The 144,179-nt window shown below is 37.0% G+C and overlaps 3 protein-coding genes across 6 annotated transcripts in view; 2 read left to right on the top strand and 1 right to left on the bottom strand.

The window, feature by feature from the left end:
* The window catches only part of FYB1 (FYN binding protein 1), a 57,794-nt gene extending 37,767 nt beyond the window's left edge, over window positions 1-20,027 (top strand). For 2 of the 3 annotated variants that reach the window (XM_057364703.1, XM_057364704.1), the window contains exons 5-19: window positions 449-468; window positions 1,257-1,303; window positions 2,710-2,827; window positions 5,000-5,156; window positions 7,215-7,359; window positions 9,652-9,680; window positions 10,850-10,907; window positions 11,426-11,566; window positions 12,237-12,268; window positions 13,287-13,353; window positions 14,639-14,744; window positions 15,027-15,189; window positions 18,312-18,345; window positions 19,428-19,459; window positions 19,575-20,027. In XM_057364703.1, coding sequence (XP_057220686.1) covers window positions 449-468; window positions 1,257-1,303; window positions 2,710-2,827; window positions 5,000-5,156; window positions 7,215-7,359; window positions 9,652-9,680; window positions 10,850-10,907; window positions 11,426-11,566; window positions 12,237-12,268; window positions 13,287-13,353; window positions 14,639-14,744; window positions 15,027-15,189; window positions 18,312-18,345; window positions 19,428-19,459; window positions 19,575-19,615 — 1,190 coding nt within the window. In that variant the 3' untranslated portion in view covers window positions 19,616-20,027. The remainder of the gene's footprint in view (window positions 1-448; window positions 469-1,256; window positions 1,304-2,709; window positions 2,828-4,999; window positions 5,157-7,214; window positions 7,360-9,651; window positions 9,681-10,849; window positions 10,908-11,425; window positions 11,567-12,236; window positions 12,269-13,286; window positions 13,354-14,638; window positions 14,745-15,026; window positions 15,190-18,311; window positions 18,346-19,427; window positions 19,460-19,574) is intronic. The other variant, XM_057364705.1, reaches the window with a different exon arrangement.
* A 12,346-nt stretch (window positions 20,028-32,373) lies between these two features.
* On the top strand, window positions 32,374-106,295 carry RICTOR (RPTOR independent companion of MTOR complex 2). Of its 2 annotated transcripts, XM_057364700.1 has the most exons (38): window positions 32,374-32,453; window positions 32,604-32,651; window positions 50,512-50,609; window positions 59,053-59,117; window positions 61,262-61,393; window positions 62,429-62,492; window positions 66,300-66,426; window positions 67,286-67,455; window positions 67,667-67,734; window positions 68,840-68,907; window positions 70,191-70,273; window positions 70,936-71,023; window positions 71,792-71,882; window positions 72,021-72,087; window positions 72,195-72,275; window positions 73,622-73,722; window positions 75,178-75,340; window positions 75,746-75,847; window positions 78,172-78,218; window positions 80,914-81,049; window positions 81,614-81,813; window positions 82,829-82,955; window positions 84,142-84,306; window positions 84,748-84,824; window positions 84,943-85,021; window positions 86,058-86,167; window positions 89,188-89,275; window positions 89,999-90,091; window positions 90,961-91,067; window positions 91,716-91,945; window positions 92,741-93,770; window positions 97,285-97,462; window positions 98,716-98,800; window positions 100,056-100,289; window positions 101,402-101,554; window positions 102,256-102,379; window positions 103,227-103,365; window positions 103,531-106,295. In XM_057364700.1, exons 1-38 carry the CDS (start codon window positions 32,405-32,407, stop codon window positions 103,603-103,605), a joined length of 5,142 nt encoding a protein of 1,713 aa, XP_057220683.1. In that variant the 5' UTR covers window positions 32,374-32,404; the 3' UTR covers window positions 103,606-106,295. The 2 variants fall into 2 exon arrangements, with proteins under 2 accessions (XP_057220683.1, XP_057220685.1); XM_057364702.1 differs by lacking the exons at window positions 100,056-100,289; window positions 101,402-101,554; window positions 102,256-102,379; window positions 103,227-103,365; window positions 103,531-106,295 and adding an exon at window positions 99,559-100,003.
* Window positions 106,296-108,548: 2,253 nt separating this feature from the next.
* LOC130572782 (oncostatin-M-specific receptor subunit beta-like) lies at window positions 108,549-139,524 on the bottom strand. Its single transcript, XM_057364699.1, has 20 exons — window positions 139,261-139,524; window positions 138,782-138,881; window positions 136,754-136,851; window positions 133,452-133,548; window positions 128,982-129,151; window positions 127,319-127,478; window positions 125,556-125,828; window positions 124,839-124,968; window positions 123,452-123,609; window positions 121,363-121,499; window positions 119,946-120,105; window positions 119,349-119,425; window positions 118,715-118,937; window positions 118,034-118,216; window positions 116,738-116,839; window positions 116,138-116,317; window positions 114,323-114,487; window positions 112,695-112,773; window positions 112,346-112,418; window positions 108,549-111,775 (listed from the first exon to the last, which is right to left on the bottom strand). The coding sequence occupies exons 4-20, from the start codon at window positions 133,522-133,524 to the stop codon at window positions 111,326-111,328; spliced, it is 2,793 nt and encodes a 930-aa protein (XP_057220682.1). The 5' UTR covers window positions 133,525-133,548; window positions 136,754-136,851; window positions 138,782-138,881; window positions 139,261-139,524; the 3' UTR covers window positions 108,549-111,325.
* Between the last annotated feature and the right edge of the window lie 4,655 nt (window positions 139,525-144,179).

The raw sequence follows: 144,179 nt of genomic DNA, 5'->3' as shown, positions 1-144,179 counted from the left end.
CTGCTGCCTAGGGCAGAGTCTGACTTACTAAAATAGCCCTTGGCTTACTTACTCAGCTGTGGGGCTGGTGCAAGCAAGTTCTTTGAGGTCTGTTTGGATTTGTTATGTTTTTAACAATTACTTTTTCATATAAAGAGTCATTTTTGTAAGCAAATAACATAGGTAAATTCGCCAATGTCATTACAGATTTTTCAAACAAATTTTCCACTTTTAAAATACATAGTGAAGAATACTATTTGTAGATATTTTCAGTTTACAGTGTTCTAGAAGAGCAATCTTGAAAATCTCTGATTTTTGTATTCATACCTTCATCAAAAAACAGGAGTCTGAACATACTTCTGGTTAATATCACTGATGATATTAGCAGTTTTACTTTCTTAATGCTAGAATTTATTGTTTTCTGCACAAGAAAAAAATTGATATCCTGGTTTTATTTTTTGTCCTATAGGTCATGGAAATACACAGGGGGTAAGTGCTATCCACCAACATAAACCTATCCTTTTTGTGCAAAAACTTACCAATTTAGTAATACCTTTTCAACACATTGGACAATTAATTGCAGATTTAATCCARTGTATTGACAGTAAGCTTTAGAAGCAATTATTTGTTGTGAAGGATAGAAATAAAATCAGGGAACAAATTATCAAAGCTGGCAAGACACCAAAAATTGATTAAAAAAAAAAAACCAAAACTATACCTTCTATTACATTTCATTTCATTGCAATTTCCGAGAATTCCAATGGTCCCTATTCCATTCTAGTAATTGAATATTTCAGTTAATATTTCAGTTAATCATAGATTTTTATCAATATGTTTAAGTACCTGGCTATATAAGGAATAAAACTGTCTCTTGGACCCTAATCTGAGTCCCATTTAGATCCTTAACATTCCAGTTTAAATAGTGCTAGCCTTGATACCTTCATCATGGCAGTGAGATCATCAGCACAGAGAAAGATTTTGTAGGACTAGTTTTGCAATTAAAACATACRTTTTGGATTAAGCAATGTGCTAGTGTGATTCCAACAACCCAAGATTTCATGGTTGTGGTATTGTACAAACAAAGGAAGAAAATACCAACAGTTTAATAGGGGTTTGAATAATGTAATAACTTGTTTTGGGAAGAATAAAGTAATTTTTATTTGCCTTTTGCTATAATTTCTTTTAATATAATTTGTGTGAAGCTTACCTAGTGGACCCAATTTTATCCTGTCTTTCCAATTGGACTTAGGCCATTGAAAATGGATTATTTTTTATAGGGCCAAGAAAGTGATGGAGAGATGTATGAAGACATTAATGACATCAGGTAATCATTCTAAGCTCTATAACTATTCTATCCTTATCACCGTCTTCTCTAATCTATATCTTTCATCTGGCACATAAGTGTCATTCCACTGCAGTCCCTGCCAGGGATTACTGTGTTCATCTGTTTCACCTGGAGAAAGTCTGGCCGTTCACAGGTTCTTTACTAGTTAGGCCTGCCGTGCCCTGGCCTGCAATTAAATGATGGAATTACTGTGATCAAGGTAACAGAAAACTGATTTCTGACCTAAGGTTTAAGTCTGACCCACTGGTTGGAATTACAGCCTAGGAGGAAAAATAAGCTCAGCCCCAAGGTAGTGTGGTCCCAGGCAGATCTTTTGGTGTGGCTGTTTTTCTTGCTTATCAGATAAATGTTCTTAGAACTCTTATGAGAGGCTGGATTGAAAATATTCATTGCCTGAGTCCACTAGTATAGCTACAGAGACAGAACACAAGCTCTGCTCACTCTTCTTCCATTTAGACAATAATGGCTAAATCTTTACTTTGTTAACTCTTCTGCAATGTCTAAATGCATGGGATTTACTGTACTAAAATAGCCAAAGAAAAACTCTAATTCTCTGAATAAGTAATAGATGTAGTCTATTTCAGATGTAGAACAATTTTCAGCAAAAAGTCATTGTTGAATTCAATTGGCAAATTATTTTAATACAAAATTTATAACCCAAACAAGTGATCCTCATTCTAACTATTTTTTTAACAATTACAGTGTATCAATTTATCAAAAGTACAAAAAAAAAAAAAAAAAAAAAAAAAAAAAAAAAGAGAAAAAAAAGGAGCCTCACTCAATCAGTTCCTTAGGACTTCTAGAACACAGGTCTTCCAGACAAGCAGTTGGTGGCAAATGTCAGAGCTGTAGAGGTAGTCCTAATTCCATCCCAAGTGCCCAGACCTCAGTACTTTCACACATGAGGTACAGCATTCAGTGTACCCTGGTGCAAAGAAATGAGTGCAGAAGACTGACTCATTTGTGTAGACTGCTGGAATAGGTTGTAATCAGGTTTGAAAATGCAATCCAGTGGCAGCTTGGGCTTCAGCCTGCATCAGCCACTGATGGCCTGGGTAAATATTTAACAGCTGCATCCACTACAACACCTACTCTGCTGTCGGTTTCCAAGTGTGCTCAACAAAATTAGCGCAGAAGATTTGGACACGTGGAGCCAGATAACCCTTTCTGGTGCACTGTCCTCATGATGACAGCCATTCTAATTTATACATGTAATAAAGGGCTGCTTATTCTATGTCTTGTAGCTGCTCTAGGGTTTAAAATCTATAGCTTTGATTTCACTTGGAGAAGTCTTTCTTCATCACCTGCAGTTTTTTGTTGGCCTTAATGAGGTATCTCTGAGGGAGATTTGCTTCACATATTCTGTCCTGGCAATGCACTTTCAGATCGCCAAGGGGAAAAGAGAGGAAGCAGGACAAAGAAGATAAGAGAAGAATGGATCAAGAGAAGAAAGAACAAAAAGAAAAAGAAAAGAAAGAACAGGAATTAAGGAGAAAGTTCAAAGTAAGCTTTTTGTTTTGTAATGTGGACAAAGTTATGCAAGAAACATTATTTAGAATTGTCAAGTTCAAAATACACTTTTCACCTGGCTACAAAACTATTTTTTGTGGTAAGTAGTTAAAACACCTGCATGAACTCTGAGTAAGGGTTTAAACTACCTTTTTATATTTGGCATATTCTTGAATGCAGGCTCTACACTGATGGCAAAGAATTTTTCAGTGTTTACACAGTTTTCATTAAATTATCTTATCACCCTTTTTCTATATAAAAACAGCCTTAAAATCATCTGTTTTCCCTTTTCTATTCCTAATAATCTACATAATTAGAATAACATCAAAAGTCCTTAATAAAAGTAAGAATTAACTCTCATATACATTGTGCTATTTGCTTCACTGTAGTCAGATACGAAAGTATTTAGCCCTTGTGAGATTTCAAAATTGTATTGCAACAGATTGCCCTGGCTTTGGTAGAAAGGGACTTAAAGGGAGGAAGGGACCTAAATGAGGAGGAAGAAAATAAGGCATTTGTAGGAGAGCTACAGTCACTGTCTCAAGTAACTAATGAGACAGTTCTTTCTCTTTTAAATCATTTTCATATAGCCAGTGGTAAGCACACTCCCACAGTTTACGAATCTGCTAGTCAGATTCTCTTAACTAGTGTTTGTTCACAATTCTCCATTCTGTGACTTCAGTGTCACTGTACACAGTGGATAGCTTTGTTTTTCTTCCTGTGAGGCTCTGTACACAGTAAAGCCATAGTGATACATATCATGGCCTTGGTCTGTGGAGAGGCTGACAAGAGTTAAGAAGCAAATATTAAAGGTACATATAGTTAATAATAGTGGGTTAGCTGCTGTTTGTTAGGCCTCAAGTCTCTTTTTCAGACCACTCCCAAGAAGTGTAGGCATTAGTTCACAGAAAGTTTTTCATTGACAGATTTTTCCCCTGCAGCCATTAAAGTATGCTATTCTTAAACAAATAGATTCTAGTACATTTTCTTCCCATTTATGGCCACCTGTACAAGGTAGATATTCCTGAGCTGATCTATAATTCACAAGAACAATATGGCTCTGAAATGCACATCATAAAAAGTACTAAAAGCCACTATGACTTCTTCGTAACATAAAGATCTCACAAAATGAATCCTGAACTTCAGTAAACAGTGTGAGCACCTCTTGTGAGTACTTGCAAGATTATTTAAGTAGTACATTCTAAACACAGAGCACTGCATGGCAGACTCATTAATGTTAAAGAATATTTACTCATATGACTTGTATCAGCAATGGTGTGGCCAGCAGGACCCGAGCAGTGATTGTCCCCCCTGTACTCATCACCAGTGATGCGACATTTCAAGTCCCATGTCCAATTCTGGGCCCCTCACTGCGAAAAAGACTGAGGGGCTGGAGAGTGTCCAGAGAAGGGCAATGGAACTGATGAAGGGTCTGGAGCACAAGTCCTTTGAGCAGCACTTGAGGAAGCTGGGGATGTTTAACCTGGAGGAGAGGAGGCTTAGGGGAGACCTTATCACTCCCTGCAACTCCCTGACCAGGGGTTGTAGCCAGGTCTCTTCTTCTAGATAACAAGGGACAGGACAAGAGGAAATGGCATCAAGTTGTTACAGGGAATGTGCAGTTAGGAAAAATTTCTTCATGGGTAGAGTTGTAAAGCATTGGAAGAGGTGCCCAATGACGTGGTGGAGTCACTGTCCCTGAAGGTATTTAAAACGTGTAGATGTGGTGCTTAGGGACATGGTTTCATGTTAGGGTAATGGTTGAGCTCAGTGATCTTAGAGATATTTTTTAAGCTAAAAGAGTCTATGATTCTATGAGTTGTTCTCTTGGAAGAAAATGGAGACACCCTTTGGGATTAAACACATCTGTGCTGTGAATCCATGGTGAATATCATAGGTTAGTTTGCTGATTTTAATCTTTGTATTTCTGTGATTTTGTTAGTCAGTTCTTCAGTTGCTCTATTGCTATGCCATTTCCCTCTTCTTTAATTTCAGTTTTTTAATTTAAACCAGGCAGGAGGAAGCCTGTCTCTTTATTTGCCTACACTATTTGAAATGTCAGTGGAACTAATAATCACCATTACCATGATTTTTACTTTTTTTTCTGAATGTCTCAGAATGAACTCCGTTTTTCCATATCTGTGATATCCTCTGTTTGGTTTTCAGTTAACGGGACCCATTGAAGTCCTTCATCAGGCACGAGCTTGTGTAGACCACAAGGGAGGGAAGAATGAACTGACCGTCAAACAGGGGGATAAGATTGAAATCATTCGCCTCACAGACAACCCAGAAGGAAAGTGGCTGGGCAGAACAAAAGGATGCTGTGAGTTCTGTTTCTTCACTGTGTTCCTAAATGTTTTCACTGCATGACAGCAAATGTTAGCTAGCCCTGTGAAGGCTGAGTCATTGGCCACCAAAGTAAATAATTGCAAGTCACTCTTCTGTCCTCAGCAGCAGAGGAGGCTTAGAGCAGGGAGTTATTGCACAACATGGTGTAAACATCTGTAGGCACTAGAATAAGTTTGGTAAAATATGCTGGAATCTTCACTGACATACTGAGGGTTAGTTCCCTATCAGTCTTCAAATAGCATGAGAACTTGGTTCCCTGCAAGCAACAAGTATCACATTCTTTCATTTGTCTTTGTATTTAACATGAGTGTTCCTGAAACAGAATTAGAGAATACAAGGACCTGTTTTAAGTGCTTTTTCTTATTCCTATGGAAAGTTTCAAACTGATTCCTAGATTTTATTTTCTTTGAAGTCCAAGATGTTCCTTGAATTSCATATATATCATCAGTGGATTTTTGAGTATGATGAAGGGGTTAATGACCTGGCTCCTGGGTTATGAAAGGTTGATCCATAAAATCAATCAAAATTATTAAAAGCTCTTACCTAATTTTTAAGGGAACTAAAAAGGCAATAAAATTAGAGAGACTGTTCACACAGGTAGAACAGAGTTCTACAAGATTGTAGACAATACCAGCTGAGTAGTTTGTAGTGATTGATGTAAAAAGAAGTAGGGAATTGAGTGTGTCTCATACAAAGAGAATCCAAGAGAGCTGGGACTGTTCAGCCTGGTAGAAGGGAGACCAAGGAGTATCTTATAATTGTTCATAAATACTTGGTGGGAGGATGTGAAGAAGATGGAGCCAGGCCCCTTCCAGTGCTGCCCAGTGACAGTGCAAGAGGCAGCAGTCACATGCTGAAACACATGGAAATATGTCTGAACAGCAGGGAACCCTTTTTTTACTGTGAGTGTGACAAAGTAAGGGAACAGGTTGCTCAAAGAGCTGGTGGATTCTCCATCCATAGGGTACTTCAAAACCTAACAGACAATGTCCTGGCAAACTTGCTCTACTGGATCTTGTTGGATTAGAGGCATTGGCTTCAAGAGGCAAATTCCAATAACAGCTTTTCTGCGATACTTTAAAGTTGTGAAAGTAAATTAATTACATGGATCATTTTGTACATAGAAAACCAAACCTTGGTGAGGGCTGGAAGAAAGGTATTTTCTTGGACTGCATTTGCAAACCATTAACTAATTCAGTTTCCATGGATTAATTCTTGCCTCAGCAAAACTTGAAGCTGTACAAGGCTTCTCACTGAAAAGTGTCAATGTCAACAACACAGACCAATTGGTTTCACCAACCCTTCGGCTTTCCATGTTCACAAGCTAGTAATGGTGTGTGAAGAAGACCAAACAAAAGAAAGGAAAATCAATTCTTATCATTCCAGTTAGAGGAAAGAAAAATGTCTAATGTTTCAGAGGAAACACACTGAAAACTACATTCACTCAGAAGCAGGAGAGTGATGAATTCTTCATTGTCAAGGAAATGAGTATTTTTCACCTTGGAGAAATCAATTTGTGCACTCTTCTATACAGGCAGTACACCTGTCTAAAATTACTTGCAGAAGGGACAGAGTTCCTCATCTCTGAGCTGAGACCAACTGCTCTGATCAATGCAGCTACAGCATGTCTTCCAACCTGAAGAAAAATCAATGCTAATGGCTCTCTTAATGACCTGTTAGGAACTTTATGTCACGGACTGCCCTAAAACATGCCACAAGATGGCTGCAGTCCCAAAACCAGCTGAGAAAGGGAGTCTTTCTCAGCTCCTAGAGTCTGCATAGAAAATTCTTTTGCTGTAGCTGCGAAGCAAAAGAAAGTGAACTTAACATCAGCTGAGGAAGGCTTAAGTGGGGGGTTCTGAGACAGATCAGAGATTTGTATTTGTGCAGATACATGAGACCGTTTGGAATGAGACATTTCTTTGAAAGTTTTCTAAAGTCTTACAAAACAATTTAGTCACTGGTTCTGAACCTCTTGATAAAATTAATCCCTTTACTATGACCTTTAAATTGCATGCTTTCACTCATTTAGATGGATACATTAAAACAACCATGGTGGAGATTGATTATGATTCTTTAAAAAGAAAGCAGCAACCATCTGTCAGAGCTGATGTGAAACATACAGAGAGTGACCAAGAAACATATGATGATGTTGGAGAGCAGGACACCACTAGCAGGTATGTATATGGAATGCATTAAACGAAACAAACAATTAACTGGGTGAGCCTAATAGGGGAAGTTTCACAACAAACCCAACTCTCRTTACAAAACAGCCATTTATATGAGTACTGTGTAACTAGTATATGTAGCCATTCAAATTGATGTAGTTAAAGGAGTTTAAATAAATTCTGGAATCCAGCATCTCTAAGTGTTCATACTTAGGAGTAGCCCATAATACTCGAAGAGGACCTACTTCATTGAGGTCCCAAAGAGAAAAAAAAAGCAAAGCATACAGGATTACAAATCATCTGCAGGACATGCAGTTCTCTTCCCTCTCTCTCTCTCTTGCTCTGTCTTTTGGAGTCATGTGTRTGCTCCCTTTTCCAGCATGCAAGAATAAAAGACTCTAGAAGCAATGGAGACACTCCCGGCACCAGGGAAGTCCTGATCACCCTCATTGGTTTCATGAGCCTCACATGACTCTTTAACTCTTATTACTTGTTTCTTTTGGAGAGAAGGAACTTCTGGAATCACGTCTAGGATAGCTCTTCAGAGAAGAGTGTGGCTTGTAAGTTTAACCCTGAAAACAAGGCCACTCAAATTCCATTAGATGGGAATGAGCTATACTTTCTTTGATTTCATCAGAAGATTCTCCTCTGTGGCGCAGTCTCCTTGAATTTGTGGTGCAGTGGTATACTGCATATTCCCTACCTCAATGTGTCATCTTTTTGGTGTCAAATAGAACTGCAGCTAGAGAAGTGACATATGCAGCAACAGATCAGACTTGCTGGCAGGGAAATGACCTGGTGGTCTTGTCACAAGGGTCAAGGCTATTGCATAACCAAGCAGGACAGTGATACTTACATTGCCAGACCTCACATGAAAGTTTGCTTCTTACACGCTTCTTACATTCTTCTTGCATGCTTTTTACATGCTTCTTGCATGCTCCCTACATTCTCCATTAAATGATATGTAGAAACACAGAGCCTGGGATTCAGATAAGAGATCTGCATGGGGGTGTAAAGAATTTCAATACATAAGACAACCATCTTGAAGCATTCAGCCACTATACCTGCTTTTGCTGCTTCTTAKGAGGCTTAGCTTAGGGGTGTGTCTGGAATAAAAGGACTGCAGCTTGCTGGCTGTTGGAACATCCCCATGAGCTCCAGCAGCAGTACTTGGAAAAGGCTACCTCCCAGCTTGCATTTGTATACAGCCAATATAGTTTTGTGTCTGATATTTTTCTATTCGCTCAATGTCAGTTTTCCTCCCTGCACATTGGTCTCATAGCATCATGACCTAGCCAGAAGAGTTGTGTTAGTTGTTCTAGGTTTCAGGTAATCTTAACAATGGTTACGTCATTGCAGAGGTATCTTTGGCCAATCCTTTCACAACGGCATTACAATTAATCATCAGTGTAAGGAATTTAGAAAATCTATTGAATTCAGAAGCCAACAATTACACTTATACTGTTGCATGCTAAAATAACATTGTATTCCAAGGAACTTCAATGAATGACTGACTCAGATTCATTAAATCCTATAATCTGTATTTTGACATTTCTGTCTTCTCTAGTGATTAATAGTGTTCTGTTCAGTTCATGAGCAGGAACTGTTGGAAGGTCTGACATACATCAACATATTCTGAAATCACTGCAAGAATGTCATTCTAAAAAAAAGGCTCTTGACCAAATAATATTATCTCATTATCAGTAGCATTGAAATTATTCCAAAATTAATAAATGACTAGGGGTACTGTATTTCAGTATTTATTGGAGCAGAAGTTTAGCAGATATCTTGTTTTGATGTATCATTTTAAGTAAGGCTTTGATCTGGAAATAATCTCTGCTGCTATGAACCTCTCAGACCTTTAATTAACTACGTTTAGTACATTGGGGTAATATTGTTTCCTTCAAATGTTAGAAACATGCAGGTATACCCAGTGAAAGCTAATTGAGAAATAAATTAAATTGTTTGCCATTTCGTGTCAAGAAGATCCCCCCACAAGCAATGAATCTGAAGGGTCTGGATCCACTTTCTAGTGTTCAGTCAGATTGTATTTTTATTCCCATTAAGTTTGGCTACATGATCTCCTGAGATGCCTTCCAACACAAATTATCCCATGATCCAAGGGCATATTTTGCACATTAGTTTAAAGGTATCAACAGGAATATAAAATAAATTTTAAATATTCTTTTGCCAAGGCCAAAAGCTTAGAATTAATAATTGCAGACATGACGCATGATCCTGCTGTTTTCTTTTTCTAATTGATGACTGCTTTTTTGTGAAATGTCTTGTTTTCTTTTCCAGTCAAAGTGGTGACCAGAGCGGAAGTGGAAGTAAGTTCTACTTATATGTTTAGGGGTGTGTCGTTTCTGTATATTTCTTACCCTCACATTCAGACTTCTGCAGTTTCCACATAGTGCAGTAATTATCCATAAACATGTTAAATGTTAGCTAACAGGGAACAAAAAAGGAAGCATAGTGGCCAAGTTAACTTCCCTACTATGTACAGGAATTTGGGTGAAACAGAACCTTTGTTTTCAGATACTGTGGATCACCAGCCTACCAGATGATCAAATTTCAGCTTTTTTCTTGTGTGTGAAGGCAAATTGTCCCACAAAACAGCACAGGTGTAACTAGAAAAATATCAACATGAGCAAGAGGTTTTGTATAGGAGAAATCCAGCTCTGAAATAGCCAGTAGTACTGCCAATTAAATCTCATTTTGCTGACAGAGGTAAGGGGAACTTTAGTTGCAGCAGTGCACTGGAGCCTCAGCTGCAGCAGGTTCACTCTGTCAAGCTGACAGACTCAAACTCAGTTTCCCCTTTGTTGGTATATATATTTATGTAGCATTCTCTGCTAATCACAAGAGCACAGCTCATCTTCTCAGCTTCAAGATTAGATACTGCTCATGGCAGAAGCATCCCGTGGCAGTACCGAATGGAACTGCTGCCAGCTGAGTATATATTTCAATGGCTACTCTGATCAGTGCCTAGAATTGGACATGCAAACTGAGCTAACCCTGCCCTGAAGGAGGTGAGGCACGAAGGTCAAAACTGAGACCAAGATTGGGAATTTACATTGCTCCTGTCTCTGACTCCTTTGGGTGAAAAAACAATGTCATTTGCTGAGAGTGTTTGTCTGACATAGTCAATCATCACTTGACTCACACATGAAAATTTAAGTCATCATAATGTCTGGACGAAAATCAGCTATTTAGGATTTTATTGGCTTTATTGATGCTGTAGAAACATTTGTTTTCAGTATCCATACTCTTGTGATTGGTAGTGCCACATTTAAATTCTATGGATGACACTCTAAACAGGGATAAGTCTAAATCACTGTTTTAATAAAAAGGGTGTGCTGGTTTACAGAAAGATTCAATTTGCAAGGATGTTGCACAAACTGCACACACATCTGGTATGGTTAAGAGGCCTATAATGAATACCTTATTCATCAACACTAAGTATAATTGCATTAATTCACTGTTTGATCTGTTACAGATGTATTCTCATCTCCTCCTTCTGATCAAGACATTTATGATGAAGATGCCATATCTAGGTATGTTTTTATATATTTTAAATAATTTGCTTCTTTGGCAGAATGTTTTCAGTTTTTAGTATTTTTGAACCAAGCATAACCATTAGCAGATATTAGGATGATCAGAGAGTGGGTATCATTGAAGTGCATATGTGAAGTTTGAGAAAACTGTTCTTCAGTCTTTTGAAGACGTTTCGTCCTGTATTTTGATATGTCAGCAGAAGCAGTGGCAATCATGAAAATCTTCAAAACCTCAATAAGAGAGTCTGAAATTTAAAAAAAAAAAAAACTAAAATGCTAGGTTTCTGAGTAACAACATGAAAATATTAAGCCACTAGATTAATATCTATACTACAAATATATCTCAGTATTTACAAGTGGCCCAACATATTTATTTCTAGTTTAGCTTTTAACATTCAAGTAAGTGACCTCGCTTTGGGCATTAATGAAAACTATGTGCATCAATGGAGAATTTAAACTGGTCCTTTTAACAAGAACATTATATTTTACATTGTGATAATCACATGCATACTCCAAAGGTCTGTATCGCAGGATGAAGATAAGAATGGTATCTGGTCCTGGGGAATCTTGAAGAGGCTAAAGGTCAAAGATGACAAAAAGAAAAGTGTACGAGAAAAAACAGCCAAAGTCAATGAGGCAGAAGAAAATGAAAATTTGTTGTAAGAGTCTGCCAGGAAATCAAAGTGCACATTAACTAATTCAAATAAAGCATTGATCACATGCTACTAACATGTCCTCACAGCAGCCTAATGAATCATGCATCAAATCGCCTCTTAGGATGATACTTTTCTGCAAAAACACTGACCTTTCTTTTCACCTGCATAATTATTCTCCTAACAAGCTGTATTTGTTGCAAAAGTCTGGTAATTAAAATATGCCAAATTCTTTTCTTTGGAAAAAGTGCCAGAATAATCTATCATTTTTGTGCCACTCTGGTTATGCAAATTTACTGCATACAGTTAAAATTTATTTTCTCACCTGTGGGTGAGATGAACTGGTAGATATAAACCTATTAATCAAAATTTTAGGAATAACGTGCCAGAAACAAAAATACAAATTTTGTCTTCTACCCATCTTATCTAGCGATTAGATCATCATGTGATGTTTTTACCACCTTATTCATTTAGTCATTTAGTTCTGAACCAATTTATTTTAATTCAGTGGTAAAAATGCATTTATTCTCTAAGTATTGCTGGTGTCAGTGGCACTTCAAAATATCTGGAAATTACTTGGAACCCTTGTGTTCCAAGTTTTTTTTAATTATTTAGGTTACAAAAAAGCCCATTGATGTGATATAAATACTTAATGACTGTTTTTTCCCCTCCCCAGCATGTCATCTTCAACAAAGCAGTCTGGAAAAGGTAATTAATAGCCTATTGTTCAGTCTCCATATTGATTCCCAATTCTTTTTCTGTGTACATTGCTGTGTTACATGCTAGTCACAAAAATACATCCAGGGAAGGAAACAGGATTTCCTATTGCTTACCCAGTTACACTAAACAAATTTCAAATATTGTGACCGATCTGGCTCTGATGAGCAGATACATATACATTGCAAACTCCTTCTTAAACAATTTAATGTATTTAATGTGAATTTTCTACCTGAGATTTACCCTAGTCCATTTTATTTGACACTAAGTCAAAGAAGAGATACACCTGGGAAGAAACACTCAGTGATAGACCTCAAAAGTAAAGAGAAATCCTCTTTGCTATTTTTATGCCTTGCAGTGCCTCTGTAAAAGACCATGTAAGCATCAGCTCAACTGTGTAATAAAAAGCAAGTTCTTAGRATTTGTGAGAGTGCTTCCAGAACTGAGTTCTAAACTGAGTTCTAATTCTGCTGATTTTTCAAGCCATTTTTTTGATGAGTTGAACAATTGCTTCCCTTCTACAAATATGCTGAATGTGATTCACAAAATATACTTGGGCTAAGAATTCTCTTYGCTGCTTTGGCATTTCGAGATGACCTAAAAAATAACATACATATCATTCATATCCACTTCTAAGCAACATTGTATTGGCCAGGGTGCTATAGAAGTTATTGAATGTATTGAATATTAAAATTAAACTCAAAAAATATACTTTGGTTCAAAAGAGTGGAAAATGGATTAATTCAAATGAAACTGAAAGGCTATCTCATGTGCTTCAACTTCAGAAGATTAGAATTTCAGTGAATACCTGTTATTATTAATAGAATCTTAAACTGAAAAGACAGGTTGTGCAAAACACAGAGCCCACAGTTACTACAGATAGTAAATGGCTACAGTACTTGCCTTAATTTCTTGTCAATTTAGCTAAAATGCCATACATTGTTACACAATGTATTCCCCTCTCAATTTTCACATAGTAACATTTCATTCTGTTAAACAATTGTTTCAGATTATGGAGACAGTGTTTATGATGATGTGGATTCTTCAGACTTCTCGCCTCCACAACCYGGTCCCAGGCAAGTGAAAATATTACTTCCCTGAATAGAAACCTAACAAACTGAGAGATACTTTTAAAGTATATACTAGAGGCAGAGTGATACTAATATCTGCTTTATTTGATGTTGTCAGATTTTGTAGTTCTCATAAACCTACTGCTGATAATGGCAGTTGAATGCTCTTTCCTCCATTACAGATTGAAGTAACAATTAGACTATAGAATAAGTAGGCATGTTTTGCGTGCCAGCCAATTCAGTCTCTGATGGAAAAGAGGCAGAAAATAATGCAAGGCCTAAATTAATTTAATTGTAGATTGTAATTATTTTCCTATCAAAACTTGGGGACTGCTAAGGTAGATAGTTTATCTCAGCTGCTGCAGTACTTTAAGAGAAAAAGGACAATATACCTGTTTTGTAAGTGTGAAATATATTTGGAGATGTATGATTCAGCTTGAAAAACTTACATCTTGAGCCAGAAAATTGTGGTCCTCTGCACAGTATAGACATGCTATGAGCACAGATGTATCTGTGAGGAGGACTGTGATGTGTCTCATCCACTCAGGTAGAGTGACAAGTGCACTACAATAATGTAGTCTGGAGACATAAAAGCAAAGAGAGCTCTTTGGACTGAGTATCCAGAGGAAAATATGTGATCCTTCTAACTTAAATCGTTGGCGACACATACATACAATCGCCATCAATGAAACTGTCATCCTGCAGAGATCAGCAAGGATCAAAAAGTAGAGTCAGACTTTACATTCCCAGGTGCATCATCAGAAAGGGYAGTTAGGGTATGAAACCCTTCCATACTCTTTGGCAAAAGTCAGCACAATCAGGGATGTTGAAAAAAACACAGAACTTGAAATAGATTCAGGTAATGCAGATTCCCTGGTGTAGCAAGGTGATACTTGGGCATGTAGGACTAACACACATAAAGCTAAGATGTTCCAGCTCCCTCTACAGTGTGACATGTTATTCAGCTTGTTGCCCAAAGATACACAGTCTTCACAAAAACTTCTCCTTGCTGAGAGATTCTAAAGTGTTGTACCAGATAAATACTTAAAATTATTTTTTTATATTCATTTATGTGATAGATATATTAGTATCAGAGAAAAGTAGTAAAGACATCCCCAACTTCTTATTTAATTTGAAACAAAATCTGTATTATCACCATTAGTTTTTCAGAGCAACAAATACATGATAAAGACACATGAAGGCAATTGCATTTTTACCAAAAATATCAGAAAGTGTGCCAGTGCATCAGGTGTGTTCCTAATTTTGTTTTATCTGCAACCTCTTGGTTTAGCTCATCAAAATCAGCAAGCTTTGGAAAACGTAAGTCAGAAGAAAAAGATGTACAGAAGCTCAAGAAGATGGAAAAAGAAGAGAAAGAGTTCAGAAAGAAGTTCAGAGTAAGTTTTGTTCCAAGTGTTTTGTTCACATAAAATATAAAAACAAAGCATCTGTACGGAGACCTCTAATTTGTTCCCCACAACTTGCATTTGAAAGGTGAAGTATTACTACATGCAAAAATAGTGATCTGAGCCTCTCTTGGTCCAAATGGCAAGCATGGGCACATACTGTATAGCACATACAAATACTTGCTAATTTTAAGTAGTAATAAATAGGAATATATGAATGGGTAAACATGAATGGATTTTAACCATGGTTTGGGKTTTTTTTCTCCTTTTCAGTTTGACGGCGAAATAAAAGTTCTTTACTCTACAACCACAATTCAGGATTTCCCTCCAAAAAGATGGGGATATAAATACCTACAAATTAAAGGAGGGGAAACTCTTGACGTTATTGAAAGTACGGATGATACCAAGGTCCTTTGCAGGAATGAGGAAGGAAAATGTAAGTTGTATTAAAAAAACTGTAGTACATATCAATTTTTCTGAGAATGGTTGGGTGGGATATGTAAAACTTCTCTTCCCTGACATATTGAAGTAGAGCCCAGTACTTGTCTTTTACCTTGCCTGGKGATTGACAAGAAGCAGATTTTTATTATTATTGTGTTTTAAGAGTGGTTTGCCTTAAAAAAATCCAGAGCACTTCCAATAGAGAAGATATACTAAGTATGAGAAAAAAAGGACAATTTTGTTTTGTAATATTTTTCTTTCCAGCTAAGATCAGCACATGTTTGTGTTGGTTCTGGCTCCCCACCTTTACAAAAAGGAGAGTAGCTGTGATAGCCCACTGAGTTCAGTAAAAGTAAAATCCATGCTGCCCCTCTGGATAGTACCAGCCGATTGATTGCAGCTAAGAGAAAATCAATAACAACATTCTTACTTTGGATTGCAAGAAATGCGGTTTAATCTTTTCAACAGGCTGGGGGGAACACTGGTTAGAAGTCTTCTCCCCATCTCCCAGATAATCCAAGGCATATTTCCTTCCTGGCATGTCTGCTTGTTCTGGGAAAGGCATGAAGCCTTTCGGTGTTTCTTTGAAATCCTTGGCCAGGGTTTGGACTGGCAGAAATTTCTGAATTTTTGGACACCATCTCCTGATGGTTTCAATTACTTAATGAGCTTCTGTTACAATGCTTTCAAACCTCCTAGTGAAAATTCACTTTGTGCTGAACATCCATCAAAGTAGCAGCATCCTCCTGCTCACCTTTGCTTTTTACCTCTGATCTATGTAAAAGACAGTTCTATGCTATAAATGTCTGAAGGGGATTCAGCCACCTTCCTTTTATTTTTTCCTCCCAAACTCAACTGCTACAGTCTGGAGTACAGCCTTGTTCCTGGCAGGTCTGCAGGGTGAGGAAGAATTTCTTGCATAACGGCACATATGTTTTTCAAAATATGGATTGCACTAGAGCCACAAAAAAAAAAAAAAAAAAAAAAAAAAAAAAAAAAAAAAAAAAAAAAAAAAAAAAAACCACAGCTTTCAAAGCTGCATTTTTTGAATCAAGCTAATAACAAAGTAGAAAGTAGTTCATGTTGGCTGTTTTCCTCTCATTGTCTTCAAAGGCTTTCAAATAATGACAGTAGCTACTGCTTTGCTATGCATAAAAGAGCAAAATAAACAAAATTATTCTCCCTGAAAACTTCTGAATAGATCCCAGTCAATTTTCACATTAGTCAGTGAAGTTTGAATTCTACTTTAGTTGAGTGCATGACAGTTTTGTTTATTTGCTCTACTTTTTCGACTTCTTCAGATCTTAAAGTTATAATTTTACCTTCTGAAGGCCAGATATACTGAAAATCCACAATTAAAGATGGTTTTATTATTTTCTTGCACACAAATTCTTTGGTTTAATCATTAACATATTAACATTAACTTCCGTGGTTTAAAGCCTCTACCAAYGGTTAAATGAAGCTACAAATTATATTTCAATATGTTCTCACCTTTTTAAGCAAGGGCTGATAATCTTAGGAACATATTCTGCTATGGCTTATTTTAATTGATATGAATTATTTGAAATGTCAAAAATGAAACAAGGAACTGATTTTCATCTAGCCTCTCAAATTCCTTCTTGGTCTGAATGCACATGTTTTGAAATACACAGAAGCTTTCAATTCAGCTTCATCAATTTTGCTTTCTCTCTGGGAGGACTTCAGTCCCAAAAGTTAATGTTTTGACCTCTCTGAGGTTCCTTTACAGTGTCAATGAGCAGCTGGCACAATGTGTTACAGCTTTCAGTGATTCCTAAGTAATCAATGGGGTGTGCTGACCTGCTGGATTCTTTCCTATTTGGAAGCACCATAAAAACTAATAAATAAGTCAGAAACTGAAACTTTGGATTAGTAAATCTGAAAGAGTGTGAGATGAGCTGGGGCTGTATCACCCACATATTTAAGGGCTAGGAACCATCAGATAAACCCAGAAAATGCTTTGCAATGGTAGAAGCACTGTCACATACATGTGGCTTGCAAGCCCACTCTGTATGCCATGACTATGGGCAAGGAAACTTTGCTTTCATGTATTAAAACTATATGAAGAAAGAGAGAAGCTGAGACAAATTATTTTCAATTATTCCCTGGAGACTTCAAGAGTCATAGAAATTATTGGACTGATCTAAAGTGAATTTTGAAAAGACAACATGTTAAAAAAAAAAAAAAATCCATTGCTTTATCCCAGGTAATAAAATCTGGGAAATGCCACCGAGCTAAAACATCCTGAATAGACACTCCTGATGAATAAAAGAGGGAAACTTATATATAATTTCAAATACAACACAAGATCACACTTATTCTTTAGAACTGTCCTAATTTTGTCCCAGTTTACTAATGTTTACCTACAAACATATAATTATTGTTCTGGCTCTCACTTTCTTTGTATTCATTATATCAATTGACAAGTATTTACACAGATATCTTTCACCAAAGACAGGCAGTAGTTCTTTTAAAGAAATAATGTACATAAAAAAAGGATATGCGTAGTTTTCTCTGATTTCATTAGTAATGCAGCAGAGTAATAGAATAATTCACTAGTCAGTAGCTTCTCTAAAATATTTCCATTATTATTTTGATTATAGTTGTTATTAATGTTGCACTTAAAAATGTTAAACTGTTACAGCTAATGATACTTATTTGGTGTACACATCTTGAAATACATTTTTGTCCATGTAGAAAACTCTAAATCTTTCTGTTACTTCTTATTACTGTAAATATTATTATGTTATTAATTTTCTGTATTTTTGTGGTATAGTTTGTGAATTGTACTACATTTTTTTAATATATAAAGTTTTATTGTTTCACATTCCTCTCATGCAAACAGGAAACTAAAATAGAATATGAAAGCTAATGTTGCATAACCCCGACTACTATTTAAGTAGGCAAATAACAGAAGAATAACATTGCACACAGCAAATTTTTTGTCAACTATGTGTCCATTGTACATTGTTTTCCATCAGTTATGTCTTTCTGTCTGAAATATATAGAAGAGAAAACCTGCATTTCATAGTGCTAGCAACAGAGGAAATAACAAGTATTTGAATTAAACTTTAATACATATATATTTCACTTTTACAGATGGCTATGTTCTGAGAAGCAATTTAGCTCAGAAGTAAGTATAAAGTGGTCCTTCTGAAAAATTTATTGTAATGCTTCATTTTGTTCTAAAAGGTTCAGTAAAAAAAAGTTATACAATTATATTAGTATGTCATTCTAAACTTGAATGTTTAGTTATTTCTATGGAGTTACAATTTGTCAAAAAATAATCCATGCAGAAAATTTGCCAGAGCCTCATTCCTCATTTCTTAACCATAAACCATGAAAATTTACATAAGCATTATTGGTATTAGAGTCTTTACTGAACAGCAATTTAATGTGATTAGGTGTACTGATGCTTATTTCAAATGTTTAACTAAAATGGACTAAATTTTCTTTAGGATTATTTGTTTTTCAGTCTGAGTGGGAGAGAGATTTGGCTCAGTGTTGCTCCAAATAATTGTATGGAGCTCAACATTTCAGTTCTAATCCAAAAGTCCTGCCAGACAAAGCCTCTCCACGTCCTTTCTTTTTATATTAGACCCTTAAAAATCAAATCAGATGTCACTTTTAGAATTGTCACATTTAGAATGTAGAGGCATCTAAACACTTACACACAGGTTTGAACTATATATATCAACAGTCTTATTGTCTTCCATGGACTTGTCTGTGTAGCTAAGCAATATAATTGAAATTTCCTGTTCATGGAGCCTGTATCTTTTATAGACGTGACCTAAATTCATTACCTAAAAATTGCACCTCCAAAAATATTAAGGAACTGCCAAGTTCAGAAAAAAAATCATTTCAAGGGCATACTGATTGAGTTTTTAAATTCACTTTTTAGTGACCATTAAAAAAAGTATTTAATTTCTCTATGGAAATAACTCTATAAGAATATCTACTTAAAAATGTAATAAATAAAAGAGCCTTTTGATAAAGCAACTTACATGTTAGAAATGTATCCAGGTCTACCCTTCCCTGAAAAAGTTCGACCTGACATTGTTCTGTTACCACAAAAGTTGTATTTTCTTAATTAGCAAGGTAATTATTTGATAGCTTCCTACACCATACTGCTGCTGTATTTTGTATCTGCATGCAAATATTAATACATATCTGATATCTCAACCTTTAAATATATTGTCTTTTTTTATCTTACAGTGATGGAGAAATTTATGATGATATTGGTGACGGTATGTTGAACATTTCCAACAGTACATTATTAATATTCAATGACAATAAAGAATTTTGTCTTTGCATTGAAATGCTACACAATATTAATAGTTTTGGATTTTATTTCCATTTCAGGTTGCATCTATGATAACTACTCTGATGTTGAATTCTCTTGAAATAACAACCTCATTGAAGATCAAACTCTAGTTTGGACACCCACCAAGAGTCACTAAAGTTGGTTGCAAGTTAATTGGTTACACTCTTCAAAATGTACAAGAAACCTTTTTTTGGATTTCAGCCTTTTGTCCTCCAGTGCTTTGTACAAATTTGTATTGCCTATTACCTGAGCATTTAAAATTCTGGGGATGAGTGCTTAAGTTATAATTTTTAACTTCCTTTCCACATTTCTGACAGACCCTATAGAAGCACTCCTTGAATTATCAATTCCCAAAGAGACCAGTTCACTTCTGTGAAGGGTACTGGGGATAACAGATTTTACACTTTCGTGTATTTAACATCAAAACTGCTACTCTGGGTGGGGTAATACTCTGAAGAAGAAAAAAAGAAAAAAGCTTCCTTTGGTGATAGCATCTTGTTCTGAAAATAAGAAATCAAAATTGGGCATCAAAGAAGAAAATAAATCACTTACCTATCCTTTCAGCTGCAATAGTGTTAGCTACACTGACATATACAGCCATATTCCATTGTTCCAAAATGCTCTTCTTCTGTGTTGTACTAATGATAGAATATAATTCTCTAAAATTTATTTGAAGTCTACTTTAGAGAATAGAGCTCTACTTTATACTATAGTGTTGCTCAAAATATACTCAGAATAGTAGGTTAAGATTTAATTTCTGTTTAGTTTGAAAATAAGTTGTCACTATAGTAATAAGATATAAACTGATGATAAACTGGTTGGAAATTACTTCTAGACTAAATATATAGGTATATCCCCCTATTTCGATAATGCCCTTTTTTTTTCTAAGCACTGTAGTTTAACACTAGATTTGGCTAAGTAAGAGTTAAAAAAATCAAACATTTCCATGCTTATCCATTGTAGAAGCAGCATTTATTCCTAAAGTTCATTGTTGATGCTGTCGTCTGAATGACCAAACAGCAAGTAAAAGCCAAGTCAACAGGTGACTCATGATAATAAATAACACTTTACCCTTATATATCAGAAGTCACTGGAAATCAAAAGACATTTACAGTAAGCTCCCAATAAAGACAGTGAGCATCTGCAAAAAATGGAACATGTGTTGCTTTTGCTATAGTGCAAGTTAAGCAAAAACCTGTAACAACCAATGTGGCTGGATTAGTTTAAGCAGCTCCTTTCAATGATCAAGTCTCTTATAATCTTGAAGGAAAGGTATATTGTGCAACTTACCAAGCTCACTTTTATAAATATTAAAAAAGCTGGCTTTCTTAATTCAGTGAGTTTTGCTGTCACCTTCAGTGGAGCTGAGACTCCATCTTATACAAGTGTCTTTTACTGTTGTTTCAAAACACAGTAAATCTCAAAGGAGGCATAATGCAGTGGGGATATGAAACAAAATTAACCATACAGATAGTAGCCTATAAGCTATTTTGTACKGTATGTAAAATCACTGATATTACTGAAAAGCTATATACAAAATTCACTTTCTCTTTGCTATTCCTCTTACCTTGTTTCTCTTACCTCTTGCTATTTCTCTTATTTGCTATTCAACCAGCATCCAGGCCTACAAATACCAATTTTATGTGTAAACATCAGCAGCAGCACCCAAATATAAAACATGACCATGCATATTAAATAAAATGAATATGTCTGACTATTTGGCCGTGACACTGCTATTGGATTATTTGTTTTTCAGTGGCATTCAAGAGGCTGCCTTCATTAAATTAGTGATATGCCAAAGAACTGAATGGGCATGTAGACAACTACACAATTACATAGTTTTTGCATGTTCTTGTGTTAATATGTGTAGGCACTGCAATCCTGTATTGATAATACTGACTAAATTGGTCATATGATACTTTAAATCATTAAAAGAAATAAAATATACTTGTGGATAAAGTTCTTGTTCAAATCAAATATAATGTGATTGTGGGAGGTTGTTAAAATGAATTTTTAAGGTATTACTCATTGAAAAATACTGGCATTGGTTCCTTTTAGTTTTACAATGCCATTTGCTGGATGWTTTTTTTTAAATTTCTTCTGAATAAAAGTTTTTCTTCTCAATAAAGATTGTTTTCCTAATAAGAAGTGTGAGTACACTGTCTTCTGTCAAAGTAGAACAATAGTAGCTGAACAGTAACTTCTGAAAATTTTCACTGAGGAGCTAACAGAGTGAAAATCAACTTTATTACTGTTGCAAAGGCAGTACAAAAGCAACGTGGCATTTGTTAGTAATTGCTACCCAAAAAGTGAAATGTAAGCAGAAAATCTTCCAGACAGGAAAATCTATGTTTAGGCAGTCTATTCTAAAGGTTTCTCACCTGTAATTTATTCTAATATCTTTTAAAAACCATAAAGATCGAAGAGGAAAGCTGTTCACTTGATATTTTTCCAGCTCTGAATTTGGTCTATAATCCTGGAGTATTTGCCTGTGACTGCTAAAACAGTCAGCAGTGAAAACATCAAAATATTGACATAAAAATTAGGTTTCAGCATGAACATCCCAGTTAGGGTAAACAGAGCTGGTCTCCATCTGTGTTGTACCTCTATGCTGTCCCAGTAAACAGGCTAAGCAAAAGTAAAACTGGGAGGGCAAAAAGGACTTCTCTAATTCAATAGCTTTACAACATTTCTCTGCTGTTACCACAGGCTCCGGACTGAAGGAATGCAGCTGATCTCCTGCACATTCCTGTRTAAGAGGTTTATATTCTGGATCCACATAATTGCAGATCCCCTGGCTACTCCTCCCATGGTGGTAACAAAATATTCTTCTGTGAGTGATCCCTTTGCATAATCCATCTCAGCTGTAAAGATCAGTACTCTAGTAGGAGCAAGGAAATTTAGTGGAGGAATGTAGAGTCTCTGTGTGAGTTTGAGCACCCCTTGCCAGTACATTACCCTACAACACAGTGGCAAGAACACGTATGCATGTGTATGTGTGCATCTCTGTGTGAGTATACATTACACATGCCAAGACAACTTCTGACAAAACTAATGGATCAGTAAAAGTTATCTTCATGACTTCTGTACAGCAGCCCCACACCATCCTACGCAGAAAAGCTTTTGCATGTAGAAGAACTCAAATGCTAGGACACACACACACCATAACGTGCTTGTATTTGCACAGCCGCAGCTCTGACTCTTTGTGTGGATTCATTGCTCACTGTGTGTGCAGTCTGTAATTACACGATGGCTCAGTATTTTTTTCCACAGGATCCCTGCCTCATTTAGTGCTTGGGCTGGATGAGAATGAACAGAAAGGGCAGTTGTTCAGCTCTGTGCATTCAGTTTCTGGCCACGCCTTCATTTAGTGCAAATCTTCCCTAGCTTATGCTGCACACAGAATTATTAGTTTCTCATGGCATTAATCACAATGATATCTCACATTCCCTTGAATAGGAATGGATTTATCTTGTGAGACAGGAAAACCTTTTATCCCCATTTTAATGTATGAAAGGAAGGCACAAACAGAGAACAATTTGTGGCACGTATCCATTAATCCTGGATATAAAACCAAACCACTAAAGCTAAATTAAGTTTTTCTTGGTACTTTCCTAGATTAGGACTCTCACTACTTTATCTTCCCCTTCTTTGCCTCACTTATGGTTAAATACACAGGAAAGAGAGTGTTAAAAAAGTATTACCATGCAAAATTTATACTGTAAATATATTACAGAATCACAGAATCTCTAAATGCTTCTTGAACTCCAGCAGACTTGGTGCTGTGACTATTTCCCTGGGGAGCTTGTTCCAGTCTCATCTGATCTCTGGGTGAAGAACGTTTTTCTAAAATTTAAATTGCCCTTGACTCATCTTCAGGCCATTCCGTCAGGTCCTGTCACTGTCACCAGAGGGAAGAGATCAATGCCTGCCCCTCYTCTTCYCCTCCTGAGGAAGCTGTAACTGCAGTGAGGTCTCGCCTCAGTCTCCTCCAGGCTGAACAGACCAAGTGACCGCAGCCACTTCTTAACAGCTTCTTCTCCAGACCCTCCACTACCCTCATGGCCCCCCTTCGAATGTTCTCTATCAGTTTTATATCTTTTTTACATTGTGCCCCTAAAACTGCCCCCAGCACTCGAGGTGAGGCTGCCCCAGCCCAGAGCAGAGCGGGACAATCCSCTCCCTTGTCTGGCTGCCGATGCTGTGCCTGATCCCCCCAGGACAGGGTGGACCCTCCTGGTTACCAAGGCACTGCTGGATCCTATTCAACTTGCCATCAACCAGGACACCCTTCTTCAGTGCTGCTTTCCAGCATCTCATTCCACAGTTTTTCCATATATCCAGGGTTACCCTGTCTCAGGTTCAGAATCCTCTCTGCCTTCAAGAGTCAACTGTTCTGCTTTTGTGAACTTGCTCAGTATCCCTTCCAGTCCTGTGTCCAAGTTATTTATGAAGATGTTGAAGAGCACAGGGCTGAGGATGGAGCCCTGTGGAACCCCTTGTGACAGGTCCCCAGTCTGATGTCACTCCAGTCACTGTAACCCTTGTGCCTGATCCATGAGCCAATTGCTCACCCATCACAGGATGACTTTATCTAGCCGTGAGCTGGACATTTTTTCCAGGAGGACTCTGTGAGAGACAGTATGAAAAGATTTGCTGAAATCTGAAAAGATTACATCACCTCGCTTCCCTTGATCAGCTAGGTGGGTTACCTTGCCATAAACGGAAATCAGATTTGAGCCATATTTTCAGAAATAAAAAGGTGAGTAGATAGGGGACACTGATTAAAATTTAATGTAGGTAATAGGCTAGGGTATATTCTGAAACTTAAGAAGAAGTGCAGACTAACTGTAGAATTTAGAGGTCTACATTATTGCACTTTATGTTATTTGCTATCTCGCAGCTCCTGTGCTGACTGTCAGTTGTTGGTATGGTTTTGAGTGATGTATGTGGCTATTGCCAGAATTAAACCTTTACGTGTTTTTGGTCTGGGTACATTCAAGGCTGAGATATCCAAACGATTTCTGAAAGAGTCAACTTATTTATCAGAAGCAATTCACTCAGGGTAACAGCACAACCCTACAAGCACTCCACCTTGCCTGATTAGCCTGGCTGAAAAGTAAGGTGATTGTGAATCTGAAGAGTCATCCTAAGCAGTATCCAGAACCTCAGCCACTTGGAAAACATTTCAGTGCCACTCTGGTTCACCGTGGTACTGCAGACCACCTAATGTGTCGTAACCTTGTTAGCCCCTCAATACTCTGGGTGAAGCAAAATACAATAATCTCACAGTTCTCCTTCTCTGTTTCGTTCCAGCGAGGTGCCTCCTGAACATACATAGAATTTGGAAATMATTTCTATTTGCCTCCTTTGAAAGCATTTTGAGAGAAGAGATTAGGATGTTAATAAATGTGTGGAGTTTCTTCCTTGAGGCTTCTTACACTGTGGGCCTTGTTACAAAAAATATGGAAAGCGGTGTATCTTTTAATACACAGACACATAAATATTGCCTGAATTTAAAATATTCACTTACTGGGCAGAGAGCAAGTATGCAAAATGTCAACACAAACATGAATGAAATGTGAATTATATGGATACCAAGGGTTTTAAGAAATATTATACGATTTGCATTAYTTCAGTAATATAATGAAATCCTACTGCTCATGCAGTAGGATGGACAAAGAATGGAAAAATTAGCACTGGCTTTTTTCCCTGCTTTGTTTGGCTTTGGTTTTTTGTTGGTTTTTTTTTTTTTTTTTCCCTGATTCCTGATTTTCAAGTTCTTAACATGAAAAGCTGCCTGATCCTTCATTTACGTGTGGGTGTGCTTCAGGTGGAAAATGTACACAAAACACAGACACACAATACGGGGCTCTCATCCATTTTTGCTGCTGACAGAAGGTACACGCTGCCAAGCTCCGTTCCCTTCTGTGTCTCAGCTTCTTCCATGTTCTCCTGCTTTGGACAATGTTGCCATACTCCTTTCAGCTCACACAGGTAAGCCCAGTTTGTTCTTCGGTATTAATCCAAATAAATTCTTATATTTTTGTTGTCATTACCTCCTTTCACCGCCTGAGATGTTCTCTGTACTCTCTATTACTCAATTACTTCCTGTTCCCCATAATTATTCCTCTTTTCCTTGACCGTCTGACCATGGCGTTCTGTTCTTTGTTTTTCTGCTTCCTTGTTCCTTTCTCTTTTCATCCTTTTAAACTGTTCCCCTACTTCTGCATTCCTGCCCCTGGCACTTTCATTTTTATTCCATTTTAAAGCTGCTCTGTTTAAATGCTCTTTTTTTAAGTCTCCTTACTTCACATGGGCTCAACTCAGAGCAGAGTGGTTGAACATTGAATATCAACAAAAACACCTATTTTAAATTTTTTTTGGTAAGATTCCTAGCTCTGTGTGCGACACCAGTAGAGGTTTAATGACTCAACAGGCACTGAGGAGAATTTTATTTCTTGTATTTTGATTTCTAGGCTGCTTATCCCACAGCATTTTAAATTAGGTCAAGGATACCTTCCCTCTGTCCTCAGTATTTGGGAGAGCTTTTTCAGTACTGAAGTGRGAATGCTATATAAAAGTAAATCATCCACTGCCAGTTTAAACTTTAAAAAAAAATTCTATGCCATCYCTTTTTTTGCTTCTATGCTCCTAGTAAGCTCCTTGCTCCTGGCCGTGTGAGACTCAAGCATGTTCTAATGTCAGTCACTGGCTGCTCAGTATATCAAAAATTTCATTATGGACACCATGATGTATAACAGCATTGCTGTTAAAATGTTAGCCAGTGTTCATCATCTGGTGTCCAAAGAAGATATTAATAAACTTCTTCAGTTTTTAAAAGACAGTGAGATACAAAAAGGAGTTTCTCCTGCCATACAGATTTTGTAGTTGATRATAAGTTATCTTTACAAAGAGCTTCAGCACTATTACTGGAGTTTATTTGGACCGAAACAGCAGCTGTGTTTTGTTGAAGTTTTTTTTCCTCAGGTGTAATTATAATGCCAAGCATACTAAACACCTGTTGCTTTTCCCAGCTTCAACAGGATTATACACTGTGGAATGCTGGGAAAAATCCCGCATGAATGTGTGCCTRAGTACAAGGCTGTACTAATTAACAATCTAGTTAGCAACCTGCCCACTTAATCAGGAAGACTTGTTGCAGCACTTGACATTCCGTTACTTTGCTGCTGGTTGTTATTGCTTTAGTACRATCCTTACTGCTGCTCTTGCTTAATTTTCTGCACTGTATGTTCATATTTTAAATTTCGTCCATTMTGGGATACTGAAGAAATATTACCATGTAAACAACTGCAATCAGTTGATTTTTATTAATACTTTTTCTTTATTCATTTACTTAAGGGCACTATCTTTGTGAATTAAYTTAGATTATGATGTTTGCCGAAGTCACAGCAATTGCAAAAAAAAAAAAAAATGTTTACTGAGCTAAAAATTTTGTTAGGTATTTGGGGTGGTTGATTTTAGCAAATCACACTACTTTTTCAATCTATGATATTGATACTTAAAATACTGCCTATAGATATCCATAAACATATATGTAGAAACACACCTAGTGAATTGTATTTGAAAAGGTTAGCACACAAATATATTAGAAAATAGCACATGAGCCAGGAGATCATTCACACCCTGAAAAGCAAGCCCAGTARTAGCAACTGAAAATAGCCCAAGCGGTTTGATGAACATGAGACCAAAACAGACAAATCAAACAATCTAACATACGGATCAAAAGGTCAGCAAAAAAATATTCAGCATCCACCTAAACCCAGCAGTTGCCCATTAGGGTCCTCCTCACTTGACTGACTCTGTGCACTCCGCACTCTCTGGGCAGTTTGGCAATCTGCTGCTTGCCTATAACCAGCATACTGGTCATCTAAAACAGTGCCAGGGCACTGCACCCTGATGGCCTTTGCTGTCACATTGGCTAAATCAGACAGGTTTGGCTCAAGACCACTGGAAGGCTGTCCAGAGAAATCCCAGCACATGTTACAGGATCTCCATGTCACCACTGCCCTCCCCAGGTCACCCCAGGAGCCAGATGGATTCCCAAGGGAGCAGATGTGTCTAAAATGCAATATCTCTCCTTTCACACTGCCATTCTTTTTCAAGATCTCTGTCCTTCCCAATATTGCAGATTCTTTGGCCCCATTGATTTTTTCTCAGATCCTCTGGTAGCATCCATGGCAAAAAGACAGTTCATAGGAGTCAGATGATTTTATATGCAGGAGGAAGGACCCTTCCTATTTTTGAATGTTGCTGTATTATGGAAACACAGAACAAAAATCTCAAGAATGACACATTAAAAGACTTGGATTTTATGTAGATTAAGCTGCACCTAATAGGATCACCTTCTCCTTGTTTCCTTCTCCACACCCTCTGAAGAGAATGCCTTTTCAAGTTGCAGTTCAACCCCCTCCCTAACAGATCTTTCTGTTGCACAACAGACATACAAGCCCAGAGCTGTAGCATCCTCCCATAAACTGCTCTGTATCTGGGCAGAGATCTCATATTCAGGCTTGTACCACTTTCTGACAACTGTGAAGCACAGGGARGTCTGAGAATTTCAGTACATGACAGCCCACAGGTCAGGCACGGTGCAGGTCTGCTCTAGGACCTGTGTGTTGCTTCAGAATGAGCACTGGTCGTTCAGAGCTGCCAATAATTTAATCTGATACTGTGCATTTGTCCAGCTGCTAAAAATGTGCTGACGAGCTGGATTTGATTTGGCTGAAACAGTGGAACCTCTAAACCCCTAATATCTACCAGGACCTAAACCACAGAATTGTTTAGGTTGTAATAGACATCTAAGCTTATTGAGCCAACTGTTAACCCAGCACTGCCAAGTCCACCACTACAGCATGTCCCTAAGCATCACATACACAGCTCTTAAATGCCCCTGAGAATGGTGATTCCACCACTTCCCTGCAGCTAGGCAGCCTCTTCTAATGTTTGACCAACTTTGCAGTGAAGAAATCTTTCCTAATATCCAGTCTAAACTCCCCTGGTGAAACTTGAGGYTATTTGCTCTCGTCCTATTGCCTGGGAGAAGAGACTCCCCACCTCACCAGACAGAACCCCTTTCAGGSAGCTGTAGAGAGTGATAAGGTCTCTCCTGAGCCTGCTTTCTCCAGGCTAAATACTCACMCCTCCCTCAGCTGCTTCTCATACAACTCCAGACCCTTCCCCTGAAGCTCTGTTGCCCTTCTCCGGACTCACTCAAGTACCTCAGTGTCTTTCTTGACTTGATTCTGAGCTGCTGCTCAGGCAGACGTTTTTGCAGTGTGATTTTTTTAACATAAGAAAAATAAGGTCAAGTGATTATTGTAATATTACATGGRCAAACCACTATCTGATAAACTTCTGAGGTACTTCATTCAATCAGTGATGGTTTCTTCATAGCATTCTTTTTTATTCCTCCATTGACAATAATTCTCAGCTGCAGAAGAGAGAGCTCATGTTTTATCATGTGGTATGCAGTTTGATGGGCTTCACGTCAAGAATAAGACTAAACAAATAGAGAGATTACAAAAATTCTTGCTAGCAGTATAGAAATCAGCAAAGTGAAGGGGTTTTTTAACATTTTATCTCCTTCACTAGAGTTTGTCCTCTTCCTATTTGTCCAATTGTCATTCAGTATTTATCATTTATTTATTTCATGATACTGCAAATTAAGGAAAAGTATTACAAATACACTTGCACAAGGTAAAGTGCTCTTCAGTTACAAATCACAGTGACTCAATTGAATTCAGTAAGTTAACTTCTTGCCTCCATAGCTGGATTCAAGTTTATGTTTTTTTCTACATTTATATGGTGGGCAGGTTGCAGCTGGTATACATTGCATATCYATATTCATTTCCATGGAGTTTAAATGATTCAAGATATTTAAGGCTCTGCCACTAGCTTTCTTCATTKGACTCCAGACAAGTGAAAAGCTTTTCTTTTTGATCTTTATTTTGGATTTTAAATCTTGAAGATTTATAATTCACACAGTATCATCCTCTACAGCACATTGCATACCCATCTTTGGGTATGCTGCAGGGTGTGCTCCACACAAGGGGGCAAAACCAACAATTTTGTGATTGGAAAGGGAAGGAACAAAGCAGTTTCTTTATGAGTCCTTTATACACATGCACAAAAAYGTGGCTCTAGTTTTAGAATCCCCTTTCCCCTCCTTGAACATGTAGAGACATTTTGTCATGATTTCAAGATTAACCTGCCTCTGCAAAYCTCCAGGTGACACCAGAGGATTGTTGTGCTCTCCTATGCTTTGGAAGTGGGAAAGGAAAAACACCAGCAGCTCAYAGGAAATTCAGCTTTCATAGTGCGYTGCTGGCTTTTGGAGGTCTACTAAACTACATAGAGAGAAGTTACTTTCACATAACATCAYAAAAGAAGAACTAAAATTGAACTATTCTGATTGCCCATTTGGTCACTGAAGCACCTTTTATTCAACTGGATTTATAGTCCACRCATTTCCGTGTTTTAGACACTGAAAGACAAAAAAATGAATACAAGRGGCTGAATCAGCTGTAATTTGTGACACACAAGCTAAGTACAGAAGTTAATTTCTTCTTGGGTACTAATTTTCCCCCTCCAAATTAGCTCTCCAAATGGAATAAATAGCTTTCTTTTCCCCCTCCATATTTCTCCCCTTCTGCATATTCAAGAGCAATAGTGGCTGATGAAAATATGTAGAAAATTTGACATGAAAGGAACCTTTATAATTTTATAAATGAACTCTTGTGGTTYTTTCCCCACATTTGAAAGAAGACTAGAACATAGGAAAAGCTCCAAAAACAGATCCCAAAGCATCATTTACTGTCCTGGGGTGAGGACTCCTCATGCCAGCGATGGCCCTTTTTAAAGCCCTAACTCTCTTTGTAACATTATGAAAGGGGCTTTTTGTTTGTTTGTTTGTTTTGATCTAAGTGATAATTAAGGTTAAYGCATTCTCACTCTTTTCCATTTCACCATAATGAAAAATTTAACATTTTATGTTCCATTTCCTTTTTTTTCCCCAGTTGTGGCAAATATTAATTATACCTCAAGCTATTTTTAACGTTGCCTTGTGGATTAACAGTTGCAACTGCCATTATGACATCTTCTTGTGTGTTATTATCAGAGATTACTTCAATTTTGCATGCAGAATCCAAATATAAGTAGGGTAAAAAGGACACAGGAAACAGCAGCCCCCAAGAAAAATGTAATATTYTGATTATTAAAGGATGTCTGCAGGAAAAAAAAAGCTGCAAAAGAGTACTCTGAGATTTAAACTTACTCCTTTCTTACTCTCACTTGTTGAAGGATGATGTTTGGGTTGTCTTGGAATATCTCATGTCTTCCAGACTTTGTACCTACTAAGGAAGAAGCAAGCACTGAATGGCAGTAGCATTTAGCATCAATGTACTGAGCACTAAGTACAGATTACAAATTCAAATCCAATCTAGACTGGGCCAATGCTTAGTGTGGTGTCAAAGTTATAGGAAAATAATTAGACACCAGAAGAATTTTTAGTAAATAGGATGCAGCATTATTACCAGCAGCAGCAGTAMATATGACATTTTGAGGAGGTCAAGGGTTCTCTGGACATGAAAACTTTAAGGRCAGCCCTGAGGCATATTGATGAAACTGCTCCAGGGAGCTGGGCATGCTCTGGTCCTGTGTAATGGACAGATGAGATTTTACTGTTTACAGCTTTTAATTTTGAGATTCTGTGGTTCTTCTAGGACAGTAGCTTCATATTTAACAAGCAAAAACTATGATACAGAAGTTTTTTAAAATAATATTTTAAATTAAGTATATTTGATATAATTACATTAAAACAAGATTCCTTTATGTGTGACATTAACTGATATCCCAAAAAGTTTTTCCAGTCTGCCCTAACAAATAATTATTTCACACTCCTAAGCCAGTATTAATGTTTTAGAAGCGCACCAGTAAGTGTAAAAATTTTGAGATGAAACTTAATCTTCATGAATAATTAAAAAAMCCCTGGATTTTTATGACCCATGCTGGATCTGAATTGGAAGACCCCAACAGAAGAGGGAAAATTCAGAGTGGAAAATGATTAACCAGAAAACAGGAAAAAAGTCATGTAAGGTTGTAAAGGTATTTTTATACATGGCTGGCTACTTCTACTCTTCAACTTGATTTTATTTGCTGGATTTGGTCTAGAAAATTTGGGATGTCTGAGTGCAAGAATTTGTAATGTCTATGCCTGTCTGTAGCATCAGGGCATGATATGGGGTGCTATCCGAAAACACAAACTTCTCCCTAAAAAGGAGTCCGTACGTCAATGCACTGTTTCGCATGGGACTTTACAACACTTTTCCTTTTTTTTTTTTTTATTACATACGTTTATTTAATTACGTAAGTTTAACAAATATAAAAGCAGYAAGGAGTAGATTAGCACCTGAGCTTACAGAGACCCACCGTGCACAAACCCAAATAAGCGAAGAAAAACTTTCTTTTTATTTTTCCTGTTTTTAATTACTTCACGCATTAAAAAGCAGAAAACATCCGGAGTACAAAGCCCACGGTCACGCCGCACCCACGTGAATTACCACCTCATCACAAGGGCAAGAAACCGGGTGGGCAAACCCCGAGAAACCAAAAACCCAAAAAAAAAAAAAAAAAAAAAAAGAAAGAAAAAAAAAGAAAAAGAAAACAAAAGGGGGAAAAAAAAGTAATTTCGGTTGCGAGGCCGCCCTCGCCCCGCCCCGCGCGCGCCGCCTCAGCCGCCCCCGCGCTCGCGGTCAGGGGGGCGGTGCCCTCGGCGTCGGCGGCCCCGCGCGCCTCCCCTCGCGAGAGCGGGCGAGGTTTCCGGTGTTGTGGCTGCGGGGCCGCAAACATGGCGGCGACGCTCCGCGCCCGCTCGCTGAGGCACCTCCGCATCCGAGGTGAGGAGCGTCCCGCGGGCCGCACCGCCGGCGCCCGCACCGCCGCCGTGTCCGCCGGCGCCCCCCGCTCCTCCCTTCCCTTTTTGCTCCCTGTCCCCGGCTCCTTCCTCCCCTCCAGTCTAACGCGCTTCTCTCCCCCCGTCTCCGCAGGTCGGAACGACAGCGGCGAGGAGAACGTGTCCCTCGATCTCAGCCGAGGTACGGGCGGGGCGCGGGGGACGCCCGACCCTCGCTGTGCCTGAGGCGGGCGGGGGAAGAGGGGTGGCGGCGCGGAGCGGCCTGGTGGTGCCGCGGGGCGGGCGTGGGGCCGGGGCCGCCGGCGGGGGCTGAGCGGAGCCGCCCGCGGGTGGGAGCCGCTCCTCTGGCACCGCGGGACCGCGCCGAGGCCGCGCCAGGACCGTGCCGGGGCCGCGCCAGGACCGTGCCGGGGCCACGCCAGCGCCGCGGGGCTTTCTCCTCTCCGGAGTGCGGGCTGAGGCTGCTCGGCCGCCGCTGGGGCTGCCCTTGAAGCCCCTGTTGCTTTCAGACTGGCTTGTTTACAGTACCCGACCCTCCAGCCGATCGTTCTGTACGCCCCGGGCGGCACCTCGGCAGCGGCGACTGTTCTGCTTCCATCCCTTTTTCGTGTATCTGTAGCCTGCCCTAGGCCGGCTTGGCTGTCGCTCTTGCCCTGAGCCTCCGAGACCAGCAGCCACTCATCTCCCCTTTGCTTTTTAATTTTCTCTAAACATCCTCCACTGCTCTCAGATATGTCTTTGTGTGTGTGGTTGCGGGGGGGTTAAGAGGAAGGAAGCAACTCTGATATCTGCTACGCTAAGAAATTTTGTCTCAGAGAAACAGGTATTTGTTCCCTACCCAAATGTATAGGCAAAMTGTGATCTTGCCTTGCTGAGTACTGTAAGGGTTAGACTCTCCCAAAAAGACAGGTAAAATTCAAAAAACAATCTAGAATGTCATTGCTCTAGAAGCATTTATGTTTCCTGGGACAGGGTGTCCTGGTCTGGGAGAGGGAATAAAGTTGATGCTGATGTATAACTGTTCTGCTTCTGGAGATCCAGGACTGCTGTTAGGCAGAATAGATCCATTTTATTGGGAAGTAGGCAGGGAAATGACAGAATCAATGAGATAAAAGTGGCCTGTGAAATGGAAAGGAAGTAAAAATATCAGCATTAGAAGTAGTGTTTTCAATTTGGAATTGTTGATACGTACATTGTCTAATTCACTTTTTCCCCAAAGTAAGCTGTGTTTAAGCATTAATAAGCATTTTATCATAGGCTGCAATTTTTCTCTGTGTACACATATCRTATTTACAAGTATACTTTAATAACTGGGAAAACTGCTGGGGTTTCCTCAGTTTAAAGAAGTAAGCTCTTATGTGTCTTCTCACTCTATCTCCCAATGGACATGATTGCTTTAGAGAAATACTGGCTTTAAAAATAAAAACAAGGGAAATTTCCATCAGTAAAACATGGAATGAAGGCATTGACAGTAAGCACATGACAAAATTATTACTCTAAGCAGTGTTACCTGCTTATGTAATTTGAAGAATCAGGGTATTAATGAATAGGTTTAATAACTTTCTTATGTTCTGAAGCATACTGAAGTGTTTTGAGGTGAAGGAACAATGCACAAAATTTAAATGCTGGAGAGGTAATTTTGAGATGTGGTTGATTTGAAATATTTTAATCAGAATTTGATAGATGATAATCACTGTGATACTGATTTTTGCCATGAGGTATTTTCAGTATTATTTTACTTTCAATCTGCTGATTCCGAGAGACCATAGTAGTAGCAGGACAACTATCACACATGTATCATATTGTAAAAGAGGCTTGTTGAGTAAGATGCAAAACATGTTTTTARTGCAATGAAAAATGTTATTTGCTCTGTGGCTATAGCGCTCCTATTTAGAAAAAAAAAAAAGTTGAGGAAATTTTAGTAAGAAGCTGCTTTAAAAATAGATGTCAACCAAGGGTTTGGATTTTTTGTTGGAAAAACTACAGTTGTTTTTTTTTTAAAGTACAGCTAACGGAGCAGTAATCATATAGCACCTTCCATGGTAGATATTAACTACATTTTAAAGAGGAAACAAAAGTAAGAAACTTAGAAGTCTCAGCAAGACATTAACTAAGCTAAATGATAACTTGATTTCCACAGTGAACACAATGAATATTTGTTTTTCCAGCTGTTACAATAGTTATGTAACCAATTATTTAAAATATTTTGTTACCCTAATTTGGTGCTAATAGCACACTGTTTTGATTCACTGCGTTGTGCAGATCACATACTTTTCCACAGGGCTCACATTTGCATTAGCTTAAAAGAATGTTCTAATGTTTTTTGTTACCCAGTACAACTGAACTTTGTGTTGATTAATGTGAAGTATCTGATTTGGGCAAAGTAGAGAATCACCATAAACAGAGTCTCAGCCATATGCTTCTAGTTRTGGGGGCCTCTGTTACAAACCTTTTGAATAGGTTCCTATTAGTAATGGCATGACTTAACATACAGGTTAGATCTTTACTCATCCATACCTGTGGACTGTGTACTGACTACACTTTCCATGCAAYAGGCTAGTGCTGTTATTAAGAGTTTCAAATGAAATAATATGTGTGGAGAGGGCACTCCTGTTTGTGCTGCTTTAGGTCCTGCTTCTTCCTGGCCTTTTGAGCAGTAAGGCTTGAGGAGTGCCTTGCTGCTTACAGAGCTGACCTGCATTTCTAGGTGTTTGGTTTGCTCTTTTCTCTGGTCCTGTAGTTACAGGGTTGCTTATGTTTTCCCAGAAGACATCAATCTTTGGCAAATTTTTATCATGGCTGCTATAATAGGTTTACTCTTTGGAGCTTCTTGGTATGCTCTCTTATTAAAAATGATGCATTATGTTTATGAAAGGCATTTTGTATGATAGTGGATGGCACATTTTGTCTGTTTATGTAGATATGTAATACATTATTAGCCTGCTTAAAGATGATGATATAAATAAGTATGTGGTTTATTTTTTCTGATTTGTTTTTTCTTACTTTGTTCGTTTGTTTGTTCTTCAGTGTTTTGGTGTTTTGTTTTTGGTTTTTTCAATTTATTTTATTTCTGAGCCACACTGTCCTGCCCATCTTCTAAGGGGTTTCAGATAAATCTCTTTTTAAGAAAACGACTTCACTGAAAGCATGATCAACTCTGGAAAAATTATCCCCAGGATAAACATTTTTGTGTATAATGTTGGTATAGTTAGAACAAATGGTGCAGATACAGGTAGACTCAGTTCTGTTTGAGATCTTGTGTCTGTTTAATATCATACATCTTCAGTTTATTACAAAATTGTAATTAGTAATTGGGATTTAGAGCACTCATGTTTTGGCCTTGTGTTATATTACCTGCTCAGAATAGAACAGAAAAGGAAAAGGAGGACACACTCACCACCAGTGCAACTCCCATTGCAGTCATCTGGAAGGAATTAGCAATGGGATGAGAGAGATTGGTTTAATTAGACTACTGAAATCAAGCTCGTAACTTCCTAAGGCCAGAAAGGACAATTGGAAATACTGACCAGATTAGTGCCTTTGGTAGGAATATTTTCACTGTGGCCATAACTGTATATGTAAAATCATAATACAAATATTATATGCCTTTTCTTTCTGTTTCTGATTGTTTTACAGTTACTCAAAGCTGAATCACAGAAGCACATATACCTCAGAGCACATATACCCCAGAGCTGTGGGAACTTTTAAAGGCATGTGTAATCCACAGTTCATTTGCTCCTAAATTTTTGCTGGGATTTTGGACTGGGTGACCTTGATAGGTCCCTCTCAGCCTGAATCATTCTGTGATTCTTTGCTCACCTCTGTAACTGAATTACTTTATCCTGCTGGGTGACCAGCACCTCTTCCCTTTGTTGGAGTTTTGTCTATTGCCTTTGAGTCCTGATGGCTTAAGTAGTTTGGAACTTGGCTAGTTGAGAGCAGTCTCATGGTGCATCATCTGTAGTCAGGCTCATCTTCCTTCAAGGGATCCCTGTTTTCTTGGAATCCTGTAGCGCAGAGGTTGCACTGGCTGTTAGGAATTTTTCAGAGCTTGTTTACTTACTGGTGTAGGCATGCCAGCTGCATACTGAAGTTGAGTGCTGTTCATGTCTGCATGTGGTTCTTTCCTCCTTTTTGAGGGTAACAGTCTTCACTTTCTAATACTGTACTCTTTAATAAACTGAAATGTACCTATCTCAAGCATTACTACTTTCATTTGTTATTCAGAAACATGCATTACAAGATACTACTTTGGTTCATCAACTTTTCTTGTAAAGCCAATTMTCTGTTTTATAGATGTAGAGTTTTCTGGCTGTAACACAGGACATACATCAACAAAGCAGCTGAGAAAACTTTTTTTTTCTCTGATACCACAAAATTGWCTACTGTTATCTGAGAAAATACCCTTTTCCTTTTTTGACTTAATTTCCTCCTGTCATGTAGCTAATAATAAAATATGAAGGAGTTCACTTAACTTCATGAGGTCCAAAGGGTGTTACTTTTTTTACTTTGCTTGCATAATTTTAAACCATGTTGTATTTGATTCCATGTTCCCACATGGCAAATCGTAATGCATTGCATGCAGGGCAAACATCTCGGGATGCTATTTGCAGTTTACAGCCCACAGAAATGTCGGGCATTTTTTAAGGGTTATTTGTGGGATAGTCAAAGAAGGCTGGATGAATTTTGTTTCCAAAATCAGCTTGAGATTTGATGACCATACTGTTTTCAGCTTCCTTCATCAGTATGGAAGAAGCAGGGAGAAACAGAGCACATGTCTGATAGCGAAAGCTCAAATAGTGGGGGAAGGAAAAAAAAAAAAAAAAACCCTTTGGAGTGCTTGCAGCGTGGCAGTAGGGAGCCACTGCAGAGATAGCAGCTGGTGCATACTTTTTGATGGCTCAGAGGCAGTTCTTCCACTCTAATGGCAAGACTGTTACAGAAAGCCTTTAGGTGGTTCTTTGCGTACTGGTGGGAAATGTTGCCTGACTTGAAAACATGGAAAAGTGGGTCTCGCCCAGACAATAGAAACAGGTTTTTCTAAAAAATAGCCAGATAATCAAAATGTGTGGGCACCTTTCACCTTCACTTTGCAGTATGCCATAATTTTCTTGGATAGCTATAGAAGGATGTTGTGCTTGAGCTGGTCACAGAGAGCAATAACTATTTTTTGCTCCCTTGTTTGAATCTGTAACAGAAACTGTAACACTTGCAAAAGGTAACTAGTAACATTTTTTATTCAGTCTCCTGAGACACAAAGTATGTAACAAAGGGGCAAAAACYGTTGAAGAGACCTCTTGCTTTGCTGAGAAATTTCCCATTGTTATTCTTGTATGTTGAAGTTTTTTGTTACAGGGGGACCAAAATGAAAGTCATCGATGATGGTGACCTGCTAACTTCTTTGGCAATGYGTAAGCTTTTGATAGGTTTTAAAAGTAAGAGAGTTAAAATGCTGAATCCATGCACTTCAGAATTAAGTAATACACTTAACTTTCCTGTCTGCATTTGTGCTCACCCTTTTTGACTGTTGTTTTGTAATAGTGTAGTGCATTGTCTTGGTTAGATTAATAAMACTCTTGTACCTGTGGCTTTGCTTCCCAAGCACTGCTTTTATGATCTTAAGACTTCTCAGAATACTAAGATGSTGTGTGCTTAAAGTATTTTCACTTTCCATTTCTTGAAAACAGGAACAACGTTTTTAAAGAAGAAATTTCAGCAAAAGACCACTCTAAAACCTTAAACTCTTGAGTTTACTTATCTGTTGTTAAGTTTTCTCTAGGAATTGGGTACTACCATGTCTTTGAAGATCTGCACTCATATCTGTCTTTAAAGTTTTTGTGTACAGTACCTCTAAATTTGTGTTTGTGTGTGGAGTCTTTGTTCTTGCTGCTGTGGTCAAACAATAAAACGACTGTTCTAAGATCTTGTACTTTCTATTACAAAAGACATTCTATTACCGATCTCTTATTTGGATCAGTATCAATACCTTCTTAGGTTTTTAAGCAATGCTGTGTTTTCATGACATTCTTCAACATGGTTCCTTCCTCCTAAATGCTAAGTATCAAAATCTCCTGCTGCCTTCTTGATATGTTCAAGTCTTGGTCATAAATGTTATTCTGTTTTGTTTTTTTTCTGTTACTTCCCAGCATCCTGCTAGAGATTAGGGCAATGCTTAGTTTCAGCATTTTTTTCTCTTAGAGCCTATCCAGTGTAGATGCTGTGTAAGGTAACGCAGCCCCGATCATAAATGCAGTAAATAAGGAATGTATCAACCATCTCCATAGAAAGAAATACATCACTTGCCCAAGTTGATGACCTTCATGTGTACTTTACCCGTTACCTAGCAATCTCAGGAGTTTTACCCTAATGACTCAGAAGAGGTGCTTGAGATCTGGTACAGTTATATTTCTTCAAAGTGGGAAGAAGTGAARTAGCCATAGTTAAAATTGCAGTTTTTCTAATCTTAATATCCATGCAAACTCAGACACTGCAGACAAAAGCGATGTTCGAGAGCTTTACAGGACAGCTTGAGAATTGATGTTGAAATGATCACTGACTTGAGGAAAAGTATTGAAAAATCAGTTAAGTTTTTCTTAACTTTTATACTAATAGAAAYTCCTGCCCAAGATTTCTAATATAGTAAATGGCACAAGTCATCTACTTTTAATACCAGCTAACATCTTGCAACTAAGACAGAAGCATGTGTCTTGAGGCTTGGATAACTACACAAAAGATCAGATGAAAGAAGAGGTTAGCTTTTCTTTGGAAGTGTTTTACCTGCATGCCAGCAGGCAGATGCTTACACAATAGTGAATTTGCACACTGAGCAATGCTCCTGTGAATAGTTCTAATACAGAAGGGAAGGTGACAGAACACTGTGACACAAGTGCTGGCTGATAKTTGTCAATTTTTAACTGGAGCACTTGTAACTGTCACAATGAAATGTATCTGTTTAGTTTTAAGAATCTGTAATGTTGCTATATTTGTATATACTGCAGGAATGATTTTTTTTCATTTGCCTGTCATCTGATGTGATGGAAAATTTGGAAAGCAAAACTTCAGAACATKATCAGTAAAAAGTGTATTCATCAAATATTTGCATCTGCTGAAAACAAGGAATGCTGGTAAAGGTGCATAAATGAGAAAATGTAGTTAAAAAAACCAAACTCAAACACAAAATTACTTACAGTTGTATTTTTTAGTTATGTGAATGAATTCACTGTTAGCACACCTTTGAAAGCGCTCTAGTTGTCAATGATGGCCTGCATAGGTTTGAGTAAATAAATACAATGAGGAATTCATTCCCCCGAATTCTACTAGAACAGCAATAGCCTTTGAATCAATGTTTTTCATTAATAAATTAATCTGATAACCTTTATGAATGTTTTCCTAAAAGGGGYGATTTTGTTTCTAAATACACTGGTTTTGTTCTTCACTATCTAGATTTCTCTTAGCTCATTTTGTTAAAACTGCTACTTATGCTAAGGTTTTGGCTACATCTGAACATTTGCTCAGGTGGTTGCTCCTGCAACATTTAAGAACTATAGTTTTATTGTTTTACTTAATTTATTTGCTTATTTACCAGAAAGGTGCTTAATTGTCTGAGATGTAAAATGAAAAGAATGAAAAAATGTAATTCTATTTCAATTGGAAAAATGGTTAGAGAACATAATTTCATGCTATTTATAAACKATACTTTCAATAACCATTTAAGTTGAAGATGAAAAGGGTGGTAAAATGTTTAAGATGACAGTTACTTGCCTGTCTTTGAAATGGCTCTTGTGAGTTAGCAGTTGTTTGGCTGATGCAAGTACATTTCTGTGCTACATTTGCATAAGTATTAATTGTGAAATGAGTTACCTCTATTGATTTAGGACTACAGAATCATTGGTGGGAAATACTTATGTATAGAGATAAGGTATTTAAAGCAAAACAATATGGCCTTGATTTATGGAAAAATACACAATGATTGTAAAAGTAACAAAGAATAATTTCATTAATCTATTCATGTAAAGATGTATGGTGAACAACATAGGGATTTTATTTGAGTTTTTTTAGCTGCATAGGAGATTGGTTTCCTGCTTGAAGTGCACATAGACTATAAATAAATTCAAATATTTAAAAATAATTTCTTCATAAAAATAGAGGACTATCAAGAACAGCTGTTGCCTAGGAATTACTTCTTTAAAAACAATTTATTAAATCTGTAAGTAATCTTATTCCTTTGTTACCTCCTGAGCATCAGTGAAGTCAGAATTCAGCTTGAGCAACCTCATATCTAGAGAATTTAGAATGTGTTCATCTCCTTCTTTATGCAAACCATATGTGTGTGTCGTGGGTAGACTTCTGGGGTTTTTTCATGAAGTACAGAAAATGAAATAGAAAAAGTCTTGCTGTTTCCATAAATATGGTGTTTGCAGCTCAGTTTTTAGCTAAGCCTGTTACTTCAGTGGGTTAGGTTTTTCTAAATTGAGATTGACCAATAGATTAGGTGTCTTCTGTCTTCAGAGAACTGTATTTAGATGTTGTGAAATCTATAAATATGACACTTCCTGTCTTTTTTCAGGAGAAAGAAGTCTTGAATGGTCACAGCAATGTGACAATAGGGACTGTTCCTTACTATGAGGGAATAAAGTCTCCAAGCATCATCAACCAGCACTATTTTGAAATCTTCTGCTGCTAGCATTTTAGGATGGGCCGATTAGCACATCACATTTGCCACAGTTTGTTTCCTGCTGCAGTCAGTGCTATTTGTGAACTCCTTGTAGTTTTCAGTTGTGTCCCTGTATTAATGTTTGAATTTGTGTATGTTATTACTTTGGTGTTTCCATATCAAGCCACATTGCCTGTCATGTCTTGATTGGCAAACTGGATGATCCTACATCTGCTAATGTTGGTGGACTTCTTACATGATACCCTATGTAACAGGATATTGCTGGGGACAGTGGCTACCTCCTTTACAGCATAGGGCTTATTAATAAGAACCATGTAACATTTGTGCTTTCAGATTCTTGAACAAATTAAACTAATGCAGAGAAGAATCAGAATGCTAGTTGAGAAAACAGTCCTAGAGTAGGATCATATCTCARTTCAATAACATTCAGAGAAATATGTGATCGAAATTCTCAAGTGGTTTTGAAAGCATATTTGCCTGATCCACTCCCCAAACATTAGTTGCAGGATGTCAGAAAGGCACAGTGTTTTGTTAAAACAACTAAAGAATATGACCATCTTGAGTTTTCTGCTTCTAGAAGTGGTAGCAGTAAAGAGGAAAATGGTTTGGGAGAACTGAAGATAATTTTCTAAGGCATTACACTAAACTTACATTCACAATTCAAATCCATCGTTGATGTTCTGGGAAGTATTAATTTGATTTGTGTACCGACATAAGCAATTTTGTGAATCTGGGAAAGGYTTTTGCTGGCTCTTGAGCATAGGAACAGTTGTACTGGGTCACTCCAACCTTGGCAGTAGTTGATAATTGTTGCAGAGAAGAGAGCAGAACAACAGGGCAAACAAATGCATAGTCACATAGTTACGGAATGTTCCTCAGCCTCCAGCATTTTGACCCTCTGTGGTTTTTGTCTTATTTTTTTTCCTTCTCTTTTTTCTTTTAAACATTTGATCTTTTGAAAGTTTAGAGGAGGTTCTTCCTGAATTAACTGTATTCTGGAATAATTTATATTTCTGTATTATATAGTGGTCACGACAGGAATTTTGTTAAGATACTGTAATTCCAGTTTGGTTTTAGTTATGATAATGTGCAGTAATTAAGTTGTGTATCCTGTAGTGCAGAGAGATGGCATTCTGGTGTGACTTTTTTGGGGGAGAGAAGAAGGATAATTGGGAGTAAGTTTGTAATTCACGAAGACTCTGTATATGGAGTAACTCACAAAGTCTCTTATTGCTATGATTCTTGGCATCAACGTCRTGTCTTCCTGAGAGCTGAGGACCTAACTGTAAATAGAGCATTTGATTTAAACTGAACATTTTCTCTCTATGAATAGATATTTTTTTTGAAATAACAGTTTTTTAAACATGCCTTGGTACCTTATGTAGTCCTAAMTAATATTATTTAATATTATTTTCATAATTGGTCTTTGAGGAAGCTTATGCAGGACAGTATGTTTTATACTGCTATAAAGCAGTTTATCAAAAACAGCAAGTAATTAATTTTCAAGTCAGGATTGTAGCTATCCTTTAGAACGGTTCTTCAGTTTTCTCTTTCTATTGTGGGAAAGCTGTTAACAGTTCAACTGTAAAACCCATTTTTAGAAGTTTTATCAGTAAAGCTATGCTCTCTACAAATTGGCATACAAGATCACACATTGGAAATAATTAACATAATTTCAAGGTGAGGATGTAAGAATGGCTTTTCTACTCATATAGTCTCAGTGTCTTGTTTAGAAATAATCAGACAGTATTTTAGAAAGTGGTCCATTTTGGAACTGTTCTTCAAGCAGACTGTAACACTAGACTGTTTATTTCCTGTCACCTTTATCTGTATTTAGAAATTTTAAAAAAAATTAGAAAATCCTTTAATTTACAATATATTATGCACATATTCAACAGAGACATTTGTGGAATCACAGTACCCATTTACGTTTTATTTACTTGTTTTCAGAAGCACATATGTGTGAGTCTAGAAGTAGAGAATTAAATATGAAGGATTAGATGTGTAAATAATCCTGTAATGTTATTTCCTTTTTATCTGAAGTTCTAATGATTCCTGGATCCTGCCTTGAATATGCTGTCTTTTCCACTACTTTCTAGTTCATAGGCATTTTTGTGTATATTCTGGTTAATTTCTGAGTGATATAGGAAGAGGAATAGTTGTTACTTTCTTTGCTGCCTGCTGTGAAAAGAGGAGGTGTGCTTTTTTCCATATTAGTGAGCCACTTTCATATATTCATAGCTTTCTTAAGCAACAAGGTTGAAAATAGTCTGAGTTCTTAGCTTTTGTTTTCTTTCTGTTTTCACGAGCATGAGTTACTGGAATTTACCTGTATTCAAAATAAARGGCTCATTGTATGGTTCCCCCATGAAAGGTATCGGAATCAAACAAAATAAATSTCTAGGCACATTCTGCAGAAATCACTCTTTTAGTCACATGTGCTTTTYAAGGGGTTGTTCTCAATTGTTAAAATTTGATATACATGTGGGTTTTTTAAATCTAAAATTTTCAAGTCTTATTTGGCAAAAATTTTCATCACATTATTCCAGTGCGAAGTATTTCTCACATTACTGATTCAAGTGTGATAGTAGAATTTTAACTGTGATCATAGAGAATATGTCTGGCTTTGTATTCAGTACATTTTTCAACATAACTGCATTAACTTGATACTACAAACAAACAGATTTTAATGTTTTTACACTATAAATTGAGACACACCTTCAGTCTAAGCATGTATTACTTTGTTTTTGAAAATCACAGGTTGAATGTAAAACATTCATGCATTAATTTTTTGGAATCTGGTAAAGTAGGGTTGATGTGTTAGTATAAATAATACAGAAGTCATCTGCATTGTGCAGTTTGCTTTTTGCATGTAGCTTTCTCATCTTTCATGTTCTCAGGTTTTCGGTGCATTTTCTACCTTTTGAATTAGATGTAAATTAAGAATACTTTGGTATTGTGAAGATTATTGTCCTGATTGTAATTGTCCTGATTTTTTTTTTTACAAGTAGTTGTTAATGGTAGGATATGACTTAGCACTGATGTCTCATTTTATTATTAAAGCTCTCAATTAAGTRTTTTAGTGGGCTGATTATTTATTATTATTTATATTTATTATATAGATAGATACCTATAAGTAACTAATTTCTAATGTTTCATTGTTTTTAATAACTGATAACTCATTGCTGTTTCAGTGGAAGTGGAGAACAGTGCCTTAATGTTTCTRCTTGGTGTCTTTCACTCAACTTCCTACATTTTGTCAGCATGCACTTTAGCAAGTACAAGTAACTAAGAGCAACTTAACAATATGCAATTGCATAGCATTTACACTCTAAAAATACCTAATAAATGTAGGGGTGTATACGAGGTTCACCAGGATTACCCATTATCCAGTCATTACTGTTTCAGTAAGAGGAAGATATCTCTTACGTTCATGGTCATTGGTGAGATGTTTGACCGTAGTGAAGTATAACTTCCTTATTTAAAGGAAGTGTTTAGAAGTATTTAATTTTTTATTTCACTTTTTGACCTTGTGATTCTAGTAGGTGTAACATCAGCTCCTAGTGTAGTCTCTCACTTGAGAATTACCGTATATATACTGGCTACTGTGTACAGTGCTGTGTACTGTTTTAGCACCTACCAAGTCATGCATATAATACACACTCCTCAGTTTAACTCATGCCTGACTTCAGAGTTACTGAATTATTTGTATACTAAAGCCTACCATTCTTTTTTTTTTTTCTGTCTCATTCACATGTGCATAATAGAACAGCAAATTGGCATGCTGCTAGCATACTGAATGTGGTCAAACAATGCTACTAAATCTGTCGGGCAAAAGGAGTCGTCACTTGTGCTAATATAGCTATTGCTGGTCCTGTTTCATCCCTGCATTAGATGGAGCACTAGCTGTTTTGTGTAGCTGGACTTCTGTGGTGTTCTTTCTCTCTGGAGAATGGGATCTGTCAGAATGCATCATGGTTCTCACTGGGGAAAAACAATGTCACAGTCCTGAAGGGGTGAAAAAATGAGTCAAGCCTTAAAAGGTCATGAGAGTTTAAAAACAAACAATACTATAAATATTTAAGTTTTTAATATAAATGCATCTGTGAATTACTTTTAGGCATAGAGAATCATAGCATTCTTGAGGCTAGAGTTTTAAAAACACCAGCTTTGCTCTGTKCTGAAGATTATGATTTTAAGTACAGGGTGTTAGTGCAAAGAGTTGTGGGTGTTTGCTGTAACAGAAGTAAACAGAACAACTACACTACTGTTGCTGTCCAGCAAAAAGCAGACAAAATGAGAGTAATGATTAGCAAGCTAAGCTGTTGCTGCCGGACACGACTGGGCTGACTTGCAGTTTTTGTATATATCAATAAGTTTTTAGATGACATTTGAGCAAAATGGCTTAGTGTACAATAATTGGGACAACTTGCTGACTGTGAAGTCCAGGTTAAAAAAAAAAGGAAAAAAAAAAGACTTTTTTCTGCTGGGTATCTTGTGGAACAGGTATGTCTTGCTTCCACCACTCTACCTGTGAATGGCTCAGTGCACAGCCACTTCTTGAGTGGATTTGTAATAATTTAGTATTCAGTTTGAGTCAGTTACTCAGTAGAGGACTAAAATAGCCAGAAGAACAACAAGGATTCTGCTGAATTACTTGGCAGGACAATTCTATTGTGAAGTTGAAGATGGATATTGAAATAGTGTAAAGGACATAAGAGTGTATTATACAGTGGGATGGGAGAGGGAAGGAAGAATAAGGGATGAGGGGTTGTGCATCTTTTGACAGAAGAAAGCTGCAAGATCAGCTCAGTCATTTTGCACAACTCCACCCTCAGAAGCACCATGGGAAAGAATGTGAATATACTTAGTGATTGCTGTGGGCCAGCTGGAGWTCGTTTTGGTTGGAAAAGACCCTTGATCATCAAGTCCAACCGTAAACCTGACATTGCCAAGTTCACCACTAAACTGTGTCCCTAAGTGCCACGTCTGTGCATCTTTTAATCACCTCCAGGGATGGTGACTCAACTGCTTCCCTGGGCAGCTTGTTCCAGTGCTTGACAACCCTTCCAGGAAAGAAATTTTTCCTAATACGAGTCAACATCTCAGTAATAGAGTCAGGAAAGAATAGACTTTTGAGGGGTCTTAAAATAATGACAAGTAGCTTCTCTTCTTGGTTTTTTGTTTCAGATGCCAAACAGGAACTTCTGAGGAGCTAGAGAAATCTCTAAGAAATCTCTACCGCCATAATAGARCTGGGGTCTTTAAAACAACACACACAATGCCAGTTAGYTTAGTTGGTTAGAGCATGGTGCTAACACCAAGGTTGTGAGTTCGATCCCTGTATGAGCCATTTACTGAAGAGTTAGAATCAGTGATTCTTGTCCCTTCTAATTCTGAATATTCTGAGAGTCTGTAAAACACAGAAAACAGACCCTTCCTCTCTCCCCACGACCCCCCAAAACAAAAAGAAAAAGCAACAGAAACTCACCCCCAACAAACCCAAACAATCAGAAAACCAAACAACAAAAAAAGTCTTTGTCAACACAAAGATKAACTATTAAGCTTGATAGTGGAATGTTAAGGGTTTGATATTTCTTTGGAAGATTGATCTTGCCTTTTGCACCATGCCTTTTTCCATTTCTGCATTACTCAGTATTCTGTAGTGCCTTTGTAAGATTTTGTGACAGGAGACATTGCTGGATCTGATCTTTGATTACAGGAAAGCCACATAGCTTAGTTTTTAGAATCCAGAMTATATTTTGTCTATTTCCTGGCTCATTTCAGTATGAGGGACAGATTAGTAAAAGACCATTTGTGAAGTCACATTAGTTAGTTTAAATTCTTTTACATCTGTGATATGAAGTTTTCTTATGCCTGCCTACCTTCCTTACTGGCTTTACTTTCACTGAAAATGAGTCACGCTTGAGTAAGTAAAAAAAAATTTTCTACTTCTTAGTAGAAATGTATGATGCCTTTTCAGAAGGTGGCAAAACAAGATAGCCTGTCTTTCCTTGAAGTTAGTATGTTAGAGTTACTTTGTTTTCTGTAGGATACTTCTTGTGAGAAGATTTTTCTGAAGTTTAAAACAAGACTTCAACTGACATTTGACCAAAAAGGCTTATGTTATTTTAATTCYAAGATAATATGCTATGAGAGGTTCTTTATTTCTTTACCATCTTGTTTTTCTATAGCAGTAGTAGTTTTGATAGGATTGAATGTGAGACAGCTGACTTGCTCTATTAGCAGTTCAGTAGTGGAAATGTTTGTCATGTTCTCAGTTTTCTGAGTTTTGTAGCTTTTATTCTGGAGTCCCCTCTTTGCTTCAAATTGCTTATCTGCTGGTGTGGCTTCTGGGAAACCTGACTGCCCTGCTATGCACCATAATCATGTGTTTCCTCAAACTTTTCTGTCTCTAAATATGAGAATTTTTCTTCAGACTTCAAAGGGAAGAGGACAAGGTGAAGGAGAAGTTGCTGTTAGTGCAATTTTCATGCAAAATAGAGAAAAGTGGTTTTAGAATACCTTTTATTTAGGCATCCTGATTATACAGATCCTAYATTTTTACAGAATTGTTAATATGGGAAATTGTAGTATCATTGTGTCCTTATTTTTTCACATCCAAATTGACTGCCTTTTTCCTCAGGGAAGCTTGAGACTTCTGAGTTAATGCCAGCTTTATCAGATAGCTGAATAGGAATGTTCATTGCCAAAGATGCACAAGAGGTTTTCTGGGCTTTCCTGTGGTCTTTCCTGTCCATAWAGTGTGCTTAGTTTTCATAGGGGTTTACCATGCATATGTAGCCATCTGCTCTTTCAAAATTAAAACATAACTTTCTAAAATGACTGAAAGTATGTTGCTCTAAGACCTCTCACCTGGGATCTTTCTTGTRGCATAGCAGGGAATTTTACAAGTCCAAAAGTGATGTGAGCCAGGGAAATTCCCACACGTTACCAGAGGTATGCCAAARCATAGATACAAGCCAAACTGTATTTTCAAAGAAACCAGATTATGAGGAAGTGATTAACCTCCCYTGTTGCATTCTCTTGGAATTAAGGGGCTATGTGATATAAACTATATAACTAATCCAAACTACTTGTTTTCAGTGTGCCCCATCCTTGGAATTGTTCAAGCCAGGTGAGATGGAGCTCTGAGCAACCTGAGACAGTGAAATGTTCCTTGCCCATGGCGAGGGGGTTGGAATCAGGTGGTCTTTAAGGTCCTTTCCAATCCAAACCATTACATGATTTTATGGCTTGTGCTACTGCAAACTGATTTAAGCCCTGGAAAAGCAAATTATGCAGAGGAATCCTAATCCTGGGATAGATCTAGTAACATTCTCGCTGTCTCTGATTTCTGTGATCATATCAAAGATTTTTCTTTTTTCTTAGGGATTCAGAGATGTCCATGCACGTATTACAATTTAAATTTGAAGTTATTAGGTATCTGGTTTTACTATGCATACTGCTCAGCACTCAAGGTAGCTGTGTCTGTACTTGAGTATCTGATAGTTGAGTTTTTGTATGCTGTGATTAGGTTTGGAATGGGATCTTTCGTGTCACACTGGTGCTAATAGAAATTGATCCCTGTGTTTAAGAACATAGCTTGTCTTCCCAAAATCKCCCTGATTCTTTTTTTGAAAATTATCACAATTATATGATGTGACAGCTGCATGTCTCTACATGTGCTAAGGTTTTATTATAAGCAGCATAGTCAATACAATTGATTACTCTTCCCTTGAGTATGCATCTGGCAGAATCYGGCGACATTTGATTTTGTTGGCTGATAGACAAAATCTTTGTTGACTACAGTGGGTTAGCAGGTTTGTACACTTTAATTGAGGTGCCTACCTGTAGGTGTCATAATTTTAAAYACTGTCTTAATTCCTGATAATGGTACAAGTACAGGTCTTGTCATTCCAAACACATTCTGGTTATATCCTGATGAGATTGCTATTTATGTTTGCTTTTCTAAATTTGTTGGTTTGAGTTTTGAAAGTACAGGAAGTGATGTAAAAGCATGGTTTGTAGAGAGGTAGTGAAGATGATGCTTTTTTCCCATGTCCAATACTTGATTTTCTTTGCAAAATAATACACAAACACACTCTCAGGAGGAGCAAGAAGGTTAAAGACTAGGTGTATGCCACAAGTTCAGCTGTAGCTGCTCATTCTGCTGTAGGAGGCAAGTTTTTCTTACTGAAGTTAGTCTGGGACACAGCACACTAAAGCTCTCTCTTTGATGCTTGTCAGATGTCTGATGTTCAGGCATGTTCTAAAGACTGCATTTTATATAATGCAGTTATTTCTTCTTTTTGGTAATGTATTACTTCCAATAATTTACATCTTCAAGATAGCCTTGGTTTTTCATTTGTCTCAGACTGCTTATAATATTATTGTAATGCCTATCCTCAGTGTCTAATCGAAGGCTCCAAGAGAATCCTGCGGTCAAATCCGTCCTTTTAAAAACTGCCCTGTCACAGTACTGCCAGGTACAGAGCTTACTGCAGTGTCTGTTAAGTAGCTCCCTGTGCAGCTCCCTGGGTCCAGCTCCGCTTTGTGCTACTAGTTCCACTCTGTCTCAACTTCCAGCTTTAATCCCAAAAGTGAGACAAAAGTGTCTCTTCTCATCATGGTACTTACTCCGTTTCTGTTTTTCAGAGGAATGCATGGTCATCAGTTGGTGTCTGAATAGTACTTCATGGGGTTTTGTTGTTGTGGGTGGGTGAATGTTTTTTGTCTGKTTTTGTTGGGATGGTGGACCCTTTGGAAGAAAGGGGAAGACATTCTTAGACCTCTGTTTACCTTGTAGTTCACTTCCCACATCATTGAAAAGGCCTAGCCCTGTATTTAAAGTTTAGCATAATTGTGGAAAGCAATTAATGTGCACAGCAGAAAAGAGGTCTTTCGAAAATCCCACCAACTCTTTGTCCASAGGGACAAAAGGAGTAATGTGGTGTGCCAGTAATTTGCTGTATTTTCACTTCTATCTTTATGCTTACTTTATCTTTAAATTACAAGGGGATTAAGGGTGAAGTTGTTCATTTACAAGATGTAGGGATTGGAGTTTCAGACACTAAATTGATTTCTTTGTCAACTGCAAATCTAAGATATTGATAAAAATCTGCTTTAAAGTAAGAGTGCCTGTCTTCCATGACTGTTAGCGTCTACTCTACTGAGCTCAGGTATGCCTGGTTTTGGTCTATAAATTAGATTGATCCTTTGTGGTGTGAAAGTACTCTGCATCCCTAATTGAGACCAGGAGAGTCCTTATTGTATTTATGAAACTGTGTGTTGAATGCATGTTTAGATTTTTCATTTCTTTTTTTTTTTTCTGCTGTGTCTGTTAATACCCTGTTTTCTTTTGCAGACCCTTGTGATAATATGAGAGAGATTCTCCAAAATGTGGCCAAATTACAAGGCGTGTCAAATATGAGAAAACTAGGTCACTTGAATAATTTTACTAAGGTAAGAGCTCAAGTAGTGTCATGGAACATGTGATCCTACAGGTCAAGTGGCTTGTATTTACTCTGGGAGGTTGGCTGGGATGTTAAAGAAATTGCTGAGTATCGCRGAACAGTACTCAAAGTCTACATACTGTGGGAAAGGTATCAAATAAGGATAAGCAAATATGTGAATTTAGGGTTCTGCTGAAGTTTGCATACCTATCSTGCTGGCTGAATTTTTGTAGTATTTTAGTGCTTAGAAGATGGTAATATCTCCCCATTAATGTATTAAGTTGCACAAACAAAGCTAAATATTTGGTTCCTGTTCTGCAGCATTGAATCAAAAATGTAAAATGCTAGGCTTGCTGGTTGTAAATTGATTGAGTGTGGTGAGGGGGGAGGATCGTATCAATGGACATCATATGCAATGTTTTGGACACTAATAGAATAGGAGCTGTCAACTTTCACTGGAGTTTTCCTAGTGAAAAAAGATTTAAAGGGTCCATTTCTGGAAYGTATCTATGTTGACGATTTTTTATGTGCTTCTTCCAAATCGTAGACGTGACAGGTAGGTGCTGAAAATACAACAGATATATTGGAAATTGTCATTGTGAGCTGACAAGGCAAAAATTAAAAACTTACTTCAGAATCAGAGTGTAAGCTGAAGAAAGAAACCATGAAGGATGTTCAGAAGGACAGCAAGTAACATCTTTTGGGTAAAAGAGAAACSTGTGGAAAGAAGCTGAGAGGACTCATGGGAGGTGGGCAGGGAGTTAATGAAAAAGTGTTCATTGTAGCGTAGTGAGTGGGTGTAGTGCTGCATTTGTCAGGACAAGGGAAACATATTGCAGTCAGTGAGGTAGTAGTGACATTGGAGCTTCAGTGAGAGTGTTACCCAAATCGGTGGACTGATAGAAAAATGTGGTATGTACACCTGTCTGGTAGAGATAAGGCAGCACTCCTGAAAATGAACACCAGATTCYTGTGACTGAGGATGGATCCTGCAACCAGCAGCAGCCAAGAAATAATGTAGTAGAGGAGAATTTGGAGGATAAAATAAGGTTTAAATTATAGTTGCAGATGAGTTTGTTACAAAAAAAATTGAGTAAGATTGCCAATAGTCTGGTTGATGTTTTTGAGCCAATCTTAAGTCAAAGAACGAATACTCAAGGGAAGGTGTAGCTGATGGGGAATAGTGTTATGTTCTAGTTGATAGAAGAAGGACAAACATGTATGATAACCTTGGAAGCAGGCATCGTGGCTTTTAAAAGCATTCCTTGTGAGACTGACCTCTTCAGTGGTAATCTGTAAGATTTGCTTAGCAGGAGGGTGAGTACTGAGAACAGAATCACAGTAACAAATGAATTTATCTTCTAATGCACTAATAGCAAATCTGTAAGTGCTCTGTTTTCTGGACTGGTTCAGAACAAGTGTAAGKGCATAGTTTCATTAAGGAATTGATCTTAATGCTGAAATCTTTGCTTTGGGTCATTTCCTTTTGTGTTCATCAGACATCAGCCCATGACAGAATGCTGCTGTTTTCACTGGTATCCCAAAATGTGTTGCAAGAAAAGGCCTTTATTCTGCTAGAAAAGTCTGATGCATAGCTATGTTTCATGTTTGTGATAATCTGGAAACTTTGAAATGTGAAKGCTCCCAAATTCTCTAGTTGTCTTAAAATGAAAAAGCTAAGTTAGGTTTGTAGATGTATTATTCATAGTGAAAAGTCAATATTTGAAAGTAGGGATCTTAAAACAGTGTCAGTTTTGCTGCTGAAAATCAGATGTTAAGCACTCATCATTGTGGTAAATTAGTAAATATGCATATTGTAATTAAAAGATTAGCTAAATATTCTTTTTAAAAGATAGTTTTGAGAAATTGAGTAATTCCATAATGGAATGTTTGACAACTGTTTGGGGATTTTGTTAAACCCAGTATTGAAAATGGAAAATACTTACAGAAATGCAAGGAAGTTTTCCATAAATTGCACTTAAGACTGGCAGGAAATTATGAGCTTGTGAAAAGCAACTTAATAAAATTAGTATGACTTTTGAAGATGGAAACTCTCGTTCATAACCTGGTTTTGCTTCTAAATCAGAATGACCCTGCATAAGGGAATCATACTCTTTTATATTCAGCACTTGYTCTTAGATTCATCTCTCTGGAATATGTGCTTTGTAAATATATTACTTAGTGCATTTGGTTTTAAAACTCTTCCTATTTTTATTTGAASTTCAAATGCAGTTACAAGAATAGAATAAAAGTTGCAAATTGTACTGTATTGTCTGCCTTGTGGTTGGAACAATTCTGTGTTTCTCATTCCAGTGGTTAAAAGTGAAAGCCTGGAGCTTGGTGAGATGGGTTTTTTTTTTCCTTTTTGCACTCTGTTTTCTGCCATGAGTTGGTATAGTCTCAGTTCCTCCTGTGTGAGTAAGATTSATGTGCTAAGGGCGTTTGTGTCCTGTCTCGGAATTATAGTGAATATGAACTTGATTTGTTTATAAACTGTTGCATTTTGTGGTCCATTTTTGAAGAGCTATTTGTTATCTGGGATATTTATACTATGGGCAGGGAAAGGACCTTTGAAAATTTTTAATAGCATATTTCAGATAAAATTATATGTAAAATCTTTTATTCTCCTGTAGGAATATTATTATACTTAAAATGTCTGAACTAGTCTAAGCAGCTTACACTACCCCACATTTTTGCTTCAGAGACTACAAATCTCACTATTCTAGTTCTTTGGTCAGGGAAAGCAAAGTGTTTTTATCACATGGAAACAAGCAATGTAATTTACTCCAAATGTGGAGTTTCCTGACAAGGATCATGGTAGACACCAAGTTTTGTATTATTTTCAGGATGTCTGAGGAGCGTTAGGTTCAGGCTTCTTCACGTGAAACTGGACTGGATTTTTAACGTGAGATCTGTTCCACTCATCTCCCTTTCTTTAAGGAGAAGGAGCGTAATCATTCTTTAAAATTACTGAACTTGTACAGAGCTAGACTCCAGGGTTTTATGTAGAAATTAAATGCTTTAAATAAGATTTTTTTAAATAATGGTGATCAGAAGCCAATAGGATTTACTAGTCCATCTGCAAGAATGATACAGTAAAGCAGGTACTTTATGTGAAGCTTGTGTGTYTGGGTGCTGTAACTCCTTTTTTATTGCTGTTTCCCTTTAAGATGAGTGCTAACTAGTTGCATTCAGATCTCCACAGTACTCATTATTACCATCAAAAGTATGCTTTATACATTATATTTTACAAAAACTTGCATTTTATTTATTAAGTTTTTGGTAGTACTGCTTACTAGCTAAGTCATTAGTGTTCAAGTTCTTTGCTCTTAGTTTGCAGAGAATGGGTTGTTCTCAGCCAACAGGTGTTCTAAGTTTTCTGTTTCATGAAATTAGCATTTTCAGTCGGGTGATATACAGGCTATGGAAAGCATAGCCTACAATATGTTTAGTTCTGAATTGGAGCAGCAGCAGACTTAAAAATTTTATCTGCTTTGAATGAGAGCACACTCCTCTGCTTCTTCACCTAGTAAGTGAAGCTGCAGTTTTTGAGGCAAAAACTTTTATGAATACTGCTTCAATCTATATTCCTTCCAAGACACCCTATTTAAGCTAACTTATATTTTGACCTGAAAACTGTTTGAGGGTTTGACCTCCGGTAAATGGTCGGTGACACTTTCAACTGTCACAGCATTTCACAAGGTTGTGCCTTTAGCCTTTAGCACTAACTGAGTAAGTAAACTGAGTAGGATTATGYATCTTTCATTTTTATGCCACCTACATAAGTCAGGCACTTTAAAATTTCCCAGCTTCTGCTTATTATTACCAAATTATGATGGTTCTTTGGGGTTTTCCCCACCCCCGTGAGAAGTAGTAAGTGATAAATCACTGAAAACCAGAAGGAACTATACAATTGCACTTACCTAGTGGAAAATATCTTTGTGATTTGAAATATTTATTWATAATCCTCTATTATCCCACTGGGAAGTTCTGGGAGATCATTCATACATTTGTAAAACAAAAAGGGTCTTTTAATAACAAGCAGAAAAAAGAGATGGAGGGATTTYTGGTTTTCTTTCAAAAAGAAAAGTGTTTCTTAAAGGATAAAATCAAACAATTCATTTTGGATTCAACTTAGCAATAGAACAGCATCAGTAGCACAGTGAAATGAAAAGTATGTTTGCAGTATTTTCAAAACTAATTGTCATTATTTAATTAAGCTCTAATATTCTGCTCTATATATGTTAGGTTTTGACTGTGCTGCTGGCTTTCACTAGGATATGGATTGAGTGGCTTGGATGTGGATATGGGCATAGAGGCTTTCACAGACTGTACCTCTGATTCATAGTCTGTCATTTTTAGTGTCTCAGCTGTCTTTTACAAAACCCAAGTGTCATAGACTGAATGTTTTGTCCAACTGTAAAATTAATCCAAGTAGATAAACCACTGTGACAAAATRTGAAATCTTATGATGATAAAGCTGATAGGAACAGAGCATACACTTAGGACATTTGGCTGTGTAACAAATRTGTCTGAATCTGGAGTCAGCAGTTCCAGTAGTGGCTTCTCGTAAGATTAGGATCTACAAAGTAGTCCTCTCATARTATTACCAGTGGTGGCTCAAAGTGTTATTTCCAAAGTTATAATGCAATAATTACGTTCTGCATGCATAGAATAATGAAATATTTTTACCTAGTAATTGCTGTGGCTGTTCTGCTAAATATAAATTTGAATGGTCTCAGATGTGYGCTCCACTTGTATATGCTGTTGACCTCCTATGGTTTTGTTGTTCTGGGCTACTGTTTCCAAGACATGTTGATATGTTACTCATATTGCTGTGACTCATCTGAATAGTATGATAAACTCATAGCTGACAGTAAACATGAAAAAAACCCTCACTGTAAGTTAGTCAGTATCTGSCCTAGTGTACATACCATTTTGTCCTAACATTTAATCTTACTCTCCAAGAGTTTTTGCTATGCCCAGTCACTGTGTTTTGTCACCAGATTTTAAGATTGAGTCATTTGCAGTTTTAACTACGAAGTATACTGTGTTTGGTTTTGTTTGTATCTATATAGAAATATATAAAATCTGTTGTGTGTAATTTAAAATGTATACTTTTTATAGGTAAGATCTACTTATGGAAAATATAATTACTATAAAAATATAAATAATTTCATAATCCCAGGTATTATATAATAAGCCATTGCCATTTCAATGAGCCCTGTCAATGTACAGCCAAAGGTAGATTTTAATATCCTGGTCCTGCTTGCCTGCTGAGTTACACCACGGTGGTATGTGAGATAATTGCTAAATCTTACAGTCAGACATATGGCAGTTACTTGGCTTTGTCAGGAATTCAGCCATCTACAAATACTGCTGCATTTGGGCCAGAATCATTGATCTGCCCAATGTTGTTTGATGGTGAAATGAGAAGAAAGTGATGAAGTTTTTCCACATAATATATTTAAGGCCAGACATTTATAACCTAGCAAATACTCAAGGAATTGGGACCAGCTGAACACTATCTTCTTTATAGCAGCTTTCATAACTATTTTCTCTCTTTCAAACTTACATGAATCCAGCCTTGCCAGCCAGATTTTTTTTTCCCCTAGATTAAAGAAACCAAATGGCTCAGCCTTCTTGGGTGTATTTTCTACCTGCCTTGTACATTTTTCTGCTATACTTTTTCCACTTTACTCTTAAAATACGGCACACAACCTTTTATTCTTGCAGTTYGGAGAGCAGCCCATGAAATGGAAACAGTCTTTTAATCTCAAACATAATGCAGTCCTGTTATTATTTCCAAAGATAAAATTTGTTTTGGTTTTGACTTTAAATTACATTCTGAGTGTTAATTTCTGGACATTTTCTGTTTCTCTGCTGTCCTACTTTCATTTTTATGTCTAATAATATGTGGTACCCTGAAGGATATGATMTGCTGTTACTATTACTTAGTTAAATCTTCTTAACTGAGTTACTGAAACATTTCTGCATTCTGATCTTGCTGTCCATCTTTGAGGCCCTTTTTATCTGGAGCATGTATAAACTACAAAGAAAGCTGGTGGCCCATAAGAGAGAGAATAAACTAGTAGCTTTTTTTTTTCTCTGTGAGAAATATTTTACATGTACACATAGACACCATCCAACACTTCTGTAGTTATTAACTGTCAAACTCAGAAATTTCTATCCAAACAACAGTTAAACTTGATGAAAGTTTCAAGAAGTCAAGTTACAAGACTGTGTTTGAATTTCAAGAAAAGGTCAAGTTCTTCTCAGCATCAATGAAGGTGTGTGCAGTGGGAGTACATATGGATGAGAACAGTTGGTGTTGAGGAGCTAATACTTACTATATGTATTTGGTGAGTGTAACAACCRGACTAAAACTGGTCCAGTGAACTGAATGTGTTTTAGCAGTGRGTTCCTGGATCACATCAAATGCTTTAGTTTAATCACAGGACTGCTCAAGATGCAAACCAATGGTAAGTGTGACTATAGGAGACTTGCTTCTCTAATGCATTAGTGCACACAATAGCAGCTTTCTAAAATGTGGTCTTCCATCAGAACTGCAGTTCTGTAGGTTTTTTTAAAGTAGGAAAAATAGACTTTTGAGGACAATCTCTTATGTTAAATTAGGGTTTCTCATTTGTATCTAGGGTGGAATGCTRTGTAGAAGTTTAGATGTATAAATGATTAGCCTAAACAATTGTTGATCTAACTGTCTGAAACTGAACAATGAACTGTTTTTACTCACTATCTTCTTGCACTGTTTTGCTTACTCTCTGCCAGCCAATTTTTACAGTTCATAAGATGTCAATAGAAATGCTAAAGCAGCAGTGATGGCCTTAGGCAGTCCAACAACATGGCATAAAAATAGATTGATGTTAGGAAGTGACATACTGTCATAATCAGTTAATGCATCAGTTGTCTATTTCTATTATCAYTTAAATTTGAAAGGTGGTGAAAAAGAGGTTATGTAAAAACTTTCCTTATGTTTTATAATCATCTTTGATTAAGAAAAATGTAAAATCCAAAGCATTTCAATTAAATTGTTTGAGCCCAAATGTGGAGCTGATCCAGGCCAATTTAATAATATGTAATTAACAGCTTTAAATTTCAGCATTATCACCAGGTAATCCTGAGAAACAATTTTGTACGTTGTAGTATGAATCTTGGATGRATTTGTACTTGTTGTGGATAACGAAGTATTGTTTGAATTATAATGATCTTGCTAATAAAATGGGTTTATTTAAAAAGCCGAGTTTCTGTGCAATATGCTGTTTTTTGAGATGGAGGTGAACAGTAGAACTGAAGCATGGAACACACTAAATATTTTAACTTACAGTAGCCTTGATTTAGCTGTTGGTTTTGTTTATTATAAATTTCTTATTGTTAGCAGTAAATACRTGTAAAGAATGTGTCATAGGGTTTGATATATTACAATATTTTCAGAGCAGGGGTAATGACTAGTTAGCACAAATACTTCCTGAATTCCTTACTGAGGAGAAACTTAATACTGTGCTGACTTAGAACTGAACACATGCCTGTTTTGAAAACGGAGGACAAAGTGCAAAGCTATTGCAATCAGTATTAGTCAGTTGAGTTTTTGGAAGTGCTTGGAAAAGTGCTWTGGGATTTGAACATGGCAATGTTTTACAATTTTAGCCAGGGATAATAATTGAGATTACTGGGAATTTCTTTGCTGTTCTTGCAAAGAACAAGAGCATCAGTTCTTACAGAAGACATTGTTTTCCTTTCCTCAGGAGGCTGAAACATCGGCAATCTAATTCGCTTTGGTTTTTTTGAGCATGTTTTGGCCTTAAAAACTGTGCTTGTAAATCTTTCCTGTTCACAATGACTGATATGGTTGAAATGTCCAGTTTGTGACAATTTGTAACTGTCTTTTTGTGTGCACAAATTCAACCTTTCTTCTGATTTTTCTGAGGTACAAGTTCTATAGAATGGTGGGCAGACCRAAAACAAATGCCAATTACAGGACACTTGGCAATGCCTTCTGATTCTTTTGTATTTCCTTGCTACTGTGAMAAAACATGCCAGTGGACCATCAGTGTCAGTTTTTGTTTCAGAACTCTTACCTGAGGCCCTGCAGATATGCTTTGACTTCAGTCATTTTTGCTCTCTGCTCAAATTACTAGTTTCACAGCTACCATTCTGGTGTGTGTGGAGAAATGGATTGACCAGTACCCAGTGTACGCTACTATGCTAGGTTTTTTTTTTTGGTATGAGAATACACGGATGTATCTCAGTATCTGATGTATATAGGAACAGAATATGAGCAGCAAAAATACTCTGGAAAGTCTGAAGCTGGTACTCTCTCCCTTGCTACAAATTGAATTCATCAGGGTTTTTTTGAAAGCATTTCCCAAATTCTGCAGCTTTCTATGACCATTTTTGGAGAGCTATAAATAATAGTTATGTTCTTTTATTTTCAGCTTCTGTGTAATACTGGCCATGCTGAAGAAAAGCTAGGTTTTACCTATGACAGCATCATAATATGGTAAGTAGTAAAGAGCAAGAGCATCAGTTCTTGGGAACTTAAGTTGTTTTGGTGCAATTAAACAAACCAGTACTTTTGAACTAACATTTGTATTTGAAATTTCATAATGCAAGCATATAGCCTGCAGATGTTTTAATGAATAAAATCATARATACATTATTCACTTTTGGGCAGAGAAAAACCCTCTAAGTTAGAAGGGTAGATGTTTAATTATATTCCTCGCAGGTGTAAGAGTATGTCTAAAATATTTCAGTACTTGTAGAAAGTGCTTCAAATAAAAATGTACATCTACAAAATACAGAGCACACTCTTGATAAAAAATAGAGATTTAAAGATCAGTATTTTGTGTATTCTTGGTGTGTATATGTCCATGCAGCACTGCTTTCCCTGCTACTTAATTTTCTGTGTACRTACTTTAAAGTGGACTTTCTATCTATCTTGTGAGCATTTCTGACTATCAAATGTAACTACATGCTTATTTCCACACAAACATTGTTAAATTTGCCTTGAGGACCAGCACTGGTGACAAAAGCAAATAAGGTCTAATATTTAATGCATTTCTGTGTTATTTCAATTTAGATCTCAAGAAAAAGAAAGCTTAGAAAAGCTAATTACTCTTTGAGTAAAATGTTGGGAAACCTTGTTTAATTGGTTATGGAAATATTGTGAGTAATTTTCGTAAACAAAAACTGATGTCTTTATCTTTTTGAATACCTCTATGTTTTCATTACATTTTCACTACTTGAAGATAGGACACATCTCTTTTTGGTAGCTTTTGATTTTGCATATGAATCTTGTGATTGTGTTGGCCTTTGTAGTGGTTTCACTGTGCCAGTTCTTTAATTGGTCTGCAGCTTCCTCATGAGGGGTAGAGGAGGGGCAGGCACTGATCTCTTCATTGACCAATTACAGGACATGGGGGAACGGCCTGAAGCTGTGTCAGGGGAGGTTTAGGTTGGATATCAGGAAAAGRTTCTTCACGCAGAGGGTGGTTGGSCACTGGAACAGCTCCACAGGGAAGTGGTCACAGCAACAGCCTGACAGAGCTCAGGAAGTGTTTGGACAATGCTCTCAGGCATCTGGTGTGACTCTTGGGATTGTCTGCAGGGCCAGGAGATGGACKTGATCGTCCTTRGTATCAAGAATAAGCTGGTATCAATACAGGCTGGGGGTTGAATTGATTGAGTGCAGCCCTGCTGAAAAGGACTTGGGAGATGCTGCTGGACGAGAGGYTGGACATGAGTCAGCAGTACCGTGTCCAGTATTGAAGTCCAGAAATCCAGCTGTGTCCTGGGTTGCATCCAAAGCAGCATGGACAGCATGTTCATATGACACAGTGAATGCTCTTGAAGCTATTCCCTACTTGGTGTTGAAAGGAATAATCAGTTCATTTTTATTTGTAAATTAAATGACAGCCTTTCTACTTTGTCCAGATATCACCTGGGAGTATGCTCCTGTTACAGTGACTTACCCAGACGAATTGATCACCAAAAGATTTTTTGCCATGGAGTAGCTGATTACTGTGCATGACAAYCCTAGGATAAGAAAAGAAAAAAAGCCCATTGTAGAAATGGAAATTCAGTCTCACTGGCTGAAGTATTCATGTTCTTAGATGTCCAGTGATAAATCCCACTAGAATGTTGTTATTGGGAGGTTGAGAATTCCCACCCCAACCCACATGTGGTCAAGGAAGAGGAATGACTCTCTCAAAGGCCTGCAGAAGGAGAGTGTACTACTTCATGCTCTCTGTTTCTAGGGTTCTTCCATGTCTCATTTCTTGTTACCTACCTTATTYTACCTGTTAGTTTTCTTGGACTAAAACTGTGCTCAGCTGTTTTGYCAAATAACAAGTTATGTACTGGTCTTGCTTACGTGTCATTTTATGGATGTACAGGCCATTACTTGGGGAAAAMATTAGTGGGGTTTTTTTTGGATTAATATATTGTCCATACCTGCTGACCAGGATGAGGGCTTGCCCTCTAGGTTGCGCATGAGGTCACCTGAAGTCAGAACATAAGTTCAGAGTGTTTATTTTTAAAATTCATACTTTTTGTCTTAAATGAGTGAGTAGTAGCTGCATGTCAGATGGTGAAGTCTACCTGCTGCTTTATAGTTGTTTGTCCCTCTTGTTCTCTTCATTGTAGTCTGAGGTTAGCTTTACTAAATGAAGCAAAAGAGGTGCGAGCAGCAGGATTGCGAGCCCTCCGCTATCTTATTCGAGACTCCAGTATTCTCCAGAAGGTGCTAAAGTTGAAAGTGGATTATTTGATAGCCAGGTAATTTTTCTCTTTCTTCTTATTGTAAATTGTAAAGTTGTAAATCACTTGCTTTTTCATGTGTGGGACCGATGAGAGCTGTTTTCATATTCTCTTATGTTCTTTATAAATAGTTTTATAAAAGCCATTTTTCTTCAACAGAATATTTCATCTCTCTAGCTAATTCAAATAAAATGCAGTCCTAATATATATTTCAAATAATCCAAAGAACTTCTTCTTTTAATCATAAATGTCATTAGCTGTAAATKAATGAGGTTGAAATATTAATAATTTTCATGTCTTAAGTTGTTGTATTGGAGTAGTTTGATTCATCATATTATCACGACACTGCAGAGCCTCCAGTACAAAGTCAGAGCTAAAAGGCAGTTAAAGCCCAAGAATTTGTAGTCTGAGTGTAACCAATGACACTACAGAAGAATACCAAAGAGCTAACCCAACAGTGAGATAATAAAATCACCATGATTAGTAGATGTAAATAATAGCATTTCTAATGTTTCCTGTAATGATTTTTTTTAAATTTAATGTGCTGATACAGATGTGTGTGAATTTCTGTTTATAAATATACATATGTAGTTTTAGTGTGCTGTTTAATTTTGTTGGAGCAAAAGGACTTTTCTAGTCTGACAATACTCAAAATGTGTTGATGTGAAACATTACAAATACTTTGTTTGGTTTCATTTGCAAATGAAAAATGCAGCTAGCTTGGAAAATAATTGTTGAAGCATTCTGCTTTGCCATTTTACATTTGAGAACATTCTACTGCCTTAATTATAATGAAAATAGCTGAGAAAATATAAACTAAAGCTAATTGACCTGTCATAATGAGTGTGTTTCCTGAAAAGCATAGTTTTTAAACAACAAATCAGTTTATTTTCTCCTGTACTCATATCATTAAATATAAATTAATAGGMATAATCATAAATGTTAATAATATAKAATTAATATTTTAAAACATAAATATTAATGTAAGATTTTAAAAATTAAGGTGGAGGTTACTGCTGTTATAAACAAAATGTGGTCTTTAACTTACTTTAGGTGCATTGACATACAGCAGAGTAATGAAGTAGAAAGAACACAAGCACTTCGATTAGTCAGAAAGGTAAAGTAACCTGTGTATGGTTGTGTCTGCTATGCCACTCACTTGTGCTGATTGCCTGTTGTCCCCATCCACAGTTCTTTTTCACAATCTCTAATACCTTGCTTTGCCTTTATCATGTAATGTAGCTGATAATTTAAAAGACAGAAAGAAATGTAGGGAAGAGACTTGTTCTGATTAAACAATTTTAACAAGTAGAATCTTGAGTGGGTTGGAAAAGTCTTGCTAATTTTCCCTTCAGAGAGGTCAATTCTGGRCAAAGTTTGGGATACACTTACAGAAGAGTGAATGCAAGGGCATAAAAACAATATTAAATTTCACCTTATGGCTTGACTTCATTGCATAGTCTGTTGAAGCATCTGTGAGTCAGAGATAGGAACGTTTTCTATCATTTGAGAAATGAGACAAATYATCATCATTGAAGTAACCAGTTAAGTAATGCATATAGACTTGCTGCTTTATTCATATTGGTTTATGCTATTCCTAGTATTTTGTCTCAGATACTCAATTAGACATAGTTAGTCTATAGTTAGTGGTTACTGTGCTGTGTACTCATGGATGTGAAAGTATGGTAGCTGCATTTTCAAGTTCATCCTAGAGAAATTGGCAGGTACTAAATGTATTCTGGAAGTATATTCTGTCTTGTGCTGAACTTCACTTTCTTCATTGTTATATTCTTATAAAAGCTACCAAAGGTTGGAGTGAAGTTTGAAGTAGTTGAAGAATGGTTACCCAAGAGCACTGTCCATGTTAGATCTCTTTTTGTATTGTAAACCTATATATATATATATATATATATATATATATGTAAAATGTAGTTTTTCATGTGATTTCTTTCCTTGTAATAAAGTCCCATGATTTGTTTCTTACAGAAAATACAATTAAAAATTATGCCAAAAAAAAGAGAGTTTGAAATACACTACCTCCTCCAAACGCAAACAAGGAAAAAAACAAACAAACAAAAAAACACTATAAAGAAATAAGTCCTTGAGGAAGTTGGAATTTATAGAATTTCTTTTCTAATCTGCTTTGAAATAAGAGCTTCAGTGTAGACTCAGAATAGCACAAATCAGGTGGTGGAATGGACACACGTTTATAATTGRTTTTATTTGGGTCAGAAATTGTCCTCATTATTTCTGGTCTTTTTTCAGTATTTCCTGCTTGAGCCAAAAATTCTGTCTTGCATGAAAGAAGAGAAATCGAGAGAAAMCAGTCTGTTAGTTTGATTTGAAAAAAATGATGGTCAAAGAGAAACACTAGTGAAATCATACAGCTGATCCTTAGTGCTTTTTTTCTCCATTGTGGTGCAAGGGTACTGGCATGCACCAGGTGTGTTCATCAAATGTATAGGCTGTGGTTCCTCCGTGCTGAGAACTGTGTTGATGAAGTCTTTTCTAGCATCTTTTGCTACTTACCTATAACACTGTTTTCTTAAAAGACAGTCAGACCAACAAAAAGCCACCCAGTCTGGCTACCAGTAAAGTTAACAGTTCTCTCATGGGCTCTCTAGGCCAAAACAGTTAAGCATTGGCACAGAGTAGTCAGTACTGGAGAAATTCTCTCACAAGGAATACTGTGCTTCCTGAATAGCACATTCTGTATTGTTACACTGCCTTTTTGTTACCCTGCTCTTGGCCTTTTTTCTACCTCTCTCTTCATCTCCCTCAGTGTCTGTCACTTARTGATCTGATGCCAGGATTCCTAGAAGGGGAGAATGAATGACAAATGAAAAAAGCTAACTAATTTGTTCAGAATATTATTTACTATGAAACTGAACTGGGTTTCTCCAGTATCACAGAACTTTTTTTTTTTCAGTTTCAGAATTTAGTTCTTTAGTTTATCTTTGGCAGAAGAAATGTCCATGGGAGAATTGCACAGATTAAAATGAATGCATTGTCCTTGTTTTTCATAAAGAAGAACAACAAAATAAAAAATATTAATACRGCTTTATCAATTTAGAAAGGGCAATCTTAGATTTTTTTCTAAAACTATTAAGTTAAAGTTGTGTGGGAAAATGTAAACAAATCGATTTTTGAAACTTGGTTTCCCATAGTTTTTGAAGGTTGAGTGCTCACTGCCTGTTTTGTCTGTGATCACTTCTACATTTACTCATAAAAGCTTTACAACTTAGTATCTTCATCCGTGAAGGGCCTGAAGTTACTTCGGATAGCATTTTTACATTTAATCGAAGTCAGTAAGACAATTTTTTTGTCATTTAATAGTCCAGGTGTTTTGTTTCTAAAGCAGAAGTCAGGGCTAGATGCAGTGTAAACCATCTTCTTCCTTCTTTTCTAAAGGAGTCTTAAAAGACCAGGTTCATAGTCTTTATTAGTTAGTTCATCTAAGCTTCTTGAAAGTTAGTTTCCATTGCCTGCCCGTGGTCTTAAGAACTGCATTTTAATTCCTAGAGCAGATACAAAGTAAGTACAAAAGTTTGTTTATTCTACTGATGTATTTAGAATTATTACAAGAAATCTTTCCTTCTTGTGTTTTAAYGAGGAAGACAATGAAGCAAACAGCCCTAAGAGGCTGCTTGTTATCCTCATGGGAGTACATGTCAGTATCAGTGGAAAACAGGTCACAGTTTTCTGGAGTGGATTGGTGCACCTATTCTGTTGCTTATTCTTGTTCCTTCTTGTCAGTGTAAAAGTGAAAGACTGTGTGGGTGGGAGAGAATTTGTTTTTTTTCTCTGAAGTCCTATCTTAAAGCTTCCTGTTTTGTTGGCATTAACACTATGTATAACAAGAAGCTTCTCCTCAATAACCTGTCTTTAAAGAGGATTTGTTAAAACTCCTCCAGTATGTTGGTTATAATGGTTGATCCCCTCTCATTTTAACGACTCTGCAAAAAAAAAAGTAAAAGAACTAATCGTCTTTGCACAAATACCAGCAGCACGTAAAAGGGAGACGTAAAATGAAGATTGGACAAAACATTTTTTGGAAGCATTATGGAGATAAACCTGGTTTTGTTGGAAACAAAAGGATGATAAACAAAACTGTGATAAACTAGCCTTAAATTCTTGGCTTTTTGATGGCTGTAGAGTATTTTTAATGTCTCTTTTTTATTTATTAGTGGGGAGTAAAAAGTGACACGGCTGAATAGGCTATAAAACATTGTATCGTTCCCTTTTTAGGCAGTCAGACAAAAACCTGCTTCCTGCTTAGTAGTACATCTGTTTAGTGATAGTCTTGTTCCGGAAGGATATGTGTATTTAATTTTCACAAATTGAAAAAATGTGAACAAGCAGCTTCCCAGCCTTTGTAATCAAAGCCTCACTTGGTGGGTGGTGAGGAGTTGGTGGCATTTGTTGTTTGTTCAGGAGTGGCTTTCTTTACCTTTAATGTATGCAGAGGCTCTTGCTCTTTAATCTGGTGTGAATTCTGACTGTCCCCAACTGACAGCTTTCCGTGGTGCAGAATGTCCTTAATAGTAGATGAGTTTGTAATCTACTCTGTGTCATTGGATAATGTTTCTTGTCAATAGAGATACTCTTGGAAAAGAAACTACAATAAAAGGTAGTTATAATTCTCATTGCAGCAGTGAGAATCTCATCTTTTAAATTGTTTCTTATTAAGGTAAAATATTAAAAACTGAAGCAGTAGGAGAATGGTAAAGTAAGTTGACCAACAAATTGAAACTCAAGAAATTTCAAGAGCAAAAGTAATAGTTGTGGAGATTCACCAGATGCAACCAAGTAAAAGATGAGTAGTCTGTCTAACTGTATGTAGGAAACAGAATGTTGGTGAATATGTGACTGTATTTAGAGAAATGCAAAGAAACCAGAGCATTTTTTCTTTCATTTCTGGCAGATGATCACTGTGAATGCTTCATTGTTCCCCAGTTCTATTACTAATTCTCTGATAGCAGTTGGAAACGATGGTCTTCAAGAAAGGGACAGAATGGTTCGAGCATGTATAGCCATTATCTGTGAACTGGGTAAGATAATTTTTCTTAATTGGTTTTCAGTTTTGATGTGGTTGTCATTAACAGTATTTGTTTAATAATAAATTAGATGTTGAGTGTTCTTATTGTCGGTAAATGGATTTTAGCGTGTTATAAACCAAAATGACTTAAATGTCTTTGTGTATTGTACCTGAGGGTTTCAGATTTTCCTATTTCCTTTAAGACTTGACTGTTTTTGATTTGCCTTAAAATATTTCTGTACTGCAGTTGGTGTTTCCTAAACTAATAGACTAGAAGTGGGGAGAATTCTATGCACAAGATCCTGACACATTTAGAAGAGTTCAGAGAACTACAAAGCATCTTTTTTTCAAATATTTTYGAGTGGGTGCTATAGCTATCGGGGCAGTGGGTTATTCTAACTCACTAAACTTTCATTTGGCTGCTGATTTTTAAAGTTTTTTCAAAATCAATCAGTGGAAAATAACAGCAATTGGTTTTCATGATTCAAACTAACGTTTTAAAGAAATGAACTAGATAAACAAAATGTTACTGTTATATTTTAATGTGAATATTTTATCTGTGTCAGTCCAGTGAAGCATGAAGGCTCTTATGGGGAAATCCAGAAACTACTATATGGAAACTTGGTTGGGAATTAAATTGGGAAATCGCCATTTGCTGGAGACTGAGTGACTAGTGTTTTTGTGAATGATAAATTAATCCRAAATCTCAATTAATTGCTAGTGTCAACCAGTTCCATTAAAAGCTTTATATGTGCCTCAGCAGTTTCAGGACAAATAAGATACGTATACTAAACACATGACAAATCTGTCATATGCCATGAAATGCTTTAGGTTTTATCACTGGCCAAAATTRCTTGTTTTCCTTTGTCTAGCACTTCAGAATCCCGAAGTGGTGGCTCTTCGGGGTGGTTTAAGTACCATCTTGAAAAATGTAATTGATTGTCAGCTAAGCCGGATAAATGAGGCTCTGATAACTACAGTTTTGCACCTCATTAATCATCCAAAGACCCGACAGTATGTGCGAGCAGATGTAGAATTGGAGGTGAGTGCAGCTTTATTTTAGTGACAGAAATTAAACATTGTATTACACATTRAAAGATTTCATTTTTGTCTCAGGTTTCACCCTCTGTATTAGTGCAGTGTCCAAAAAATAATACTATAGGCTAGCAGCCTGAGATTGATAAAGCAGGGTGGGACTGAGGAAGGGACAACTGTGTTTTCATGTGAAAATAACACGTCTTTCTTTTCTTTAGCGAATTTTAGCCCCTTACACAGATTTTCACTACAGGCATAATCCAGATACAGCAGAAGGACAACTCAAGTAAGTGTTAGTGCTGCTACTTTGCAATCAGTTACGCTCATAGTATTGGAATTAAGCTGTACTTTCCAAATACCAAATTTCTTAAAGTTCTGTAGTTGAATATAGTGGGGCAGAATGCAGCTTCCTAAAATGGAATTAAGTAAGCATTTAATATTGAAAAGGGCTTGTTTTGCCTAGAGAGGAGTCTTGGGGGACACCTCCTGCTGAATAGCAGCCTTTTTAATACCTATGACAATGCTTTCAAGATGATGTGGCCAGGGCCCTTCATGGTGGTGTAAGGTGGGAGGACAAGAAGCAACAGAGACAATATGAAGCAAAAAATAYTTCCACTTGATATAAGGGTAGGGGGGAATGATTTTATGTGAGGCTGGTCAAGAGTTAGAATAGGTTGTCCAGAGAAATCCTGTGGCCTTCATTCTTTGGAGTTCCTAACACCTAACGGGATAAAGCCTTCAGTATTTTGCAGGTATTCCAAGCTGAATTACAGAAGCTTGTATACCTCCCAAAGTTCTGTATGCTGTARAAAAGCATGTGAATTACTTCATTTCCTGAGTTCTTGCAGAGGGGTTGAACTAGGCAACCTTTAAAGGCACCTTCCAGCCCAAACTGTTCTATTCTGTAATCTGCCTAGTGTGATAACTGGTAACTTTTTGTGCAGGTATTTGGAATAGAGAGATTTCCTGACATGGCTTCCAACTTGAATTATTCAGGATTTTTTAATTATCAAATGGGATTAGATACATAGGTATGAGAAACTGAATAAGGTCCAAGCCTTTACATCYCTGCTGTAGACCTAGTGTCAGTGGAGGTGCAGAGTGATTCATCTGACACCAGTAGGTGTTTGCTGCKTGATATTAGCCTCCTGTGGAAATATCCCTAGAAGAGGAAAAGAAAGTAATAATACTTGAAAAATCTAAACTTTTTTTTCTGTGTATATAAATAGTGTAAATTCATAGGCACACATATATGCATTCATAAAATATTTCTCCTACTCTGAATTTTATCCCCCATCTAAAATCTCAGTTAATTGCCTTTTACTTGCTGTGGTAGCACTGTTTATTTTATAGTATTACCTGCATTGTGATAYTTGTTGTTTTAATGGCAGAGAGGACAGAGAAGCACGATTCCTAGCTAGTAAAATGGGAATAGTGGCAGCATTTCGATCATGGGCAGGTAAGATTTTGTTTRTTTGTTTGATTGAATTTGGATATTGGATGACTGGAAGTGTGATTTTACTTTCTAGTATAAATAACACAGAATCTGTCTCATTTGACATGTCTAGTTTCTATCAATACCTTCCTACAGTGCTATTTAATATGTTTTGATATGGTAAAATTGGAGGAYGCATATATTATTTTCTTAGACAGCTGAAAAGGCACAGCTTTTCCCCTCCCTGTGTAAAATGCCTTGTAAATTACATCTTGRTGGTCATTCTTGGAATCTAATGGGTGAAAGAATGTTTAAAATAACATCATATCACAGGAATTTGCCTTTGAGATAGTTCTGCCACCATAAATGAGATCTTTTTGTCTTTGTTAAGAGATATTGGCAAATAGTTTCATTAGCACCTGTTTTCACCAGCTGTYATAGCTGAAGAGAAATTGCAAGTGGAAATAGTTTGCAGTTTTTCATATAGAAGGCATTCATAAATCAAAAAAGTAGTTTCTTTCATTTTATTAAAGCCTTTCTCTACATTATTACAATATGTAAGATGAAGGTACTGCCTCAGGGATTTAGTCAAGACATTGTCTTGCAAATTTAAATCAGTTGATAKAAACATTTACCAAAATTTTGAGTGGGATTTTCCCAGGCTATACTTAGGCTGTTCTGTGATASTACTTTTGTTATTTTTTTAAGTTCTGAAAATGATTGCTACACTTAATTTTAATATCCAGGTATCCTTCAAGTTTCTTGTGTGTTTTCACATGCTTGGAGAGGAAGCATGTGAAAATTTGAAATTTCCAGAAAACAGTTTCTGATATATGTGTTACTGCATCTTCCTATACTGAGGCACTTAGATCTAACAGCTACTAGAATGCACCAGAGACTAAAAGGAAATTAATAATTTGTTAAGTTAAGGTACAGCTTCTTACTGAAATTCCTCACAGTTCTGGTAATATGATGCAAACCTCTCAGGCTTAAGAGTTACTCTTTATAGGCAATTTTGTCTTTTTGTCATTTGTTCCATGCCTATGTTGTTTTCACAGATAACTTTCAAGTTCTGTTCACAGTAGGAAGGACAAAAGYAACAATATTTTGTAATGATGGTATAAAATCTGTGATTAGGAAGTTTTGTTAAATATTACTGCAAAAGAGATATTATAAAGGTGAAAATGTTTATGATTAGTAATTTTTTTTCATGTATGCTTGTTTTCAAACTGGAAAACTAATTTAACCATGTTGTCCTTTCTTTTGTTGATGAGGGAATGTTATTATACATTTTGAATGTTTTCTAGGTATTATCAGCCTGTGCAAACCTGGAAATTCCGGGATTCAGTCTCTTATTGGGGTACTCTGTATACCAAATATGGAAATACGGGTAGGTGGAAAATATTTAATACTGATGTAGGAATAACACTTGGATATTGGATGATATTTTAATTAAGTCATTCTTTTTAGTTGTTAAAAAGTTTAAAAAAAATGTTGTTAAAAAGTTGTTAGACTCCAGTTATGAGACAGCAGACCTTGAATTTATTTAACCCCCAAGTTCAAGTCTGTAATTTTGTTATAAAATTCCTATGAAACTGGGAAGCATATCACGTATGTGTGACAAAATGGAGATGAGAAAAGTACATAAATTAATTTTTACTTTGTTCACAAATCAAAGCAAGCTTACAGCAGCTGCAGTTATAAGTTTAAAGCATAATAATCAGAGTTGAATTCCAGATAAATAAAAACATTTCTTCACAAATTAAACTTACTGAATAAAAGTTGATAATGCYGATGTAACTGTTCTAAAAATCTGCAAGTCAAGTAGCCTGAACATCTGCAGAGTTCATAATGGCAATAAGGGACAGTTCAAAAGTAAAAAAGCCCAGTCCTTTCTTTTYTTCTCCACTTACTTCAGTTTGTGAAAAAAACACTGCAACAAATGCACCAGTTTTAGCACTCTAGAAATTTCAGGTTCAGTATTAATAGTGAAAAAGTACAATTTTTTTGTAAATTTGTAAAATTCCTGTTGTTTTGATTTTTCTTTGGTAGCGAGGTCTGCTTGAAGTTCTCTATGATATATTTCGCCTTCCTCTTCCTGTTATTGCAGAAGAATTTATTGAGGCACTTCTCAGCGTAGGTAAGTATTTAAAGCAGTTCACATAAGAGGTTTATCTGTTAAGCTTCTATATATTGTGAATGGCCTTGGTATTAACTGTTCTATCACTGAATTCACTGGGTCATGTTTAAGATGTTTTATCACCTCTTCAATCTTGTACGTTTGATAAAAGGTCAGCAGTGGAGCATAGTTAGGCATTAACACAATAGACTATAAAGTCATCACTACAAATTAGACTTCTTTGTACTGCTAGAAGAATTCAGAATTGTAGATATGTTAGTGAACACTACAGAAAAGTTATTACTCAGTCTTTTTTATATGTTATCTGTTAGCTGTCCCCATTGTCTGTAGACTGCATGCTTTTTCATATCTTTAAATTTAACCAGGTTAGTATTTTACCTTTAGAATTACTTCTTTGTAAAGCCAAGCGTATTCTCTGATTTGTTTAATTCATAAGTGAATTAAGCATTCTTTGTTGCAAAAGTGCTTCTTCTGTATATGGACACACCTTGCAAAATTTCAGGTGCTAATGGTATTTTCTGTTGAATTGAAAATGTCACTGTTTTTGTTGACACTTAGATACGATCTTTGTCCTAGCTTTCAAGGTACCCTTGCTTTGTTCGGGTGCGGATTAGATGACATGTTGGAGATCCCCTCTGACAACATTTTCTGTAATTTGAAACCAGCTGAATTAATATTTGGTGGCATTATTTACCTACTGACAGCCATTAAAATGATATTGTGAAAGCAAATATTATAATTAGCATTGTCCATATTTTCTTGTTTTAGATCCAGGCAGGTTTCAAGACTGCTGGAGACTTTCTGATGGCTTTGTAGCTGCTGAGGCTAAAACTGTATTACCCCATCGAGCCAGGTCAAGGTGAGGATTTAATGCACTAGGTCTAAACCCCTTTTCTTGTTTGTTTTGTGGCAGTGTGGACAAAATATTTTTTGTTTTCTTACAGGAACAATAAGAAATGCACTTTCTAAACTGTCTCCATACTTTTTTTCTCCTTAGGCCTGATCTCATGGACAATTACTTGGCTTTAGTGCTTTCTGCTTTTATTACCAATGGACTTCTAGAGGTAACTAATGTCTTTCAGTTTTAATAGATATTTGCTGCTTTTTTCATACAAGAGTTCAAGTAGGATGTTATACATGAAATGTTGTAATTATTTTTTACTTTTTAAAGGGTCTGGTTGAAGTGATCACAAGTAGCGATGACCATGTATCTGTCAGAGCAACTATCCTTTTGGGAGAACTGTTGCACATGGTAAATAACATTTTTTGTAAATACTTGTAAATAGATACTTGCTATTACAGCATTGAATTTGTATGCCAAGCTTGAAACACATAGTTTTCATCTGAATAGTGGATTAATTTAACATTACATCTACTGTCACTTCATATATTAAATCCAGTATTAATCCATAGGAAGACTGTTTGGMAAGTACTGAAAGTGCTAAGCATAGTGCTCCTAGAATATGTGCAGCTCTGACTCTCACCAGGACACTTTCTTGCCATAGCAGCAGTTGTATTTTTAAGCTGGAATCTTGCAAATGCACCCATCAGGTAACTGTCTTTGGGAAAAAGACCATTGCTAATTTTTGCTTTTTTTAGAATGATGGTCACTAGGCCTCTGACAGTGTGTTTAGCTTTGCACCTCACAGAGTAGGCAGATGAAATTTTTTTTATATTCTGTTTGATGTAGTTTGAGTACTTGTTTTTACTAATTCAGGCAACTCTGTCTTGATGGAAYGCTGCTGCAGGGAGACTTTAGCTTCTTTAGTGAATATTCCACTTCTGTTGACCTAAGATAGCTCTTACAGTAGCACTTCTCTCTTAAACTAATCTAATACTGAGATGATGATACTGTTTTCATAAACATTCGAGTGCTGCCTTTCAGTATTTGCTTTCTGTAATACTATATGCGGTTTTTCTGGTTTTTCAAATATTTTTGAATGAAAGGTACTATTAACTCACATTGGAGTATGCTCTAAAGAATAGATATTTTTTGATTTTCTGAAGAAGTAATCTGTTAATCAGATATGACTACTGTTTATCAAAAAATAAAAGAATACTTGTATTTTTATTTAGTGGTTRGAAATGTAAGTAATTTCTTTATCCATTTTATTCTTAAGTTTCCAAAAATACTTCTGGAACTGCCAATGTTTATGAAAAGCACTTAAATGTTTAGTAAATTAGAAAATTATGTTAATTAATCAGGGGGTATTTGTGCAGTTATGTTTTTGTAGAAATCATCACCTTTAATTGGATTTCTGATTTTAGGTTTTTTAGTACTGTTGTGGACATGATGTAAGCACATCTGATGCTGTGCAATTTTTTGCATGTTACAACATAAACAACAATGGAAACAAGATGGATGATAAAATTSTGAAATCTGAAATTGTCTTAAGTTACATTCAAATGTATTTCAGGTTGATTAGTTAGATCACAAATTCAAAATGATGCTCTGACATTAAGCAAAAGGTAATTTGTCATGAATTTCTGAAAGTCTTGTGAAAAGTGATAGATTCTTTAAATGTTGATCCTAAAAGGACAGCTGAAATCATTTTAGTGAGTTACTCTAACTGGTGTGTTGTTTTGGTTTTTTTGTAGGCAAACACAATTCTTCCTCATTCTCAYAGCCACCATTTACACTGCTTACCAACACTGATGAATATGGCAGCATCTTTTGACATCATGAAAGAGAAAAGACTGTAAGAATTCTACATTACATTTAAAAGCATAAAGCTGTGTCACAAAATACCATCTTCTGGGTGTTTTATGCACTTTAAACCTTGTAATCGATGAAGTCAAATAATTTGATAGATTCATATGCCTTTAGTATGTGTATCTTCAYTCTGTGTTCTTAGTCACTTTTCTTTTTAGAACACAAATTGAGTGTTAGGGTTTTTGCATAGGAAATGTAATTGTTAATTACTCTTGCCATTTCTGATCTGTCTTGTGTGATCAGTATTCTCATAAATATATCATAATGTTCAGTTTTGTCTTTCACTGTGTATTTTCTAAACTGCTGCTGTGAAATGATAAATGCTGCTTGTAGAGTGCTTCTTGTAAGAGTAGTGCTCTTCTGCTTTTAAGTTTTGAAGTTTTTGTATATGTCAGTACAAGATTTTGATACCCAACAGCATAGTTTTCACAACAGTTAGTTTTCAAAAAAGGCTTATCTGAAATTTCAGGAGAGGATATGTCACATGGCCAAAGTGGTGGTATGAGAGGAAGGATAAAGAGCGGAAGGGAGACGCTTGTGGATTACCTGCAGTTGTTTTGCTTTTTGACATTTCTGAACACAACTGATAGAGTAGTAAGAATTACCATTTCTGTTGAAARTGATTTTGTAGAAGTGTTACTTTTTATTTGGGGATCTTGGTATTGGTCAACATTCTGCACTTTTTTATAGTCTGAAAAACTGTACTTATGTTACAGATTAAATAATTTAGATAAGTGATCAAATCAAAAGGTATTCGTTTGAAAATAAAAATACTCTCCTATACTATGAGAATTTTTGTTTATGGGTGAGAAAGATAGATTTAACTCCTCATTTTTAGACTTCCTTATTTTCGTTTGCTCAGCAGACGGGGTCTTTTTCTGCTGCTGCTATTTTATAATTAACCTGTTTTGCCTGGTCAGCTGTCATGTAATGTTACTCCCTGTCTTTTCCCAGAAACCTTGTGTTCTGTTGCTGAACTGTTTAGATATAAGAGCAGGAAGTGCGCTGTTGATACTTCTGCCACCCTCGGGGTGGGGAGGTGACAATGTATGAGAGACACTTTGTTACTGTTGAAGCTAGAGTCCTCAACTMTAAGCTTTGCTGCAGCATGTTGATCTATTGTGACTTCTTACAGTGGAAAAACATTTTAAACGTTACAGTATCTTCTCTGAATTATGACAGACTACCGGTTGCAAAGTAGAAGAAAAGATATCAGAAAGGATAATACTTCAGTGCTAGAAACTCTAAAGATAATTTTCTGTATAATGTCAATATGAGACTGTGTCTTGTGGATGTATGAAAATGTATCTCAAGAAAATAATTTTTATTTGCTTTAGAATTGTTTGTCATGTCTTTCTTGAGCTGTTTACTCAGGAGACAGAGATGCTCTTTGTTTCAATAAAAGTTGCCAAATACAAATTATATTTATTTTKTCTATTAGGCGAGCAAGTGCAGCACTCAACTGCTTAAAACGTTTTCACGAGATGAAGAAAAGAGGCCCTAAACCTTACAGCCTCCATTTGGATCATATTATTCAGAAAGCCATCTCAACACACCAAAAAAGAGATCAGTACCGTGTGCAGAAAGATATCTTTATTTTAAAGGTATTACCATTATTTATTTCTTAAACTTTAAGTTGATATTGTATTTTGGAGATGTGGATYCTGCCTTCAGGCTTGACTCATGTAATTCAGAATCATTTGTATAATTCTTTGTAGTGTTTTTCTAATATAATCTGTCTTGCAGGTACTTTTGGATACTAAATTGCATTTCTAGAAATTGAGGAATGAAATTCCAGTCATTATTAATGCTTCTTGCAACCAACTGTGATCTCTTAGTTTTAGATTCTTAATGCAGTACTGTAACCATACAATTGAGCTTCAAATGTACATTATTGTGAAACAAAGCCCTTTCAACGATTATTACATGAATTGTCAGTGTATCATATGGCAAGACTGAAAAAGATGATGCAGGGAAACCTATTGTAGTTTTTCATGTCTGTATTCCAGGATACAGAAGAAGCACTCATCATGAATCTTCGAGACAGCCAAGTTCTCAATCACAAAGAGAACCTTGACTGGAATTGGAATCTAATAGGGACCATACTGAAGGTGAGTTTACAAAGGCCAGAATAATACGTTGGGGAAATTAGAAGYCTAAGTCTGTTTCACATGTGAGCTTTGACTTTCTAATATTAACTCCACAGTGTATCTAATAATTTGKTTTATATCAGGAAATTAGAATCTCCTGGGTTTATTCAGTGCTGATGCAGTTTCTTTGTATACAACCCTTAAACTCTATTCAAAAACACCTTACTGTTAAATTCACAATATTCCTAAGAAGCACATATTAAATGTTATATGTTTTTATTTGTATAGAAATAATCTTTACAGAAATACGTGTATTGTCTTTAAAACTAATACTGTAGGTTGCAGAGGGATACTGCTGTGTTCAAATTCATAGCAGRTTTTTTTTAAACAATGTGAGCTGAAGGTTTAAGGAAGAGATGGGTTCTGGTTCAAACATCACATGCTTAGACTGAGCCACATATGARAGCTTCATTGAATGTTTTGAACTAGTGCAAATACTTCTGTAGCATTGATTTCATTACAGAACTAACTTATTTTTACAACACAAAGGAAATACCAAATGGAGTGAGGGGCATTGTTTTAAATGTATTTAAATATGTAAATATATTTCATGCACAGGTTTTAAAATACTGCCTCTTTTTGTAAGCAGAAAATTTACTTTGTTCGACTAAGAAAACTTTCTGAGTGAGTAGTTAGTATAGTCTTCAAACCAAAATAGCTCCAAAATGCCATTCTGTGCATTAAAGCCATCCCTCAGTTGAGTAGCATTTTCTTACTGTCTTCTTTACAGTGTTTTTACAAAGGTGGTGAAAGTACAAAAGAGAATTAATGGTGACAGTCATAATCAAGACTATGTTGTTTTTTTGAAAAAAAAGAAAAGAAACTAAATATTTCTGTGCCTTTTTTTCAGGGACCGATAAAGTTGAAAGAGCAAGAATCTGTCTGGTATAAAGACCTGAATATGTATATGACAGTAGCTTTGCTCCACCAGATTTCACTGTTTACAGACTTTTTTATTGCAATTAAGAGATTTACTGGGTTGCTAGATAGTGTTATTAGTCATAGATACTTCTACTTTTGAATTAGTATCAAAGATATTAACAGAAAATGGTTTTTAAGAATCACACTGTTAATTAGTCTGTAAAGTACTTTCAATGGAAGCCTTATGATCGTTAATGTGTTCTGGGTTTTATTAAACTGAAATTTATGTCAGCCAGTTTCTCTGCCATTTCAGACTTCCCCAGCAATGTATTTTCTAGTGTCCTGTCAAAGAATTGCTAATGTTTGAAAACTGGGKACTTCTTTCTGAATGAGAAGCGTGTGTGTTTTCTGGCTTACTTCTAACCGTTTCTGTTCCTGTTAAATTGCATAACCCCAGCAAGAAGTGAGAGGATGTTACCAGAGTGGTCCTCTAAGAGCAGGATACAGATTCCAGTGTCTGAAATTTGTTTTCTCCTGTGGCTACTCACCTCCCCTTTGTCTGTTGCAGCCTTGTGTCTGTGGAGCATCAGCTCCCTAACCARCTCATTGTGTGTATCTCAGGTGGTCCCTGACAGCAGCAAAAATGTCAGCCTCATCTGTGGCTGGCCCTGTTACTAGTGCAGTCAGTTTGACTAATCATTAACTAGTGCACTGTGTCTTAATACTGGAATACCAATTGGAAATGTAGATCTGTGTCACACAGATAGGAAAGAAGAATGTTTGATGCACTTTTTTCCATTCCTGACAAAATACTCGCTAATAGGTGCAGAAAGAAATCTGGAACTATAGAGACAACAGATGACTGTAAAAACAGGGGGGAAAGTAATGGGAAGAAAGAATAGGTCCTGAAGAGAGTGTTATTTTGCATGTGGCCCTTAATATATCTAACAAAGTATGAASAGGAGAGTTTAAATACCACTTTAATAAACAGCATTTAAGTGCTCTGTAGCAGRATAATGATCATTTTTAAACCAAATCTGATCAATATTCAAAATGGCAATTAAAAATTATTTTCCTCTTATGCATATCAGATTTTTTTGTTATTTGCAGAAAAGAAACTAGGCAATTTTTTTTATTTTTCATCAGTTTCTTATCATTTTTTGTTTTCATGAGAATTGTGGCCTTGTATATGTAGCATGTGACCAATGTTGCCTGTCCTTCTCTAGAAACAAATGGAACAGTTCTTGAAGCAGGAAACRTGGGCTTTTCAGTAAAATAAGGGGTTTTTTAAAGATGTCACATTAGGTACAAAAAACTTTCTAATTATTATGTAAATACAACTGATAGAAATAGGTGAATTTTAGTTACTAATCAAGGATTGATGTGCAAGGTCCATATAATGCCCTATTTGCTGTTTTTTCTAGTGGCCAAATATAAATCTAAGGAATTACAAGGATGAACAGTTGCACAGGTATGTAAAAATTATGTTGACTTTCTTTRAAGAAGGAAACTTGGAAAAACTAGTTTTTACTGTTGCAATAAAATATTTCCTGGATGTACTATATTTCTAAAACTTAATCTGTTAATAAGCAGTTAAAGTGTAAACTTGAATAGTGCTGTTGTGATATTCACTTAAAATAAATACGTGATTAACCTTCTTTTCTATGCACAGATACTTTATATATTTAGTTCCTTACGAATCATATMACTTTTGCAAATGCTCAGTTTAATTTTAACTCTGAGAAGTGTTACTAGTTGATATTTCAAACAGTAGTGTTTTATGTCAGAACTTGGCACATTTTGACAGAATTATGTCTCCAGTTGTACAGTTTTATAACTACAGCTTTCATCAAAAACCAAGAGAAAATTACTTGTAGTTGCTCTCAATGGCAAGAGAAGCATGTGTAATTTGGAAAAACAAACAAAAAACCCTAGTACAGCTTTGGTTCTTTTCATGTCTGTTGGTATTACAGCTTTCATGCTGGTGTGGTCATAGTGTTACCAGTAATTTATTGGATGTTCCTTTCAACACATGTCTCAGAAATAGATTAAATTATTTGCTGGATTTGTAGGCATGAAAAGCTACTTCTGCATGAACTGGGGAAAACCATAAAGATAGAATAAAGGCTCCTGTGTCTCTGCTTTAAATTTTTACCTAGAAGGAGTTAGGGTACTTTTGTGAAGCATTCACAGCATAAGCAGTGGTCCCATTGTCACCGTAGCCACAATTTAATTTTGTGTTTATGTTTTTCCTGGGTTTTCCTGAAACACTAATTGCCAATCTGTACTTCAGGGTAAAGGATTGTTTTCCAAATCTGGTGGCTTATAACATTKCATCTCTAAGGCAGCGTGTGCAGTCCTGACAGTGACACCACCACACACACCTCAATGTACCAATGTGGGAGATGTTCGCTGTTCTATGGTTTTATTCCGCCCTCAAGCATTATTCAGTGCCTAAATAATTTAATTCCAAATAAATTGTGAAAATCTATAATTGAATTAATGTGGAGCTTCATTGATCCTTTTTGTAGAATTGGGAGCTTAATGGCTTTAAAATGCTGTTGCTGCTGCTCCTCTCTCGTTTCACTGCTGATGATAAAAAAATTTCAGTCCCTTTGKTTTTTGAGTGTAAATTACATTTATTTGTCCTTCTGTAAGTTGATTTGTTGTTTACTGTTAGTGTGGTGATTTTAAAGCTGTTAAAGTGAAATTCCAGATATTTTTATATAGCTTTCTTCATTTCATAGAGATACAGTTAATGTGTGTATACACATAGGATTGTAGAATCTTAAGATCTTAAAGATGATTGAGACCAACTGTTCACTACTAAAGCAAATCTCCAAGTGCTGTGTCTGTATGTTCTTTAAATCCCCGAAGGGATGGTGACTCCAGAACTTCCCCAGGGAGTTCAAATGCCTGACCACTCTTTTAGTCCAAAAATTTGTCCTAGTATTCATCTAAACTTCCTTTGGGGCAACTTGAGGTCTTTCTCTCTCATTCTGTCACTTGTCACCTGAAAGAGGAGACCACCCYCACCTGKCTACAACCTCCTCTCACAGAGTTGGAAAGAGCAATAAGGTCTTCCTTGAGCCATGTTCTCTCCAGGCTGAACAGGCCAGCTCCCTCAGCTGCTCCTCATCAGACATGTTCTCGACCCTTCCCCAGTTCTGTCGATCTTCTCTGGGCATGCTCCAGCACCTCAATGGCCCTTCCCCACTGATATACATACATACACAATTCAATATACACACAGATGCATACGTATATAAATTTGTATGTCAATATTTATTTATTGATAGTAACCCAAAATAAAATACATTTGATTTGACAAAACTAAATTAGGCCTCCTTTATATTTGGTACTCTGTTAGGAGTTAGGGATGGTGGATTACTCAGACTTTTTCAAATACAAGTGCAGTTCTGTAATTAAGTTTTCTTAATACCTGATGTATCTACCTTCTGATGGAACATTCTGTGTTATTTTAAACACAGATGTGTGCTTATTTCTATTATTTAAAAWCAAACACAAATATGTGTTCATTTTTTGGTGGAGAACCCATGAGGGGATGATCTTTGCTTTACGCTTATTCCTGTGGTGCAAAAYTKGAGCCACATTGCTTATTGTAATTTTAAAAAGTCTGAGACTGTGTTTGCAATCACTGTATTATGCCTCTGAAATGGTTAAGTGAGGTGATTGGAAATACTGTTGATGAATAAATGAGAGTTTTTCCTGTCAGAATATGAAAATGTGTTTTTAACAGAAGTAATAGCTATTAGMGTTGAAGAAAATTCTGGTCACAGGATTCTTTCTTAAGGACTWTGTTAGTCCAGATAATACAATCTTTGAAATTTGCCACAGGATAAATTAGCAGAATAAATTATGACAATGAGAAGAATGCTATGGCATCTGAGAGCATTGAAGTTTTAATTCCTTTGCTTATATTAAGACATGGTATAGAAAACCCTTTATAACACAGCAGCATCTCTGAAATTGTGTCTGGATAGACTCACTGCTGTTATCTTCTACTCTTTTGAGAAAGAAATTTTAAAAACTTACTGCTAAGAAAACAATACAAGTATAACACATTTTTTCCACTAGCATCATTTAGTGTTGTGAGACTGTCCTTGTCATACTGAAAACTASCAATTCTATTTTACTTTTTGTAGGTTTGTAAGAAGATTGCTGTATTTTTACAAGCCTAGCAGTAAACTCTATGCTAACCTGGATCTGGACTATGCTAAGGCAAAGCAGCTCACTGTCGTGGGCTGTCAATTTACTGAATTTCTTCTTGAATCAGAGGAGGTAAGAAATTTTCAGCTACAAGACTGGAATTAGAATGAGTAGTCTTGCTGAATGCCACTTGGGGGAAAAGCCTTAATGTTTGCTAAAGACTTCTGAAATTTTGGGTATTAAATCTAAAAAGATTAGTGTAATTAAGAAATACTATGTGAAATATTGAGGAAGATGACTATGTTTATGTAGAAGTTTTATTAATACAGCTTTGTTAAATGCAGCTTAGAGTTTGGAGGGATTTTTTTATTATTTATGCTGTGTATAATGTTCGTTTTCTAACTTCTTTCTTCTTTTGTGCTAATGACCTTTATGCCTGAGGTTAGAGGAAAATGTCATTGAATAATACTTCTCCCTTTTCCTGGAAAGAAGTAATTAGTCCTAAGATGTCTACATGCTTAGCTCCTTTTATTTGCCTTGAAACCTTTTCTTTAGTCTGAGTTGTTTTCYAGCCTGCATTTCTGTTCTGTGCCTCTCTCTTGTTTGTGCATTCTAAGAAATTGAAAGTTATGAGTTTCAGTAAAGAAAAGAGAAATTTCTGTTACTAACAAATGTTGTTCCTCTTTATTTTCTTAGGACGGACAAGGTTACCTGGAGGAATTGGTTAAAGATATTGTTCTTTGGCTCAACTCTTCATCAGGCATGAAACCTGAACGTAGCCTTCAAAATAATGGGTTACTAAATACCCTTAGCCAGCACTACTTTCTGTTTTTTGGTACTTTATCTTGTCACCCTCATGGAGTGAAAATGCTTGAAAAATGTAATGTGTTTCAATGGTGAGTGGTTTTATTTGGTTTGAATTGTACTTTCAGTGTAATAGTTATGAAAATTTTAAATTGTGCAGGAGGGCAACCATTTGAAAAGCTGAAAACTAAGGTGTTTTTTGGTGTCTTCACAGGTAAAGATCTCCATTTTTTTACTAAGAAAAAGTCTTTTAGTCTGTCATTACTAAACAGATAGAGGTGATTATGGCATAAACAGCTTACTTTTCCTATTCACACCTGTGAGGTAGATATCAGTATCAGGAAGTGTTACAGYGTACTGAAAGATGCAGTGTGGGGAAACAGAAAAATAAACAAAACCCAAAACACCAACCATGAAAAAATGGCAGGTATCATACTATTTGTATGTTAGTGTATGTTGCATTTAAAACTTAAGTCCAATATATTTGAGCGACATCCTGAAGTTCAAATTTTTTTTTCAGGTACAAATAAATTACCTTCCTTTGGGACTAAATTGGCTGGTGACTAGTGCTAGCTTATTAACATATAGTAAAATTTAAGCAAAAATGCAAGTATTTTAATGTAACCTTTTTTTTTATTCTTAATTTTGTTGATTGTTAGAAAGCAAGCTTTTCACTGGCTTCAGAAAACTTGATTTACAATAAAATCTAGACAATTAATAGGACTAACTTTATGGCAGACTTTATATACAATGTTTTATAATGGAGAATTGTTCACAGAGCTTCATGAGCATTAATTTTTATGCTTACAATCGCTAATTAGGCTGACAGAATTTTGACAGAGCAGTTACAAAAGGTGTTGCTTTGGAGTTTTGCCCTTGCAGTTCAGTGCATTATTTCATTCCTATTTGAATTTACAGTTATTGTTATGACTGTATGTATATTCAAAGTTTCTCTATTTCATAAGAGAATGTATTCTGTGTTTATAGTAATAAAAGTATTAAATAGTAGTAATAATTCAAAGTACTTAAGTTTAAATTGTTGATGGTTTGAGTTGGTTCAAGTACTAATTATTTTTATTTCTTCTTCCACGCTTTCCATACCTCCAGTCTTCTTAATCTTTGTTCTTTGAAGAACCAAGATCACTTATTAAAATTGACTGTTTCTAGTCTGGATTATAGCAGAGATGGATTGGCAAGAGTCATCCTTTCCAAAATCCTGACAGCAGCTACTGATGTAAGTTCAGTTCAACTTACATTCCTTTGCTGTTTTTCTCCATAGATTTATTCTCCAAGGTGTATGCCTTTATTTTAAGCTATTACATATGGAAAAAGATACTTGTTTTTGCTTTCAGAGAAATGAAACTCGTRCACATGTGGCTATTGAATTCTTTGTGAACTTCATACTCTGTACTATATTTGTGCTCAAGAAATTAMGTCCTTCAAATGGAGCTTTCACTCACGTAGCATGAGGGTTAACATCTCAATATGTATAAACTAAGTGTAATGTGATTGTTTAGGTCCATATCATCTTAAATCTGTTGTGAAGGCATTGTAATCACGAACAGAAATCTGTATTTCTAGCTGTACGGTGCAGGTTCACCTTCTAGCAGCAGATACTGTTCTGATAAAGATTGAGGTTACTCAGCATGTCAGAACTGAGTAGGTGCCATAGCTAATGGAATGAGGGGTTGGTTYGGAAATAGGCATTGGAATTTGTTCTTCTGAATCAAAGAAGATGAGGTGGGATAAAATATAGACTTACCGTGGTCTTGGGAGAGGAACCTCTTGAACTTTTAAGATAACCTTATTAGACAAGTAAGCACTGATGTCAGRGAGATAGATGACGATAAGTTGAAATATAACAAGAAAAGAATGTTCATTACTTCAARTGAATTTGGTTCTGTCATATGAACAGACAATATGTTGTAGAGTGGATACAAGAGAGAAAAAGTAGGTAGTTGCTTTAAATGTCTCACTGTATTTTGGAAGAGGAGGACATAAATTGAGGATATTTCGTGGAGACTGTCAAAGATACAATGATTSTTATGGGTAAAGAGTGGAGTCTGAAAGTAATGAAGATAGTTGAGGCTGAAGGAATGACTCATTGAAGGAAGATGATGGAGCTCCCTACTGACTGTAATTATTTTTAATTGGCTTCTAAATTCTCTTCAAAAGATATAATAATAAAATTATATGTGATTGGATACCTATGATGACCAATTTACTTGGGATCACAGATTAAATTTTCCCATTTGCTAAGATGGAAATAGCTCCCTAAGAAACTGTAATTTTAATAGACCAGGTGTGTATGATGCTTGCAGCAAAATAAGGTAATTGAAAGGTATTTTTAAAAGTTGTAAAACATTAATTGTATTAGCTATTTTTCTTCCATTCAAGAAAACATTTTCCTTACTTTGCAGAGCTGCAGATTGTATGCAACAAAACATTTACGAGTGTTGTTGAGAGCTAATGTAGAGTTCTTCAGCAACTGGGGGATTGAATTACTGGTGACCCAGTTACATGATAAAAATAAAACTATTTCTTCTGAGGCACTTGATATTCTAGATGAGGCATGTGAAGACAAGGTGAGCATCCTTTCTCTTTTTAACCYGTTTAATATGCTGCTCTGAAGTTCTTCCCCACTCCCTCCCCAGTAGCAAAGTTCAAATAGGTAGGAAGCTATGGATGGCTTCATTTCTTGATTGTCATTGATGGACTTAAAATAGTTAATAGACTCCTTTGGTGATAATTCTGCAGTATTATTGACAAGAAAATATAGATTTATGCTTATATTAAAATATGCATTGTAACTAATTCAGCTATTTTGTTCATTATACCTTTGGTGAAGTAATTTAAATCTAATGACAGAAGGTACCTAAAATTGATAATATTAGGATTAGGTTGGYATTTGATACTTCCTGTTGTGAAAAACTTGCTGCTTCGTTGCAGGCAGATTGATGTAGTTATAGCAGTTTTCAGAATTATATAGTGCTGAAATGCTCTCTATGTGTTCTTAATTATTTTAGGCCAATCTTCATGCCCTTATCCAAATGAAACCAGCTCTTTCTCATCTTGGAGACAAAGGTTTGCTTCTACTCCTAAGGTAAATGTTGAATACAATGCTGGTTGAGTTCATACTTCGGAAACAAATAAGTGTTCTTTTTATTCAAATTCTGTGAGTTGTTAACATTAGAATGTTAACTGTCTGATTTTTTTCACAGGTTTCTGTCCATCCCAAAGGGATTTTCATATCTAAATGAAAGAGGCTATGTAACAAAACAGATGGAAAAGTGGCAAAAGGTAACACTAAGAAGAAAATATATTCTTGATATTTGGAGGAGGAATGGTGTGAATATGAGCATTTAGAATAGAGATTCTTAAAATTAATTGCATGTTAATGTACATGTAAAGCTAACACAAATGCATTTATTGTATCAGTGACATAACRTTTTTGTTGGAAAAGTCTGACAGGGATTTACACTTCCATAGCTTCTCTTTGCATGTATACTTACCAAGACCTTTATATATTTTTGGTGTTTCAGCCAATATTTCAGGAGTCTAGTGTCTTTTCTAAAATAAATTGTTGTGGAATGTCTTTATTTCGGGAAGTGTACATAGAATTGGTACTTTCCAAGATACCTGTTCCATAACTTCTGTGTACATGTGTGTTTTTGACTTACCAAGACCTTTATATAGTTCTGGTATTTCAGCCAATATTTCAGGAGTGTAGTGACTTTCTAAAATAGGTTTTTGTAAAAGGTCTTTATCTCGGGAAGTGTGCAAAGGAATGCTACTTTTCAAGATACCTGTTACCTCTGGTTGTTGCTAATTAAATGTAAAGCTCATGACGATAGAATTGGCTTTTGCTGTTAGGAAGTAARGAGGAACACAAGAACATTAGCAAAAATTAATTATTGTCTTAACTTGGATGAAACTCTTCATATGTTATTTTGGTTTTGTGTTTGATTATAAGAGGTTGGTCTTATTCCAGTTGGCAACTTTTTTAATAGTTTAATAAGTTTTAATTGTCACTTCTCAAGGAGTACTGAAATGCATGATGGTCTACTAAAATTATTCGAGTTCGTCAAATGTGAAGTATTTAATTCTTCCTTTTTTTAACAAATTCCCTGAAATAATTATGAAATCAATGGTTGACTCTGCAAACTCAGTTTATGTATGAAGTGCATTAAYTTTCCTGAGCCCCACCTTAAGATCATAAAAAAATTCAGTCTTTCTTAAGGAACCCTCCTTAATTATTTATTCCTTATAAAGTATTGTGCTATAACTCTATAAACCACTTACTGTACTATGTTAACCTTTGTCTCTCTTCTTACAGGAATATAACTTAAAATACGTTGAATTGATTGAAGAACAACTTAATGAAGCACTTACAACGTACCGCAAACCTGTTGATGGGGATAACTATGTTCGTCGTAGCAACCAAAGGTAAATTTGTGGAAATGGGTCTTGAGACATAAGCTGGTAGGGCTGATCAGGAGAGCTGTAGACTGTAAATGTAAGAGGGAAAGGGATACCAACAGGATTTCAGTTTATGCCAGTCCTGGAGCAGTGCAGTACATCAGCACAGTATGAGAAACAATAAGATAAACTAGACATGTTGCTTAGTTCCCAGRGCTTTAATATAATTTATTTTAGAGCTTTTATATAATTAGTTTTACAGCRTTAATATAATTTGTTTATTAAGACTTGATTGAGTATTGATTGACATGGGATTGAGACCCATGATTGGAGTGCTGGTATGGAGGGCTACATGCTGTTCAGGAGGGATAGGCAAGGCAGATGAATGGGTCAGTCTGTGTAAGGAAGAGGTTTGATTATATAGCCCTTATAGATAGTGGTAATGTGGTTGAGAACCTCTTGGTGAAGATTAGGGGGATAGAAAACAAAGGAAAAGAGGTAGGGGGTGTCTGCTACTGATCACTCAGCCAGGATGTTAGTACTGATGAGTCATTCTGTACACAATTAGGAGAAACTTCCAGATCAGTAGCCCTTGTTTTTGCAGGCTTCTTATGGATCTTCTAGGCTTCAATTGCAAATATCATAGTGCAGTGAAAAACAACCTTGGAAATTCTCAAAGTCTGTAGGAGGTACCTTCTTTTCACAGGTGCTCAGTGAGCTAACTAGGAAAGATGCCCTGCAAGACTTGCTGTTGGTGAATACAGGGCTTGTGAGATGTATGATGGAAGGGGTACTCCAGGCCACAATGGTCATGACATGGTTAAGTTTAAAATTTTCATTGTAATGAGAAAAAGCATAGCAGAGTTACTACCCAAGAGAGCTAAACTGGGATGATACTTTAGCAGAATACGTTTTTGAGGGCCTAGGAGACAAGAAGTGCTGGTCCATCCTTAAGAACCACCTTTCAGAAGCACAGAAGTAGGCAATCCCATGGTGGTGTAAGTCAAGTAAGGAGGGCAGAAGACAGTCTTGGCTGAGCAGGGAACTTCTCATGGGAGCTCAAGAGGAAAAGAAAATAATATTATCTCTGTAAGTAAGGTCACCCTTCACAGGAACACTATAAAGCTGTGACTTGCATAAGCAAGGAGAAGGCACAAAAGGCCAAAGCTCATGCAGGACTGAAGCTGGGCAGTGTTGTGTCATAAAACAAGAAAGAGGAGATCTGAAGAAAACACCAGATCAACACTTGCTGAAGATGGTCACCTGACTTACAGGGATGAAGGAAAAACAGAGACGAAACAAAATTTAGTGGGTTTTTTTTGCTTTATTCTTCAAYAGTATTGATGGACCTTGGCCTGACCAGTTCCCTGAGGCAGAGGTCCACAAATGTGGAAACTGTGACTTGCCATTTGTGAACACTAAAATAGTGAGGGACTGTCTGTATCAACTGAATGTTCACAAGGTCTTGGGGCATGATGGGATTTCTTCCAGAGTACTGAGGGAGCGATCAGATGTTGTATYAGGACCCATGCTCTATCTTCTACTAAAAGTCTTGTGAGTCTAGGGAAGCCCCTGCTGACTGGAAGTTAGCCAGGTTATTCCAATTTGAAAGAACTATGTAAAGGAAGACCCAGAAAATTACAGACCTATTAGTCTAACCTCAATTCCTGGAAAAATTACAGTGACAATTATGCTGGGTATTGTTGGAAGGCATTTACAAAACAATGCAGTCATCAGGCACAATTAGCAAAGWGAAAGTTTTGTTTAAGTGATTTTTTTTACCCTTCTATGATAAGATCCCCCATCTGGTTGGTGAAGGGAAGAGAGTAGATGTTGGTTTCCTGGGTCTTSGCAAGATTTTTGATTGTGTTCCTTCACAGCATCCTTCTGGATGAGTTATCCAGCTGTGGGGTGAGCAGGTCCAAGGTGTGGTGGGTGAGGAACTGGCTGGGAGATTGAGCCCAAAGGGTTGCAGTGAATGGGGCAACCTCTSTCTGGAGCTTGGTCGCACCAGTGATGTTCCTCAGGCTCCATTCCAAGGCCAGTTCTGTATCAACAATCTGGGTGCTGGRGGTGAATGCACCAGTAACAAGTTTGCTGGTGATCCAGACTGGATGGTGCTGTGGATTCTATAAGGACAAGAGACCTAGCAGAGGGATCTAGATCAACTGGAGCACTGAGCAGTGATTAATGGGGTCAAATTTATCAAGTCCAAATACTGGATTCTGCACTCGGGATGGAGCAATGCCAGGGATAAAGTGGGAGAGGAGAGGCTGGGCAGCTCAGAGAGGGATGTGGGGCTGGCTGGTGCTGGACTCAGTGTGGGTCAGCAGTGCCCGGACAAACCCCATCCCAGAGCACCGAGCACGGCACAGCGGGTCCAGAGCGAGGATGATCCCACTGGGCCCAGCCTTGGGGTGGCCTCAACATGGGCCCTGCTGGGTTCTGTAGGTGGAAAGGATGGGAAGGTTCCTCAATGCATCCTGAGGTAGGAAACAGAGSTGGAACCTCCTGTGAGGAGCAGCTGAGGACTTTGGGYTTGTCCACTTTGAAGAAAAGGATGCTGGGGRTTGGTCTCACTTCTCTCTGCAGCTTCATGAGGAGGGAAAGGGCACAGAGGTGCTGAGCTGTCCTCCCTGGCATCCAGGGACAGGACACATTGGAATGATTCAGAGTAGAAACAGGGAAGGTTCAGATGGGACACAAGGAAGCATTTCCTTACCACAAGGGTTGTGGGTGGTCACRCAGTGGAACATCCTGGACAGGTGGTCAATGCCCCAAGTCTGTCAGTGTTCAAGAARCATTTGGCCAGTGTCCCTAATAAAAGGCKTTAACTTTTAGTGAGCCCTGAAGTCATCTGACAGTTGGATTAGATGATTGTTGTAGGTTCCTTCCAATCGAAACAGTTCTGTTCCTTTTTAAATTCTTAAGAATTCTCTTTGAAAAAAATCAAGACTAAGTCAGTGTATTACATTGCAATGTAATATATTTTACAGTAAAATATTAGAAGTTTTAGGAAACAGACATAAGTTTTCTCTTTCTACTAGATTACAACGACCACATGTCTACCTGCCAGTTCACCTTTATGGCCAATTGGTGCACCATAAAACTGGCTGCCATTTACTGGAGTCTCAGGTGAGAATAATAATTGTTTATAACTTGAAATAGTTTAAAGATCATTGTAAACCTTCTTAAAAAAAGGTTTTAGAAGAGATGACATTTAAACAGGCATTGCAGAAGATGCTGATTATGAGTCTTTTAAGTTGTAAAGAAAGTCTTCATCACCTAATCTTATGTAAAATTCCTTTCTGACACTGAAACACCAGCAGAATACCTTGCAACATTTTCTTAAAATGACTAGCAAAATCTTAGCTTGGAAAGCAGTTCATAAATAGAAAAAATAAGATTTTGTGGWTTGTGTGTTGACAATTATACATGTTTTTAAGCGTACAAAAATTTGGAGATGAGGGAATAAAATATTTCTAATACTTTGAAAATCTAAGGAAACAAACACTAAGCCATACTTGCTTAAATTCACTTAGTGTGGGTTTGTAAAATGATTTAATAAATTGATTATGCTCTTTGAAAAGTTCAGGAGAAAATGTATATATTGAGTTTGATTATCATCTTTATAAAATCTGAAATAACTTCATGTAATTAGTGATTTCATTAAAATTTTCTTCTTGCAATATTGCTGATGTTAATTTGTAGTTATTCCAGAATTAGCACTGTTCTTCCTAGGATGCATGATTTAAATTAGTGCTTTAACTTTTRCTAAAAACACAAGAGAACCTGTTTAACTGAAGTCTTCTTTTCATTTTCAACTTGGTGTTTTCTTGTTATGTTTTTCTCCTTCAGAGTATTGTTACAGATCTAAGTTACACTGTTCGTTCCCCAATGCTGGATAAGTGGGAAGGAATTAAGCAGCTGAAAGCAGCCCTTTGGGCCTTGGTTAGTAATAGATTTACGAATTTTTGCAGTTGTTTAGTTCTGTTATAACTGTTGATTCTTAAATAACTAAGCAAAATGCTTTAAAAATAAGAAATTTGGGGGGTGTCAAAGAATGTGGGATTTTTTTCAAGTTGATATTCTATTCCATTACTATGATTCAGTTGAAAATGGTTCACTGCACCTGTTTTCTTCTGAGGTTTTTAAAAATCACTTTGCCCTTTCTTTTTTAAAAAACAAGAATAACACATTGCCGAATTATTATTAGTATAGAACTGGTAGTTACTRGTTAAAACTTAGCATGGTGAGAGTTTAATATATTTACTGTGGTAGTCCCTTATGTTTCTGCAAGGAAGTTGGCTGCCAGTGTTGCTGCATGTGGTCATGACACTGTGGTACCTGGGACAGGTGAAAACCTAGTTCTGGTGTGTATCCAAGCTACACTCCTAAATGTGCTTTGCCACCTCAACTGCTTCCCCAAAGTTGTCTTCCCCAAAGTTAATTTTGGAACATTTTTCTAAGCTGACTATTACTGGAAGATACTGTAGGTATGTAGCAAGGTACCTATGTGAGAGGAATGTAAAATGAATAAACCTTGCCTGCAGCAAGATCATGCTGCAGGCTACAGTAGAACTGGTAAAGTGAGGAATACATAGTAGTGCTAACTTTGAGCGGATTTAGGTATTACACATAGTGTCCTGAGTTTTTTGTGTCAGCACAACTAGGAAATGCCAGAAAGGGTGCTCAGATATTTTAGTTGAGATGATGTGGCTTGAAACTCTACTACTGACAAACAAAATTGTCAAAACTTTACATTGATAATGTTGCAGATCACATCAAGATCAAAACTTACTTGACAAATTTCATTTTAGGGCAATATCGGATCATCAAATTGGGGTCTTAACTTGCTTCAAGAGGAGAATGTAATTCCTGACATAATGGCGCTTGCTCAGCATTGTGAGGTTCTGTCTGTTAGAGGGTATGTGTACCTTTGTGTATTTTATGCATAAAATTTTCAGATGGTAGATGCCATCAGTTTTCAAATAKCTTTACCTGATTTATATGAATAAAGATTTGTACTTTATTGGAAACCAGTTATTAAAGTCACTGATGATTGGCTATCAATCTTGGTGCTAAGGGACTGGAGAACTGTGTAGGAAGTTTGTCAGAACATGCAGTAAACAAATGAAACGTTAGRAAAAAAATAGATACTGCTTTTCTCCATATACTTTCTGCTTATATCTCAGTGAGAATAAATTTATTATGCCWTCATTTTTATTCGATATATTTTTTTAAATATTTAGAAGCTTAAATAGTTAGTATTTTGTCTAATAWTGCTACTACATTGACGTTTGGCCTCTTTTTCAAAAGGTACTTTTCTACTTTAAATCAGGTTCTTGAAATAATTACTTTTTATTTTTGAATAGTGTATTGTTTTACGGATATTTTAATGCATTTCTTAAGCTTRCATTGATTTACAGATAGAAATTAACAATGTACTGCTTGTCAGTTTTCTGGAGTTTCTGCTGAACTGTTTTGAAACYGTTTTCTTTCAAAAGTGAAATAAGTTTAATTAAATTTGGTGCTCTYATTGTTGCTCTTTTTTCTATATATACATTAAATACAGAACCTGTGTCTACGTGCTCGGTCTAATAGCCAAAACTAAACAAGGATGTGACATTTTGAAGCATCACAACTGGGATGCAGTGAGACACAGTCGTAGACAGCCTTGGCCAGTGGTCCCTGATGACATGGAGCAGCTCTGCAATGAACTTTCTTCTATACCCAGCACTCTTAGCTTGAACTCTGAGTCTACCAGTTCTAGGCACAACAGTGAAAGCGAATCTGCTCCATCAAGTAAGTAACTAAACAAGCATACAGGAGAAAAACAAGCAAGCAAACAAAAAAAGCCCACAAAGAGCCCAACCCCACACAAAGCAGCATTTTGTTCTTGCCAACCTTTTGGCCGTATGAGTTTCAGAAAAATAAAACGGTGTAGAGGTGGTATTGCAATAAAAGAGTATGAGCAAGAGGACAGTTTATATGCATTCAGAGAGATGCAGGCAAGTGAGAGGGAGTAAAACAGTTTTTAGCTTCACATTCGGTGTAGAAGAAAAGATTTTCACATGAGGAAAAGTTACTCATTTTTGCATCAAGTCATGGCAGTTTGCTGTAAAATGCTGTGGAAACCTTCATGCTTAGGTATAAGGATACCCTTGCTTGCCCTCAAAGGAATATTCTAGAAAATAAATGTATTCTCTGGGTGTACATATGCACCCAAAATATTGCTGTATTTAAATTATTGTGTATTTCAAGTACCTAATGCATTTTATTTTTGCTATAGATACTTGGAATTTAAATCAAGAAATACACCATATCTAGCTGTCATTGAAGGAGTGCTTTGGTTGTAATTCTAGTAGCTGGATGTTTGCATTGAAATAAGATGGTGTGGCTTTTCTTTTGAAGTAATGAGGCTTTCAGCTCAGTTACTCCTCAAGATCTATGGAAAATAAAGAAGGCGAATTAAAGTTGCTGTAATTTGCATAGACCCCCCCTTTGGCTTCTGTAGGATGGCTTCCTATTTTGCAACATAGTTTGTAGACTTTGAAGAAAYGCCCATTTTTAGTAATGTAGTGTCTCATATGATTTCAGGTATGTTCATCATGGAGGATGACCGTTTTGGTAGTACTTCCACCAGTACTTTCTTCCTAGATATTACTGAAGATGCAGAACAAATATTTTATGACAGACCTGGACCTTCAAAGGATAAAGACCGTAGTCCCTTTCCTTTTTTTTCTTCCAGTAGACTTGTGAAAAATCGCATTCTAAACTCTCTTACTCTACCCAATAAAAAACACAGAAGTAGCAGTGATCCRAAAGGAGGAAAGCTGACATCGTCTGACAGTAAATCAGGCCTGAGGAGAAATCGTACAGTAACAGAACCTAGTGGTAGCATAGACTTCCCTGCTGGGGAAGAATTGAACCCTGTTTTCCGAGTTCCAAAAATCCAGACTTTACGATTAGAAACTTCTTTTGTTGGAAGCAAGCATGTGGAAGATGCGGATAGTACCCAGAGTATTGGAGAAAATGATCTGAAGCTGCCAAAAGGTCTTGGAAACGAAATTCATCGGGAAAACACAAGCAAAGAAAGGCTCATAGGAGATGGTACTACACAAACACATTTCAAGAGTCGTAGCTTAAGTTTTAATACAGATACCACAACAAGTGGCATAAGTTCAATGAGCTCTAGCCCTTCAAGGGAGACTGTAGGTGTGGACACTACAAATGTAGACACTGACTGCGGAAGTTTGAGTACTGTGGTGAGCACAAAAACAGTTAAACCAAGTCACTGTTCAACACCACAGTCTAACCATCTGCCTCTCTCAAAATCYAACTCTGTATCCCTAGTTCCACCAGGGTCTTCTCATACCCTTCCCAGAAGAGCCCAGTCTCTTAAAGCTCCTTCCCTTGCTACAATAAAAAGTCTTGCTGACTATAACTTCAGCTACACAAGTTCTCGAGATGCGTTTGGCTATGCTACACTAAAGCGCCTACAACAGCAGAGGATGCATCCCTCTCTGTCTCACTCAGAAGCTCTGGCATCTCCAGCAAAGGATGTGCTGTTTACTGACACTATTACCATGAAGTCTGGCAGCCTGGATTCTCGACTAACCCCAAGCCGGTAAGAAATTACTATGTGCTCATTTCTTACTTCAGTGCAGTAAAAAGAACTTAAGAAGGAAAGGATCTTCCTAATATTTTTTTCTATCTGSACCTAAAAGGGGCAGGTATTGAAAGGTGATTCATAACTTCACTCAAGGTGATATTGGTATTAGGTGAATAATAGAAGGACAATCCACAATTTTCTAAGTACTGTCAGTCAGAGAAGCTCAGCTTTCATAGCTGTGCTCAATCCTTTATAATGTTGTTGATGACAAAGGAAAATATTTCCTTTTATCACATTCGCTCCTTTTTTAACTTTTATAATATAAAAAATGCAATTGCACTGCTAACATTATTAAAGTTGCAAACACACCAAGTTGCCTCTGAAGTCAGAGCTATATTTCAGAAGAGAATTTCCTCGATGTCACTTGGTGAGGTTTTAGGACAGGGACTCCTGCCAATATGCTATATTTGTGTTCACTGTGGCATTGAGGCCAGTGATGTGATACTGGTACTACTGGCAGGAATGTCAGTTTGGCTTCTTATCTACAACGGATCAAAGATTTTACTCTCAGCATTTATTTTTAGATAGCAGTGTCACCGCTTTATTTTTGTATAATATTAGATGTTCTGTAGACTAATTAGATAGTTACATAAGATGTCTAGCTCTTGACATTGACATGTTCCCAGCTGCAATAGTCACTGCTTAATAACCTTCCCATAAAAGCTCTTGTATTAAATTTTTCCTTCACATTATCTTTTAACTAGTGCATTGGATTTTCACATAATGTTGAAATGAAAAGACATTTTTTATCTCTGTTCTTACCTTAACATCATCTCTTAAATGAGGGAAGGGGAAGACATTACCCATACATGAGTCATCTGCTTACTGTTGCAGAGCAGCAAATGCTCGGTCCTTGAGCTACCCTCCTCATATGCAGCTGAGCGTATATAGTGGCTGGTTATTCTTGGCATTTTTGTCCTGATTAAAAGCAACATCCATTTGTTAGTATTTTCACATCATTCTGGGAAGATGCCATGAAAGAATGCYTTTGTTCAAGTAAGGTAGAACTAGACTGAGTATGTTGGTTAAATTAAGGGTGATTTAGTAGTTAACCTGTGCTATCCTGGAAATTGGAAGTGGCATTCCTTGCTGTGTCACTGGAATCCTGTGCTAGTGCAGGCACAAGTGGGTGCCATTTCAGTCGTGGTACAGGTTCTATATGGCTGTAAGTAATGTTTCACCATTCCTTGCAGTTATACCCTTGATGTTTTGAGCAGCCTCGCTGCAGTGGACTTTGATCCTTCATGCCATGTCATACTGACTGTTCCTGGTACTTAGCTGTTCATGGGCTCCTGTGTCAGTGGATAGAGTCAAGGATTTGAGCTGACCTGCTTAACACTGAACTGAAATGACTGGAGTGCTTCTATCTCTGAGAAGGTCAAATAACTGCAGACATACATACTCAAAGAGATAGTCAGATTGTGTTAGTTACTAATATAATTGATTGGGAAGACTGCAGTGAAACTAGTACATGTTTTTTCTTGCCTGGTTATGCTGTCTTCACRGAAAAGTTATGGTCCTTCTAATATCATATTATGTTTACTAATAAATTCAGAGTATGATTACTATTACAGCTAGAACTGTGCTTAACTGTTTAAATAATAAACTAGAAAGAAAAATTCTGTCCTTTATATGTGCCAAATCAGTTCTTTTCTGTTAGTCTTCAGAAAACTTTTATTTACAGTTCATTGACAATTTCATGTCTTAGTAGCAACTGTCAGCCATAGATTTACTTTTGCGATGTTTTTAGTTGTTTTTTTATTCAGAAGGTTGAAAGCCTTTTTTTTGCTTAAATTATTTTGAGAGGCTTAATTTCCCACCTTTGTCTAAAGACCAGCCAGAAATGTTAATATCCATATCATGGGTCTTGATTGTGGCTCTCACTATCACCCACAGACACTCTYCCATGAAAACTTGTTTATCACTACTAGTGCTAAATCTGTTAGCTTTTCTAGGAAGAGCAGGGAAATACTTCTATCTTTAATTTTATGTTGGGAGTAACTGTAGAATGTTTAATTATTAAGTATTCAATGCAGTTTTTACTTATTGAGTTTTATGATTACACAGTTGTTTTGGTTGGAAAAGRCCTTTGGAAGAATCCAGCTATTAACACAATACTCCCAAATCCTCCTCTAAACCATGTTCTTAAGTGCCCCATCTACACATCTTTTAAATGTCTTCAGAGAGGGTGACTCAATTGCTTCCTTGGGCGGACTGTTTCAATGCGTGAGAAAATTTTTCAGTGAAACAATTTTTCAGTGAAAAAAATTTTCCCAGTATMCAATCTAAATCTCCTCTGGCATAACTTGAGGTCTTTCCCCTCTTTTTTTCAAGTATGGATTGACTTATGTTGTGACTCCACAGCTACTGTCACTAGCATTGGTCAGAATTAGCAACAAGAAAACTATTTATATCCTCTAAGTTGTATTTTGTAGATATCCATTGCAAAATAATTTCTGGACGTTACATGGTCAGACTTTGATAATTTAATTTTATGTCAATATAAATCTTTCTGTAGGGACAAGAGGACTCTTTATTGCCCATCTAAAAGAAAAAAAATTATAGAAAACTGCTTTTAAGGCAGAAAGTCAGAAAATCAAATGTTCACATTACTTTCCATTCTATTTGATTTGCAATAAAAAATCAATGAAGTATATATCCTTTTATTAAGAAGCTTTAAGCCATTGCGTATAGACCATCTACACATCTACATAGACTGATTAGCAGAAAACRTTTTTATGTTTGTTGAGAATGAAAATGACAGATGGCCCAATGTGAAATTTCCACCATCAAGGCTCTGGTCAGGCACTGAGGGCTTGTTCTTCAGCCTTCTCTCTCCTGTGTCTTTCCCATTCTATTTCTTTCTTTGTACTTTGAGCTATTTGTCACAGTCAGCTTTGCTCATTGTGCAGGTTTAAGTTTTTTCTGTTCTTTGTGCATTCATGTTGAGCAAATACTTCCTCTGTGCTTGGGTGACCTAATAGGTATTTCCTTTGGTGTACAGGAGAAAAATAATGTTCCATAGGTGTATCACTGGTAGGCTCAAGGTGTGCCTTTGCAGGGATATGCCTGCTCAGCTCGGAGTTTGTGAACATCTGGGAAATACAGTTTCAGTGCATAGGTGCATTTCAAAATGAGGTAGTTAGGAGTTTAGAAGCCCAAATCTTTACTGACTCTGTCTGGTCTGTAAATAATCAAAACCTACAATGTTCAAGAAAGTACATGGGTTTGCAGTATGGGCAGGAATTCCTGTACCAAGAATTACAAAGAAGAAATTAGTACTCCAGGAACTCCCAATCATGCAAGACAGTATGAGGCAGAAAAAGCAATGAGCCTATAGTTGTAATTTGTCCTGACAAGCTCTAGATCTACAGTGAGAAGATGAGGATGGTCTTTGTACAGTCCTCCTTACTTTTAATGTGCCAGTATGAGTTACTAAAATTGTGATTTATTTGTTTCAATGTTACAGGTTCATGAAAGCTTTAAGTTATGCTTCATTAGATAAAGAAGATTTATTAAGTCCTATTAACCAAAATACACTTCAGCGTTCCTCCTCTGTTCGCTCTATGGTTTCTAACGCTACCTATGGTAGCTCTGATGATTACATTGGCCTTGCTCTCCCAGTGGATATCAACGAAATATTTCAGGTATGTCTGTGTTCACTGATTTGGTTCATTTTTATGCTGAAAGGCAGTCAACTGTCATCTTTTCATCAGGCATAGATTAAATCCAGAGAAATTAGGAAAAATGGATGTGATACTTGAAGGAAATGCATTTTGGAGAACAAGAGTTTGTTTTCTAACTGTTTTTCTAACCTGCTTACACAAAATCACTAGGCTGATTTGTATTGAAGGCAAATAATTGCAAAGACTGTGTTAGAGGAGTGGTAAACAGTGGTGACATAAATGTGCTATCGTTAGATTTTTAGTTGACATCTTGCTTTTATAAATGTGCATAGTCTGCAGACATTAGTTAATACTGCTTTAGCCAGCCATTAATTGATCAGTCACTTATTAGTTATATGCGCAGTCACACAGTTAACTTCCTGCTACCATGAACTCTATTAAATAATAGATTATTTTTGCATATATCATTGTAGTATTAAATTGTATTGTCTTTACTTAACCTCAAAGCTACATATATTTAAGTAAGAACAGATTATTTTCTATGACTCAGCAGTTCCCTTCCTCTTTCTACTTGGTAGAAACACATTCTCATTTAAARACTGATGCATCACAGGGTTTAATACTCTGTTACTTAATTATCAAAACCAGGACGTGGTCTATGTCAAAGGTCAAGAGTGGACTTCCTTATCTTCAGTTTACTTAGTCTTTGCCTTTCAAATCTAGCTAACTTTCTTACTAATGTCAAAAAATAGCTAAACCTAGAACAAAGGAATGCTATATCATATATCTGCTTCTGTTTTTCCTTTGTAAAATGACTACTTTTCCTTCACTGTCTTTATGGCATATTTGTTACCTCATTTCTTCTCTCTCAGATATTTTTGTAGTTGAGATGTATCTCAATTCTACAACCTACTGGCAGCATTTTAGGTGTCCTGGTTGTTTTTGTACTGCATTCCTAAGGCCTCCTGTGGTGTAGAGTGAACATGGACAGATTATGAATAGCTGTGGATCACTAGTTTCCCTACAGCGTGTTACTACTATTTTAATGTTTGCTAACTGTTCATAAGCCTTTGTTAATAAGTGTTCATTTGAAAATGTATGTTTTTCTCATTTGGCTTTTTTTTAGTACTCAGGAGCTCATTCTTAATTTCCTCCCCTAAAGATGTCTTTTTCCTGAAGTAAAAGATAGACATTTTATTTCYTCCTGAAAGCTGTTTTTCTCTTGTGTATGATTATCACCTGTGTTAATTTTAATTTTCATTTGACTATTCCAGGTAAAAGAAACTCCGTATTTCCAGAAGAAAACTACACCTCCATTTGATGAGCATGGGTCTAGGGTCTTTACATCTGATGGAGGAGGTACTGGTTTTATTCTGCTCCTGTTTATTCTGTTGTTTGTTGGTATATTGGGTGGGTTATTCATTTATTTGGTAATTTTTCTGTACAGAAAACATAAATTTTAGCTGATAAGTTTTGAGAACTGTGTTCTGGTATCAGAAAAGCAGGTCATTAATTCCCTGTTTTATTTAATTTGAATTAATGTGTTGCTTCAAAGTTTGGTCCTTCTCTATAAAATGGAGAAAAGTTTGTGTATCTCTGATAATGTTAGCTAATGCTGCTCMAAGGCTGGTAGTGATGCTGTATTAAAGGAAGTAAGAAAATGTAAACTTARAAAAATATGAATCTCACATACTGAACTACTTCCTTCTAATTACACATTAATTTATAGGAACTTGTAATGGYGTTAGAGGCATTTTTCAGAAAGTAAATTTTGTCTTTCTGTGATGTGTCCATGACAWTTGATCAGTGAAGGTGATGGGATGAGAGACATGCAAGTACTGTAAGGCCTGGCTTGCTCTGGAATGCATCTCTTTTTTACTCTACAGAAGTCAGAAATCTGTAGAGTCTTAGTATGTGTCTTTTCAACTGAAAAAAGAAGCCTTGACGCTGGTATTTTTTAATAGTTTATTAGGATAGCTGTTGTCCTTTTTTTTTCCCTCTTATATTAGTAGTATACGTAGAGTTGTTTTTTCTGGAACTGTTTTTCTATAGTTTGCTAAATTTCAGTGTAATGTAATTCTTGTTCAAAATTGTATTTGTTTGTTTTTTCCACCCAGGGAAGAGCATGTCACTAAAGTGTCTTCTGCTTGTCTCTGCATTGCTGAGTCTAGTTTCTTCCTGTCACGGCCACTAAGTTACAGTTTTTTAAATTGTGTTTATATTTGCGTTGCTGCATGTGTAATTTCAGCATCTGGTATATTGTTGCATTAATCTCATTTGACACGATGAAAATTGGTAATGTATTGGTGTTACATGGGTATTAATAATGTTGATATCATGTCAGGATTTACCACTTACTTTCTTACAGTACATGTGTTAGAGGTTGAATTCTGTCCTTGCAATGTTTTGTTATGTGTAAAAAGTTGGGACTAAAACGTGATGTCTCTTTCTCTAACAATCTTGGGAGTTTAACCACTTAAAAAAAAACTTTCTAGGTCTTCACATGCACTCCATCCTCAGCCTTAAAGGCTTGAAARTGAAAATTAATTGAAAGAGTTAATGTTGGTTGCTTGGTTTTTTGGGGGGGATTTTGATAATTCATTTTTATCTACAGGTCTTCCATCAGGTGCGAGTGATGTTGTCAAAAGCCCTTTTCAGATGCTCCGCCAGCAGATCAGTCTCACAGAAATAATGAATACCAGCCGTTCAGATGCCTCTCAGTTTTTAGAAGGTACAGAGGACACAGGGCTCCAGGAGCACACAGATGAGAACTGTCTTTACTGTGTCTGCATTCAAATCCTGGGTTACCAGCCTAACACCAAAGTGAGCTCTTCGTATAATCGTACAGGTTAGTGTTCCTTGTGGAGAAGTGTGAACTCCTATTTAGTGTGAACTAAAACTGAGTGAACGTGCTGGATTTTGTTAACCTTTAAATAATCTGGAAGGGTTTTTGTTTAACTGACTATTGACCATAAAGTTATTTCTCTAATAAGCTCACTGTGCAACCAGTGGTATTGATATGGTCATTTCCAGCTTTCCACTTTCTAGTGTTAGTAGGAGTAACTGCCTGCATGGTTTTTTTAATAWTTATAAGAGCATGTAAAAATACAACATTTAAAACCTTATTTCGTACTTAAAATGTGTGTTCTGAAAACTGACACTTGCTGTTTAACTGATGAAAAGTCTGACATCAAATCAAGTCTGTACCATAAAACACAACAGAAGAAGTCTGAGTAGTCTGTTGAAGTTGGGCTGTAATTTCTGGGATTTAGTCATCTTCCTTCATATTTTGAGATTCAAATGAGATTCAGAATTATTTTTTCCAGCCTCCTCTGCAGAGCTTGCAGTTACAAGTCTTTTGTCAATGCCCATGATGAAAAGATRATCTAGTAGTGGATGCCTAGTAGGAATCTTCATTGGTTTACAATGGCATTAGACATTCATTAGTTGCAATGTTGGCAAGGTGGGTGAAGCACAAATGTGATGAATAGCTCAGAGAGCTGAGCTGGAGGTTGAGTTCAGTAGTGAGAAGAGATGGCARATAAAATCCCAGCCGTAGTTACAGGGGCAGGAGAGCCTGGTTCTTGMCAGAGCCCTTTCTGCAAACACGTGTGACAGCTGTGTGAACAAAAAGAAGTCTGCATATGCAGGAATATCTGTATTGTGTTACATGAAATGGAGCACGGATATATCAGTAACAGCACTATGTATGGTGAATTCTTAGGCTTCCATCAGTGTCTAGAAAAGACACTTGTGTGTTTTAAGATTAAAAAAAAAACAACCCAATTTTGGAAGAGTTTGAGTATGATTTGTCCAAAATCCAACATTACTTCCCAGCTGATTTTGTGCATAGTACTTAGTGCAACAGTATCTTTTATGTTTGCCTTGTTAAAAAATAACAAAAGCATGTGAATTGAGGAAAGTGTGAATAACAAAGGTGCACCATCTTGTTTATGTCAGATTTTTCAGACATTCCATATACTGACTGGTGTGGGCAGACCATTCACAATCACTTAGATGTGCATTCCTCCAAATTTTCTGGAATTTCAGGCTGTAGTGATGCAGTGTCCCATGGTTCAGCCAGCAGCACAAAGAGTACAGAGCTTGTATTAGGTAAGTTTGAAAGCCTGACGATTATTAGAGAAAATCACTAATAAACTGTATCTTAGATATTGTGAAAAGAACTATATTTCACTTATGTACACTTCAACAAAGTAATGCTCTTCATTAAACAAAAACTAAGCAAACAAATCTGAATAAAAACATCKTCCCTCTCCAGGTGGGAGAACATAGTTCTAAATTCTTCCACCTTTGCTATACAGCATTTCTGCAGGTTATTCAATATCTGACTTACAAGCAAATTGCCTTTTTTTCCCCACACTGATGTTAGTTATTAAAAAACTTCCAAGAATTGCTGAATTACTGTAATGAGAGAGATTTTTTTTATATATATTTGTGTATTGCATTTTGAATTACAATAATTTCTTATGTAGTAGCTGGTTTTTAAATACTCTGCTATTAGATAGATGCTCATCCAGTTTGCAGTATGATTTAGCGGTAGCAGTACCACTGTAACTTTATCTTGCATGTTTTTMTTTGAAATGGTAGAAATATTTTGTGAAGGTAAACTGTTTAAAATCCTGAAAAGAGTGCTGTTTTAATTTCAATAGAAATATTTTTGATAGATCAGAATATATGTGTAAWTATGTGTGTTTATGTGTGTATGGAATTCATAAACAGACTTACACGGCATAAGATTAGTACAGTCAAAGATAATTCTATTTAAATCCACTCTGTTTGAYTGGTTTTTCCAGGAGTAAAGTCAATCCCAGATGATACACCAGTGTGCAGGATACTTCTGCGGAAAGAGGTCTTGCGTTTAGTTATCAATTTGAGCAGCTCAGTAGGAACTAAGGGCCATGAAACTGGACTTCTGACGTAAGTGTAATACATTACAGATGCTTTAGCAACCTTTAGGCATATGTATTCTCTTTACATTTCTGGGACAGTGAATAATCKGACTTCTCAAAAATTGTCAGGCAGATATGATTAAAAGTAATRTGGAAGCTAAAACAAATAATCTTAACATTTTTGCTCTGTGTTTAATATTTTACTCTTAACCAGACTTTTTAAAATTGGTAATTCAAGTGTAGTGATTACATACCTAGTATAGCATGCTTCTTTAAAAATTAAGCTAATATTGTTTTATTTATGCTTAATAATAGGAAAGTACAGTAACAAATAATGAGAACTTCTTGAGAAACACAGCTCTACTTTAAGCAAGAGTACAACTCCTGAAAATAATTAATTAAAAATATGTTCAAATATAGGAATATAAATCTGGGGACTAAATATTATTATTTAGATTTCTGGGCTAATGACATTGGAAACTGACAATTGCTAAAGAAAATGTTTTATTTAGTTTTAAAAAATGCTTACAGGTTTAAAAGCTTAGACTAATCTTTCTCATATTTTTATGACTGCTGTTAATTTGGATGCCAATTCCTTGATACACTGTTCTCTTTCTACAGCTGTTATTTTAAGACCAGGCAGTCTTAGTAATTCTATACAACTTACAAGTTACACATTCTGTTTCATCTCATTAGTGTAGATTTCTTCCAATTTTGTACGAAGTAATGCTGTCTGTTTTGATTTTCTTGCTTTGTAAGTTCTAGGATATATAATGCCTATTACTGAAGAACTAACAATCATAATCTAATTGAAAAGTCTGGGGGCTTTTTGGAAATACGTTCAAGACTTACAAAATTTTGTTTATTCTGTGCAGAATTAAGGAGAAATATCCTCAAGCATTTGATGATATATGCCTTTACTCTGAGGTGTCCTACTTGTTAGCACATTGTACGTTCCGACTTCCATCCCGGAGGTTCATTCAGGAACTGTTTCAAGATGTTCAGTTCTTGCAGGTCAGTGAAGGATTTGCATGCATGTGGTGTATCAAAATGGCTGGCTGGGTGTAGGTTCCATGTCCTGAGTAAAGGATTCCTTCAGATAGGTACATGATGAAGGGAAATATTCTGTCTCCTGAGTAAAATCTCTAGCAATTTTAATACTCCATCCTTTCCTTTTAGATGCATGAGGAAGCAGAGGCTATTTTAGCAACCCCAACAAAACAGCCTGTAATCGATGCATCAGCTGAGTCCTGACCTCTGCTCAGGCCGTGCTTTGCATACAGACTTTAAAATGCTCAGACAACCTCCCACTGACTGGATAAAAAGCTTGGAACATCATCTTCAAAATCTTCCAGAAGCTACTGGTACCTGAAGACTGAACTGAAAACATTTTCTTCCTCAACCAATTACTGGCACAGTCATTTGAGCCCTTTGGGGATTTATTAGACTTTACCGTAGTTTTAATAATAGTAATTACCAGTATATGCAAGAGCCAAGCACTGAACACCTCCACGAGTTTTCATTTCATTTTCTACCATAAATTACAATGAAATAGGACAACTTGCAGAGACATTTTTAATTGACTTCCAATTCTGTTCCAGAGAAGCAGAATGATGCCTTGCTTTTTAAACCCTGGATACCAGGAATCAGAGAGATGGGGGTGCATTCCACTGCCAGCAATGGGGAGCCATGCTGTAGTTGTGGGCACCAGGGGATTAATGTTAGCCCTTCTCTGTTGATTTTTGTACTGTTTATAACACTACTTTGGGGATTTTTAACTTCAGACAGAAAGAGTTGCCTCTGAATCTGAGGTTTCATTAAGTTATTGCTATAGTTGTAAGACATTTTGTTAGCAGTCTCTTCAATTTCATTGCATTTACATATATGTATCTTATCTGAACCTGTTAAGGATTTTCACTACAATTTGCTTTTCAGAAACCAAATCATTTAAAACTAAAATGCTGAAATCAGATTGTTTTCCCTGAATACTATGCATGTGTTTGCAATTTCTACACTCATGCTCATGTAATACAAATGTGGGTCTTTACTCAGCTACAATCCTTTACAAAGCATGATTTGTATCAGATAAGCAAATATTGTATAGACTGAACTTGAAGACATTTAATCATTGCAGGTTTTGTGAGGAGACATAAGTATGAGTGTTTTCCAAGTTCCATAGAAACAGCTTTTTATAAAAACAAATGTTTATTTGAATTTTCAGTGGATTAGTGATCAAGCATCAGATAGTACTAATAATTGTAGTGAAAAGCCTTAAGCAACAAATTTTGGAGCAGCCTACTTATGATTTTGTACTGGTATTTAAGACTTGTTGCAAAAGTTAAATGATACAGTGACTGGTAATGATTGAAATAATTGCTTCTATCATGTTACTAGTGCGGTTTCTAAACTAGGAAGTGCAAGATAAAAATTAAAAAGTAGGAATCCCTGTCACTTTTATCATGGATCTAAAGATTCAGAAGCCTTTATATAAAGGTAGTATAAATATATGCAAATGTGTATATACAGTAGCATGGCCACCTTTGTTAGAATGCCTGTAATAGAAGGGATTACCCTTTGATTTTGATATAGGTGAATAATTCAGCTGGACTGTACTAAGTAGAACGTATTTTTATCCATTCACTTCTACCATTTTTTATAACTGTCAGATTAATACTTAAGTGAAATTTATCCTGATGCTCATAACTCTGTTCTTACTAGCTATGCTACTGGAGATTTTAATAAGTAGTCCTGTGAACAGTAACACACAATTCCTAGTGAAACGTAGAATTTTTTTCTTCTTGGAAATTTCATCATGCCACATAAGCACTGCTTTGCAGCTATCACTTCACTGAATTCTTATATGCACTGCATACCATCAGGTTCCGGTAAAGCAGATTGTAAGTTGCTGCTCATAGTCAAATTTAGTTCCTGAGATTATCTTTTCATGAGTTCCCACTGAAAGAAGGAGCAAAAAACCTGATTGAACTCCTCTATGGTTGTTGACACAAATAATACATCTATGTGGCAAGACACGTTTGAAATGTTTAGAAAACACACCACACCAGTAACTATTGGACTTCTGGTCATAAGAAATAAATGCTTCTGTAAAACCAAAATGTCAATCACAGTAGACCAAATAGTGGTATAAACTCCAAAGGAAAATAATGTAGTTTTCCCACAAATGGGGATAGCGTATGTTATACAGTAGTTTCAAACACTACCTCAGTTAGGCTAGAGTAGAAGAGATTTGTTTTAATAACTAAATGGGGTTACATCAAACAACTCCATGTTATTTTTCTGCAGTTAAGGCGAAATAAACAAGTTTTATCACCTGTATTTAAAAAAACCCACCTCTGTTCATTTGTTAAGTTTAACCCATAGCACTTAATGTAGAAAGCATCATAAGAAGGCCTCTGATTTTAAAAAAGGTAAGCAAATATACTTTTGAAAGAATCTCCATTCTGAAATGCTCATGTGTTCTGACTTACTTGCTTGTGTGGGGATCCATGACAACAGAAACTTGACATAAAAAATTATGGCTGCAAATTCAGATATAAAGCGTGATTTTTCTTCTGAAAGTGTATGAGTGTCAGTAGATTTCAACAAGTATGCATCAAGGATGTAAAGTCTGTATTGTACATAACATACATTTCTATAAAATTAATTTACACACTGACATTAAGCTCACAATGATGTTTCACTTTAATTGGCAAATGAAGGGGATACTGTTTTTGAAGGAAATTTATATTGGCTTAGTTATAAACTGTGAATTTTTAATTCTATAGTTTTCCTTTTATTCAAATGTCCCTTTCAAAGGTCTTACTTTGGGGTTTTATTTGTATCATGATAAAACTTCGAAAGAAAGCTGTAGTAAATAATGATTGTGCTTATACTAGCCCTAATAAAAAATCTCTTCCACCTCTCCTAGGGAAGCTGACAGACCACCCACTTTTTATATTTCCAGTCTGASTGATTGGGGATACTGCTCAATAAATGATAATGTGTGTAGCATTCACTTACACTATCTACAAATGCAGTTTTGTTGCTGTGGCAGAGAAAACTCTTCAACTTGCTCTCACACAGCTCAGGGGTGGAAACCGTTGTGGGAGGGAGGCACTACTGGTGGAACCAATCGTGTTTGCCTACTGTATCTGTCTGATTCTCTTCATTTGCTTCTACAGTCAGAGGGAAGGGGAGCCCTTTCCAAAGGGCAGAGAGCTGACTGACAGGCACTCCRGCACTCCACGAGGGCCTGGTCCTCTCCATGGTGGGAAGGAGGACAAGGCTGGGTGCTGAGAATCCCCTTTTGAAGAGAGAGAATTTCTCACCTCTGAAATTCAGAGATGCAGAATGTTCCCAGCTGTTGTGGGCATCACTTGGAGCTGGAAATGGGCAGGCTTTAAAGTTCCTAACTCRTTTGTGGGGCCCCTGGCATGCTGTGCTTGAAACAGTTGCTTTTCCTCATCTGACAGTTCTTACTTGACTGACATCTGACAAACSTACCCTAAATGTGCTCTCTTTGCAGAGTGTTGGTGTTTTTTCCTGAAGTGGAATTCTAAACAGTTTTGTAGTTTTGGGTGCAGTGGCTCAGCACACCGAGGTGAGCTACCCTTATAAACATTTATAAGGCACCTTGAGAATCCTGCTTGTCTTTTTCTCATTTTATTTCAAAACATACACAGTGGTCTTGAAACAGTTGTGGTTTGCAGTGAGACTGAAAACACAACCAAAGTATCTTTACAAGGTGCCTGAAGAGTAAGGTAGCTGTTCAAAAAYAGACAATAACCAAAACCGAGTGAGGAATGGAGGAGTTGTTGCTTTGCAGTCCACGTCCGGGTCTTGGTATTTGGCTGTTTGGGCTGCAGGAAGCTGGCAAAGCTTGTGAGAGAAATGAGTTCAGGGGGTGCAGTTGGAGCAGAAGAATTCCCACTGGGCTGTGGAATCTCTGAGGTCCTGCTCACCTCCCCCTGTCCTGTTACACTGACTTCACTGGAGCCAATGGAAAGCAGGTCCAGCAGCTTTTTTTTTTTTTTTCTTAAGTCACACTTCTACCATTGTGTGCTTATGAAAGGTATGTGATGTTAGAGCAATATCTTAGAACTGTAAAAGACTTTTGAGGTCATGCGAGAAACCATGTATGTGTTTCTCTAGAGGTCTCCAGTCTCTTTGGTTTTTGTTTAACTCCAGATGCTGGTTCCCTGGATAGTTTTGTTTTCAACAAATCAATATTCATTCAAGTATGTGGATTTTCTTTGGGCTATTTTTGTAGYATAGATGGACAGCAATGCCACAGCATGCAAAAATTTCACATTTTGCTTGAGTTGCTATTTAAAACACATTATTTTATTTGCAAAATGTAATTTATGCCAAAAAAATGTAACCACATTATTTTGCCACAGAATAGGGTGTTTCAGCACAAGATGCTATATCAAAAGGGGGAAAAGGTTTTACACTTTGCAAATCTAATTGAAAAATTGTTCCAATTCTGGGCTGTCAGCATCCCTAAAACTGCATTACAAGAGATTATCTAAATTAATCATTCTGATCTGTGGGAAGGGATCAAGAAAAATCTCAATACTTATTCTCCCTGTCCTGTGTGGTCTTTTTTTTTTTTTTTTTTTTTTTTTTTTTAGTAATACGCTGCTACGTATTTGGGGGTTCTAGTGTTTGTAGGTCACTGAATAGACATTGAAATCTGATTTATATTGTATACCTGTAACATAGAAAGAAAAAGTATTTATATATTTTACGTAAGAATATTGCATTGAGCTGTGTATAATTTAAACAGAGGCTTGTCCCAAAATGGTATTGCCCACCTTGATTTTTCGTGTATTTTCTTTTTTTCTTTCTTTTTTTTTTTTTTTTTTTTTTTTTTTTTTTTTTTTTTTTTTTTTTTTTTTTTTTTTTTTTTTTTTTTTTTTTTTTTTGTATACTGTGTACAGTTCATGTCAATGAGCATTAAAGGCCTCCTGAAGTGTAGTCTTATCAAAGGGATGCGTTGTTAATAAAATGTACTTAAACTTCGTAGAGCTGTTCTGGTCTCATATATACCTCCCAGCACTAGAAAGGGGTTGGAATTTGATTTATATTTGTAAGTAAATGGTTAACTAGAACAATCAGAAGCTTCCTAAATAATTTTTTTTTGCCAAAAATATATTTTACACTAATGCTTTGTAAGATAAAAACCCGGAGACTCTTCAACAGTTCACATACCATTTTTATTTTAAAAATTTAACATACTGATACTGAGACTAATTTTCTATTATATGATGGTGTAAGTATTAGCATTTCAACAACAGCTGTGAAAGTTGAATTATAAACAAAGAAGATTACAGTTTGAACTCATTCAAYCATTAATGCAAGACAGATGTTTTAATATATAAAAATTATACACGCTTCCCTACTCATGCCAGAATACTTCTCTAATCCTCAGTTCTGGTGCCCGGACTGTGCCCTTTGACTGGCACAAAGGCATTATCCTTCCTGGAATACTCTGTTTCTATGCTTTTATGATTAGGCYGAGGAAGCAGAAGGGTTTACATGGAAAGAGAAGCTGGCTTCTCCTTCCCTCACCCAGCAATCTGGAACATGGTCAAGTGTGTCACTACATCCAGATAATGGCATTTCATCGGAGCAGAATCTCCCTGGGAACAGCCAAGGGCCTGAGAGGCCCATGTGTCTCACCCCACCATGAGGAAGGGACAACTGGCTGAACCCACACACTTTCACACCCCTTCATTCACTTCCTGGGCGGAATCGCAGCCAAGCCAGTGACAGCAGCTTTTTCAAAGCAGGGAGTTGTGCTTGGTTGCAGCTGTCCTGTCTGGCATGAGGAACTGCAGCACTGTCAAAATTTAAAATGTCTCATGGAATAGTCTGATTTCTTTGACATCTATATCAGGATTCTGAGCTACATAACTCTTAATTTAGGACACATTTTCAACGTTTTAGAATAAATAGACCTTTTTCTGAAATGCAAATCTCAGGTGTTTTGTATTGGTAATGACAAAACAGCTCTTTACTGGCCTTTTTCACAGCAGTAAAACTTCTAAGCCATGCAAATACATATGATAAGTGATGAAGCACTTTGGAGAAGGAAGCCTTCCAAGCTGTAAAGCTTTGWAATTCACTGTAACTCAGATAAGAGGATAGAGTAAAGGGAAGAAGTTTCCCTAGGATGTAGCCATCAAATAGCATCAGCCTTCTATCTTACCCTCCCTGTTCTCTTGTCAAACTGCCCTTCAGCACAATGCCCAGCCAGGTTTCCTTATGCTGCTGGCTGGAGGCTAAAGCTGCTGTGCTACAAAGCCTTCTCTAGTCAGTCTGTGAACCATCTGCACTCATGCACAGGACACACATGGACACAGCACGGTGGACAACTCCAACCAACCACAGCTGTCCATCTCTATCTTTGTACCTCCCCTTCTCCTGAATCAAGACTTCTCCCTCTGCAGCCAGTGCTTGTCTCAGCCCATAGGCTGTGCAAGGCCTTACTGGTTTTCCTGTTGCAACACAGCTTGTGTTGATTACAACAGTATCTGTAAGTAACAGTATAAAAATTAGATGTGGTTCGGTATCAGAACTCACTTCTCTGTGTGATTAGCTACCTAAACACAAGGAAAGCAAGTAACTGTGTTTTCACAAACTAGCTGAACATCATATTGTCAGGCATCCTTTCTTATTTTCACATTTGAGAACCACTTACTCTGTGCTCTTAAGTTGAAACCATCTATTTGTGACAGGTTCCAAGCATAAGGAGGCAAAACCAAATGGTTCCTTGTGTGCACTAAAAAGGTAAAGCTGATGAGACTTTCAGCTACAATTCCAAGKATACAGCTTAATTACAAATGTACATCTTTCTGAAATCAAAATGAAAGGCCAAATGCATTGCTGCCTAGTATAGGGATTCTGAGTGTTACAGTAAACTTTTTTTGTTGTTTTTTTGGGGTTTTTTTTTTAAATACGTGCAAAAGTAGTGTTGTGAGATTTAGCTGGTATGCAGTCTGAATATTATGTTCTTCACAAATGGTATTCATGCACCTGTGCTTCTGACCAGCCTGGTTGGTTGGTTCATTAGGGCTTGCAGTGGTAGTACAGGGGTTAATGCCAAAAGTTCAGTTCATGTACACAAGCACAAGCACATGACTGTGCCATGGTACCACTTCTGCAAACACCTGTCCTTCAGGAAMAGTAACTTCTTTCCCCCTAACTCCCTACATCTCTTCAATTGTAGTTAAGATGATTTTAAATAGTTGTTCTTTCAGGCACAGAGGGCTGAAGTGTGAGGAACCCCAGTTATGAGAAATGGAAGCAGGGTCATCCCTATAAAAATCTGTTTTCTGTGCTCTTTCACTCATCAACTGTAGTTAGGAGACAGGTGAAGAAAAAGCAGGAWGATCACCGGATTTGGGTGCTGTGGGCAGCACTCCCAGAGAAATCAAAGTTCCTTCCAATCTTSTAGGAATGTGCCTAACTGTGTTGAGGTAACACTTTCATCATGATTCCTTACATCATTTGAGAGAGAGAAAATACAACCCAGCCTGCAATGTGAGTGGGTTGAGTAGTGCTCCACGCCCAGCAGCACAGTAGCCCCTGGGTGGGGTGGCCAGAGTGCACTGCATGAGAAATGCACAACAACCTTCCGCTTCGTTTAAACTGCTCCTCTGCTTTATGAATAAATTTTTAATCTCTGCAAAACACAGCAATTCTCTGCMTCTGTGCTTAATACAGGCCACAAACCAGCCTGTAAGTCTTATATAATGCCCATAACTTGTAACAGAACCACAGCTCACATAATTCCTTTGTTCAAGTCAGTACTTAAAACTCATCCAGAAACAACAGCTTTGCTGTGTTAATGGAAGTGGGGCAGTTGGACTTGTGAAAGCCCTAATCAAAAGAAGTAGTTGTGGTTTTAGAAATTTCCCTTTATGTTGTGTAACCCAAACACTGGATGGACTCACTGGAGGACAGAAAATCAAAGCCTTCCCCCCAGGCTTCTCGCATCTGTTTGTGAGATGTATCTCAGACTGTTCTTTCTCTCAGCTGTTTCTCTGGTGGTTGAGACTACATCTTCATGAAAAATATCCAAATAACAATGTGGCTGGTACAGCATCACTGACAGATTTGCCTTGCTTGCTTCCAGTGCCTCCGGTATTTGGTAGGGATCWGATTCAGCCTCAAGAGGAGAAAAATAAGCAAAATTTTCAAAACAAGTATGAGTTTGAGGTGCAGATGTGGGTGGAAAGTCTCTCGCTACATTTTCACTAGAATAAGTCCAGGAAGAATCGTGACTATCAGTCTTATCTTGAGTTGAAGATAATGGGCTCCAGGTAACGGGATGCAATTTCTGAGCTTCATCCTTACTGTCCGTGGCTAGCACATCAGGAGTGCAGTCACTTATCTTCAGCACTTTCTCAGAACCAATCTGCCAGAGATTCATTAAACAAAAAAATTGCCCATTGAAAGAAACGCAGAGTAGAGAAAAGGGATTGATGGCTTCAAKGAATTCTAATATTATCTTACAAGTTTTTAATTTGCACTTTTCAAATGAATGAATTTGAAGGAAAACCTATGTAGAGCATGTTCAGTGGAAGCTGTGTTTTACACAAAATTTATAATACTGTTTATTTAGAGATTTCTTTTTTAAATAARCTCACAATGACTATATTTGAAGAAGTATCCATGTCCCTCTAAAGACTTTGSCAGGATTTTGATGTGTGCTGGTTTTAGTCTGAGCCAGAAGCCACTAGTATACAGCAGCAGGGGCTGTTAGGTGCACTTGAGTCCTTGCTCTCATCTTAATGTTCAGTGAACGACAGCAGCCTCGCATAGTAATATTAACTTGTATTAATTTTTTATAATGATCAAGTGTAGTCAATACAAAAACTGACAAGAAGCTAATTTTTAAATCTAATCAATACAATAACAGTATTTTTTTAAAAGYCTACTGAGCAAAGAATGGACAAAATAAAAACTGTGTTTTCAGTGATCTTACCTTAAACTCTTTGAATGACAGCACTTTGCTCTTGTTAGGACTAGGTATTACAGGACAGCAGCACTCCTTCACCCTGGAAATAAGAGACCAAAACAAATTACATTTTTGTTGTCTTATCAAAGCACACTCTGCCAGCAGAAGCCACACATAGATGTGTACAGCCCAGCAGCAGATGATCAGTGTTTCAGAAATGCCACAAGCCAAGTACTTGAAACATCCACCCAGATAGCCAAAGGAAGAAAACGAATGAAGCCTCACCACAGGCTGGAAGCAACAAGCTGCAGCAGTGGTTTGTGAATTAGGTTAGTTATGTTCTCTGTGTACAACAGAAACATGCATAACTACTTACCACTTCATCTTCCAGTGGCATATAGCAGCAGCTAGGGTTGGAACTATCACTAGCAGGAATATTAAGTACAGCATGTTCGCTGTGAAAGAAAAATATTTTAAAATATTGCTTTTAAATTCTCACACATCAAAGTCAATATGGCTTGAGTTTCTGGGGAAAAATAACATCAAGTCTGCACAGGATGCTTGCCATAACTCAGCAATAAAACTGCATGGTCCATTATYGCAAGGTAGCTGGGCTGGAAGTTCTGAAATACATCTGTGAGCCTTTGGACTTTGAGTTCCTTTACCAGAAGTGAACATCAGAATTTAATTCAATTTTACTCAATTATTTGCCCTCAAGTTGGCCCCTCAGCTGTAATTTCCAAAAGTTAAGGCAATGGTAACCTCACTTAAGTGTTGTTTGAGTTTTCTCTCAGACCCCCMAAAAAAGACACATTTTTACTGTGAGACGTGAACAACCTCTGTTGTTCCATCATGGATTTACCATAATAAGAGAAACAAATGTTCAAGTCTCCTGGGAAAAATGCCAGTACAAGGAGTTCAGTATTTCCTTCTAGCTGAAAGACAGTGTYGGGCTATGCTGCTCTCAAACAGCTGAGGCTCTAGGGGGCTGAKGGGGAGCACTGGTTGGGAGCCTGCTCTCCCTTGCCCTGTCCAGTGCCCTCCTGCCCGGGCCAGTGSGTTTGTGCCTTCCTACCACACACAGAGCAGGGAATGGACACTTGTTACATTCTCTTGTRTCTTTTTTCGGAATTAAGCCTTCTTGATCCTCTGCATGGCTGCACAAACATCTGGCTGACTGATGAGAGCCAGAATTTGTGTGTTAGAGGCAGAACTGGGCCTGTGAGGGGACCGTGATGGTTTAGACACTGCTCTGGCAGTTAGTCTAAAACACGGAGTCTTCTTGCATAAATTAGTGATTCCCCCTTTCCTATCTTTCCCCCTTCACCTCCAACCCCAACAAGTTTTTCTAAACCAGGCATCTCAGATTTGGATCCCAAGTTTCACAATCATGGCTGCTGACTGGTATTTTCAAGGGAACAGAGTTGTGGGCAAATGATTTCCTCTTCTGCTTTGGTGATCAAATCTGTCCAGTTAGCAAACTATTGTGCCCGTACCAACAACCCTTCTGCATTGGCCTATGAAGGAGTGGATTTGGCAATGGTTTTWAAGACTGATGAGATTAAGAATCAACATTAGAAGTTCAAAAGGCCATACAGGAATTACCTATTTGCACTCAAGTCTGTAGGTTTTCCTGTATTAGAATACTAGTTAAATTCAAATACACTTCTTCTGCGAGTTCTAACAAGCAGGACTCACCAAGCATGTAAATGTGCATATATTGTACAATCTCACAAAAGGATATAAGACTTAAAAATTAGGTAGTAATTTTAAGTAAAATTACTTTACTTAAGTAAATAAGGCTCATTCTAAAATTAAAAAAAAAAAAAAAAATTACGTAAAAGTGTCAAAATACCATGTTGGTGTTTACGCACATATCATTTCTCAGCTGGATTCCTGTCTTAAGTGCATGTTGCATTGAATTAAWTTTTTTCCCTTGAGAAAGAAAGATGCAAAATCATCCCATCCTTCTGATACAAGACATTACCCGCACCCAGTACTCACAGTTATATGGTGTATCTATGTATCTAAAGTTAGCAATGGGACTCTCTCCTCCACCTGTAAATGCTTTAATCGATACTTTGTACTTTGTGCTTGACATCAGATGTTCCACGGTGTAACTCTTTTCTTCTGGGTTTTCAATTGTGTATTTACATAGCTCTGAATCATCTAAAATGAAACCGATAAGATAGAATCAAAGGATCACAGAATGCTCTGGGTTAGAAGAGACTCTGAAGATCACCTATTCCAACTCCTCTGCCATGAACAGGGATATTATCTTCCACCAGACCAGGTTGCTCAAAGCCCCATCAGCCTGGCCTTGAATACTTCCAAACATGGGGCACMCTCAACTTCTCTGGGCAACCTGTGCCAGTGCCTCACCACCCTCATCCAATCTCCTAATATCCAATCTAAACCTACACTCCTTCAGTTTAAAAAGAGTCCCTCTTGTCCTGTCACTACTGGCCCTGGTAAAAAGTCTCTTTCCRTCTTTTTTATCAGCCTTCTGTTAAGTACTGAAATATTGCAATAAGTTATCCCCAAAATACTAAAAACCCACTTAACTGAAACAACAAAACATTTGAAACCCKCCTTCTTTGTGCTTTATACACTTTTTTTCTGAGAAGGATGATGCATCCTGACTCACTGCCACTGGGCTGAATCCACATCCCTTCTAACTGGGCTGTCCACAGCATTGCCCACTCTTGGCAGACACCTAACAACTTGTTGTCAAAGGATGACACTGTTTATTTTTTTTTTTCCTAGGGCATTTTACCTGAATGATTTGAGTTTTGCCATTTCCCTTTTTTAACAGAATCCTGTAGTCCTTAYGCTTAGGCCAATTTCTTTGAAGATAATAAAAAGCAAGAAGTTMCTGCCTGAAAAAGAAGTTTCTTTTGCCTCTCTATTATGCAATTACCAAACCCCAGGGAGAAATGGGTTAGCTTTTTTCTGCTGTTCTCAGTCACACCCTTGTCTGCTAGCAGAAGCAGTGAAGCAGAAAATATTTTATTTAAACTTTTTTAACTCTAACTAAGAGTTATGGTACTTGTATGGCTAGTTTACTTCTGACATGAACTTCTACATAAGCCTCTCTTAGTTCAAACTATGCTTTTCATCTGGCACTAGTCTAATCAGCAGAAGGAATACAGGACATGATCCAAGTAGAAGAAGAGGCAMGGAAAAAAATATAATACTCTTTTAACATGCTGGAAACATCTGAAAATTATAATGGAGCGAAGCCATATGGAGCAATTTTGCATGTGGAACAGAAAGGTCTAAAAAGATAAAAGTTTRGATCTGGCTTTGTGCCACTTCATAGCTTAATTCTGATGAAGGAACTCCACTGTAGAGCACACACACAAATACTTTCACTAGAAAAGAATTTACATGGGAAATTAATACAGTGTTCTGTTTTTGAAGGAAATAAATTGTGTTCCATCTGTTTCTAAAATAACCCAAATCCCAACAAGATTAACATGCTTCTTATGACTTTTATCCAAGTATACCAAACATATTTTTCAAAATTCATACAGAACTCACATCACAAGAGGCACAACTCGTCCCATAGGACCAAAGAAATCTTTTGTGGAGCTAAAAAGGAGTCACAGGCAGCGAGATGGAGGCTGTAAATCTTGTAAAGCCAGGAATCACTCCTGCCTACCAGCACCTCTAGCACAAGCAGCCAGTGTTGAAATCTACAGATGGCCGAATGAGCCAGCCTGATTGCCTAATATGAACTTTCTAAGATGCTGCAATACCAACAAATCTTTCATCTGATTCAATGACACAACTTTCTGTATTAGACAGCTCAGTTACCTGGAAGAATGTGCTTTTTTGATCCTTTCAAATTGCAGTTCCCTTGTAYAGGTGACACATAAACATGGTAGCCTCTTAAAAAACCAGGCTCTGACTCATTTGTGAGATGATAATCCCAGTACAGTGTTACTGAACTGTAAGTCAGGTCAATTTTTTTCACAATAGGGTCAAATTGAGGAGCTGGAAGAAAGGAAATTCAAGTTTAACTTGCAATATTCTTCAAGAGTGTTTTCTCTTATAATTTGAAAAATCCACACTGATATATGGTGTTTATGTTTACATCTTTCTTGTATTTAAAAGCTGAACAAAGCCAAAGTCCTCTACAAAAACTGAGCCTTCATGCATCCACATAATACACAAAGCAATGACTGTTAATCACAGCTTTGTCTAGCTCTCAAAATAGACATGGGCTGCCTGGCCACTGCACTAGCCAAATGCACTATGGTCCATGTAGATCTGTATGCTGACATACAACTTTTAAATGCTTCACTGAAGATATAAAAAGAACACAGAAAATACAATTTTATCTAGCTGTAGGAGGAGGGATTGTGACACTTCAGTTTAGCAAATAAACAAACCCTAAACAGGTTACCAACTTACGTAGCTCCCTGAGATAACCAGTCTTCTTTTCCAGTAAAGAGGCTCTATTATCAACAGATCCATAGATACGGAATTTATATCTCACCCCCGGAACAAAAGAAGCTAGAAAACAGTTGAATAGATTACAAAAAGAGGTCATAGTTGGTCTTATAGTGTTATTTTTATTTAACTGCTTCTTACAGAGGTCAATAACCTATTAGACACCTTCTCTGTGTGCTATTGAGCTATTCAAGCAGCTGAAGGAGACAGAGAGCAAGCCAACTCTTGGCTTGCACATTATGTGAATTAAACACATTTTTTAAAATTAAACACTTTTCTGTCTAAAAGAGAGAACTGGGGGAGGCRTTTTTGTATTTTTTTTGCTGCTGTATGGTATTCAGGTGACTGTACAATAGACTCCAAATGCACCAAAAATAAAGACAATTTCATTTACATGGGCAAAGGTCATGTTTTGGACTGTTTAATGCACACACATAACCATGCACCAGGATTCCATATTGTCCTCACTGACATCCACTCCCATTCCTCCCATTCACATTAAGCAAGTGCAAACCCCTGAAGAACATGACAATACTCTTCTCATGGATTACCACAGTCCCCTTCACTAAGTGCAGGTTTACGTACATTTGTATGAATTGAGTTGCAGTTCCTTAACTGAATATCTATGTGTGTTCAGTCAAATTCTGTTCAAATGTGTTTCATTCTACAGTGAGTTCTCAGCTTGAGAACTTGWGAGACTTTAGGAAGCCTAAATTCTTGCAGCTGTAGAAGCATTTCAGAGCAACTTTCACCCAGACAGAAAGGATTTAGGCCTGCTGGCTGCCACTGGAATAATAAAAAAAAATGCAACTGATCCTAAGCAAAGGTTGGTGCTGAGACACATAATTTGTGGCACAGTTCCAGCACCAAACCCCTAACTACACCATGGGTGTTAAATTGCCTTATCCTTATTACACATAAAATAGATGTCCATTTTACATCTTTCTTGCTAAAATATTTTTAATTCCTTCATTAATCTCATCATCCTCCTTCAAGATGCTGCTACAAGCCACTCAGAAGAGGTGGTGTCTAAAATACTGTGTTGATTTCTCTGATATAGTATGATGCCTTCCAAGGTGCTGTACATTTGTGGTGTCTAATTAATTTGGTAGGAAAAACATGATGCCACATGCCTTTGAAGAATTACACCCACACAGCACAGAATTCAATATTCCATGTGATTTGTTTCCTAAATTCAATTAATGACCACAGCTTGAAGGACTGAGGAGTCAGGAAGAAAAGTTGTTTGGCTTTCACCTGAGTTGATCACAGCACTGGAAGTGTTGGGTCCAAATATCTTCCACTGCAAATCACAAGGCTGCAACCTGGGAAAGTTACACCAATCAATAACGTAACTGTCGTATATACTTTTGGGCTCCCAGGAGATAAGAATGCCATCATCTGTCCCAGTAACTTGTMCTTCCTTGAGCTCTTCAGTGCCTAGGAAAGAACAAAACAGAATTTCTTAGCATTGTCCTGCATAAACTTCAGGCTCAGAAATTAAGTACAATACAGTTCCTGTATTAAACAGTTGGAAACAATAATAAAAGAATTGCACTCCCTCACTAAATGACATAGAGGTCTTTCACATGCTAAAAGCTGACAGCTCAAAAAAAAAAATACAGCTGCAGAACCTGGAGTCAGAGAGTCACAAGGGGCTAATCACACTGGCTGCACTGTCAAGGCACCTGCTGCAGGCCTGAGGCCCTAGTTTTGGGCTAAATGAATTTTGCTCCTTGGAGACACTCTCTGCACTTAAGCTTAAAATACATACAGCTACCACCATGTTGGAGAAAATACAGTCATAATTTTCAGATAGCAGTGATATAAGTTAAGAGGTAAAGTTAATTCATTGCCCGAGATGATAAATTATGACTTCACTTAAAATAGGTGGTAACAAAATTCCAATAATGTAACAATAAYTGAAAATACTCCTACTGTTATCTGTAGCACTAGAGATGATCAATACTGAAGGAAGTGAAAAATTAACACTGTTCTTTGCCATGATAGAGATTCTGTAAGAATAGTTATCAATGAAAATCCTTGWGCTATTGTAGACTGAAGAAAAGGAGATCCTTTTAGGCTTGGAGCCATCTTCTGTTTTTTCCCAGGTTACTTCATATGAAATAATTCTTCCATTTGCTTTAAAACTTGGTGTTTGCTGGAAAAAAAAAAGTTATGAAGGAAGAGAACAATAATTTAGAACATTTTGCTGAAAAAATATTAGAGGAGCATTTAGAATTTTAAATAAGTAACAGAATGTATTAATTCTGTACGAGTATAAACACTTGTTTCCATACAKTCACACAGATACTTGAAATGGAAATGCAGAAATCTCAGCAATGGGATTTGTCTTGTTATAATACTTGGAAAAACAGAATTATGTGTCTGAAATGCCAGGACAGCATACCATCAGAGTGACATGTGTTCTGAGATATTTTACATACAATCTACTTTAGATTTGTAAAAGAAATTTTCATACTGAATTGCTATCAAGTGCACACAAGTAATGGGAGAAAATTTTAACCCCTTTAAGAAGGACTTTGTTTCTGTTTCTGTCATGACATCTCACCTTCCAGAACAAGGTCACATTTCGTCCCCCCAGAACTGGTGTAATTTCTCTCCATATGTCCAGTTTTCCTGATGGAGCTGCAATAAATATGGCAAAACAAGAAAAGAAGAATGCACTAGATGCAAAGAGGATAGGCAGTTTAATTGCTTCCTCCCATTTGAAGAAATTTCACTCCAAACAACTTTTCCCCATCAATCCCAGGTCTTGCCCAAACATTATCCTTTAACATCTTTTCCCCTTCATTCTCTTTTCTGAAYTAAAGTCTGGTTACTTTTCCTTGAAAATGTTTACTTGCATCTACTAAATGCTTGCTCCCACCTCTGCACCATTCCTCCAGGCCTGACAGAGAAATGTAGTTCAGTCAGACCATCATCCCAGTCAACTGGATTTCCAACTGTCTTCACTGGATGAAACGTCAGAGACTAGCAGCTAGGCTGAGAGTTATTTAAGAAGTCATGTTCTTGAGATTTGGTCACTGTCCTTCTATGCCTTCTACAGGCCTCTGCTTTAGCAGTGGAAGACTAAAAACAAACAGCAAAGGGAGGTGGTGAGCAAAGAACATCCCTCAAACTTTGCCTCTCCGTAGGTTGGACATACTTCCTTCCATTGTTCTGATGGTCTGGGGTTGGCTCCACTCACTCCACCTCCAGAAGTGCTTGGCAGCCCCACAGCGCACCCTGGCCTTGTACTCCGTGTGAGGCTGCAGCCCACGMACCGTGACGCTCCTGTGGTGTGAGGCCACATCAGAGCTGTTGTGCTGCAAAACACAAAATCACARCAGCCACAGCTCATTCCAGCATCCTCAGCAAGATGTTCTCTGAGAAAATCGTTCTTCCTCTAGATCCTGCAAGAGCCAGTTAGGCATCACTTGGGAAAGACAGTCATGGAACAACAATCAAAAAAGAAGAGAAAATAATGCACAAGATCAACACAGAGGAAGATCCAAAAAGAGGTCTGGAGGTCACCTTTGTGTAATTGTCTGAGTCACTCAGATCTTTTCACATTAGTACTTTTTACATTAAGRAGGGAATTTATTGAGATCTTGCCCTTTTACAGTCTGGAACTATTACCTTAAGTAAAAGTAGGATGCTGCTCCAGGTAATTGCAGAGCAATCTACAGCTACCTTTTCTTTCATTTTTTTTTCTCAGCCTTTACCCCATTCCCTCCTAAGACAGAGTGAGCTCTGGTAAGAGTCAAAAAGCCAGCATGATTTTAAGCCTCTCCTCAAAACTGTCTCTGGCAGTGGCCAACTGTGGTGATCACTTGATTTGACAGCTCTTAAGCTACATTCAAGATAGAATTCAGCTTGATTGTGATCTTCACTGTGCCTTTTTAATGCAGTAGAGGCAAGCTGCCTTCTAAGAGAAGAGTCACAGAGAAGTGACAGTACACGGGCAAATAGTCCATCAACCTCGCATTTTGTGGAAGAGGTGAAACAAGATAAGGAATCTACTCAAATAATCTTCAAAGAGATGGAAGAGGAAAGGAAGAAAAACTCTCCTAAGGTTCCATCACTAGAAACCAGACTCACTACTATCAGCTACAGTCAATAGAAACAGAAATATCTAGGGATAATACAAAAGAAATCTTCAACACTGCTCTTCACCACTTGTGTGTGAAATGATATGAGCAATTAAAACAAATCAAGATTAGCAGTAGCTGATTTATACATGACATATACAATACAGCTTTACATTTACTAGGCCCTTAAGGGTTTTCATTAACTTCAACAAATCTCAGAACCCAACAGAGCACTAAGCCACATACGCAGACCAGTCACACCATGCACTCTGCCAGAGTACAGACAGTGCTTGGAATGGGAATTAATGCCAACAGAGGCTGCACACACAGAGCACATAATCAGTGCAAAGCTTGGGAGCAAGCAAATCCAGAAAACAGACATATCAACATGCTCAAAAKATTTACAGTGTATTTGTATTGCTGAGGAATTATTTTTTAATCTCACATCAGAAAGATCCTCACTCACTGAATTAGGAAATTCAGGTTTCATACCAGTTCTACTTTCCCATCAGGCTGGACCACTTCAGTCTGACAAAAGAGCTCAATTCCGTTGTTACGGTAATTCCAATGTAAAGTGATTTCTGTATCTGTGCATTCTCCCCAAACCTGGAAAGGTGCAGTGGGACGCACTGCCAATGGAAAACCTGAGTTAACTCTTGTAAAATTAAAATCTATTAAAAAGTAGATGAAATTTTTTTTAGCTGAGTAGTAAAAGCAAGTAAAAAATACAGATATTTTCTCCTAGTCCAGAAGAAACATATATAAATTATAAAATTTAATTTCAGAATGCAAATATAAGTAAATGTTAACAACATTTTAAAAAACCCTGTGACAACTTAGAAATACTTTAAAACATCATAGACAAAAGAAGAGAGACATTTATTGCAAACCAGTAAAGTTCTCTGATTTAGGGCCTGGCAGAAGATCCTGGTGTAACATGGTAACATTAGACGCATTTCTACACCCCAGAATCCAGTCTCCTTGACACAAATTTTATTCACAACTCTAACACTGACTCCTGTCTGTAGTTACCCTCTGGTAAACAGCACCAAAAGATTGGAAGAAGATCCTTTACTGCTGTGTAAGCAGCATTCAGCAAGTGAACGAGATCACACTGTCCCATATTATCAGTGTAACTGTGAGGAATGCAATACAATGTGAGGACATGGTAATGCAAGTGAGGGGTATGCTTATACACTCATCCATTAGCCTAAAATTTCATTAATTACCTCATTGAATTACGCTATTTTATGAAATACAATTTGAGGACTTGAATGCTCAAAAGAGTTTGTGTTTGATACAGAGCAACCGAACTACCACATGCAGAATTGGAAACAATGAGTTCATATTCTCCTTTACTTACTGTCATCCTTTAAGTTGGGAAAATTCTAATGTAAATATTTACAGGATCAGAGAAAACATGAAGAATTTTACAGGAATCACTGTTTAAAATGTTGAGTCATCATATATATTATATATAATTTCTTTAATGTGCAATTATCACTAGGACTGGAAAAAAAGAATATTGTAGTAAAATTTTAATATACTTATCACATTGAATATAAACTTTTCTAGCCTGACTTCCCATGAAAACTGAGTTTATGACATTGTGCTGTCTCCCTACAACAGTTTACTTTTTCTTGACCTGTTTCTTCTACTTCCAAACAATCAGACAATCAACTTTTAGAATTTTCATGCCTCTCTGAGACAAATATAACACAAAGAGACATCTAACATAAATTTCTTTGTATGGAAAGGTGTGTCTAGTAAAACTGTCAGCACTTCTGAGGAAGGAAGCAGTGCCAGGATGCAGCAGTTGCACCAACAGCCTCCTAGGCCATTGTTCTGTCAGCTTCCAAGCTACACAAAGCATATGTTGCCTCTTGCTTCTTCAAACTGGTGAGGCAGCCACAGAACCTGGGGAACACTGAAGTGGGACTAGAGGCCACAAGGAGAACAGGAAATATTGCTGGAGACAGAAGAAATACCTAGTTGTTGAGGTAGGACTAGGAAGGAACTTAAGGGACCCAGGATACACTGAGGTAAAGGACAAAACTACTAGGGAGCAAGGAACCACAGCCATCAGACAGTCCTCACAGAATAACCTGGCTTTTTTTCGATGATGAACTACTCTTCCTCCCTTACAGTAGCACACTGGATGTTTCTGTCCCATATTAGGACCAAGAGATGCTTAGCACATCACTTTCTTTCTCAGCAATACTCTTACACCTGTATCACAATCTCATATCATACCAATTCCCAAGTAACCTACACAGATACTTTGCTTGAACTATTTATACCCTTGCATCATACTGTTTTCTCTTCCATAAACCAGCTTCAGTGAAGCAGCAGATCTTGAAACCTTAAGGGGTCATTCTGACAACCAACTCTGACCTTTAGAGAAAAGCTGTTTTCTATTGTCAATACAACTTTCCAAAGCTGACACTGAAGAGTGGGCACAGGATAACTATAGCACAGGAACAGATCAGTAATCAAATTTTGAAGATAAAAAACAAGGGATTCCATACTTTGAACTGGGATGCAAAAAGCCCCAAACAAAGACATAGAAAAAAAAACTTACTTCTGTGATTTACATCAAAAGCATCTGTGGCAGTTTTATTTCCCAGTGGGTTTTTCACAGTCACTGTGACATTCCAGATCCTCTGTTGGCCTATATGCCAAGAACATGAGCACTCCGTAGGACAACTTGCGCTGCACAGAGCAATTTTCTGGGATGATCTATCAAAGAAAGGGAGATGTAGGAGGTGGAGCAAAGAGTAAGAAAGACATTTATCCATAATGTATAACAAACATAGATGTTGAAGTTTTTGATGTATAATTAGAATACAGCATCATAGAAAATAAGGCTGAGAGGGGAATATAAGGAGCCCCCCAGTTCTTTCCCTTAGCATGAAGTAGGATGAATACAAATATTAAGAGACAGTTTTCTTCAAAGTCTGTCTTTTTAAGATACAGCTACATTAGTTTTAGAAATTTTCTTAAGGATATTCTAAACCAGACACTAATTTGCCAAGACTTAAATCATTTATATGCCTATCATTATGTTTTTAAATGATTTCAACTGCACCTTGAAATGTGTCTTGTCACCTTCCATTTTTAAATCACCTTCACAGTATCTTTAATAGAAATGAATGATGCAGGGACCAGGAAGKTATGTGCTATGCTGGCCTGTTTTCTCCTGAGATCTTTTGATGAAAGTTTGCTGTGATCATGAGGTATCTGTCCTGTTTTATGAGTTTCCCTTCCTCTGCAGGTCCTGCTATAAAGCCCCTCTCCTCACATAAGGTAACATATGTCTGATATGTCACAACTGTAGCCTTGACTCAGACTGCTAAGAAACGGTTGTGAGAAAGTCTGTAGATTTTTTTTTTAATAGTAAAGAAGGCAGCCAGAAATTATAGACACAAGGACTTTTGAGATAGGACTTTCAGTAGCTCAAGGATTCAAGATGAAAAACAACAGCATGTAAAGTTCTAAAATTCTAAAGGAAAAGAGCTAAGGAGAGAATTCAGGCTAAGTACTAAGCTTGAGTCAGCATTAGTGTCAATGGATAATGAGCATACTAATACTCAGCCTCCCAGCTGATCCTGGTTATCTGTTGTGTGTGCTACCCAATAATTATGTTATACTTTTAAGTTATCTTTATCCTGATTTCAGGTTGTTTTCATATCTCTGAACAGTACTCAAACATACTAACTCAAAAGAATGGTTAGAATATGCTTTATCAGGCACAGTCTATTCTAAGGACTGCCAACTTTGTGATAGCTAGTCTAATTCAGAGCAGTTCTGAAGGAACTCAGCTCAAGCTTTGTAAAATAAGTGATCAGTGAGGTGGAAAGAGGCAGGCAGGTAATTACAAGGACAAAATGCATTTCCACAGATTCTAAGGGAAAGAAGGTCACTGTTTGGTATAGGGTAGATCAGAGYTAATATAAAATGAGACTTACGTTTCAGACAAGGTGTATTGAGGTAAATTCTGTCCATAGAGATAGGTCTCTCCTCCTTTTCTCCAAGTACAGTTTACTGTTTTCATGTCTTGAGTTTGGCAGGAAAAATCTTCAGGTGTGTAAGGTGGTTCTTKTCAGAGGAAATGACCAAAAAAAACAAGGCAGTCAAGACAAAAGTTATCCATGTTTTTAATATATTAACAAGGTAGATATAATGGATAATTTCGAAGTCTGGTTTACTATAGATGTTATTACTGAAATTGCACTTATTCAATGACATCTCTGCAGAGACAATCAGGATAATACCATGAGTTAATGGCACTCAAACTTGTATACTCTATTATCTCTTTTCTATACCCATCCATTCAATTATTGAGTCTGTATTCTTTTCTATCTTTAAAAATCGCTATTAGCCTTCAAAAGGGGAACTGTGCTGAGTTTTTACCACATGMACACAATGAAGCTGAACTCCTAAACAGGTGGGTATATCCAAGAATCAACCACCTGTCCTAATGTTAATTAATTTAATGCTATTCTTTACTGCTTTCTATATGTAAGTTAAGGCTCTGAAGTCAGACTTTATTAAACAGACTTTAGCTGGACATGACAAGACTATGACAACTTACATCAAGTTTTTTTCTCCTGTCCACTTTTTCCACAGTCATTCTTGAGCTAATAACAAGAGGAAAATAAAACTGCAGCAATGTGTTAACTTACTACCCACAAAGAAAGCTGCCTGTTGGAGCTCCTCATCTTCATCCAAACAGTAGAATTGAATGTTAGATCCTTTGTCATGTGACACATTTTTCACAGTGAGAAGTCTGACTTGACCGATTGTGTGATTGAAAAYATCACCAGCTGGGCGTACAGAGAATTCCTTAATGGTTTTATTTTTCCTTGCTATGCAGCAAAGAGTGATGTCAGAGCCTTCTTCTAAAGTTTTTTCTTTTGGAAAGATTTGTGGCCCACTGCTATTTGAAGTGTCCAGGCCTGCAAATTACAAAACATTTCAAAACGTTTTAAAATCTGGTCATAGCAGCAGCCTTCAGCCAGAACACAACTATGCATTTACACAAGGAATAGTTAATGTTATATGATCCATTCATAGACTTTCATCTAATATTCCTCCCAGCAGAGACATGAATTTCACATATAATATTACCTATATTGCTCTTAAACTCATAAGAATATAACATAGTCCAACAGACTACCTAAGAGACAAAATCCATTTTACTTTCACTTAGAGGAAACAAAAGTGTGCTGTCAAGAATTGCCTTCACAAAGGAACACCACCTCCTGTTTCTGTGCACAGGCTGCTGCTTATATCCAAAATGCCTGCTCTTGAAGACTCTGAGCAAGGGGCTAGGAAAACATGATCTGATGCTCAGGCAGAGCTCAGTGAGCTAAGAGAAGTCAACATGGACTGAATCAGATCAGTGAGGCTTGGAATGAGACTCCCAGGCTGGAGTTGAAAGCCTGTTGGACWAGTTCCTGGATGCAAAAATTAGTGGAATTTAGGTGACTTAATCTTTTACACATGTTGCACAGGTAAAATCTACTCTCAAAAATCTGATTCAAAAATGATGACATCTAGAGTTACTATCATTCAGAGACCTCTAAATCAGGTCTGTAATATGGGATCAGTTTGTGACAAAGAAACATCCAATTGCAATCCCATCCAATTACAATAGAAAAAAATGAAATCTCCAAGGTTAAGATTAGTGGGACCAAAAAGAGAGTGTTGCATCTTATTTCCCATTATATAACAAGAGAGAAATGAATGCCACAATCCAAGTATGAAGATACCTGATCCTTCTTCTGTATCCATGATATCACCAATAACTCAAAGCCCTTGTGGCTCCAAACAAGTGTTTCATTATAAAATCACAATTTTATAGGCATATTTTCTAAAGCAGTTACATATTTTGTTTAAACAAGATTCTTTGTAAACCAAATTGCTCTAGTAAAACATGGTAATCTCAAAAAAAAAAAAAAAAAAAAAAAAGAAAGTTGTGGTGCCATTAATTACATTATTGGTTCACTCCCTGTTTATTCTGATATAATTCACAAGACATTCATTCCAAGTGACATAAAGAGCTGACTTTTTTCTTTCCCTCTGCTTCTGCAATATAATTCAAGTTTTGAACCCCAGACAACAGCAATGCTTTCATCAGATCATGTAACCCCTAGCTATGAGCTTCCTCTCCTTTCCCTGAGTCTGAGCTGGGGATGTGGCTATCCGAGATCAATGTCACTCAATGTACTGCATTGTTTTAATATGTGAGCAAAGAAAAAGCTCTAAAACCTTTGGTCTACTAGCTTAGGAAGATAGTCTGCAAATTAGAGCAATGGCTGAAGCACTGCTATTATTGCCAGCAAAATGTAAGAAACTGGTTAGTGCTTAAAGCACTGGTGAATTACAAACTAGCCTTATACTAGAAAAAAATAAAACCAATACTTCAAAATCTTGTTTTACTTACCTGGGACAGTCTCCCATGAACTCCACCGACTCCAGATTTTTGATGTTTCTGCCTTGCTCCTGATTTTCACTTCATGTGACATACACTCCAAAGGTATGTCTGAATCCCATGTCCAATGAAGAGGCTTTTCCAATTTATGAAGTGTGACATTGTGAAATTTCTACAAAGAGCAGTAAGGCAAAGTATTAAAAACACAGAAGTGTGAAGGCACTTTGGGAATACAAACAAAAGCAGTGAGAAAGCTCAAAGGAGGAAAATTATTTTGAAAATAAATGTCTGAAATTCCACTAGCTACACATGAGCTCATACTAAGTATCTAGTAACTAGTCAGCTAATTAACAGTTTACAGGTCTGTGGCAGTGGTAGAGTGGCCAAAATGCTGACATTTGTGAGTGAGACCCTGCTTCTCATGACATGTATTTGCTCTCAGAGACTTTCAGTAGGTTATTTGTGCCTACTATTACATAAGCTGCTGCTTACGAATGCATCCTAATGCTCTCGTTGCATATCCCTGTGGTGAAGTCGCCATCCCTGGAGTGATTTAAGAGATATTCAGCACTTAGGGATGTAGTTTAGTGGTGGACTAGGTAGTGCTGGGTTTCCAGCTGGACTCAATGATCTTAAAGAATTTCTCCAGCCTATGAGATTCTGTGATTCTGTGTATTTTAGTACTTCTTATAGCAAATATTTCAGATTCTCTGCATGCTGATCTGTGCTGCTCTTATGAGTTGTACAAAGCCCTAACTCACACTGACCACTAGAGAACTTCTCTCCAGTACTGCTTTCCATCAGCAACACCTGCACTTTCATATTACCACTGGTCTGAGAAAAACTCTGCCATCAGTTCAAAATTTAATTTCTTAGTTATATCCCTGAGGAATGCAGTCACTACTCTGGATATATCGTCTATTGCACTTTGGTAAGAGCAGACTCAAGTTTCTGTATTGGTACACATTCTTTGGAAAAATACAGAAGCAAATATATTCTTGTATGGTAGTGACATCCAAAGTACCTTGTCATGTTTATTACAAATAACAGAAAAGACTACATCCCTGGATTTGAAACACTCTTGCTTCCTTCCAGCAAATTAATAAGAGCTTTTTGAAGGAGATTTCAGAATAGCCCAGACTTAATTGTACCTATTTGGCCCCAGTTACTGACTTCAGGGTTAGATCTACTCACAGAGCTAAAATTCCTATCCAACCTATCAAAGTGGTAAAAACCTTCAGAACTGCATAGAGCTTATTTGCGGCSAAGATGTGGCTCTTCAAACGTGGAGACAAACGAACACTAACTAGGCTGTTCAAATGAAGTTGTGATTTTTAACAATTCCTATCTTGTTTTATTGATGACTGATTTCAGAAAAATAAGCCCTTGTGTGTTTTCTGCGCTTTCAGACAAATAGCAACTTTAAATGAGCTAGTGCAGTTTCTCAGTTTTACTAAGTTTTAAATTTTCTTTGGAGACTGTTCTCATAAAGAAGTCACACAGAAAAACAGGCTTAAGAACACCCAGAATATGCTTAAGCCTATTATTTGGGTGATCTCCTCTTCAGAAAATGCTGGTTTGTGTTTGGGAAAACTATTAAGATAGGGACTTCACAAAGAGAGACCACTACATCTTCCATCACTGTAAATGACTAGTATTCTTCTTTTCAATGTACATTTACTGTCCACAGAGTAGCAGCTTCATCGATTCGACGGACTTCTATCTCAAAAGACATTGCCAGCTCAGCATCATGCGCTGCCTTGTCAACATCCCATTCCACCTGCAGCTGCTGAAGAGCCAAATCCTTGGAAACGTTAAGGTATCTTACTGGAAACACATTGGATTCTAGGAGCAGGAAAAGGACACAAAAATATTACTGTCTAGCTAAGTTACAAAGCAGATCTGAAATAATAGTGATTAAAGGTACGATAGGTTCCACAACAGATGGTTCTGAAGGGAAAAACAAAAGTGATAAAGACCAGTGCTATTGATAAACAATGGAAAAATAATATTTCTTCTTAAGGAATCAGCAGGCTAAAATGAGGTTCCTGAATCTGTTCATAAATTTCTTTATGCTCTCAATTTATTAGCTGTTTTATGGGAATACAGATCCCTCCCTTCATAATCTTATGAAGAGAAACAATGTAATGTATTAAGAGGGACTAAATTCCAAAAATTCCAACTCCCAGAAAACCTTCATATCATTAGGGCAGAAACTCTGGGCTCAGTTTTGATCTCTGACTTAATTCAGATTAAATGAGTTAATGCAAAACCATTATTCAAACAGAATAGGTTAAGAATTTCCCTCCATAGGTAGCTCAGATGATAGTCTAATATTAAGCACATTCCTGGTTGCTCTACAAAGAGCTTAGGTACTTTAGTCAGGGCTATGGATTCTTCTACGGGAATTAGACACCTTGCTCTAATGGTACCTGCATCCTTCTCTTGGTCTGGAATTAATTCCCATAATGAAGTAAAGTTTMAATGTCAGACTGAAGTCCCTTTTAGTGTTAGGAAATGAAAGGCCCTGCAAGATTATTCTGCTGAGAACTACAGATAACCCTGTAAGTAGTTCCTCTTTTTAGATATTTGCTTTGTCACCCCTCCCTAAAACCCCTAACTCTTGGAAGAGATGAAATATAGCACTTACTGATTTGTCATTTCTCTACTTCCTGAAAACTAAACAAATATAAAGCCCCTAAACTTGATCTGGTTGTTAATGAAGCCAAGGAAAGGAAACAGCCAACTAGGCTTTTTCTTTTGCCACAGGTGCTTTCCAAGATGCTTCTACTTGTTACAAAGCACAGGGTAAGAATGTTTATACAACCCAAGACACAGAAAAAAAGTCACAAAAATAGCCACATCTTGTAATAAAACAGAACTCATTCTGTGCATTCCTGGCACATTACAGCCAGAGTCACCAGGGACACGATGGATTGAGTGACCTCAGCAGCCCCTTCTTACAAAGCTGCCACTCCTCCCCTGTCTCCCAGATATGCTTTGCCCACTGAACTATCTGAGACTTTCACCATATATCACTAGCAGAAACACAATCACTCAGGAGATTTAGACTGAGAATCTACATTTTGATAGATGCTTCTGGTAGCCATCAAGAATCCAAACCATTCTGCAGCTCATCCTGAGATACCTGCATTACACTAACCTCTGTGCAGCAGTTTTCCTGCATAGAGATTTTTACATTAGGAGAAGGAAACTAAAGACTCAAGAGAAGCAGCAGTTATAACAATCTGGTCAATCAAGGGAAGCAAATAAAACTTCATAAGCATATTTGTTAATTACGAGGATACTGACACAACTTACACTGACACAACTTCGTTGTTTATATAAGTTCAGACTATAAAGACTAAATGGAGAAAAGAACATACTTTACCATTAGTACAAAGTTATTTAACCTCTGGAAGAAAAGCAAATCATCTGAAAGCATCCAAAAATTCTGTTAGGATATTTTTAACCTATTCCATTTTGAAGGGTACTAAAAGTCAGAGCAAAATGAAAACCATATGCTTTCAGTCTAGAGGAAACTACTGGTATAAACTCCTTCAGATAAGCTTGGACAAAGAACTCAAGTTTCACTGTTCAAACAGTTGGTCTCAGAACCGGACTGTCGTATCCTTTAGTGTTCTGGAGAAAGAAATTAAGACACATATATGCAACACAACTTCTATCAATTCTCATTGTAATCTTAATATATAATTACTGGGAAATTATTAATATGTGTAAATTACATGAAAGTAGAATTGACAGCCTTTGCTTCTCTGTGAGGTAAATGCAAAATGTTTCAAATGCAGAAGTTAAATTTCCTTTTTGGCTATGGTAATAACATGGTTCTTACAAAATGTATCTGCTGCTTCACAGCTGCTTTTGAGCATGACAACTTGTGGGTGTCTGAAACTGAATAAACAAAGTGGAAGGTTTGAGGATAAAATTCACTAAATGATGATGGAGCACCAATTTTAGTTTTTACTGGAAAAAGGAAATATTATTACCTTCACTGCCAACAACTGACTAGGCAAGGAGCCAGAACAACCAAAACAACACAATGAGTCATAAAATTAACAGTAGAAGTGAAGTATCACTTTATTTTCATAAGATAGGTCAAAATACACTACATTTTCCCACATTCTATGGACTTTCACCATCAAAACAAATTAAACACTGTTAAAATCCCACTTATGCTAAGGAATTGACTGTAATGTTGTTTCTCTCCAGTAGGCAACTTTAGCTGGTCATTTTCTGGTCAACCTTGCACGTTCATCATCTATTTACCAAAAGCACCATGCACCAAGTCTCTTAGGGGATCTCATTTCATGTACACAAGGAGGTGGCTGATMTAGAACTCTGCAATTATGTTTTCTGTCTGCACTGCTGAAGCAACTGGGGAAGAGAGGAACTGGAAGAAGGAAAGGACCCTTGTTGTCTCTCAATGAAGTTCACAGGCACCAACTTAGAGCCCAGAGAAAGGAAACAAGTACATCTGAAAGWAAAGCCACTCAGTTGGCAGAAGCCCCTTTCTTTTTCAAGGTGCACCACTGAAGGAAACTTCTGCATATTTTCTGAATTTGCTTGTTCTCTTTCTGCTGTTTTTCTAGCAAACCSTAATTGCAAGTGTCACTATTATGCCACTATTATTGCATTGATGATGAGCCTGAATCTCCTCTCTGAATCTGTTTCTTTTTGTCCAAACTAAAATATTGTCCCATTTCTCACCATAAAGCATACCTCCACCCGCCACATCTAAYTAACTTCATTAAAAAAACTGCAAAGGTCTCATTAGTTTTTGTTTTTTCTTTATCTGTACAAGTGTCCTTCCACTATCTCCTTTCAGTTAGAYGACATATCACTTCAGACCCCACACAGTTTTGTTTTCCACAGGATCTGGTGTAACTGAGTCTAGATCACCAATCAGAGCTTTTACATAGCGCTAAAAAGAGGAAACACTATAGTTAAGGATACATCAAAGATCTTGATGAGCACTGAGTTACAATGTAGGTATTAAAAAATTTTGGAGCATAAGTTTAACACATAGAAATATTTGCAGCATTCACAGTCACAATATTCCCTCCTAGCAAAATTAAGTGATCTTAAGACTTGTTTTAACTTGAAAGCTAGCTCAAGACTATATGAATCGCTTTACTATTAACAACAGAAACTAATTTTATTCCTGAACAACTGCAAGTGAAAACAAGTCRTGAAGCTACTGTACTGAAGTACCTGTTTGGACTTGCCTGTATTACAAAGTTTTGCCATTCTAGGAGAACTGGTAATAAGTCTCAAAACAGAGGATGAGTGGTTTGTGAATGCAAGAATTTCAAGATTGAAGAGAGACAAAAWGTCTGAAATAGATATATGATCCCCTTCAGTATGACAATACATCTATTTTTGAAAACCCAAACATGTATCTTCCTTTTTTATCAACTTAATAAAGGAAATAAAATTTCCATAATACACACTAGAGTATGGTAAGGTCTGCCTTCTTAGTGGTGATCACAGAAAGGTCAATTAAATTTTTTCTTTTTTCTTTTAATGGACTCACGCCCAAATACTATTGCCAGCAAGTGCACAAAAAGTATTTTTACCTTAAAAACACAGCCTTCTGAAACGTTATCATTATATTAAATCTTGTCTCCTTCAAATACACATATTTGCCTTTCATATTTTTATTGGATAAATATGTGAAGTGTAAAAAAATAAAAATCTTGTAGCCTGGAATCTTGTAGCCTGGAATCTTCTGGAATCAGAAAAGTACCAACAAAAATGCTAAAGTTTTCAGAGATGAGACAAAAAAAGAAAGGAAAGAGGTAAAAAACCGTAAAAGTGGTCAAAGAGGAAATAAGTTATTTGAACATGACATTACAGATCAAAAACATAGGAGAAAGAAGAGGAGCAAATAAATATGCATTGGCTTCACATCAATACAAGCTGCTGATTCAACAGGCCATTTTGCATAATGGAGTCACAAAAGGTAATAATGCAAGTTGCTCCATCACCTCACTAAAGAGAATAATTCGATTAAATGTGTAACGTTGCTTAATCACACTAAAAATCAGCAAGTCTAAAGAYTCAGTTGTGGTAGATTGTTTCCAAATTTAAAAAAAAAAAAAAAATCAAACACTCAGATATTTACCTTGCTGTGAGTATGTTGTGTAGCAAGTCCGCAGGAGGAGCAGTACTGTCAKAATCATGAAGTGATTCATCATTTGTCCACCTTTTTCTGCATGAGACTTGTCAGCAAAAAAAAAAAAATTATTTATTTGTTTCCTTCAAGAGAAATGCAGCATGCCAAACAATAGTCCAGATAATATTACTGTATATAAGAATGAATAAATAAAAAAACCAATCACACAGACTCCAGGAAGTTTAAGAAAAATTCAGGAAGAACAGACAAAGAAAGATAAGGAAYGAAAAAAAGCAAACCTTTTGTATTTAGGACATAGTTAAAGCAAAGTAGCACTACAGTCAAAAAGTTCAACTGTGTCTAAACAAATAAGTCATGCAATATTTTTACAGATTTTCATCCATTTATTTCAAATAAACACTGAAGTAGTAGTTTGTCCTAATACATTTTGGTTTTCTCCCTGCACAAATAAGAAGATATCCATCCTCACAAGGGGAAAAGTGTATTAAAGGTGCAAAATGCCTTGTGGTTTCTGTTCCACCAACAGCCTGACTGGTGAATCCAGCAGATTCCTCTACCAGCACCCATGACACTATATGGAGAACTTCAGTTAGACTGGAGCTGAAAYGCACATATCAAGCCTTAGCAAGTTCCATTCCCAGAAGGACCGTCCTCTCAAGCACCACAGACTATCTTTCATTCCATTCACAGCTCTGACTGACACGTTGTGCCAGGATGAAACTTTTTGACTTGCATGGCTCAGTTCTAAAGGACTGATTGTATATCAGCTCTCAGAAGACATTAATCATGTGCAAATTCCTCCACGAAGACGGGAGAAGTAAACATCAGACTGCAGTAAAGTTCTCAGATACAGAGGGTACYGGAGTACAAACAACAGGAACAGGATGATGGATACAGTTATCTTTAACTTAGAACTTGTATACTGTACATTTCTGGAGCTGTGCAGAATACTGATAGAGTCTTCTATCACCACTTCCATAACAGAAGTTGGAACTGCTTAGCAGGAGATAACCAGAATGACCTGTCCCCATAAAGCTAAGAACAGAACATTTACTGATTTCACAAGATCCAGGAATTCACTACAGAACTTATTTCTAGCAGAAAACTTCTAATTTAACACCTCAGGGTTGCAGACTCTTAAGTCTAATAAGTTTAATTAGATTCAATGGTTTTGAGAAACTCATTTTGAGATCCAACAGTTYTGAGATCCTGAATTTCAGGATCAGAAAAAAGACTATTTTTTGAAKTATGTTTGTAAAGGTCACGTGAACAATGTAGAACTGTCCTGCATGCAGCACTGCAGCCCAGGGCTYCATGCACAAAATAAGCATCCCTTGCTGCAATGTGCCCCAACTTCTYCTTGTAAGCTCAAATGTTTCACATRGGGGCCCTCCATATTTACCAGGTGAGTATTGTCTTGCCTAATGCACAGGCTACAGCAGTCTTTCTTGTCATTATAACGATATCCTCAAAAGTATTTAGATAACACTAAAATCACCATGTTACAAAGAAACCAAATTTTTGAGAAGCTAGGCCTAATTCACATGCAACTATCAGACTGTTCCAAGAATGATTTAGAGAAATGTTATTTTTTCCTATATTTTCCAAGGGTTTTTTAGCATTTAAAAGGGAAAATAATTGGTTATGTATTGTCTGGAATAAATAAGACATAAGAATAAGAATATAGAGAAAAGAGTGGTAAGTAAATGACAAGAAAAGAAACTTTTCCAAGTCAGATCATGTTAAAACTTCAGGTAACTCCTTCAGTAGGCTGTTATTTTTTTTGAGTTGAATGAAATTAATATTGACACACAAAGCCAAATCTTACACACCTGTTCCTTTTTCCTCAGGAAATTAAAACTTCTATCGAAATCAAAGGACATGACTCTCTGTTCTATGACAGTTTAACACAATGGTAGTCAGGTTCAGCAGCATTTCTCCTAATCTCTGCTAATTATATCAGCATGATGAAAATCTGGCCCTGCAAGGCTCCTAATTTKGTAAACATTATTGGGATTGGACACAAAAAATTTGCCCAATTGGYTATGATAGTCTAAATCCAACATTAAATATGGTGGGAAAGTACTGTGGAATTATGACATATTAGACTGTTTAAATTACTTCCCATTTGGAAAAAAAATCAAACTTCTTAATGTTCTTAAGAAGCATTCTCAACTATTGTCATTAAACCAATGCCTAATTTAACTATCTAGCTCCTAGATAGTTATATTACTATATCTAGTMATTTACAGCATCAGTTCACAAATGGCACAGCCTTGCTCACTTTAACAAATGCAAAAGTTTTATGCTAATAAAGGATAGTGCAATATAATCAATGGTAACCAAAATAATCATATTTTGGATAGTGACAGTGGTTTTCAGTATTCAGTATGTTATTAGTCTAGTAATAGTTCATAATAAATAAATCATAGTAATATGTGCAGTTGTAGGTAACAAATCAGTTTTTGTGATAAAAGAATTCTCCAACAAAAGAGATTATGAAGTAATTTAAATAAAAGAAACACTACTTGAGAAAAAACAAATATGGTCCTTAATATAGAGTAATATTTTGAATTAAATCCTCTTAATGGAGAAACATCTGCCTGTGACTAACAAATTAATCACACCAGTGAATGTCAAGCACTTATTCTGCATTATCAATAATTAAGTACTTTTATAAAATCATAATTTTAAAATCTGTGTCTTGGCCACAGTTTTAAAAAATGCATTACCAATTTAATTAAAAAAAAAAAAAAAAAAAATTACCACAGCAACGTGATGATAATAAACAACATCCTTGCCAAAAGTGAAAACTGAACAACAAAGGGAATCAAGACAGGTAGCCAGAAAAGGAGAGATAATACTGAGTTACAATTTGAAGCCAGTTGGGCACAAAATGATCTCCTAGAACTACTGAAGTTAGCTGAGCAATAAATCTTTCATTTTAGCCCACATTCTTTCCCCTTTGAACAATTTGAATTTTCTGGGGGAAATAAAACAGACTTGATTGGTTTTATCAGACCATAGCCTAAAACACTAGATGCTTTTAAATCGTAACTGTATCATCTACTTGTAGTCATACTGTTGGAAAAATGTAACCTGGATGTGACRAAACAGATACAGATGGCTTTGGGACTCCCCCACCTAACTTGGAACTAATCAGCGCTGATAGACACTTCGACAGAACAGAACCATTTTGGAGATAGGACTATTGCAACAGGAATTGTTCAGATTAAACTCTATTAAAGACTAATCATTCAAGAAGTGGAGACAGCATAGGAGCAAATTACCTTAGAGAAAATGAAATCTCCTTAAGTAGGCGGTCAGTGTATATTTTAAATCAATATCTCCTTCAGAGTTAAAGGTTGTTTACATGATTGCTGAAATCCTGTGAAGCCAACATTTTTGAGATGCCATGGATGAAATAAAAAACAATTCTCATTATTTATCTAGTAAACACAACRAAGATTAACATTTCATCAAACCCCACTTCAAAGTCACTGAAGCACCAAAATTCAATTGACTGAGAGTTGGAGGCCCGATGTGGCCATACTTTAACAGCTGTGTGTGTAAGGGAAGGGAGCCCCTGCTGTGAGCATCTAGTCATAGCTGACTGCAAATTTAATGTTGTGTGGTAGCAATCTTCTGAAAGGCACACACTTCAAATCATACTTCAAACAACTTTCTTTTCTCAGTGCTGGTTGCTTTGCTTACTTAAAACAGCTGCCAGGCACAAGCCAAATCCTTAAATGTACCTGAACCTGTACACAGACTGAGAAAAGGAATGTTTTTAATGGAGAGTATTAGATAGGKATACCAAGTGATAACCACTAGGGTCTGAGCAAGTTTTTCTAAACCAGACATGGAAGAGGACTGTAAGAGAGGAAAATCAAGTAATAATATGTAACACTGTTCATCCTGCAYGGTTATTCCCTCTACTTCATATATAGACAAACTGAGGACAGGAATCACAATCCAAGTTTGTACCACACAATAGAAGACTGATAACATCAGTGATGTTTTAGTGCCAAAATCTAATAAACTCTTCCCACAGCCTCCAAAGGGRCACCCCTAGAAAGTAGGCAGAGCACAGGTAGACTAACTCATCCCCCTGATGTGTTTTTTTGTCTCCTAAACTAAGGCATAACTAAGTAATTGTCAACCGGAGCTTGAAGGCCCCAAGTCAGTGATTTGTATAGACTCTACAACAGTGTGCTTCCACTCTCCTGATTCCTGAAATTCCCAGTATGTCCCTTGCAAAACCAACACTGCAGAGCAGATATCCAACTGAGGCAGCTTTTCTTGAAACAGAGAGGGCTTGCAACAGCCATCAGGAACTCACTGAGTGTAAGCAGYAAGAAAAGTCGTAAAGTCATATCTACAAAAACATCCCAGATAAATAGATCCCTACTAAAAATAATCAAAATCAGTTTTTATAGAAAATTGAAAATTTAATTTTCAACAATACTGAATATTAAAGAGTATTTGAGATGCCACATTCTAAAGTGGATGTATCTTTTCTTTAGTCCTTGTACTTGCTTCCTTGTCCCAAGCAATTTTAAAGATGGTTTCAATTACACTTAGCACATAAAATAYATCTGTGTACTGAAAGCTCCTAATAAACCTTTGTAATCTAATGGGTAGCAATAAGTTTAAAAAGCTGCATAASAAACAAAGTCATTTCTATAATTAAGGTCTGATACACACATAATAATTTGACCATTGAGGTGCAGCTTTATCTCCTGTGTTTTCATAAASAGAAAGCTCTTTGATGCATGTTACTGCTTTTCTCAAAAGCTTTGCCAAAATAGAAAACATGTACTTCATGGTCCCACAAAGATGAGAAAAYAAGAAAGCAGTTAAAATAGCAGGGAAATGGGATCTAAAAACATAAAGCAATTAACAAAATTTGTAAAACTACTACTGCCCCATCAGAAAACAAATATCAGTTGCAGAGAAGCMATTTTTCAGGCATGATCTACTTGAAACACTGTTAGTACCTATCTGGTTTGCCCTGCTGGAGTTGGGACTGGTGCAGGTGTGAAAACTTTAGATAAAASGAGAAGCAAAAATGTTATGCCAACATAACAGTCAAACTCCAAAAAATTCAGGAACCACACTAGAATTGATGATAATTTCTTATTTCCTCCAGCAGTTTAGAGATTAAGCAATGGATTTCGGCCACTTAAAATAAAGCAGGAGCAATACTTTTTCTCTATATGATGCCAGATTTAAAGGTCTGGGCTCACATTTCTGAGCAAGTCAACACCTTCCTGAAGCAGCGGGCACAGCAAATGTTGAAACCAAGCCCCAATCACCTGGCAAGTGCAGCATCCTCATCCCACGAGGTATCCCACCCAGGCAATTTTTGCTCAAGKTTGATTAGCAGTTTTTATACCGTAGCTAAGCAGCGGCATCCTGAAAGCAAAGAAGACTAGATGGTCATTAAACGACTTAAATTCGTGGGTATGCGATGATGCTAGAGGGCTTCTGGAAGCGCGGTACGAGTACAACGGTGCTCCAGCCCTCCCTCACCGCCGTGCTGAGRAGCGCCTGGAAAACACGGGATAACAGGCAGGCAAAGGGTGGACAGGGCATCAGAAGTGCTAAAATTCAAAGTAAAAACTCCACAGCGCGCTTCAAAACAAGCGCCAGGGTCGAGAGGTGGGTGGGTGCTCCTCAGCGGGGCAGGCAGAGCTCCCCTCAGCGAGTGGGACGGGACGAGACGGAGAGGAGAAGGGGGAGTCACTGAGGGAACGGGGGGCTGTCGTGACAGGGAGACACCGGCATCACTCACCTGCAGSCTCCGGGAGCTCCCTCCGGGCCGGGGTCAGCGGGCTCCCCACACGCCGGGACGCGCCGGCCCCYCCGGTCAGTGCCGGGAAGCGGCTGGGCCGCCCCTCCCCGGGCAGGGCGGTGCCTCCTCCCACCTCGAGGAGCCGGGTGAGCAGCTTCTCGTAAATTTTTCCCCCKCTCCGGGAAGCACGGCCCGTTCCTTTGGCTGCCCTCCCAAAGACGGACCGGGGCTGGGATCCGCCTCCTCCTCGAGGTTTCTCAGGGCTGCGGGGTCCTGGGTGTGCCCAGCAGGAGCAGGGGGACGGGCGGGATAGCCCGAGAGGACCGTGAGRGGCAGAGAGAGTGGATCCATTCCGATGTGCCCAGCCCCCAGTGGGCAGAAAATGCAGGTAGCAGTGATGTTGCCGAGGCACTTTCAGCCCTCATGCCGTGGCCTCAGGGTCCCTGTGTGTCCTGTGGTGGCTCCAGGACGCAGGGAMGGTCGCTGTGGCGGCCAAGGCAGAGGGTGAGGAGGGGCCCGGTGGCTGCGGCGGGGCGCGGGGCCCGGGCCGTGACCAGACTGACCCGGTACCACATTCCCACAGGCAGCYGGCTGAGGAAATCCCCACAGAAACCGCGTCCAGTAAGGCTGTGGCTCACAAATTCTTCACTCCCAAAAATTGCATAAGGCATGAAGGGAGACCAGGAGCGGACCCTGTGTTTGTTGTGGGCGTCCATCTCATCGGCCTTATTCAGAGAGGTACAATATGCCCAGAGCTGCCTGGCTACATCTAATGTAGCCATGAGAAAGTTTTGTTTAAAGTTGTTGCCCATTCATTCYAGGGCATTCGTGGTGAAGGCTTTTCTAGTTTGTAGCACTTCKGCGTAGAAGAGTTCTTCTGTCTCTAACCTTCCTTTTCCTAAACTAGGTTTCTGGGCAGAACATTATGCACCTAATAAGATGCTCTTTTCCTTGCTTCCYTCTGGCTTGTCTCAAATTCCTGAAGCCTTTCATCAGGAGGATGTGATCCGTGAAGTTTTCAGCCTTATAGGCTATATTGTTTTATACCTCACGATATATAGTTTGTCATTTTTTTGTAATAGCATAATATTGCCAACATACACTTTGCCTTGTGATCCACTTCAGCACCTTGATCCTCCTCTTCTGAACTGCTGTCTAGGCAGTTGTTCCCTGACATTTTGTATTTCAAGGATGTCTCATACTTCCTCTGCCAAGTAACATCCTGTCCCTTAGTCAGGCATTCCATTTTCTTACGATGCTTGTGCTTTCTAGTCAAGCAAATGAWTTCTAGTCAAAGGATAGTTTCATACAACAGAACCTTATTCTTAATAATTGTCCTATTTCTTCCAAACAGTTCCTCTGCATGTTTCATGAGTCATATAAACTGAACTTTTCACAGAGGGTCACTCATTTTTTATTGCCTGCATGTGGTCTGGAGGCACCACAGCTGGACATTTACTGTTGTCTCAGAATTCAGAGCAGTATGCACATGAAAGGTCATCTAACTGCTTCGTTTTACTGAAAATGCAAACCACAGATGTCTAGGCTTGGATGCCAAAATTTTGGCTTTCTTTTTCTTATGTTTGTTTAAAAGTGTCTGTAATATGCTAATAAATTCTTTCCTCTAATGTGTCTACAAAGTGTAATTAGTAATGCTTTCTGAAAATTTATCAATTACGTATTTGAAAGTAGGTTTTKAATTATGTGCAATAAATAAAATGGGGGATAGAAAATCTTTGCACATACATGTTTTAAACATAATATATTGATTCATTTTTGTGCTTTGAGCACTCCTCTGTGTTTGAAACATTCTTTTAGGGCCTCTAGTGGAGATCCTTTTTAAAATTCATCAATATATTTAACATTTTCTGAATCGTTTCAACCATGATGTGGTTCTCTACTGCATCTTTGGACAGCATCAACAGTTTCTGATGCTTCTTTTACTGATCCACAAGATCCATAAATTCCAGAATGAACAATGTGTTAGTTTATCCTTTGAATACTTACCTATGAACTTATGAATTCCCTGCTATTTAGAAATCATATTCAAGGTACTAATTACACTCAAAAAACCTAAGAAGTTATTGAATAATGTTCATAAGAAATTTTATGCCTGGTCAGAAAGTGTTTCAAAATGGAAGTTATCCTGATATTTGAGCAGGAAAAACAGAAACAGAARGAGAACAAAGATAAATCCACAAAACAACCTGGAAGCTTAATGTGTCAAGTGTCACAGAATCTACAGAATTTAAAATCCCAAGTCAGATATCAAAGTTCTCTATTTACCAACTTATAGGAATGCAGTTTGGAAAGGCCTAGAAAACATCCCATCCAACCTTGCACCCTCTGTGTCTGTAACAGCTCTGTGCTTCACCCCACCTTTCTGGGTGTTTAATTGCCTATGTACATTTATCCAAAGCCACAAGATACACCTGCATAACCTTGATCCAGACTCTATGAAAGTCTTCTGTCTGTAGAGAATTTTGAAAGTAGGACTGTGGGCATGAGCTTGTCACTGTTTAAAGATGTCAGAGGGAAAATACCAACATATATAAAATCAGAAAGATAAAGATCACCTTGGGAAGCCTGGTCAAGCTAGGCAGTCTAGTTGGGGACTAGCTGTGAGCCCTTGCATCATGTTAACAGCATTGATGGGGGATTGCAAGTTGGAAATGCTGGAATTCCTCTCCAGAGAGTCATGGGAAGTGACCWTTACCCTTTTGACTCATGCCTACACAGTCAGCGAAGACTTCTTGAGTAACTTAATGTAAATGACAAGTATACTAATGCTTTGTCTAGCAGCTCATTAAACTCTAGCTAGCTCTTCTGTCTCTTAGCCAGTAACTAACTGCATTATTTTCAATTATGTGTATTCTTCTGTGCCTGGCTAAAATAACCTAAACAAACTGACAAATGCCCTCAACTTCTTAAACAAACTAAGGCTAGCTATTACAAACTCCAAAGAAGGTAAAAACCTAGGGCATAACCAGGTCAAGAACTTCTCTAGTTCCAATCTGTTCTGTAAAAATACACAAAGGAATAGAGTGACAGAGGTGARCATTGATGCATATGAGTTTGGGTCACTGATTGTGTAAATAACTCATGAATAACAGGTAGTTTTTCTAGGACTCATTTATCATGAAACAAAGAAAGTTGTGGGTGCAAGGAATCTCATGCATACCCTACCGATTGTATCTAGTTTGATTACAAGCCAACCAATTTATTCCAGAAATATGACAGCCTAAATCAGCGTTCTTTGATCTCTCTCTGCTAAGCAGCTGATTAAATGGGATCTCCCCTTGAGCAGGGACACCTCTCAAGGCCACTCTTCAAGGCAGGGAAACTTCCCAYCAAACACAGATCCAAGGTAGTTGATACCATGCATAATCTGGTATTATAATTATGCTAAGATTTTTGGATTGGTAGCTCTGATTTTTGTATTGGCAGCTTTGGATCATTGTTATGTCCTTTGTGCAGTAAGTAATCCAGTGAAACTTGCCACTGAATTTAGTTGTTAAAGTCACACTTTTACAACATAGTTAAAAAAAAAAAAAACTTCTACTGATACTTTTGGTGGTATTTGCTAATTTTCCATATTTTCGTGTCAACTGTTCCTAAAATATTTCCTCTTTTATATGTCTAGTGTTTGTAACTTCTTGGCATCAAAAACTAGTGTTTCTCTGTTGAGATCTGTGTTATGCAATGTTCTTGTAATGCTACATAACCTACTTGCATCATTTACAAAATCTACCCTGATGTTGATATGTAATTTTTACCTGTGCTGACTTACATGATGCAGTAAATCTGCCCCTTATGACTAATAAAAAAGTAATTTTCTCATTTCTCCACCCTTCAGGAAGAAAGTAACCMATTAGAACAATGCTATCTATGTTAACAGGACCATTTCAAAGGAAAACGAAAAAAAATCTGCAACATAATATACTTAACACAATTCCCTTTGTCAGGCACTGAATTAAAGACTTGAAACAAGAAAAATGGGGTAATTTAATGTTTTTCATTAGCCAATGCAATGAAATRCTTGACTGTGTTAATTAAAGTAAAACAGAAATATTAGTTTGTATTACAAGAATTTCTGATTCCAGTTAGCGATCATATGAGTGAGTTTCTGCACCGTTTAGTGAAGGTGTTGATTGTCTTATTAAAATCTACTAATTTGTATGAAAAATCTGAAGTTCTTTCAATTGTAAATTAATATTTAACATGGTGTGAAAGATGCCACCTTTACCCCAAAAGCAGGATGAATCACATGCACTTCCTGATTATCAAGCTGAGATTTTTTTCGTAAAATCCTCCATTGCCAGAAGTTCCATAGCCTTCCAAGGCAGCCTCTGGCTAGGACCTAATGACAGTGGAAGTTCTCTCTCCCAAAAAGGCTTACTAGATCTTATACCCACTGCTCTCTGCCTGCAAGCTAACAGACACCAAGTTATTTTTCCTGTTCTGCAGCAGCCTTTGAAACATTGAAGATTAATAAAAGGACTCCATCAGCCCTTTCTAGGTTAAACAAACTCAGTTCTTTCTGTGACTTACAGTACATTGATGTGCTCATTACTATTCACATCTCTAGAGTCCAGTTTTGAAAGAAGAATTGGAGGATGCAGCATTCCTTTTAACAGAAGCCTTATTAACATTGAATTTACTCCCAGGTGACACTTCTGTCCCTACCTGTCTCTATATTTGCTGTTTCCTCAGAAGCAGAATGTTGTTTATTTAAGATCTATCTGTGATGTTCTATAAGCCATAGGTCATTTCATCTTGCCAATTCTTCTTTTTCCTGCTTGTTCAATAGTTTCTGTTTAACACTACAACATTGCTCTTAAACCTTTGAGACACCATTTCTCTAACTTGTGAAGATGCTTTTGAATCTTAATCCTGTTTTCTGATATGATTGTGTCTCC

The sequence above is a fragment of the Malurus melanocephalus genome, unplaced genomic scaffold, assembly GCF_030028575.1.
Source record: "Malurus melanocephalus ecotype Western Australia unplaced genomic scaffold, MMel_1.1 scaffold_41, whole genome shotgun sequence".
Classification (NCBI taxonomy): domain Eukaryota; kingdom Metazoa; phylum Chordata; class Aves; order Passeriformes; family Maluridae; genus Malurus; species Malurus melanocephalus.
Note: the sequence above shows the minus strand (reverse complement) of the source record. Positions and strands in the feature narration are given on the sequence as shown.